At 46.6% G+C, this 124,801-nt stretch overlaps 3 protein-coding genes across 4 annotated transcripts; 1 reads left to right on the top strand and 2 right to left on the bottom strand.

The window, feature by feature from the left end:
• Positions 1–14,616: 14,616 nt before the first annotated feature.
• ERICH3 (glutamate rich 3) lies at positions 14,617–60,323 on the bottom strand. Its single transcript, XM_072867030.1, has 16 exons — positions 60,186–60,323; positions 50,057–50,150; positions 48,493–48,642; positions 47,805–47,876; positions 45,846–45,974; positions 45,105–45,188; positions 44,463–44,618; positions 42,914–43,132; positions 42,069–42,249; positions 40,381–40,567; positions 37,219–37,514; positions 34,444–34,665; positions 26,528–27,031; positions 20,875–20,973; positions 15,401–17,664; positions 14,617–14,909 (listed from the first exon to the last, which is right to left on the bottom strand). The coding sequence occupies exons 1-16, from the start codon at positions 60,203–60,205 to the stop codon at positions 14,838–14,840; spliced, it is 4,749 nt and encodes a 1,582-aa protein (XP_072723131.1). The 5' UTR covers positions 60,206–60,323; the 3' UTR covers positions 14,617–14,837.
• A 1,825-nt stretch (positions 60,324–62,148) lies between these two features.
• On the bottom strand, positions 62,149–78,395 carry CRYZ (crystallin zeta). Of its 2 annotated transcripts, XM_072866829.1 has the most exons (9): positions 77,174–78,391; positions 75,824–75,948; positions 75,332–75,484; positions 73,437–73,600; positions 72,564–72,615; positions 70,353–70,502; positions 69,836–69,937; positions 69,647–69,742; positions 62,153–69,375 (listed from the first exon to the last, which is right to left on the bottom strand). In XM_072866829.1, exons 2-9 carry the CDS (start codon positions 75,932–75,934, stop codon positions 69,214–69,216), a joined length of 990 nt encoding a protein of 329 aa, XP_072722930.1. In that variant the 5' UTR covers positions 75,935–75,948; positions 77,174–78,391; the 3' UTR covers positions 62,153–69,213. The 2 variants fall into 2 exon arrangements, with proteins under 2 accessions (XP_072722931.1, XP_072722930.1); XM_072866830.1 differs by lacking the exon at positions 69,647–69,742 and having other exon boundaries at positions 62,149–69,375; positions 77,174–78,395.
• Positions 78,172–87,785, top strand: TYW3 (tRNA-yW synthesizing protein 3 homolog). Its single transcript, XM_072866831.1, has 6 exons — positions 78,172–78,786; positions 79,419–79,499; positions 84,405–84,503; positions 85,336–85,407; positions 85,695–85,828; positions 86,702–87,785. Exons 1-6 carry the CDS (start codon positions 78,613–78,615, stop codon positions 86,922–86,924), a joined length of 783 nt encoding a protein of 260 aa, XP_072722932.1. The 5' UTR covers positions 78,172–78,612; the 3' UTR covers positions 86,925–87,785.
• Positions 87,786–124,801: the final 37,016 nt, after the last annotated feature.

Here is a 124,801-nt window from a genome sequence, read left to right as displayed (position 1 = left end):
TGATTGGAGGAACTTCCCCTGAGAAGGCTGGGGAAGTGGCAGCAGCAGTGTGGCAAGCACTAAATAAAGCAGAAATTGATATTCCACCCCAAAAATGTCAGGGACCAAGTAAAGAAGTACAATTTGTAGGTACTTGGTGGATAGCAGGCAGTGCAGTGGTTCCTCCAGATACCTTAAGAAAAATCGAAGAGCTGCAAATGCCCCAGTCAAGGAAGGAGTTACAACAATTAATGGGACTTTAGGATATTGGAGGAAGTGTGTACCTGGGTTTTCTATCATTTCCCGTCCCTTATACTCACTCTTACAGAAAGGAAAACCCTGGGAGTGGAAGTTAGAACATAAAGAGGCGGTCAAAACTCTAACTGAAGAATTAAAAACATATCAGTCACTGGGACCAGTGCACCCCCGCGACCCTACTGTAGCCGGGTTTCGCTGAACACGCTACTCGCTGTAACCTGTTCCAAACTGGCCCCGATGGCCCAAAAAGACCTTTATTGTTTAGCTCAGTCGCATTTAAAGAAACAGAACAACGATACTCTAAATGGGAAAAGGGACTTTTATCTTTAGTCCGAGCAGTTAAACAAGTTGAGAAAATACACCAGGGACAACCTGTGCAAACTAGAGGACCGTTTAATTTACTAGAAGCAATCCTACAGGGGACTGCTCCCCCAGAAGGAGTTGCACAAAAACCCACTGTCCGAAAATGGTATGCCTACCTGACAGGAGTTGCAGGAAATATGCAACTAACTGAAGGACACACTAAGCTTTCCAAATTGCAGATGCCCATAAACACAGACCCTTTAGCGTTACAACAACCTTTTAAACCTTCACCCATTCCGGATGCACCGCCCCTCACTGAGGGTACACCAACAGAAAACATTGGGTTTACGGATGCCTCAGCAAAAAGGGTGAATGGTAAATGGCAATATAAGGCTGTTGCATTAGACATTACCACCGGCAAAAAAATAGTAGAAGAAAGTGAAGGCAGTGCACAAGTAGGAGAAATAAGAGCAGTTGTTTTGGCAGCACAGAATGGAGCAAAAATCATATATGTAGACTCCTATGCTGTATGGGCTGGTGCCACACAGTGGCTCTGTCAGTGGGAAACCTTGAATTGGGAAGTAAATAGATCCCCAGTTTGGAGAAACAAAGATTGCCAATTATTACTAGATATAGCCAGGAAAACACCTTTCAAGATGGGATGGGTAAAAGCTCATGCTAAAGGTAATCAACCAGCCACAAAGTGGAATCAAAAGGTAGATGAGCTAACTAAAATTAGGAAAATCCTCTTAAATCCTGAGTGGTATCGACTGGGAGAATGGTTACATCAAAACCTAGGCCACACAGGTAAAGAAGCACTTTACTTTGCTGCACAGAGTAAAGGCTGGCCTATAAATAGAAAAACTTGTGAAACTATTCTTACAGAATGTCCTCAGCGTAGACTGAAATTACAAGCAGATCATCCTGCCAAAGCACCACCTTTACATATCAATGAAGGGAAAACTTTATGGTCTACATGGCAAATTGATTATATCGGACCATTCAAATCCTCTGCAGGATATCGATACATCCTTACAGGAGTGGAAGTAGTCTCCGGCTTGCTTATGGCGACTAAATGTCGGAAAGCCGATGGGCGAAATACAGTGCGAGGGCTATCATTTTGGTTCTCAAATCTACCTACTCCTGATGTTATCCAAAGTGATAATGGCTCACACTTTTCGTGTAAGGAAGTGCAAGACCGGGCAAAACAAGAGGGAATTAGATGGGTACTCCACACCCCATACTACCCTCAATCAAATGGGATGGTAGAAAGAGCTAATGGCTTGTTGAAAAGGAGTCTCAAACCACAGGAAGCTCAATGGGATACGAGACTTCCCAAAGTACTCCATCAATTAAACAATCAATATGGGCCTACTGGAAGCCCTGTAAGCCGAGCATTCTTTGTAAAAACTGAGCTTAGCACTCCACCTACTAGGAAAAGAGAATATCCAATGACATTACAGCCAGGACAGCCTGTGATGGTCAATTTACCATCCATCGGTACTGTGCCTATGACTTTAACTAAACCTCGTGGCCCACTTGCCTGGGAAGCTACTGATAGCAGTGGTGCAAAACACAGAATTAGTTCACGATGGATTTTTCCTTCTTCTTAATGGGGTAACCTGTTCGGACTCTCCCCACCGAAACAAGTCTCTATTTTCTCTTACAGCACCACACAGGATGGCAGATGGAAATGCTGTGTTCGTGTTACTATTCCAAACCCTAACAATGCTGCTCTTCTTAGCGTGTGGTCAAAGAACCCTAGAATGGCCATGGTCCCAAGCTCGTGTTAAGTACACTGGAAGTATGGGAATACACTCTAGTAAGGGGGATTTAAAGCTTTCCACCGTGGTCATGCACGGAACTGAAACATACTTAGAAAACAAATGGAGCTGGGATAAAGATGAAGCTGATGATAAAGTTCCCCAGCTCCGAGGAACAGCAGGGAAAGAAATTAAAATAGGATGCCGGATGATCAATGGGTCTACCCATGAGAAGGCATCTCAGATTTCTGTGTACAACATTACATCAAGGCCAATAGCCAAAGATACGAAAGTTTGCGCCTTTGAAAAACTGGACTGTTGGTACAATTTTACCTTAGTACGACCTGTTTTTGTAGTCTGCCTCTGGGCTCACCGTCGTGTGGGATTATCCTTTAAATTTAAAATAGACATTATTAAGCCTAGCACAACATCTGCCCTGACTGTAAAGGATGAGACAATTCTATCCCCACAAGTTTCTGAAGTTGGACCATATGTGATCAAAAATACAGGCCAACAACAAGTGTTATTTAATCCATCATGGTCTCTTAAACGAGTAGAACTACTGATGCAAATTAATATCTCTGCAATCAAACCGACCTGTTCACCATTCCTAGGTACGTCCTATGCAGGATGGTTAGCATGGTTACATGGGCGAACCCTCACCTCTCCAAGACGAACAAGGAGAGATGTGACCGGTATCATAGGGACAGGATTGGGAGTCTTAAATAGTATCAATGCCAAAGTACTCGTGAACAAACTGAGCACAACAACAAGTGATTTAAACAAATCAGAACACCCATTATGGTCTTCTCTATTAGCATTGGGAACTAACCAATGGCTCTTATCTGGTATATTACCTCAGTGGAAAAGAATTAATGAAAGGGACCACCAACTGATGGTGGATGCACTTGGTGTAGCCCAAACCAATGTTTCTCTAGCTCTTGGTTGTATCCAAGCTCAACTGTGGATGCAATCTATGGTAGCAGCAATTATAAGAGAAGGTGAAGAGGGCACCTTACCCACTGAAATTCGAAAGGTAATTTGGGATAATGCAACTAAATTTGAGAAAGAATTCCAATTGTGGTGGTATTTACTCGATTTCACTTATGACCCCATTAACAATAAGGCCACAGCTTTTGTCTTAACAATACACAATGCTTCAGTATACACCATATACCCAGTCATTGCGTTGGGATTAAATCACAATGGAACTGTACTCTATCCATTAGAACATAGAGTATGGGCCCACCGAAATGGAAACAAATGGCAAACTGTTGATGTTAATGCATGCGTTGTACGGGAACAACAAGGATTTATTTGTGAGAGTAACACCCTCAAAGCCCAAGACATCTGTCTTGACACTGAACAAAATGTTTGTCATATCTGATGAAGCCCCTGAAACTGTACTTGTATGTGTTTGTATGAGAACCCTTTGTGATTTTATATTTGTAGATAACATTACTGTAGATACAAGCAATCGCTCAAATATTTGTGTTTGTAACTTTACTAAAATTGTAGGATGTGACTTCAATTATTCAGCTCCTGTTACGTCTTATCAATTGTTACAATCTAACTATACATTGAGTCGAGATTTATTGCCTACCCCCATCGGAATGAATCTTACATTGGTGAAGAAACTACTACAACACGATGACCTGTGTCAACTGCTAGAACACATACGAAACAATGGACACAAAACTCTGACCACCGTTCATCATGATGCAGAAGAGATACACCATGTCTTGGAAAGAGTAAAGAAGGATGGAGAACACCATTGGTGGGAGACTCTTCTTGGATGGTCACCGACAGCAACGGGAGTGTTTAATCTTATGCTTCACCTAGTTGTTATTTTACTAACTCTAACATTAGTGTGTCTATTGCTTATAATTATATTGTATATAAAGGTTTGGCACATGATAAAACAAATAACCCAACTTCAACCACCCAAAACATACAAATTAACGCATAACAAATAGCAGTGCTTCACTGTCTACTTACTGTGGATCTATAAGTGCATAAATTATCAATATACTATTTATGGCACAGAGGCAAGAGGTGACCGTACCACCACTCTGTGAGAATAAGATGAATTGACTATAGTCATGGGGTGGAGTGTGACGGTGTGCTTCCCCTGCCCCCGACCTTTATCTCCTGTAACCCTGCTCAGGTGATAACCACCAGCGGTGATTGTAATGGATGCATCTGGTCACGATGGCTGCATCAGCTCAAAGTGAATTCAGGAGACAGATAACAACACAATAGCCTAGGGCTATTGTGCAGTGCGCCCACCGAAGAAACTAAAACCTGTGGTCGACATGCAAATATGACTATGGGTCAATCATCTTACCCCCATAAATAGCGAGCAGCCCAAGAGCCCTTTGAGCTCTCCTGCACGGCAGCGGGCTGCACGCCAGGATCTCCCCTTGAGCAGGGACACCCCTCAGGGTTACTCCTCGGGGTTGAGAGATTCCTTGCCGCAACAGATCCTCAGTAAGTGACTAACAGCATGCTAAACTTTGAAATCTTAGCTAAGTGATATAAAGGATTGATTGCGCATATGTAATCCTTTAGACATAAACCGCTGACCAAGTCTGGGACTAGGACTGGATCCAGCCGCACCCAGACTCCTCTCTGAGAAGGAGTTTAGAAAGCAAGGGGATCCTTCCGAACCTCATGACTCAACAGGAGGGTCTCCCTGACAGTTCTGTCTGACTCTGACCCTGTCCTCTATGCAGTAAATAATCAAGTGTGCCTCGCCATCGAATCTTGTTAAAACACTGTCGCATTGAGCTTTGTTAACTCCCTATTCTGTATCAATAAACTATATTTTTTACTTCTCTCTTACGAGTGAAGTGCACGCTCACTCCATCCGCAACAGGGAGAAAGGGGCATAAAGCTGCACGTCCAGTGTTGCAGATCTGCTGCCAGCCCCTGGTACTGCCCAGCAGTTACCTGCTGTTCCGTTTGGTTCAGGTCTCAGCCGCCGCCTCACTGACACCAGCACTCTGCTGGGCTAATGGAAGTGTTAGAAGAAATACACAGAAAGCTCTGGGCTGCAGCTCACTCCAGGACTTGTTGGACCCTGTATGGAATCCCCCGACCCCCCTAAGAAGTACAGCTGGGAAAACCGAAAAACGGGGAGCACCCCGTCCCGCTCCCGCTCTGCCTCAGCGCCCGGCCAGGGCGGGCTGACGACGGCCGGCACCAGCTCCCCGGCCAGCGCCAGCCGCTGCGCCCTCGCCGCAGTCTGCGGGCCAGCGCGGAGCCACCGCCCCGACCTGCTGAGGGGAACGCGTTTTTACGTCGAGTTTCGTGTGAGGCCCTGCGAGGCACTGCCCTTGCTCTCAGCTCTTTCTCTGTGACCCTCACTTCTTCCTTTTTGCGGCAGAACTCGGAAAGCTCTGCCACTCCTATTCACAAATACTGTCATTACCTCTGAATCCCACCAACACACGTCATGGCAGCCTCTTCCTCCCTGAGGCTGAGCCAGTTTTTGTGACCAGATAGCCCTCCCAGTTTCACACCTAAATGTTGTGGAACTGAGGAATTCAGTGCGGCCAAAAAACGAAAGCATCAGTGCAGCATCCGGGGTGCAGACCAGCGTTTCAGGGGACTAAACACTGCTGACGCTGGACGGAGCTGCTGACAGCCCGTTGTACTGCCCTGGATACTGTCACGGCTTTCAGAGATGGCGAGCATTTGCCCTGAGCGTGCCTCTGGAAAAATCCATAGAGAACTCTCCACCCCATCTTTGCAAAGCTTTAGCAGTAAGTCAGTGTCACGACACGGGCCATGCTATGTCAAATCAGTAAGAGCTCTAATAAAAACGAGCAAGAGGAAGCTTCAGTCTTTCCCATGGATCAAAGGAGATCATCGGTCATCATGGTGACTTTTCAAACCAATGATTAGCTTTGTTATTTTGCAAATGCCTTGTCTGGCAGGAATATTTCCCGTTATGGCTATAGGACTTGTGGAACTTACGGCTTGGAACAGGATGAGCCAATGAGACAGGAGGTGCCCCTGCGCAAGGACGCTCTGGCCCTGCGGCGTCCCAGCTGAGGGGCAGGCACATCCGCGTGGCAGAGCGCCAACAGCCAGGATTTGTCCAGGTTAAAAACATCCTCCTGATCATTTCCCCTTTTTGGTTCCTGAAAGCAGAAAAAGAGTGTAAAACACACTGAAATCAGTATTCTGCCCACTCGGATAAATCACTGGGAGGAAAAAAAGGAGGTGTTCCCCGAACAAATTCCAGTTCATTGCTAACAAACGGTGTGACCTTGTGCTAACACCCCCCAGGTCAAACACGACGTTACCAACACACGCTGAACTCAGCCGTTCTGCTGGCCTCCCGCTGTAACCATCCAATGCCCGCACTGCAAACCGCAACAAAACAGCAGCCAGATTTCTTTGTAACTGGAGGAAATATGTCATATTCTTTCCAGAAGTAAAAGCGACACGGGAGATTGGCATGCTTGGAGGACAGACGCGCAGAGCAGACGGGAGAAGGTGCATTTGGGACGCTGATGAAAACCCCCTACCTGACTGCCGAACTGGCCAGCTGGTTCATGTGGTAGAGCTACCGAAGCACAGGTAGGGAATAAGGTGAAGAAGGGAGGGGTGGGCGGAGATCAGATCTCATTCCTTGGGTTTTGCACTGGTATGAGACACTAACGGGGCAGAAAGGACCAATTGTTGCACCTGAAAAATCAGTTCCAGCACTGTTTCCTTTTCAACAGGAATTTTTTCTTACAAATACCTCTGCACTATGTCCCTTTCCCTTGCTTAAAACAACCATGCGATGACTTCATTAACACAGCAGCTGTACCTGAAAACCAGAAACTAAACTAGATTAGAGAACAGAAAATAGAGCAAGGAAAGCAGATTTCATTTGTGTTAATACCCCTATGTACTTGCTCATACCTGAGCTGCTTGGTGTGATCTCTGAGCACTTCCTTGGAAAGTGTCAGAAGCAGACATGTGGAAACAACAAAAAAAAAAAATCAGAAAGCTTGTGAAGGCAAAACTTTTATAGTTTAGAAAGCTCTTTACAAGGCCAACTGCTTGCAAATAATTTTACTAGTCATTAAAATTACTGGCTCCTTGAAGGAAACAATGTCTTAGTTAATTGGTCTCTATAGAAGAAACATCAGGCTTAGGGGGACGGCATGTTTCATAGGAGTGATCAGTTATTAATACAAACGAAAACTCTGAAAAATGTAAATTACTGAATAAAACATGCTCTAAAGTTGTTTGCGGGAATGAAACTAGTTTGTGCCGTTCCCAGAGAAGCCCAAGGAGCCCAGCACACTGAAATATTTATAAAGAATGAGACACTCCAAGGATTCTTACCCTGCTTTTAAGACCAGCCAGTGCCTGGTAGCTGTAGCAGTATTTCAGATTGTTTAACATATCCGTAATAGATGATCCAGGTTAAAATAAACCGGTGTCCAACCAAACGAGTGCTTGCACCGCAACCAGGAGCGAGTCCAGCGCCTCCGCAGCAGAGGCTGTGCCGCCCGGCCGCGCGGCAGGGCTGGGCCAGCAGAGACCTGGCCTGGGGGCAGCCCAGGGGCCGGGGGCGTTTTCCTGGGCTGCAGCGAGCCCAGGGCACGGCAGGGCCCCCTGGGAGCCTCGGCGGGCACGGCCCCGCCAGGCAGGCAGAGCGGTCATCGCGCTTGATTTGCACGGCTGAGCCCACAAAACACTCCAGAAAATTCCCAGCAGAGAAACCCACCTCGCAGGACGAGCGCTTGTTTAAGCCAGACGCACGCGCCGCCTGCGAGGTGCTCCCCTCTGCACGCTGTCCAGGCGAGGGCTGTGCAGATCACCGTCTTACATCCCATCCCTGCCAGCGATGCCAGAGGCTCGGTACCCGCTTCCAGGGGCTGGACTTCGAACAATCTTCCTCACGCCGTGTCCATAGTACACAGCTGGCATTTTTTTTCCAGCTGGTGAAATGCGTCTGTTCAGCCCGTGTAATGTCACAAGGCATGACTTCAGCTCTGCAGGCCAGTAATGACGCTTTTGAGGCGCAATTGTCAGCATCCAGTGACAAGCTACGGCGAATACCTGACAGTTTGGGGAGTTAAAAAAAGCCTTAGTGACGAGCCAAAAATTAGTTTTGCCAGTGGCAACACTGTTAGATAGTTTGCTTTTCTCACATATGTTCAGCTTAATAATTAGTCTCCTTTTTTTTCTTTTGGTGCACATCTTGTTTTTCCCTAAGTGCCACCTACATTTTTTCACTTTGAAGTTAATTACTAACTAGCAATGGATAGGAGGGCAGAAATTAGCATGGGTAGCGTTTCCAAAACCATAAAATTATCCATTTTGATGAGTTTGCTTCTTACCAAAATTCCACCTGCTCAGATTACAGGTGTGCCCATATTTTGAAAGCACACAAATGATACATCTTTACCAGCCAAGCCCACAGCAGCAGAGCAGTGCTCTGAAGCTGAAATTGCCAAATTTAACTCAATTCCATATCTGGTTCTAGTCCTCTGACTGTTTTAGAAATCAGTTGCCTTGAAGGAGCCAGACGTGAACAGTAATGCAATGTCGCAGGCACCAATCTGGCTGACGTCACGCCCCGGCCGCGTGGTCCCTGCCAGCTGCCTGCGGCACTGCCGGCGTGCAAAAGGAGCAAGGGGAAAGGGGAGTACGCGAGCAGGGGGAAACCGTCCGGTACATCGCGGGGGGTGAGCTGTCAGGACGGGGTACGGGCTGTTTCCCTACCACAGATCAAACCTCGCCTGTATCGCTCCTGTAAATATAGAATCATAGAATCATAGACTAGTTTGGGTTGGCTGTCAGAAAGAAGCATGAGAGAAAACAGATGGTCTCAGCAATATGATATGAGCTCAGAAATTATGGAGTGTTCTTGGGAAATTTGATTTTTTTTTCTATCAGTATGTAAAACCAGAGTATTTGAAGTGTGGCTTTTTTTAGAGGAATACAAGAACTTGTATGAGCCGGCATGTTCCTAACCAAAGGATTCATTTCCCCATTTGCTAAAATCATACGCATGAGTGCCATTTATAAATAGTTTAAGTATTTTAAATAATGAACTGTCAGCTTTCCAGTTCCTTACAATCACTACTGCAGTGTTCATCTGGGACTTCCCTGATGCCCCAGGTCTTCTGCAACCCAAGAGTGCCTTGGGAGTTCAGCTGCCTCTCGCTTACCAACTCTTGTCTTCTTTTCTAAAAGGCTGAAGTGGATCTAGTTAAGTCATCTGCTGCTGCTGCAAACCCATACCGCCACTTCATCCTCTTCAGCATGCTCTGAATGCCAGATTTCTTTAAAGGAAGCTTCTACCCACAAGGAAAGAACCCTCCCTCCTGGCTGAAGTGTTGGGAGTGGAGGCTGGTGGCTGGCGAGAGGCTGCACCAAGAGGAGAAACCTGGTTCAGAGACCGCTGCCAGCCCTGCGCTCTACCTGCCAGCCCTGCGCTCTGCCTGCCAGCCCTGCGCTCTACCTGCCAGCCCTGCGCTCTACCTGACAGCCCTGCGCTCTGCCTGCCAGCCCTGCGCTCTACCTGACAGCCCTGCGCTCTGCCTGCCAGCCCTGCGCTCTACCTGCCAGCCCTGCGCTCTGCCTGACAGCCCTGTGCTCTGCCTGCCGGCCCTGCGCTCTGCCTGCCAGCCCTGCGCTCTACCTGCCAGCCCTGCGCTCTACCTGACAGCCCTGCGCTCTGCCTGCCGGCCCTGCGCTCTACCTGCCAGCCCTGCGCTCTACCTGACAGCCCTGCGCTCTGCCTGCCGGCCCTGCGCTCTGCCTGCCAGCCCTGCGCTCTGCCTGCCAGCCCTGCGCTCTACCTGCCAGCCCTGCGCTCTGCCTGCCAGCCCTGCGCTCTGCCTGCCAGCCCTGCGCTCTGCCTGCCAGCCCTGCGCTCTGCCTGCCGGCCCTGCGCTCTACCTGACAGCCCTGCGCTCTGCCTGCCAGCCCTGCGCTCTGCCTGCCAGCCCTGCGCTCTACCTGACAGCCCTGCGCTCTGCCTGCCAGCCCTGCGCTCTGCCTGCCCCCCGGGCGGCCCCAGTGGCAGCGCTGCCCGGGGGGCTCAGCCGTCCCACCGCTGCATTGCGCTCCCATCGCTCAGCACGCGCTTTAGAGCAGCCCCTCGAAGGAAGCGCTTGGGCAGGGCTGTAGCCCAGAGGGGACCTGTCCCTCAGGCAGAACAGGGATGCTCGGGGCTCCTGCGTGGCTGCAGCTCCCTTAACACAACACAGAGCCAGTGCTGGAGTGGGGACATCGCTCCTGGTGCTCTCGATTTGCAGAGCAAGAGTATTATTTAAGAGTATTTTGAGATGCTCTGCAGATCACTCCGGCACTTGCCAACAAACAATGAATGAAACCTCTTATCGCTCGTATTTTCATCCTGTGCTCAGTAAAGCAGCTAAATGTCAAATAAGCCAGTGTGGTTCATGACCTGCCCAAGTACAGCCTTAGTTTTAATCCTGACCCTGCCAGGGAATCCCTGCTAAGGCAAATCCCTGCACTCCTCCCTCTGCCTTTGTTCATCTATAACACTTGAATTGCAACCCACGCGTATGAGCGTGCATTTGTAAATGGCTTTGGTACAGTCACATGCTCACAAGCCACAGGCATTCGCTTTGCATGGGCATCTGCAGTTTTAGCGGCACAAATGTTCAACCCAACATTACTCATTCAGTTAGAAAGCAGAGATAAATACTGAAGACCAGGCCCTACCTGACTGGCAAGTATTATTCTTACAATGAAATCACTTGCAAAAATTCAAGGAACTACACAGAGCGGTACAGGGTTTTTTTATAGACCCAAGTAAATGTGCAGGTGTGCATATGCATACGGACTGTTGTATGAATACAACAAACCTCTGGAGAAGGTCCTCTGCTGGTTTTAGCACCAAACGTGGGGCTCGAAGGGTTTGAGATAACGACAGGTTTGATTGCCATGTGCTAGATCGAATTTATAGCTGTTATTGCTGTTTAGCTATTAATCAGCAAGCTTCCGTGCTTGCCGTGGGGCTTGCTTGCCTCACTGTTCATTAGCGTCTAGTGCTCGTTAGTGGCTGCTTTTTGCTTTCGCTGCTTGCCGTGCTGCTGATCATCTGACTGCTGTGCCTGGGAACATTGGGATAGCAGCGATGGCCATGCGCCGGGGCTGGCAGATGGCCAGGGCATCGCTGCTGCTTCTGTGCTGCTGCACTGGACGGGCTGGAACTCCAGTGTGCACTTGGGTCAAAGGGACGGTGACCTGTGGATGAGTCCACGCCGGAGCAGGACACCCCGAAGCGTCTGTGGCCATGAAGAAGTCCGCACCAGAGCAGGCACATCTCAAAGTGTCTGTGGCCGTGGTTGTGTCTGTGCCCCAGCAGGTATACTCTGAAGGGACTGTGGCCCAAGGATAAGTCCACGCTGCAGCAGGTACACCTCGACGCATCAGTGCCTGTGCGTGAGGCCATGCTGGAGCACCGCAAAGCGTGTGGCCGTGGATAAGCCCACGACGGAGCAGGTACGCCCCTGGAGGGACTGCAGCCGTGGGTAAGGGCGTGTTGGAGCAGGTTTACTTCTGAAGGGACTGTGGCTGTGGGCGAGGCCGTGCTGGAGCAGGTCTGTCTCTGAAGGCACGGTGGCCCATGGAGAAGGCCATGCTGGAACAGGGGCACCTCAAAGCGACTGTGGCTGCGGGTAAGTCTGTGCTGTAGCAGGTAGAGCCCTGGAGCGACTGTGGCTCATAGATGAGGCTCCACTTGGAGCAGGTACGCCCCTAAGGGACTGCAGCCTGTGGATAAGTCCAAGCCGGAGCAGGGGCAAGGGGAGGAGTTCATTGCAATGTTAAACCCAATGGTCTGGTCCAAAGGGATCGGGGGGGAGACTGTAATGGAAATATCTTTACATTGTTGTAAACCATGATTTGAGCGGTGTGTTACGGGAATGACTACAGCCGAACCACCTGAACCAATGGAGGACAAGCCCTACAAGAAGCAGCGCGAGTGCAGCAGTGACCCGACCTGAGCTGGCTTTGGTGCCCAATAGCTCCACGCAACACCACCTCTCCTGTCCTGAGCGACCACCGCGACGGATGGAGCCCAAAGTCACGGACTAAAGGAACTCAGTGGACATTTTGTGGACATTTATGGCCATTTTACAGACAGTTCGCAGGGGTGGTCCATGGACTAAGGGAATGATATCGGGGTATTGTATCAAAGGAAAGGAAGGGAGGTGGTGGGTGGTAAGAATGTACTGGGTAGTGTGGGAGCTGAGCATGACGTAAATGGTATGGAATAAGGGGTGGAGAATGTGCTGGTTCTGGCTGGGGTAGAGTTAATTGTCTTTATAGTGGCTGGTATGGGGCTCTGTTTGGATCTGTGCTGGAAACAGCGTTGCTAACACAGGGATGGTTTAGCTATTGCTGAGCAGTGCTGACACAGAGTCAAGGCCTGTTCTGCTCCTCACCCCACCCCACCAGCGAGGAGGCTGGGGGGACACAAGCAGCTGGGAGGGGGCACAGCCAAGATAGTTGATCCAAACTGCCCAAAGGGCTATTCCATACCATATGGCATCATGCTCAGTATATAAAGCTGAGGAAGAAGAAGGAAGGGGGGGACGTTTGGAGTGATGGCGTTTGTCTTCCCAAGTCACCATTACGCATGATGGAGCCCTGCTGTCCTGGAGATGGCTGAACACCGGCCTGCCCATGGGAAGGAGTGAAGGAATTCCTTGTTTTGCTTTGCCCATGTTGGCTTTTGCTTTCCCTATTAAACTGTCTTTATCTCAACCCACGAGTTTTCTCACTTTTACTCTTCCGATTCTCTCCCCCGTCCCACTGGGGGGAGTGAACGAGCGGCTGGGGGGGGCTTAGTTGCCGGCTGGGGTTAAACCACAACAGGTCCTTAGCATTTAAATTCTGAACACTTCACATACCAGGTATATTAAACTGTAGAGTATGTAAACACCGATTATCTATTTACTGCACTTTTTTTATATTGAACAACACTGAAAATGTCTTGGTCCAGCAACTAAGCCACTTCTGATTTTATGGACATTTCCTGGTCAAAAGGAAAAGACCATTGCTGAATGGTCAAAAGGCAAATATGTGCTTTTAAGCAAATATTGCATATCTTGCACAGAATAAACATTTCAACCTCACCACTCGGGATCACTTGATCCAATGCTTTCATTTAAACTGCTGAGGACTATAAAGCTATTATTACTCTTTTTTGTCTACTCTTCTCTTTCAGAGCACTTCCTGGTATCCAGACTGAAAATATAAATGCAACTGTCTTTAGTACAGGAGGGAACAAACATGCATTACTTGATCACATTTAAAAATCCTATCCCGTGTATATTGATCCTAAGTGCCTTACAGTAACAGTGCACTCAAAATCCTGCTCGTTTCAGTTCCCCTTCCCGATCCGAGAACACAGTTATATCTGAGAACACAGGGGCAGAGCATCCTGCAGCCCACCGGGCAATGCCTGCCAGGCTGCTGTGCACCCAGCCCTCGCCGCCGCGGCCTGGCAGGGGCTCAGGGAGAGCTGAAAGGGAGGCTCTGGCAGTGGAGATCGCAGCCAGCGCTAGGCTGAACCAGCCTGACACTGACCACCCCTGCAGCTTCAGCACGACTCCGTGGGCCCCGGGAGTTACCCCTGACTGACTCCAGCAAATGCAAAAGTGCAGGCTTTATTCGTTTATAAATATGAGTTAGAATTGTTCTGATTTAACAATTTTCAACAACATTTCAAAGTCCCAAGAACGCCCTGAAGCGTGGCCAGCAACAAGCCCGGATCCCTGAGGAGAGCAGCCCCCCCTGCGTGCCACCCGCCCGGCAGCACGGGGCACCCATGCAAGCTGGAGGGCTCGCTTGCCTGTAACGCGGGGTAGAGGCAGCCCCCCAGGCTAAAAACCCCTGTGTGAGGCCACCATCCCCCCCGTGATCCTGCCATTCCGCATCTCTGCTGAACACCCCCAGATGCTCTTATCAGAATCAATTATTATTATCAATTACCAGCATTAATGTGCGCGAGTGCCCTATGCACAGCAATGAAGACACAGCCCCAACTCACAGTGAAGAGTCTGCAGTTCAGAAAGGCAAATGACACGCAGAAAAATGCAGTCAGTACATCGATACAGATACAGTCAAACATGGGCTCTCTGTACAGACAAACTTCTGTCCTGCGGAAACATGCACGGCACATCTATCCTCAGCCCTCCCTCCCGCCAGCCAGCAGAAGCAGGCGGTGCCTGCGGGCAGCAGGGAGGTTCAGCAAGTCCAATATTTCTCTGTGTTTTGGGAAAAACAAGCACGACAGCTGTGCAACGATCCTTGCGATTATTGTCTTCATAATTACCAAGGAGTGCTGTTTCCTGGGCTGGCATATACAGGCTTATTTCATTTGTCTGCTCCACACTGAGAAGCTGCTCCAGTAAAACGTGACAGATGGTCGTGGTACTGAGTAAAATAAAGGAGGAGTGAACATCTCAACCGGCACAAATCTACGGCGATTTGTGTAAATGTTGCAGGACACAGCACTGAAGGAGCTGCAGGAAAAGCTTAGAGGAGAGTTTCTTCCCCATCCTGGGGCTGTACCGAGGGCACGACAACTGCGTCTGGGTTCACAACAGCCTACGAAATGACGAGAAAAAAACATTAGCTTTACAGAAAACGTGCTGAACTCGGAGCTACTGAGATACTGGTGTAACAAATTTCCTACAAGCAGATGCCAGAGCAAGCAGAGCAGCTGAGTGCTGCCGCTGACCTGGAGCGTCAGAGCAAGCAGGCGCTGCCGAGGCTCACCCGCTGCCACCAGTGCCGGGCAGCGGAGCGGCACACTGGGTGGCGGGAGCTGCTCTGCGCTGCCAGAGGGGCGAGACGACTGAGGGGCTGGGAGCGTTAGCGCCAGAGCAAAGATATTTGCAATGAGATTTCGGGAACGGGAAAGAATGCAGAAGCTGCTACCCAAAAGGATTTATCAGCCCTTACCCCAGCTACCAGCAGACAATACTTAAGGAAAGTATAAGAAACAGGACGAAGTGGTGCATCCGCTGCTTCTGACAGGGACCAGCCTGGGGACTCGAACGGGCCGGGGGGCAGCACCCGACCCACGCAGGACTCACCTCACGAGGACGGCCGCTCCTCTCGCCCGCATCAGCAGCTCCCAGGGCGCCTGGGCTCCCTCCAACGGGACTGTCCTTCCTCTGCTCCCTGGCCACAGAAGCGCTCCATGCGCTCTCCGAGACACCCGCTACCTCTCTCTCTCTCCTGTTTTCACAGAGGCCTGGCTGTTCCCCCTCGGCTTTAACTCCCGCCTGCTCTGTCCCTTCCTGTGGCCCATCCTTGCCCCCCACTGCTCCTGTCCCGGGAGCTGCCAGCTGCGGCTGGGTGCCCGGGCACAGCCCCTCACCTCCTGCAGACCCTCTCCCCCTCGGTTCTGCTCCCCCATCCCCACGGGTAGGGGTGCTCGGGGAGGTTTCTGCCATCGGCTGCTCCCCAAGGGACATCGCTCCACGTGGTTCTCCATGCCACGGGGACACGAGGCGTGCTGTGCCCCACTCCCACTCCGCCTCGCCCTGGCCCTCGGCCCCCGCCGGCACTGGCCCCCTTCCCTCGCACCCCAGCACTGCCTCCTGGTTCACCCCTCGCCCGCAGGCCACGGCTCCATCGGCCGCCCCTTCCCTGTCCCTCCCAGGCTCCCCGGCTGCCCCTCTTTCCTCGGCTGACACCCCCTCTGCTGCCGCCGCCCCCATACCACTCTGTCCCCCCCACGCTGCTCCTGTCACCCCCTCCTGTACCACCGCCCCGTCGCCCACCCCGCCATCCCCAGCCACCACCTCCTGCCTCACCGCCTCCCCCACCAGCGTCGGCTCCCCTGCCGCTGCCTCAGCCAGAGCCCCTCGCCCTGCCTGGCCGCCCACCGCAGCACCGGCCACCGCCCCTGCCTCCCCCGCCCTGCTCACACACAGCTCTGGGGCAGGCGGTGCGGCTTCACCCGCCGCCCCCTCACCAGGAGGCCTCTCCTCCCCTCTCTCTTCAGCACGCTCCAGCGATCCCTCCATCCCAGCTGCCAGCTCTCTTGGACCTGCTGCTCCACCCGTGACCTCCTCTCCGTCTCCTGACTCTGCTCTGGCAATCTCCGCAGATACTCCCCTCACCCTTCCATCGGGTTTTTCTTCCATGGCACCCTCTGTCTTTGCTTTGCTGCCTAGAGATGGGTTTCCGCTCAAAAGTGCTTCTGCTGAGCCCTCCTCCTCCTCCGCTGTTGCGGTCTCCTCCAACTGAGATGACCCTTCACTTACGGGATCCCCTCCAGCATGCACCAGTGCCTCTAACCCAGGTGCTACCTGCAACACTGGACCCTTGCCAGGCTCCACAGCCTCCTCCATGGCGTCCTCTGCTCTCAGGAGACGGCTCCCTCCTACCTCTGATGCCTTGCCAGTCTCAGATGTTGCTGTTCCTATGGCAGCTTTCCCCATCTCCATCCGCTCTTCCCCTGATGCTTCCAGCTGGGAAAACTCATTTGGCTTTACAAAGCCTTCTCCTCCAGGCGTTGCTTCTCCTGTGCAAACCTTCGTATCCCCTAATGCTTCCAGGAGAGCCCCAGGCTTCTCCACAGCCTCCTCCCCTTCAGAAACAGCTTCCTCTATAGACTCTTCTCCTTCAGGGCCAACTACCCCGGCAATCCCTTCTTCCGCCAAGCTGGCATCCTCCACAGCCTCCTCTCCCTCAGACACAGCACCCGCCACAATGCCCTTCCCTGCAAAACCTGCCTCCTCCACAGCCTCCTCTGCCTCGGACACCGTCTCACCCACCACCTCCCTCACTGGAGGCCCTGTTGCTCCCACAGCCTCCTTTCCCTCGGAGGCCTCCTCCGCGGCCTCTTCTCCCTCAGAGACCTCCCCAGCCACCTCCTCCCCCTCGGACACTGCTCCGTCTGCCTCCCTGCCTAGCAGTGCCCCTGCCCCGGCCGGCTCCTCTCCCCCCGGTGCCTGCTCCCCCAGTGCTGCCTTGCTCTCCGTCCCCTCCATCAGAACTGCCTGCTCCCCGGGTGCCGCCTCTGTGCCGGACTCCATTCCCTTCCCTGTCCCCTCTCCTTTGGGATCTTCTTCTGCCATGGCGCTCTCCTCAGGTGCCAATTCCTCCACCGCAAGCTGACCCTCCGCCTGCAGCACAGCCACGGCGTCCTCCTTGGGCGGCACATCTCCCGCTCGTGCCATTTCTTCTCCTGCCTCTTCAGCGCGAGCATCTCCTCCCTCAGCAACAAAATCTTCCTTCTCAAGTGCATGTCTCTCCCCTACCATCTGCCCTTCTCGTACCACTTGTTCTGCTGCCTTCTGCACATCAAGTGTTCTTGCTCCTTCTGCCAAGAAAGCTCCATCTGATGCTATTAAGAAATAATCAAAACATTAGTCCTATTGAGAACTGTGTTAGTGTTAAGGCTGTTTTACGGGGTTATTATTAAAGATGCTATCTCTCCCAAGCAATGAAGGGAAATCAGCATGGTGACGAGAAGAAAACTTGCTGTGCTGCTTCTCATCATGCACTGGTGCTCTGACTACATTTCTAGTGTTGCCGTTCTGGCATCTGGCATAACTCATTTAAGCAGAAATGTTGATGCATGACCAGCTTTCAACTCTGACAGTTCTGCCTGCCCGGCCTACTCTCCCTCCTTCCCTCACCTGCCCAGCAGGGAGCTCAGGTGTGTGTATGAAATAGCTATAAGCTTGACAGTAACATTCAAAAATTCAGAAATAGGTGGTAAATTGCTCATGTAAAATATGCACACACAGGAAGAATAATACTCAGCTGTTCACGTAAAATGGGTAATTGCTTCCCATGGATTCTGTAATTACACCAGGGGAATAATACAGGGTCGATTCCTGCCCCCTGGGAATTTAACGGCAATGCCCTCACTGAATTCGGTGCCCCAGGGTCTGTCCCTGGGCAGGCACCCCCAGCAGCCTGAGCTGCTGCACCGGTGTTTTGTACTAACGTGGCAGGTTCCTATTCTTTAGAAAATGAGAAGTTTTGTGCCACTGAAAGGAGCAAGGATCAATGTCTGCAATCCCAAGCTACCCTTTCCCAAACTGGGCAAAGGCTGTCTTGCCCCAGATCATCTCCCACTGTTTCTGACTTAATTTACTGTCTTGCACTACTGCTGCACTCCGCAATTACTGCTTTTTGCTGCCTGCCTGGGCGACCGCCTGTGCCGCTAGACCCCATCCCTGGAACGGCAGCCAGAGAAGACTCCAGGTGACAAACAGGCCCGGAGGACACTATTTGTCCAGCCTGTCCCTGCCAGCAGAGTGGAGCTTGTGCCCCGCTTCCCACAGCCCTTCCACCGGCCTTGCTGCTCCCCACTGCCACTCTGCCCTTCCTGCCCTCCCGAGCGGGGCCTGCTTCACTCACGGGGCAGGTCTGCTGCAGAGGAAAGCAGAAGGTGCACAGCGCAGCCCAAGCAGCTGCAGACAGTCAAGGAACCAGAAGGACGGACAGCTGAGAAGGGAGTTTCCAGAGAGAGAATGGAGGCTGGGGAAGGACAGGAGAGAGCATAGCAGACTGTTTCCTCCCACCAGACCACACATCGCCTGAACACTAGACCACACTAGACCACACTTTAAAATTAAAAACTCTGCATTTTGCAATACAAGAAATCATGCCTTTATCCAAGACACATCTTGCCCCAGCTTTGTTGCTTATGTTTACTACTAGCTTTCTGTCCCTTATATTTTAAAATTTTTCTCCTTTTATACATATATATATTAATCAGTTATCAATCACTATCATATTCTTACAGCACTCATACTGAAAATCCTACCTCCTGAATCTGGGAGAGCTCAGGCCCACTATCAAAATCAGTAACATGTAATCATTTAAAAACATTCTCATGGAATTTTTGGTATAAAAAAGAAATAAAATATCCCAAACTGTCATCCCAACTCAGAGTTAAATATTACTGTCTCCACAAAAGTATAGTGTCTGAACTGTCCAGCTGCTAATATTGGACTGAGTCTGATGTAATGGATTTTGCCGGTCCCTATAAAATAGATGCTTTGTTCTCTTTGTCTAAAAGAAACCAAGTGTTGTGTTGTACGTGGTATAGTCTACATGTTTACCTGCTTCATTAGCAGAGAGAGGAGTTAATTTACTCTGGCTGCTGCTTACAAAGTATTCCCTTCTGTAAAGTGAGGTCTTGCACTGGGCAGGAACGGTAACGGCAACTGTGAAGTTGTTTCAGCATTAAAGTACTCAAAATGAGGCACCGTGCAAACCTCAGAAGTTAACAACTAGGAGATTCCAGGCTTTCCAAAGACCACCTGCCTGGGAAGCAAACATCTTTCAACCCTGATTTGGAGGGCCAGCTGGCACACAAGTCAGGCTGCCCAGGAACTACATGTTCTCTACCCTGGTCTGTGCAGCAGAAACACAGATCCTTGTGAAGGCCAACACATGAAGACTACTGGACTTTGAAATTAAATGTTATAGACAGTTGTTTGTGGTCAGCTGGTGAGACCAAGGCAGAAGCAATCTCACCTGAGAGAGAATTACTGAGAAAAAGACAATTACTGACAGACCAGAGATGAGAAGGAACCTCCAACCTCCTGTACAGTATACACCTTCTGGATGAAGGACAACAAACCTTAAAAGACTATGTTCTTGGACTACATAAAGGAAGAAGATACAAAGGCTCCCAGCTGACCAGAAAAAAACTTAGAACACTGTGGATTAATATGCCAAAGTAGAAGACAGTGCACAACTAGCAATTCAAAAACAATATATATGCCCTGTTCCTGCCAGCTGTTAGACTCTTAGAGGATGGAAGGAGGAAATGTAAGAGCAACAGTGCAGACCGAAGCCGGGTTAAACCTATGGTTCTCTTCTCTTTTCAGACTCATTGCTACTGTGGAGTAGAACCTTAACATTTACTTTCGCTGCGGCTCATTGCTGCAGCAGGATGGCTGACGAGAATACCCCCTGTATAATACGCAAGGCTCTTCTGTTAGGCAGATCAAGTCTCCAGCAATAAGCTGCTAGGGTTGCAAGGACCAGAAACATTCTTGGAGGGAACCAAGATCAAGCTGAAATTTCCTCACTGCCAATTATGCCAACTGCTAACAGGGAGATGAGTTTGGGAGACAAACAGGGTACAGCACGGAGATCAAGTCTGCAGTTCAGCTTCTTTCCCAGTCTGTCCGTCCCATCCTGCCTGTCCTGACAATGCATTTCCCAAGGAGGCCCCGCGCTACCGGAAGCAAAGGGAAACTCACTAGATTGCTGCTTTCCACAGCGATTTTCTTGACTGGCAGCCAGTTTTTTCATGGCCTGGATTCTTTACCTAGGGCCAGTATAACTGCCAAAAAAGCATTACTTCTACATGACTACAGAAGCCAGCTAGTCATCACCCAATTTTATACAAGTTAGGAAAGAAAAGAGCACAAGGAGGTTTTCATAGCCTAGAAAGGAAAGGGAAAGGGCAAACAGTTCTATAAAAAGACTTCAGATGAATAAGATTTAATCCATGTCCCTGATCGACAGCCAACATCACCTTCATTGGCACCATGCTCTGTACTTGTTACGTTCTCTTCTTCCTCACCTGCACGGGAATCACTAGGTTCAGGTTCAGAATTCACAGGATGATCATTTCCAATTGTCTTTGCTATTTCCTCCTGGACTGGCTTGCAATCTTCAAAAACTATCACAAAGTTACAAAAGAGGAAGCAAGAAAGAGAAACCATTAAAAAGCAAAAGGGGAGCAGAAGTCATCCAGCTATCTCAGCTTGGTTTAAAATTGGAAATGTTAGGGCAGACCCAATTGGAGCCATGTAAACCTTCACCAGCAATAATTTTTTTTAAGTAGATTAAAACCAAACGGAGACAACTATTAAAAATCCGAGGGAAAATTCATGCAGGAGCATCTGCTGAAACACAGAGCGGCAATCTTCCACAACATTTTCACAAAACAGTGAGATTGCTTTCGTCAGGCAGTCTGAGGGGGGTTCAACATACAAGCAACAACATTGTTTTATAGACATAGAATTGTTATTGTTCTGTGAATATTTAAAAAAAAAATTCTGTGTTAAGCTCCCAACTACGTTTCTGAAGACTCCTCAATTCCCCAAACTAACGTAAGTGACTGAAGACCTATGCTTATCTGTAAGTGAGTGGGGAAGTATTTTCTGCTCTGTAAATGCAATGATTGTGATGCTTCCCAGTCGAGTCATACATTTGACATTATTGTTAAGATTGTGCTATCCGTTCCACTTTTTCTTTATGAGTTGCTGGACGATTACGTGAATGGCTTTCAAGCTAGTAATACTGAACAACTTCTTTATGAGCAGTACTCCAGCTACGCACACAGTCCGATCCCTTCAGCGTCTCCTCTGAGAGCTCTTCCCTCCAGCAACCCAGGCTCCTCCCTTCAAGTTCCATCAGTTTTCTGTACCTCTCCTTTCCGTGGCAGTTACTGGCTTAGCCTTTCACACACAGAGCTTGCGAGCTTGCACTGGTATGGACCGACAGCATGAAGTCAAATCTCGCACTTGGCTTTACTGCCGAAGGGCCTCTGTTGCCAGCACGCTGTGTCCGTTAGGAGCCACAGAGCCTCAGGTACATCTCTGAAACAGCCGCCTGCCTCCGTCTGCGCTGTGACTGCTAGTGTGAGACTTGATTAATTCCTGTTGCTGCCTGGGCGGTGCCAGTGGTCGCGTGCTTCAGATTGCTCCTCTCCAGCTTGGAACAATCAAGGCTTTGACCGAAAGGGAGTAACTGCTTGTACGCGATACTTATGTCAAGCATAACTTTCAGATCATAAAGGAGACAATCACAACATTTCTAGATCTTATTACCGTATGTGACATGAAGCAGTACGCTGGTCAGCTTCATCTATGCAGTGGAAGTGCTGCGGACGCTTGTTCCGAGTCTCAGTTTCTAGACATCTACAGACAAGTTCTACCTCAAGGCTCAGTGAGAACACGGACACTTTTCAATATCTTCACCAATGACCTTCTCAGAATCAGCCTATGGCATTTTATTTAGACAAAGTATTTTGTTTGAGAGTAGAGGAGCAGGGTTTCAGCCAGCGAGAAAAAAAGATCTGAATCCTGACCGGGCCTTCTATGACAAAAACACAGAGACTGAAACCAATTGCCACAACAAACCACTTAACATGTTTCTGGCTAAATCATGACTCCCAGCCGAGATAAAGAGGTGTTACACGGTATGATATCTTGACTTTCAAGCAACATCTTATTTCAGTTTCTCTGAAAATAAAAATAAGGAGCCATGAGTAAAAAGCTAATGCTCCCACGCTAAGGAACTGGCTGACTTTGGGCCACTCTGCAGCAGAGCATGTAATAAAGGTACCCAAAATTTTGGGCTTCACAACGAATGGACAGGACAGAAGCAGTGAACCTGCTGTGACAGGAGCCTGAGGGGCTGGCGGTATCAGCAGATGCAAAAACAGGCTAGACAAACGCATGGACATCAGGTCCATAAACGGATACAAAAGGACTAGGCAGGCATTTTTTTCTAACAGCTATTATACAACAGATGGGAGTGCGGGAGAGCTACGAAATGAGTGAAATTCAGAAAACAGAGCCTCTCGTGTTTGTGAACATCTTCTCTTGCCACTGTGAAACGCAGACCACTGTGAGAGATGCGCCTCTGGGCTGATCTGTAGGGCACTTCCGAAGTTACTAGGAGTTCTGCTAGAAGAAAACCAGTTGCATAAAAATAAGCACAATAAGGCTGACCAACCTGGCTACTATTCTCATCCAAATTGCCCACTTAACCCACAGAAATACTGTCTTGTCTCACGGCGTTTGTACAGGTCTTCTATGGATCACTGTCACTTCTGGGCATCATGTATTGAAATCCCATGTACTTGCATGTGGCAGAATGTTCCCTCCAGCAATTTAAGAAAAATGGCTATCAATTCTTATGAGAGTGATTTTTTTGTAGATGTAGCTGTGTGTATGGGATTTAATCTGCCTGCTGCTTCAGAGTCAGTCAGGGCACTGAAAGGCCCAGGAGAAGAGAAGTGTTGTTCCCACTGGCTTGCAGTGAGGAGAAGACTTAACACTGTCTCCCCTGCCCCAGCCTTGCACTCTTCCCTTCCCAAATCCCTGCCTCTCTCTTGCCAATGCACACCCTGTGCTCTCTTGCCTTTTTCCTATGAGGTTGGTTTTTTCTACACTGTTGGTTCTGTCTTTCTACTCGCCCTTGTCTATGTTATTTTTCTTCTTTTTTCACTTTCGTTTTTATTTTTTCTTCTTCTTCCTCCTGTGGTTCCTCCTACTTTATGCTTACACCCATCCTTCTTACTCCATCAGTACCCTGCACCCACACAGCTCCGAACAGAAATGTGAGAACATTTTTAAGACCATTTCAGTCTACAGTACAAAAGGCACTTGCTCAGCATGAACACCTTTTTGCCTATACCATAGGTCCTAAAGGGCAGTGATGGCTTCACTTCTTGCTGTCACATTTCACCTGGGTGAAGCACTAAGATCCGCTCTGCAAGGAACCATGAAAGTGGAGCAGGGAAGGTCCCAGGAGAGCATTTATAAGGTTCCTCCTGGGAGCCAAGATACTGACAAAGGTCTCTGCGCAATCGTGCACAACTGCTTGAATCATTCTGACGGTCCAGCTCTGCAGAGAAGACAAGAAGCTTTCCGCTCCAGGACACGCCTTGGCTGCCTCACGCAGAGGTACAGGCAGCACTTCCTTCGACTTGCTGAAATACCAAGTGCTTTGCTAGGTACGGTGCATATATTTTACTTGCACTTGATTACAGGCCTGAAGTCTGACTAGCTGGCAGTTCCCATTCTTTGCAGTTTACTGCCTGCGTAACATTTGACAGAGGGAATTGACAGTCTATTAAAACACAGAGCCCAGGGAAGGATGACAAATACTGCTCACAATAATCCTCTCTCTTGGGATCAGCAGTATCTCCTTGTCACAAAGAGCACAGCAGGATCAGAAAACACGAGCAGGAGCCCATCCCAGGTATTCCCATGCTTCTGACAGATCCCGTCACACCACCGGCTGTGATTTGCCCAGACTCAGCCTGCCACTGACCCCAGAAGAGCATTTTGCACCTTTTGCTTTCTTCAGCATATACTATTTTCTCCGATAAATCAGTTCTGCACTGTTAACGACAGCACTGGTGAGGAGAAATCCTGTCACGAGCAGAGGACGATGGGGTCTCATCGGGGCAAAACCAAAACAGTGCCGTATCAGTCTCATCTAAACGCAGGCTGGGCGGCTGATGAGAATGACCAGCCCTACAGAGGAGTTCATGTGAAAAAATCAGGGAGGCCCAAGAACGGACTGGGAACCAATTCTGCAGTCGCAGTAAAGGACTGAGCTCTTTCAGCCCTCCGGGTGTCTCTGGAGGCTTTTAGCCCTCAGCCTTGGAGGACCATAGTGAGAGTTGTAACCATCTGGCATTTCTTTTAAGACTATAGACGTCCTTAGATTTTTTAATTAGAATCTTTATCATGGCAGCAACTATGCTAAGCACCTAGGAGAAGCTAAGATTCCCATGAGGCCATTGTTACACCGCAATATTTCTTTAGCACGCTCATTATATCTCAAAAAGGGTATTATCTTTTTCTTTCATTGCTCTACACACAGTTTCTTGGCAATTCTTTATTTGCTATAAAATTTACCTAGACAACCCCCATGCAGATAGGGAAAAATCTGTATGCAATTTAGGAAGTCATTCCTATCTGTAATTTTTACGATTCAATGTTTTTTCTTGTCCTTCCTTGATCTGCACTGTCCGAGTCTCAGGTAGTCTTCTGGCAGCAGAGATGATGCAGGACTTGACTAAGAAGTAAACACTGTTACCCTCATAACATTCGGACAATCTGTCTATATTGGATAGAGGATCTCTGTTCAAACCTACAGCCATGAAACCATGTGTGTTGAATGTAAGCACACAGGAATTTATGCTAATAAAGAACAACGCTATCGTCTTAGGCTAACTCAGTACCAGATTACTAGCTTGACACATTCAACTGAGCTTTCCTTGGTTTTGTATTACAGCGTAATATTCTGTCCTCCAAGTTTTTAAAGTTCTTTCTTCTTCAGTAGTCCTTACGCAACTCATCTGAGCCGAGGGGTGAAGGTGCTTAAAGTGAAGTTTCTTTTCACACAAGTGAAGAGAGGGGTTCCAGAAGCAAACAGTTTTGAAGACTTCGGCATTATTCAATGAATAGGATGTTACTGTCTTTACTATCTCAATTCTGAGTGCATAACAAAGCAAAAGCAATGCACAAGACAGTCAAAGTAACCCAGCAGCAACAGACTTGCAAAGCATTAAGCACCGGCATTCACATTGTTTATTCCACAGGCGGCTATCTTAGATAGATGCATTGCAGTGAACAGAAAGCAACAGAAACAGAACGAAAAACTTCTGTTAAAATAAAGGAAAAGCATTCTACATTCCCCTGCAAACCCAGCATGCAGAAAGACAACTGGAAATTCCATCTACCATTGCTTGTGGCTCTCCTTCACGTCAGCACCAGTGCAGACAACTATTCTTTTATACTGCCTGATTTAATGGCATCCAAGACATTTCCCCCATAACCTGGATGACATTGCAAAGCAAGGGCTTACATTTTTTCCCATTCCCCAGATACAATAATGCAAAGCCTTGCCCATGTGGCCAACCTTTTATTAATTGCCCATTATCCACAAAGGTCAGGTTGAAACTCAAGCTGCCCATTTTATCAACAGTAAAAACAAGGTGTCACACAACTAACCGATTTGCTCCTTGCCAACAAATCCATGACAGAGTGAAGCAACACAACCATGGATCAATTGACATAGTTTTGATCTTCATCTGCTGCACCATGATTCACATGGTAATTTCTGGTGTTCTTTTTGAATCTATTATTTCGACATTATAAACAGAGTCCCCCAGTCTGGCATACAGATTCTCCTACAGGTAATAAATCACATTTGGATTTTATAATAATTGCATGATATGTGAAACCCAACTACTGGAGTAAAAAAGAATAGCCAAAGCCTTACACTGGAAACACTAGAAAAGAAACAATAAACCAAGGTTACATTCGGGGTGGTTATTTAGCTCGCAGCAGTACAGAGTATTCTCTAGTAGCTTGAAAACAGTCCAGAAACTGCAATCCCCATGCTGCACCATGACTTAGTATAGAGGCCACTACAGCAACCCTTGCATGCAGTAGTCACTCACAGTTGTGCAGAGGGACTGTACTCACCACCTCCTTCGTCAGGCTGAGGAGACTCTTCATTGCTATCCTCCGCTTCCGTCGTATTGCTTTCCAAAGGCACTAGAAGACTTTCCTCCCCACCATCCCTCCTGGTACTTGCATTCTTCTCCCCATCTTCCCCTATGTTACTTCCTACTGACCCAGTCTGTTTCAGTTCGCCATTAACTTCAGGACTTTGATGCTGTATTGCCACTATATTTTCATGAAAAATTCCAGTATCTTCCCTTGCTGTTAGATCTTCTGGTTTTGCCTTTTCTGCTTCATCTATTCCTTCCTTTCCCAGTGCAAAAGTTTCCTGATTTTCCTCCATCCCGAGCAGTTTATTCTCCTCATTCTCATTTCCATAATGTGCGTGTGCTGCATTATCAGATGCCCTTTTGATAGTATACTCCTCTTTGCCCTCAGCATTGTCTTTCATCATTTCAGCATGAGAGTCATCTTCACTGCTATACTGAGTACTGATGGATGAGAGAGACTGTGCAGGCCTCCTATCTAGAAATAGCAAACATAATTTTGTTTTAGTACGTGCCACTAAACATCTGCATTCATTGGCCACTAGTTCCCTTTGCTATGCACAAAGGCACAGACGCTCATCTGATATCAACCTCTGAATTACACCATCTGAGGATATCGGGACAAAATTCCAGTAAGTGTAATAGAAGAACATTGCCCAGATGTATCAGTGTTAAAATCAAAGCCATTTAACATATTTTCGTCAGATAATGGAAATGAACCAGATTAGCTCCATCAATCACACAGAAATACACCTCCAAAAGCACCTCTAAAGATGACTCAGACAGGTTTTAGAATAGGTTTTTTGAGCTCCATTTGATAAAAGATTTCAACGATAGCAACAGTCCTTTAGTGCACTCCTGTTATCTCAGTGAATATGATCAAGATCTCCAAAATCATGTGTAAACCATTCAAGTTGAACTGGAGATGAAGTTCACTGTCTCCTCTGAAAAAAACATACAGAGACCATCATATGAAATTCATAAATGGAAAATTTGAGGAAAAAAGAAAGGAATAGTTCTTCATCTAACATTTAGCTGAACAGTAGAGCTTACTGCTACACAGCACTGCTGGTGTCCAAAGTTCACATGGGTTCAAGAAGAGATTAGTCAAACTCAAGGAAGAAAAACCCAGGTAGGCCTAATAAGTAAAAGGGACCACCCTTGACACCAGCTAATTACATGGGTGGGAAAACACAGTGGGGAAGCAGCGCAGTGTTCTTGCCCTTTTCTTATATTTTTCCTAGGCATCCACAGCTGGCCAAAGGCCAGAGGTAGAATTTGGACCCATGGTCTGCCCCTGAACAGCTACCCTGAGAGCCACAGGAGCCATCTGTGCCACATTATTTCTTCCTGCAGCCACAATCTTCCAGCAGCCTCTGTGCCTCTTCTTCCTCTGTTGGTCTGAGGAAGGCTCATCGCCATTTTCTGTAATATTTTAAATTATCCTCTTCACCTGCAATGTATTACAAAAACTTTGCAGGACTGCTTTTAAAAAAACCTCAAATATGGAAGCTAAAACTTCCCTAAAATATATCAACTACTCCCATTAATTTTAAAACAAGAACAAAGAAGGTGTGTTTGAATGGAAACTGCAATTCTAAATTAATGGACTGCCTTGTATAGATGCCAGACTATCAATTCAAGAAAACTCCTCAATTTCCCTTAAAAGTAGCCAAGGAAAAGGAACAGAGTGCAACTCCACCTCCCAGCACGCTTTAGCGGTGGTGTGAGGAGCCTGCCTGCATCTCTGGGGAAGTTATTCCGGCGTACGCTCATTCTGACTTTGACATCTTCACAGAGACTGGCAGCAAGGACAATGAGCGGTACCAAGTGTGCGGTGGACATGCAGCCTCTAGGATCGCCACTGCAACGGACCAGGCACAAATTCCTGGACAGCCACCACCTGGTGATGACTCTCGGTCACTTCCAGTCTTCACTGGACTTTTACCTGTGTTCTAATGGTAGGTATGTTTAGATTCCCAGAAAACCTCATCACTCCTAAAGACACTTATAAGAATATAAACAAGCAAGTTCAGAGACAGAACCACTCAAATATGCAGTTTACATATTGTACTATGGGAACTGTCAGTGATTCCTTCCAATTTATTCACAGGCTTATGGTCCATGAGGATTTGAATGCCAAGGTCTCTCCTACATGCTCTTTATTTATGTCGGATTCGTAATATTGTATGCAAAAGTAACATCTTTGGCACCTCAGTTACCTGGATATTATTCTAAAACTCTATATGCTGGCGGAACTGACCCAAGGGGCCCGATGAATTCAGACACTCTTATCAGACACTCTTCTCAGAACAAGCGTAATGATACACTGAACTAAGAAGAGACAAAATCTGTCCACAGCATGGACTCATAAAAATCCAGATCCCATTACTATTAGCATGTTAGTTCTACTACAGCAGCACTCATAGGTTACCAGTGGATTAGTGTACTGATTACTGAAACACAAAAATATAGTGTCTATGCCCAAAAGCTTGCTGTCCAAAATCTTGGTCTACCAACACTAACACACATGCTTAACTGAAAGCAAGTGAGTTCTTCTTCGAAAAAATTACAGGTCCAAGGCTCAGCAGATGAATTCAAGGCACAGTAAATGTACAGAGCACATGGAATTTCAGGTCACAAGGAGATGAAAGTTGAAGCTAGCAACAATTTGAGTTAAATTACGCAGAAACATGTGGTGTGGGTAATCTCCAGGTGGTCACAGGTTTATGTTTGCCTCTAGGAGCCTGACAGAAAGGAAGCTTGCACTACCAGTGACCAATGCACCACTGCAAGGTAGAGAAAATTTGTATCAAAAGAAATGTTATACACTACAAAAATTCACCTACACTTCAAAAATTCACCTAACAACAAAATAAAAACAAAAGAAGAAGAAAACAATAACAAGGCTGGAAGCGGGACTTTCCTGAATGTGGTAGCTGAAGAGGTTCTGCTGGCCAGCTAGCTGTGTACATACTTACCACGGAGGAGCAGAGATTCCAGGGGGCTGAGCCACGGAAATTAACCGCAGCCACAGGCATTCGATAACTTTGTAAACGAAATCACTTACTTATGTGCCAAAAGACAAATTCAAGAGCTGTCGGTAACAGATCTAAACACCAGCACAGCCCTGTTATGCTCTGCGAGCCAAGAGAAAATGCGTTACTATCACTAGCATGATGCCCCAGTAACGCCTCCCACATGTTACCAGATCAAACTAGCAAATGTCCATGCTGACTGACTCCAGGAGACATGTGAATAACAGAGTCTCAGTTTTAACCTTGACACCTCTAACTGCAGAGATCAAGTCACAGGGCGTTTGTGTAACTTGACAGCTCACGCTCAGTTGTAAGCCTTGCCAGTCCAGAAAGCAACACAGTTTTAAAGCAAGGGGAAGCGGGGCATACCTTAGGGCTGAGAGATACAATAGCTAAGTAACTCCCAAAACAGTTTTCATGGGCCCAATGTTATTTAATGAAGATGAGAGCTAGAAACAGTATAGACAGATGGCAGTAGGGCGACTTTGAATGCACACTACAAGTGCATCTACACTACAAAGAGGGACAGACCAAGGTTTGATTTGTTGTAATCTGTTACAGCTCCAGGGTCAGACATCCACACCCTGTCCCCGCTGGCAATGGAGTTCATGCCAGTTCCCGGCCCTCGGCAGGCACTCCACGTGCACAGCATTCAACACTGGAGGATCTGGCACGCACACGGCAAGGGGCCTCAACCGCGATTCCGTCAGACGGAAAAGGGCACTGGGGACATCAGTGGTGCATTTTTGTGTGCTGTGCTTGACTCCATGAGTAGATGCAAAACGAATCTGCGCCTAAAATGAACTCATCTTGTGGACTAAATTGCTAATGTAGTAACACCCTATTTATGCTAGCCCTGTCACCAAGCCCAGACTCTGCAAGGTGCACTACGGAGCCTTGAACTTTACACCTCAGCAGGGCCTTGCATTCAATATTGAAAAATACATAGTCAAGCAATTTCACACAAGTTAGGCACTCGTGGAAGGGAGAAGAGGGAGAATTCCTTCTCTAACTGTGGCTTCCACTCATGTGCCATCCATATGCCAGAACTGTAATCCATGCGAAACAGCAAGTTCAGAAAAACGTGTTGTACAAAGAAATCTTACAACCACAGTTTGAAGAATCCCACTGGGAGTACCACTCCTCCACCCTTCGAAAATTCAAGGGGCTGAGGAAGGGAGCTGATTTACAGATGTTTCCCTTGAGACAATATATTAATTTCTAGAGTTCTCTGTCACAACTAGAAACATTAGGGAAGCGGCAATTCAGGTAAGCAGAAAAGAGGTGGATATTAAAGAGGTATATGGATTCAGTTATAAGAGAAAAACTACATAGGATTTGGGAAAATGATGACTCAGGCCAGGGATATACCGTCTTGGAGAATTTGTAAATGTAAACATAAAGAAGGGAAAAGAACTGCTTAAGGATGTGCCAAAAGGCAAAACTAAAACCACTGGAGTTAAATTAAAGAAAAATCTTCTTAATAATGAATATCCAGAAAAATCTTCCACTGTTGAGACCTATTAGGCACTTTAATAATCTCCTAAAAGAAAATGGAACTAGTAGTTGCTACTAAAGTTGCTTGAAATATTTCCACGCAGACTATTTTCAGAGAGTAAGGGTCCTTCATTCAAACAGAAAGCTCTTCTTGTCCTCAAAGTTACCAGTGAATTCTTATTTTTCATAAATTTATTATTAAATCTCAGTTGGGAAAAGCCCGCATCTTTTTTATCCCTCTCTCCACCTCTTCTGTTCAGTGGTGAGGAAAAAAAAAGTGGGAAAGAAAGATTTCATTACAAAGGGGAAAATATAAAAAAATCAACCAATAGGAAACAGGAATAAAAAAATCACAGGTATTTTGTGTTCAATGTATCAATGACTGGAGTGGTTAGCAAAAGCAATGCAAAAAAGTTATTATTTTCTTTAAAGGATTAAAAACAAATCTGGATAAAACTAGATGAGGACTCCGATGCCATCAGGTAAACAGTAAATAGACATTTGAGAGATGACAAACCCTTCCTATTACAAATTTCCTGTTCATGCAGAAGGAAATGCCCTGCACCAGTTGGGGTTCCACTGTTTACTGTAAGTGAACACGTTCTGTGCAAGCGCAAAGGAGTAGACACCAGCTGGTTTCTGAATGCTTCTACCACCCCGAGCACAGAAATCTCTTCGAAGATTAATCACTACAGCCAGAACAGAAAGGTCATCCCGACCTTCAAACTTAAATGCAAAGTCCCTAGAAATCCAAAATTCCAGTGACCTGAAATGTCACCCAAGGCTAGCAGTAACCTTAAAACATGCTTATCTAATGTTACAGTCTACTGTTTACTAGTGCTAAATAAGGACCGCAGAACTCCTTCAGGCTTCCTGCCCCGAGAAGATAGATGTTGGAAGCACTGCTCCTCTTGTTGACAGTCATTTACACCTATGGGGAGCAGCCAAACAGAGCTCAGAGCACAGAACAGATGCCTTCACAATACAACCAACGATCACGAAAAAGGCTTTTCCACCGGTATCCCTAGCTCCTAATCCATGCCTCTTCCATTATTTCTTGTACCTATATATTTAGACTTCTAACAGCCCCTCTAGGTCCCCATCCAGTATTTGGGTAACCACTCCTTACACTAAAATACCAAATGTCAGATTAGAATATTACCTGTCTCTTCCTTACATCCTCAAACACAACAGGGAAAATGAAGTAAAGCCAGCTTCTCTGCCTCCTTTCTCCAAAAGTCATGGACAGAAGGTTAGAAGTCACAGCGTATGTGGGCCAAAGCAAAAACTGACTCCAAGTCGTGAGCTTCTCAAGAAGCACCTTTGAAAACAGCTTCCCTCATTTCCATGGAGGCAATGCTGCTCTGTGCCGGACACCCGTGGCCCACTGCTGATTCCAAATGGCATGCAAGTACAACTGACAAACGCTCTGCTAGTGTGCTGATGTAAAAGATAGAAGCAGCAAATCAGGCTGCTAAGAAAGAAGAGTAAACCTGTCTTATTTAAAACCACAGAGAATGTCAATGATTTAAACGCATGTCCTGAGCTACGGCAGTAGAGGAGAACAAAGCACGCTATGGCAAATACAACTTGAAAAACATTAGCAGTGCCTGCCAGCTGATCGGTAAGGAGCCCCTGCCTAGACGACTAGCTGTTTTACACTATTAGTTGCTGATGTTAAATGTCCATATTTCAAGATTTGGTGGCTTCCCAACAACCTTTTCTCCTCATCATAGAAAAATTTCTATTGAATTAGCGAGTTTTGGTCCATGCAGCAGTATTACATCCCAGTACAAACAAAGGTGAATAAGGATGGCCCTTAACGAAGGCCTTAAAGCACAGGCAGCCGTGAAAGGCCCTGACAGTTATCTGTTCCTTTCCACCTATGCGTCCACACGCTGCCACTTGATCATCACACACTGCTAGAGCTTGAGAGGCAGCTGATTAAAGTCATGACAAAGTTCGTAATGCCATACACTAACAAGCAGAAAAGAACGCTTAATTGTACTGATTATTCATGAATCACAAGCTATTTCTATCACGAGAAAACAAAAATTTAGATTCTTTTTGATCACTGCAATGATTTTAGAAGCAAGGATGTTTCAAACCTGATTTGGAATTCTGTTGGATTTTGTACTTTCTATAAAAAGACTGGATCTTTCTTGCAGCTGCAACCTGTTCACAAACAGCTGTATTGGCTTTGTTTAATTCACCTAGAAATACAAATGTGAAAGTAATGTTTCCATTTAACTTGAGAAACAGTTTGCGCAATAGGACTATCAAATGTAAGGAAGATAAAGCAATTAATTTTAAAACAGCATTAAATAGAGAAATCCTGGTGCATTATGACAAGCAAGAGGCACATAAGTCAGCTCAGGATCTAACAAAGCCATAGAGGAGAAATGTTAGAGAGAAATAAAACACTGTGCAAGAAGGAAGAGGCCGTTCACTTTGGCTTATTCACCACATGGTGGATAGAATTCTATTGTTTGTCTAATAAATGAGAAATTGCCTGCAAGTTTTCTGTGGGATTATTTATGAAGATGCACGGCTTGGACTGCGTGAAGGCCAATAGTTAAAACACTACACGTTAAAAGTGCTGATCCAAAAAACTGAATGACAGAAAACACTACTTATTCTACCAAAATTTACTCCAGAACAGTTTAATCTTTCTGAATTAATAATAATAATGGTCCTGGACACTTCACTGCACACTTTTGTGCCTACATTTGGCTCAAGGATCACAGACTGTCTTACTGACTCAGACTCTTACTCATTCACAGCCAGACTTGAACAAGGACCCTCACAAACTGCCTAACCGCCGCAAGCGAACGGACAGCTGAGCCGACGGCGTTTCCCCTGAGCCAGGACAGAGCCAGCGATGCACCAGAGGACAAAGCTGAGGCTCTGACTATTCAGGGCCATTAAAGACAGCACTTCTAAAATACAAGGCGCTACGCTGGGTTTCCTGGTGACTTCTCAGATAAAAGCGTGTACCCTCAGCAGGCGTCTGTGGTCAGAGCTTCCCGGGTGTCGGTGACCACTGACATGAAGTGCTGACCCGCCCCAAGTATTTAGAGCTAACTTGGTGACTGGCTCCATCTCCACTTCTGCAACTAAATAGTTCAGCAATGTCTGCTGTGAGCTGGCACACGCTTACATTGCCAGGGGGTTTGGCTGTATTTCAGTGACAGATGGTAGAATTAATCAGAACAGATAAAATAGCTGTCTTTTACCAATTCAGTAGGAATTGCATGGTTTTTCCTGTGCAGACTCAACATATGTACTGGACAGGCACAAAATATAAAACATGCATCAGGTCAGCTTCTCTAAGCCTCCTTATGAAAAAACTAACCTCGTTTATCATCCTTGGAGTCACTGTCAGAGTATCCATCACTTTCATCTTTCTCACTGTCAGAGGCCTGCAGTGCCTTCTGTGATGAGTTTTTACTCTCCTTTTCATAGTCTAAATTATGGTTTTTATCATCTGAGGATGACTTTGACATTCCATTCATTTGATCACCAGTCTGGCCCTCTTCATTAACTTCTTCATCTGCTTCAAAATCTTCATCATACTCTAAAATAAAAGAATCATACTGTGAGACAGGAAACAGAATTCACAACTAATAAAGTTCTTTTTAAGCAGACAGAGGTTAACTTCATTAATCTCCTTTTGCCTTTGCATTTGTTCAGTCTTTTTAAAGCCATGAGAGAACCTAAGACCACAGATAGGAATCGTAAGAGCATATTATCATAAAAAACCATCATGTTCTTCATAGAGAGAGTAGCAAAAATGCAATAAAGCTCCTGAATGATGCATCAAGTACAATTAATACATTAAAAACAAAACAAACAAAATCATTAGCCACTGAAAGGACTAGAAGAATTAAGAGCTGGGCAAACTCAGAAATAAAATGCAAGACAGGCTCGTTACAGGAGAAAAACCTGTTGTGATGAAAAAAAAATGCAAGCAATAGAGAAAGCTGGAGAAAAGTAATATATTGTAGTACAAAGTAATGTGGATTGACATGGCTAATTAGCAAAAAAGTAGCTTACACACTAAATTAATTAATTAAATCCAGCCCAAGGGTGCTGCGGAGGAACATTCTGTTATCACACTGTCTAATATGCTCGTTCAGGTCCCAGGTGAAATCCCAGTACAAATGAAGCTTACGGCAGAATTACCATTCTTACATCAACGTGGTCTGGATTCCATCCCGGGCTACTAGCCTGACAAGTTGTAACATTTGATAGGTAACTTTGCTCAGATCTATAGGTAAAGACTGTCTTCATGCATATGCATTAAAGAATGCATATGCATTAAAGAAGACATATGCATGAAGACCCTTTCCAGCCAAGGCTGCACTATTGAAAATCCCAGGCACCAGCATGCACAGTGATGGCAGTGATTGCCATTTAAAATTCAGTAACTCCACTGCTACCACTAGCTCACTGCACATGCAGCAGAGAGGCAACAAACCTACATTGTGAAGGAGAGCTGTCACTGCTGACACACCAGCTGTCCCTCGTGGCCATAATTTCTCACCTTTCAGATTTTATTGCTCACCTCTTTTTCTTTCCATCAGTGCTTCTAAAGTAATGAAGTGACAGAATGCCAAGTACAGAAATGAAGAGTATCTGATGCAGAACCAATTAGGCAAATAAACAATTACCCAGACAATGAGAATTAAGGGAATAAGGAGGTTTAGTTTCTGTATTAAAAATCAATTGAGATTCCAGCTGCATTGTTGGAAGTGAGGCCTCCTTAGGTAGCTGTCAGAAAGGTGCCCACCTCCTGGAAGGAAAAAGGCTTGATTAATCACAAACACACATCCACAGGGACTAACACGGAAGCTGAGCAGTAGCACTGCAGAATTATGAGATCAAAAATAGGAATAGGAAGTAGGAATTAAAATCTCTCTCTAAATTTGACTTACTCCGAAAAAGGCTTTATAATAAGGAGTGACTGAAGGCACGGGCTGAGCTCACCGCCTCTTCCCGTAGGGGCAGGCAGAGCTGTAAGCAGCCCGACGGCAACAGGGACTGGCCTCGGGTGGCACTGGGGAAACGGCACATTCCGAGCGTGCAGCTGGAGCTGCCACCCATCATTTCTATACCACAACTATTATCTTTGTCTGCCACAAGACACACCCCCTGGGCAAGCTTCCAGCAAGGGCAGCCTCTCTGCAGTCTTTCTCTTTAAATCTCTGTCAACAGAAAGGAGATGGGACTCGAGCAAAAGGGGAGGGTCAGCCAGCTGCAACAGGCAATGGGAGCGCTGGGTAAAGGGAAAGGACGATAGCCCCAGCGGGGTCAGAGCAGAGAAGGCAAGAAAGGTGAGCTGGTAGACCTGGAGCAGGGGGAACAAACGCCGAGACAAGCGAGGAAGCTAGAGGTTTGGGCAGGCGTCAGGTACGCGGTGCCTGGGGCAGTGTGGTGGAGAAGGGACTGGAAAGAGCCTTAGGTGAACAAAGCATTGCACTCCCACTGGCAACAGACAGGAGAAAAGACCAAAATAGTTCACCTGGCGCTAAATCCTGCTGACGTTTTGCTGCTATGTGCTCTTCCCACCTCCCCTCCCCTGCACCCAGCATCCAGCCTCCCCCTCACAGCTCGTCCCTCCCTCCCATCCATCTGGCATCAGGCAGCAGGAGGCTTTTCCACCTCCTGCCCCTGCGGCCGCCGTCTTCTCTCCGTTCACCTCATGCTGATGCCCTGTCTCCCCTAGGAGCTCGCCTCGGACTCACTGTCTCCCTACCCACACCCAGTCCCATTTCTTCCTTCTGCTCTACTTCTCCTCCACCTGCTGCCATTCTCCTTCTTCACGGTTGTTCCTTCACCGTCCCCCACTTCCCTCCTGCTTTCCCACCTACCTCAGGCTCCTCTTTCAGCCTCTCAGACCTTCCTTCCTCACTTTCTGGGCTCTTGCAAAACCCTCTCCTCCTGTTGCTTGGCTGAAAGGAGCCCCACTAATTTTATTGCCCAGACACAGGCATCACCACATTTCTCACACATGAGGTGTCCTAAGAAAGGATGCTCCAGGCGAAGTTGGAGGCCCACAATCCCGTACCTTCTCCAGAATCATCCTCTCCCATTCTTCATCCCCTGCTTGTGTTTTGGAATACTGTACCATTTTTACCGGTGTCTTCCTGACTATCTTCACTCTCACGATCAGATAGTTTTTTCCTTTCGTCTTTTCTGTACTCCTGTCCGGTCTCCATTGTGTCCTCAATAGTTTCCACGCTCGCTTCATGACCTGGTAAGATGACTAACACTGAATCTTTGCTTGATTCCTGCTCAACACCGCTTTTACTTGGCTCACTGCACACTCCATCTCTCCAGGAACCCACATGCTTTTCCTCATGGTCCTCCATCTTTCTCTTGGGAGGGGATGGCTTTTTGTCCAGACCCATTGCAATAATGCACCTATAAAAAAACAGGGAGATTTGGAAAGTATCACATTTTTCTTTCTGTGAACAATGGAAGGGCAGCAGACACAGGGAACTATTTAGCTCATTATCAGCAGTAAAACCAGGTACCTATCTGCCTCTGCATTGCCACTCAGACAACAAGGTTCCTGATAATGGCTTACTTGGAGAAGCACCTTAAAATCCTCAAGTGCTCCACAAACAGAGATGCAGTTCCTCCTTGAAGGAGAGTAACGCTGTCTGCACTTAAAGGTGACAACTGAAGTATAAAATAAAAATTATGTGTCCATTAATTTCAAGCTACACCAAGCATGATTTGTGAAGATATAACCACCGAGAAAGGCAGACCAGCTCCAAGTCAGAGGTGTGCTTGATCCAGATCCTGCTGTAACACCCAGTAAAGTGATAACTCAGGCTTTGTGGATAAGACTTTTTTTTTTAATTTGTCTGCTGGTCTAATAATTGCGGGGAAGAGGGAGATTGAAATTGAATTCTTTTCGGTTTCTGTTCTGGTTTTCCTACCTAACAGAAACCCAAACAGTTGGAAAACAAAGCATTTTGGATGACTTGTTGCGACTGCTCCTCTTGTATAAAACGGAGTAACAGCCTCTCTAGGTTATGGTTAGGAGACTCGCGTAAGAGACCAGAGTTCCTACTCCTGATTAACGTTAACTGCAGGGATGAAGAGCCACGCTACCCCACCTGTGAGTGTCAGGACATTGTGCTGGGTGTGGAACGTTGATCCAAATCTGCAAGCAGAGGACGCAACTGAAACTGGAACTTTCACTTTAGCTAATCACAAGTCTCCCTGGAAAACCATATTTTCTTTACAGACAACTATGTCTTAAAAACTTTTCCTCCACCAAAACTGCTTTTTTATGTAAGGCTTGATTGCAATTCCCCTCACACTCCAGCTGTTTACAAACCACTGTGAAATATCCTACAGTTACGCAGTCTAGAAGTCCTTTAGTTTTGTGGGCATAAAATGTAAATGTGACAATTTCTGAAAAGAGTCCTACCTTTTAATTATTTGTTCATGGTATTTTTTTCAGGGACCTTTGAGATATTGAAGCACTTCTACTGTATAGAAATGCTGGACCTAGGCCAGCAGAAAACTTGCACAGCAAGGATCACAGCATTGGTGTAGAAATCACTGCAGCATCACCTCTTTGTGAACCAAAGCCTTAACCCAACATGGAAAAGCACCTGGGACCTTTACTGAGAATCAGAGTGGGTATTTAATGTGTGGATGTGGTGTCATACTCAAAACAGGAAACAAATACAACCGCATTTGACCTGACGGAAATGTGAAAATAGTTGTCATTTATGGGGAGAATCTGGTTAATGGAGATGGTTTTTAGACACCAGATAAGGTTGGTTGGACTGACAAGAGACAGGAAAACAGAGATATCACTGAGAATAAGAGGGGGAAGTGGACAGAAGGTGCGGGCAATTCAGGAAGAACTTAACCAATTTCTGGAGACTATATTAATTCAGAAAATTCACTTCAAATCTTTCTAGAAATCACACAAAAGCTGAGATTTGGGCATTTCCCAAACTCTATAGCCACTATACCCATTCTAAATTGAGATGCTTTTCACTAATTTGAACATACTAAGTAATACATTTACATAAATCATGTTCAATGTTAGACTGGAGTAGAAAAAATATGGTACAATAAAGCAGAACTTTTTTTCTTAGAATTCGGTCCTTATCTAAAAAATAGAGTATAGCTCTGTGGAGGTTCTCTTCTTCCAACTGCTTGCTGCTCTTTTAAAAATTACTTAGGAAAAGAACAAAAAAGTTTTAAAATTATCCATGTGTGCAGAAGTGTACTTGTCTGGCATGACTTAACAGTCACACAAAAGGAAGATTTTATTAAAATTAAAGCTTATTGGCAAAACCACAGCTGTTGCTCACAGCATTGAGTTTCGCCCAAAACCAAGAATGTTGTGCACAGATTTATTGTCTGAAACATAGCTAACATTCAATACTGTCTTATTCTGCAGCCAGGGGTATTACAGCAGAATCCCACCTTAGAGGCAGAGCTGTTTAAAAATAAATTCTCTTGTTCTCACAATCACAAAGAAAACCCTGAAAACTATAGTTAACTCAGCAGCACTCTTGGTATTTATTTCACTGCCCCTTCCACCTGTGCTGGTTCTGGCTGGGGTAGAGTTCATTTTCTCCATAGTAGCTACTGTGGGGCTGGGTTTTGGATCTGTGCTGGAAACAGCGTTGCTAACACAGGGATGGTTTAGCTATTGCTGAGCAGTGCTGACACAGAGTCAAGGCCTGTTCTGCTCCTCACCCCACCCCACCAGCGAGGAGGCTGGGGGGACACAGGAGTTGGGAGGGGACACAGCTGGGACAGCTGACCCCAGCTGACCAACGGGATATCCCACACTGTTTAACATCATGCTCAGCATGCTCAGCTCCGGCGGGGGAGCGAGCGAGCGGCTGTGTGGTGCTTAGTTGCTGGCTGGGGTTAAACCACGACACCACCAGAAACATGCAAGTGGCACACGTATACCCACACCTATTCCTCCACACTCGAGTGTCGAGGAAGTGCTGACTGCCTCCTGACAAGCTGACAGATCCAGCGCAAACCCTGTCCACTGCTGCGCGTACTCCACAGAGCAACTGAAGAGGCAGCACAAAAGTAGCTGACCTCGATGGCATCCTTGGATGTGGGACCCTGAGGGATAGGCTCAATTCTGCACTTTTCAAGGGGCGCTGAGAAACAGACGAGGTTCTACAGAGATGTGGGGTGCCAGAAAGATTAAGAAAGAGGAAACAAGTGATAAACTCTCTAAAAACTGGGCTGCTAAGTCCTTGTGAGCAAAGTGTATTCGTCTCCATACCTGTAGCAAGGAGATGCTCCCTCCACATTGAGAAACCCGAAGTATCCGTGTCTGCCTCCCAGCCTGGAACGCTTCTGATGTTTGTACTCGCAGCAACAGCTCAACCTGTCCACTTGCATGCCATTGAGAAAAAAGGTGAGGCTGAATGGGAAACCATGGTGCCGCTTTGAGACGAACCGAAAGGTCTCTGTAATCACAGAAAGGAAAGGCTTCAGAGAAAAAGGTTATGCTTTACTGTCAGCCTATTGCAATTGTATCTCATCCGCATCACCACCAAAGCGCCCAGCCCCCTGAGGTCAGGTACTTTGGTTCTCAGCTGTGTTAATTAGTTGGTAAAACTCTTCCTCCTCCCCACACAACAGCCTTGTCTCTTTCTGAGCCAGGAGTACCAAGCTGGACACAGCCATGACAAGCAAATACACTGTCAGTTTAGCCGCTCACTGCTACAGCAGAACAGAGACAGGAGCCTCCCGTCTCAAAAACATTAACTCTGCCGCTTGCCTTACAGGAGTGTACATTATGCACAGAAAGGCTGGGATTCCTGGCGCGTGTCTACGCGGCAGAGTGCAGCAGAGTGTTAGAGCTCCTGCAGTGTAATGCACGCGTGCCTCAGTGCAGCACCTCGCAGAGTGCAGCCAGGTTCCAGATCAGTGCAGCTGCAGTATCAGTGGCTCTGGGCCTGCACTAATACGGTCGTACTCAGAGCAACACTGAGCAGCTGAAAAATGCTGTTTCTGGAGCCATTTCAGGCTACTCTGCACGGGCACTGCTCAGCACCCAGGCCTGAAGGGCACTGAGGCTGCTACCCAGCGCCATGCGGGGCGGGGGGGACTGCGTTGTACTCCCTTAACCCACAAGCCATAGCATCCTCCCCAGGTAAACTGAGCACACGCCAGCAGGGAGGAAGCCGCGCTGTACTCCCACAAGTTCCCTAATAGGCGTGAACGGGGCTCGGGACAACAGGAGCACACCCAGAGGACACCTTCCGCACAGCTGGGACACAGCTGCAACCAACGCCCTAACCAGATGTGTGGGCACACTGCAGTGCACCCATAACCTCGGGGCCAGGCTGAAGTGCAGGCGCCTCTGCACCATCTTCCCCTACCCAGCGAAAGCGCAAATGCAGACACAGTGGGTTCTGCGAGCTGGGATGAGGGCTGCGATCTGTGGAATCACTCTTCCTCATAAGTGAAAATCTCCCAGCCATTTCCTCTTCCCAATTTCCCAGAACACAATTCACCTTTTACTGGTGTGATGGAATTGCACTCACGTAAAAGGGATGGGAACTGGGCTCCCACTACGTACTTCTCCTTCCGGAAAAATAAACAACATGCATTGATGTAATCTAGCAAGTCAGAAACAGCTAACCCCTATTTGAGGGCAGTTTACCACTACAACTACTTTATTAACCATACATCTCTATACAAAATTAATCTAAGCTACAGTATTTTGTTAAACCAGTTCTCTAAATTCATTCTACCATAATTTGCAAAAGTAATTGCAACCTCACTTTCAATCATGAAACAGCAGATACAGATTTAGTGTGGAGGCAGATGGTATAAAAATCCCTGGATGCATATATCTTGACTGACCTCAGCTGAAATCATTTTGAAATCTCATCAACATTTTAGCCAAAAAAATAAAAAGTTGCCAGAATCAAGATGAACTCTTTGACTCTTTATCCTTACCTCCTTCCAATAGATTGCCTTTGTAGACACAAAGGTTTTCTCCTCCACAATGCTGCTGATAGACTTTGATTTCATCTCTGTAATCAGTGTCATCGTGAGATAAATGCACACTTTTTCCTAGAAAGACCATGGTAACAAATGCGTTGCTGCGTAACGAAGGCTTAGGGAATCCTCCAGAATTCTGCAGCAGGAAATACAGAGAAAACGCATTCAGCTTCCAACTCTAACAAAAGGTGAACACAAAGATCATGTATGTGCGGCATACACTTGAGGCTTCCAGTCTTTTAAGACAGGCTTTGAGCTGCTTAAATTGGAAAGTGTTTTGTAACACACAGAAGGGCAGGAAAATATTTGGGACTGAAAATCCATCGCATTGAATTGCCCAGAATTGCAGAGACCAGGTTTAGTGGCCCATACCATCCCTCCCAGTCCTGGGTTCCTACAATTTCCTTTACAGGAGTCAAAACTGGCTGGAGCTATAGTGTAACAGATGAAGTTTTCATACACTCAAGGCATGTCATATATCCTCCTGCAGTTCTGGTACTAGATATGGTCAGAGACAGGATCAGATTGACTAAGATGGAAGGCTTTAAATAAGAGTTGCTACGTTCTTTCTGTTCAAGCCCCTTTTTTTCCCCCAACTGATGAAAAACATCAAATGTTTCAGTATATAGAGAGATGGGTGGCAGTTATATATTTCAACAGTTATAAATCTTCTTTCTTTCAAAAACTCAGTGAATCTTCATGCAAACTAGGTATACACATCTTTCAGCATAAGGCGAATACTTCAGTGAGGAAGGTAATATATCTGTATATAAACTGAGAAGTAGACAGAGATGACTTACCTTTGTTAAAAGTTGCTCTAAGCCATTTGGTGCAGTGGTGGGACGAAATCGTCTGCCTCTGGGCATCCCACTTCTCACTGCATTTACGCTCTTGTCTCCCTTTTGCAGCGGGGGAGGTGGCACTGGTATCACAAAATTGTTAATGACGGGGAGCTGATATGGGGATATACCAGTCACATATTCCATTGAATTCATAAGTCTTAACCCACTCCTCTCCCCCTGCAAAAACATTTTAACCAGTTAAATAGGTTATGCAAAAATAGCTACCTAGCATATTGAACTAACCATGGTTTGACTGCTCTTTACATTTAGTAACACCCATACTTCTAGAACAATTCCTTAACCTGGTGATTGCAATTTTGTTCATGAAAATATTTCTGTGCTAAAGCCCTTTCTTTTAATTTGCAAAGCAAAAGGCAGACTGCTTGAAAATGTCACCCTCGTAGATACATACAACACTGTAAACCATGTCCTACTTGTAACCATGCAGCGTTCTGATCACAAGCAGACAGAATACTGCACAACCCTACAGCACTGCTGTGTTCTCCCAGCTGGCAAGCAAATTCCAAAGCAGCCAGAATCTTCCAACAGTAACATCATTTGGCATCAATTATACAAGATGTGGTTCAAAACGCTTCTTTCCCATTTGTAGTGGAGGTTTAGTCCTCCTTCAGGATGAAATGCAAACAGAGAGCCAGGGCCCTGAAAAGCAAGACATCTCTAGAGAATACATTCTGCAAACGTTGCACGCTCTGGATCTGATTTAGCTGTTTTGCCAGTAGTGAGCATGAAAGAAACCATTTAAATCACCCGTAATTTGAGTAGACATAGATAGTGCCAGCAAATTCTTGGAGAAAGGATCGTGACCATCACAACACAGAGCAAATGCATAGCAGAAGGGAGCTATTCATACAGTGTCTGCCAGTCGCGGGTAGCAGGTCACAGTCCTATTCCAAAATCCTCCAGTCCCATGGACTGGAGGCACCTCCTAACACACAGCAATTACATAATGTTTTTCTAGAACAGAAAAGTCCAAATCTCACCTGAAAGTAACTGTGTACATATCAAGATCATGTTTGGCTACTCCAGAAAGCTCTCATTCTCTGAACCCACTAGTGTCACTTAGTAGGAGGAATGGTAAAAAAACCAAATGTCTTTTTTGCTACTTTGCAGCTGTAGATGAAGATTAAATCTTGTAAGACTGTGTGAAAATATTCCTGAGTTATTGGTGTTAACCGAGCGGCTGCCTCCCTCTCTACATACCAGAAAATCTATGTAGAGGCAGACAATTTTGCATGCAGAGAGATTTTATACTATGAAAGAGAAGTCACCACATTTTCCCTAGTTGTGATCAAGAACTGGGCATTAGACCAGTAAAAAATGTCTTGAAAATTAAGGGGAGGTTAAAAAGGGGAGTTTAAATAAAAGCTGATAACCATTTGGTAGGCATGTTGCCTGCAGTATACAGTTCTGGGAACAACAGTACTAAAGCAGTATTATAAAGCTGTCCCTAAAATTGTATTATTTTCAGAATGAAATATGGCCTCACCCCACTGGCAAACTGCTGATCATTTTCAAGTGCGTGGCACTTTTGTTTGGAGCTTGAAGTCTTTGGTACAGACCCTACTGCAGCACAGCTGCGAAGTGGCTGGAGGCGAAGCGGGTGTTGCATATTTCCTGGAGCTGTATTTGGTCGCCAGGAAGTCTAGAAAAGGAAAACGCAAAAATCTCAGTGTATAGTTTCCAGTGCAGACCAGCATCATAAAGAAAAAAACCAGCACTGATCAAGATATTTGGAAGTGATGAGTGATTCTCAGGTACCTTCAGGAAACAAAATTTTCTAGTCTGCCTCAATTAGAAATGCCAGACCCCTTTAGGCATCTCTAATTGAGCATCCAAAAACCGGAGCATCCAAAATAACTCTTGGGCATAAATCTAGGTTTTGCTACTGCCTCTTCACAGTGCAGCCTTGAAGCAAACACAATGAACTCACAGAAACTGTAGCAGTGTGCTGTGTTTTGGTGGCTTCAGCACAGGGACACTGAGAGAATGCACGACAAAAGCATGCCTATTTTTGTTCAATACTCAGCATTTTTCTGACTTTTTTATTTCATCTTTTCCTTGTATACCCTTCAGAATACCACGGTAAAATGGTAAAACCTAAATAAACTGTTTAACTGAGTTAACTCACCGTCTTAGGAAAGGCAGGCTCCTTGGGTCGGTGTTGATGAGAAGGACGTCTACCGTTACCGTCAACTACAAGTCCAGGTGCCCTCTGTATGGGATGGAGCGGAAAAGGTCATTCAGGACTGAAAGTCTCTCTTCAGTCTGCACCAATTATCGTTACTGAAATGGAGAACCAGTTAAAACTGGACTATATATTTGACCTTTGACCTTAGACTTCAGTATCATTACATTTCAAGAGTATATTACCACTCCTGCCCTGCCTGTTAACAGAGAGTAAGAGGCTTCTGAGCCAGAGCTCCAAAGCATGGCCTTCTGGAAAAAGCTTTAGTCTTGCTGCACCCCTTCAACTCTGTTTTCTAAAAGACCTCCATTGCTTGCAGGATTTTACTCTAACTTGCCTACAGCCAGAGTATTCACTGACAATACTTAATGTACTGATACTGGCCTAACCTTGGGTGATAAGACAGATAAAAGGGAAAGATTAAAGCAGATTTATCACAAGCAAAGCTATTTTTTTCTAAGTTCTGATGTGCCACTCCTACAGCATCAGCTTCTCGAGATTCCTCTTTAACGACACAATCCTGCAAACAGGAAATCAGCCTTAAGTGATGAAGAACGAGGCCCTGATGTGGAACACTCAGGGCAGTCAATGCCCTAGACTAAGCACAGATGTTACAGGTATACGTGCACGCTTTCAGCTGTGTGTGCTTACATCATAGCGTACGGAGGATTTGGTGAAACTCACCAATTGGGAGCGACCAGCTGGTTCTCCAGCCACTAAAGGAGGGAGCCCATAATGATTTCTTGGGCCAAGTGGTGGATGTGGGGAGCGCATAGGGCTAGCACCTTCCACTGATCTTCTGGATTGTTCCACCTAAAAGAATAGAAATTTATGTCTCTGAGGTACTAAATGCTCTTAACAGCAATGTTTGAGCTTGCCTTCCGTCTGTCATTCACTGGACAGCCATGACGATCAAATTGCCTAGACCCGATGGAACACCTGGTTAAGGAAGGAAAGGAAATCAAGGGGAGACTGAGAGAGGGATGAGGGAAAAGACTTGTTCCCATCTCTGATTCATTCCCCTGCAGCCCTCTCCAGCTGCAGATCTCCCCAAATGCGATTCATCTGCCTGTTTCTGTGTATCTCCCAATTCTTGGTTTGGTTGAAGGCCTCTTTCTTTTTTGAATTTGAGGGCATCTGCCACTTCCTTGCTCTGACTGCTGTCCCTCCCCACCTCTTCTTCTCAAAGCGCCACACTGGGCTGACGACCCTTCTGGAAATAGATCGCTATGTTTCTCATCCTCCCTTGCCCAGCCATCTGTCTTTCTCCCTTCGCTTTAGATTAGCTATTCAGCCAAATTCACTGAATGTATGAGGTGAGAATAAAATTGTACTGCTAATTCCAGCCAGGTTCCTGTGTCCCCGTGTGGCATCACAGCAAAGATACAGATCACGTATCCGCAGGCGTCTCCCTTACGCTTCTCACTGAAGGAAGCAGTTTTGGTTTATGTTCCAAAATTATCCAAGTCCAGAATCCCTTGACAGGGTGCCTTAGTCACTGCTTCCACTGTGGCGACTTTCTACAGCAGGGGTTCAGTCAGTAAATAATGCCTTTGCGATTACCATAGTGATCAGTGTTTTTCATTAAAATCTCCTCCTTTCTTTACCTGATGAATTGCTCATAAATGTATTATTTAAAATTAAAAAGATTTGACATTGTTCTTCAACTGCTCAAAGCAGCAGCTAGCTTCTCAATGCATTCTTCTCGATGTATGCAGGCTCCTAATAAAGAAATAAGATGTTGAGTATATTTCAGCCAAAATGAGAACAACTTTTCCCATATGAGTCCAAGTGACTTCACGGGGAGAAGAACCATTGACTTCTGTGGGATTTCCATAACTCAGCAACTGCAGGATCAAGCTTTACCTACATGACACCGAAGTGAAGACTTCTGAAACCTCTTTTCATTACTTACTTACATGTAATGCTGGTTCTGCTAAACATCACATGGACAGGCAAACGACTGAAAATGTGAGCTCAGTGCTCAGCAGCAGTCAAAAGCAGATAGTGTCTAGAATTACGAGGAGAAGAACTGCAACACGTATCTTAAATTATTCACCCAGTTCTGGCTCCCCATTTCAAAACAGAAATAGTAGAACTAAAAAAGGTAAAAAATTGGCAACAGTAATGAAAAGCCTGGAATGGCTCATGTATGAAAGATTCAGTAGACTGAGGGTCTTCAGCTTGGAAAACTGAGAAGGAATATGAAAAAGGTATGTAAAACCACAAACGCCTTGGAAAAGGGGAACAGTTATTAACTTTTTTCATAACGAGAACAATGGAGCATCAAACAGAATTATCACACAGCAGATACGTTAATTATTGTGCAGAAATGCAAGGAAGTACCATTTCATACAACTCTCAATTAAATTCCACAACCAAGAACACTGCAGAACCAAAATAATAAGTAGATTCAAAAGGAATCATGTGCATGAATGGAGCTCCCAAACTGCTGGATAGAGGAAGAAGGAGATGTAACCTGGGGCAGGATCATCCTCTACTTGCCTGTTTCTTGTACTTTTTCCATAAACATCAGACACAGGACACTTGGCTCAATGAATCTCTGGCCTGACTCATGGCTGTTATTTAACACAGGGCAAAACTGCCACGTCCCATCAGTACTCAGTAGCACTCAAGCCTTACCTTGATTTTCTGCACCCTCTCCTTCCTCATAGAATTGTCAAGTTTCCTTTTTATTTCCAGCTGATGATGACGCTATCAATGTAAGAGAAAGAGAAATCTCATTCAGGGACATTATGAGATGTCAGTGGATGTAAGAACACTTGCTTCTGTTCTGCTTAATCACTCGCCTGCTCCCTGGTCGTTACCCTCATTAAGCCCTATTATGAAACTACTATTGATTCAATCCGTTTGCATTACACCTGTGTATATCAACATTGGCAAGGGAACACCCGAGCATTTGTGAAGTTGTAGGGACCAACTTCATTCTTGATACGGAACAGGAAGGTGCCCACATTTTGTACTCAGATATGATATATAACCATGGTCAAACGATTTTGTTTTGGTTAGAATTTTTCTAAGCAAACTAGCCCTGTGAGTATCATCCCATAATCTGATGACTGCCAAAGTGCAGTAAGTGAGCCAGGACAGCGTATGTTCTAACGACAGTATGGTTTAACAACTAGAGGCCAGTGGAGGTTTCATGTCGGGGACGTCAAGCACAAAGACTCTCCTTTTTCCCAGCAGGAGAGAGCCTTTCAGGGGAGCATGAGGGCACAGCTACAGAAAACAGGCCGGTACGAGTTAACAGCCACTGGCTGTCAGTAGGGAAGTATCTGAAAAGGCTTACACATCACTAGTAGACACATACCTCCATGTCAAGGACCTTATGAAATATGGCCCGAGCCAGGCACTCCTGTACGTATCTTTGGTGATCCTTCCTCATAGCATTTAGCCGGTATTCTTTCTCAGATATTATTCTTCCACTCCTTGAGATCTGCCGTAAACAAATATAATGTAACTAAAAAGAAGAGGAGAAGACAGAATAAAGTACGTTTTTAAACAGATGCAACTTCCCAGAAAGACTACTTTCTCTTCCCGGTTAGCTACCACCTCTGCTTCTGCCATGGTGCTGGAACTCACCTTCCCAGCACAGAACTGTAGTTTCTTTGACCCCATGGACCCCATCAGCCAAATGAAGAGAGCAGGAGAGCAGCAGTCACATTTTCTAACAGTTGAGGGCTCAGCCTTACTCTTCATGGGCCATTGCCCAAGTCAGTGGAGGGGAATTAAACAGTTGCCTTCCTACTGAGTAAGGGTTGCATCTGCCTGTGCTAAACAGAGGCACACCTAGGAGTGCGTACGCATTTTTAAAAATATTCATCACGTTCACCTTTACCAAGTCCTTCAGTTTTCCATTAAACACTTTAGAAAAATAACACTGAAGCTATTTAAACAGCTAGTAGGGCCAAAGATGCTTAGATTTCACAGTTCAAAAAACCTAAGAGAATCAATGATTCTGCACATTTGCAAACGGAAGGATTTTGCAGAGACAAACTCCAATGAGCAGAAAGAAATATGGAGCGAAAACATAAAAACATTCTGAAATTATCAAAGCCTCTCCATGAAATATCTTCTTCTGCCTGGATGTGAAATACAAGCAGATTGACAAACATTCTCACATCAGCGTAACTGTGCAGCGATACAGTGCCATATGTAACAGCTTACTGGAACTGCACTACTGAGCAGAAGCTCAGGGCTAAGCCAAGGCCTCCAGTATTTACGTACATCATCAGCCCACGTCAGCCACTGCTCCCAGTTTCATGCAGATAAGCATTACGGCTGTTGCATTACAGAAGGTGCAGTGGAAGCGTAAGCTTGATATTCTATGGAGTATGGCCTCCGTATTGACTGTTAGCACATCGCTTCTAGCGTGGGATCATCAGCCACCAGCAGCCCCCACGCTAGCACCTTCATAGCCCCAGGTGGCCCTTGGACCTTGACGTCCTGAAACGTGCTCAGTGCCAGCTACAGTATTTCCTCAGCTGTCACTAGCATCTTCAGAACCTCTCGGCACATGGAGCTAAGCTCAGCTCAGTTTTACTTGCCTTTCTGACATTCTGCTTTCCGTAGCGCAGCCTTACACACCACAGCCCTGTGTCCCTGCAATATCTAGCTGACCAGCAGTAGGTAATAATGCAGAGAGAAACGCTTGGATTAAACAAACCCGCCCTCAGTCTCAGTGTGACCGTGTGGCTTTGATCTGGCACAGCGTAATTTCACGTGTTTGTCTAGCTGGTCGAATTCTTAACAACGACAAAACATACCTCTAACAAATAAACAACAGAACCATCAGTGGTTTGACTTGTGCAATATTAAAAGAAACAAAGAATTCTTTTCTTTTTTTCTCAGAAAAGGAAACTTTTCAATCTCACCAGTCCTGATCTCCGAAGATGTCGTCTTATCCTGGTATTGCTGAAATATCCAACCAGGTGTTTGTCTGTAAGGCTATTGTAGGTTGCAAGAAATCTGAAATAAAGACAATACAGATGCATATAATCCCCTTGACAGACAAATTGTTACAGCTTAAGTTATAAAGACTTACCCAATAGTTTGCTGCACAAAATGCTGTCTTGATGAATCGTGCCCGGCATTTTGTCAGATAAATGCCCATTAGATTATGTAAAAGCAACATCTTATTGCCTCTGGAAGATTCGTATCAGAAACAAGCGACTTCTACACAGGATACAGCAGCTCAGCATCGAACGGCGTACCACCACCGAGGCACAGGGTCCAACAGAGCCCAGCCCTGAAAGTTTCCTCCAAGACCAACTCCCGCAACAGCCTTTACCAACAGATGGTAAACTCTGGCCTTCGGCAGGTCAGTATCGTGCCAAACAACATTTGGAGCTGGATTCCTGGCTGAGTCCGGCAGGCACAGACCCCAGCCCCCTCGCCGCCCTGCCACGGGCCCTGTTGGAAGTGCACGAGTATACGGTACATCACTGGGGAGAGAGATGTCCCAGAACTCCCGCCCCACTGCACGCCTTCCACTGCCCCACCGCCTGCCCCGTGCTCCCCGTCCTTCTGCCGCCTCCTAACCGGGGATAGATATGGCAGCAACGGAGTTTCTGGCAGCTTTTGCAAAGACCTGTAAGAATAACTTGGGTTGGGAGGGATCTGCAAGGCCATCTAGTCCAACCTCTGGCTCCAGGCATATCACTTATCAGACTTTGCCTACACAAAGGAATTTTCCTGTGGTCTTCATTGCCAGCTCTTGGTGTGCCAACGGCTCATTGCAGCCATTATTGTCTGGTGTCTAACACCAAAAAATTGCCCTCTTCAGTCTACTTAGGTTAGCAGAAACTGCTAGCACCAAAAGATATTTTTAAGACGGGACACTTTCCATAGTATTTTCACTGGCTTGAAAGTTAGCATACAGGTTATCAACTTGGGTGCAAATCTTTACTCTGATGAAGACTACTTATTTGTGTTTCCAGCCAAAGCCTCCTTCAGTATCCACATTTCCATCCATTTTTTAATGGCAATTTCTTCTTCTTTAATGTTCCCACCATCAGAGGGACCGCATATCAAATTCATCACTTGGAGCACCTACAGAGAAAACTAAGTGGCTTTAATTTCAGGTGTCAAAAAATACGCTTAAGTCTTCCCTCCTGTTTTGAACCATTTGGGATTCAGCTACGTGTCTGTCAAAACGTTGCCTGACCAACCACTAATTTGTTCATGGACAAAAAAGCCTGTTTCCAAAAACAGTTCTCCATTTGGCCTTTACACCAACAGAACTCACAAACCAATCGGGAAAACTAATCCATGACAGCAAGATTAGGAACTGTCCTGCCTATTGCGGGGACCATTTATTCGAACACAACAGTGACTCTAGGATGTTATTTACATAAACAGCCAAGAACGCTTATCCCACAAACATATTCGTAAATTCAACTGCACAAAGCTTGTACAGGGCAAGATTCATAACTTTTGTGGTATTTACAGGCTCGAAAGCATATGTTGCCATAGTATGGTTTTGGTGGCTGTCACCATATGGCAGCAGTTTGTCTGAAGTGCAACCTGCATTGAGGAGAATACTTCTTTTTTTCCCTCTAAATACAGCTACTACATTTTACCAAAAATCATCAGGTCTACCCCATGTGACTGATTTGCTCAAGCTAAACAAAAACCAAATGTAGGCTGCAGGAAACCCAAGAGTTTGCACAAAAGGCCAGCAAGCAGACTCATCTGCCTGCACGAATCCGCACACGCTGTTGCTCTGGCACTCAGCAAGCTGCCCCCTTTTCACCACCTCGGTCCTTCTGTGGAGAGTGTGCTTTGTGCTGGAAGCCCAGGAACGAGTCCTCGTCCAAACCAGGGCATCAGGAGACAGCCGAGTGGTGGGAGACAGTGCCTCTCTCTCAAGAACCCAGCCCCTCCCGGGTTAGAAAGCACAGACACTGGACAACTCGTCGCTCAGTTCAGTATCAGCCTGCGCAGGTCAAAGCTAAAGACCCGTATCTCTTGCCACACCGCGCTCTCAAGATTTTAAAGAGACCGGCCAGACGGTACTACGACGGCTCTAGAGTGCCGATCAGTCCAAAAGACTCCTGGGACTACGCTGCTGTAGTGGCCAGAACGGGTGGGCTACGCTACCTTCTGCTAATCTCTTCCCCCTTAAAGACCCCTGATGTAGGGGTGCACAAGTCCCCTTCTGTATCCAGAGCAATAAAAGTGGGCCCAATATGAAATGCAAGAACCTCTCAAGTCTTTTCCAGTTCCCAGGTCAATACACTAAAGATTATCTTTAACGCATACGTTGAACAAGCCAAAGCGAACAAATTGCATCACTCTTCTATTTATTGGTGAAAAACCGTAAGACCAACAAACATGGAGAACCAGACCATGCAGGCCATCGAAGCGAGGCCCTCCCCTGCTCCACCCAAGAAACGCCATGCATCTCTGGAAAGCCAACAGAGCTAAACCACCGCAGCTACCAAAGATCAGCGCTTCCAATACATGAGAGTTGAACACAAAAACTGAAGCATCCATAATTAGCAGATAGATTCCTAAGTAGTTCTTAGCACCATCTTATCTTACTTCACCCTCTGGAAAACAGGACAAATAACAGAATAAGTGACAGTAGGCTTAAGTTGTTAATACTCTAAATCCATTCACATGTGTAAAATGTATGCACTCAGATACATATTGCATAATATGTTCAGCCTGACCTTTGGGCTCTCTAGGCAGGATATGTTTTAATTACACAACAAGAGATTGATCTCTTTTGTTGCCTTTGGCTTTAAATTTAAATGCCGCTGTACCTCTATTACGTCTCTTTCAATGGGGTAATTCAAGATAAATGTCTATTGCTAAGCTGAGTTACCACGCACAGAAGTATACTCAAGGAAAGAAAGAACAATTAAAAAAAAGAAATCAAGAAAACCCAAAGAGATCATGGACTTACAGGAATTTTATCTGGGGATTCACAGTAATCTCATAGGTAGCCTACCAATAATAAATTAAACTTTAAACAAACAATTTAGCTTACCCTGTTATGCATGTTGATTAAACACTGGTACTATAGCAACTGTTCTACATTACCTTTTTAATCCACTGTTTGCATTTGCATTTGAAACCACCAGATTACATCAATTGTGCTAAGTGTTGACTTATGGCATCACCTGGCAATTGCATAGGGAGGCAGAGGAGAAACTCAATCCAACTCCTTTTCGTTTGCTTCCTTCCATCTAGTATTTCATGGACCATATAACTAGTTAAAATGCAGCTCCCATCTGAGCGCAATGATGTAGCAACTTCAGTTTCAAGGAAGTCTCTGTACATGTATTTTCTCATTTAAATTATGAACAGGCTGCTCCTCAAAAATGCTGAATTAAATTCAAAGTTCAAAGGGTATTAGAGGAAATAAGGAAATGTTTTGGGCCTGAACCAAGACCCATTAAACCACTGGGAAGAATGCAACTGGATCCAATGGGCTTTGCCAGAGCCAGGCTGCCAAGAGGAGCCTGAGCTCTCTGCCCAGGCGAACGCCTCCGTGGTCAAGAGAACCAGCACAGAGAGAGCCGCGCTGATCACCCCGGGCACGGACTCGAACTCAGATTTACATCACCTGCAGTAAGCGGGGGCTGGCCCTGCAAGCCTGTGCTCACCTGGAGCTTCTGCCAGTTTTCCTGCTTATTTCAGCTGACCAGTTCACCCTCCCCCAGTAGATTTTAGGCAAGTTTAGTTGGGAGTGGGCCATATCGGTACTATGCTTGGGCTTGGCCCAAATCCCCCTGGAGTATCCCACTGACACCAAAGGACCGGACCCCTTCGGTGCTGCAGCGGATGGGGTGCAGGCATACCTTCCGGTCGAAGGGCAGCCAGGGTGAGACCTTATCCTCTGAATGGAATCTGTGCCGTGCGCTCAAAGGCACGCAACTTATTGTCAAGCCCAAGCTCCAGATGAGACTCGTGCTCCCTCGCACCAACAGATGGCTATGGCACAGACGCGGGCAGCGTTGGGAAAAGGGCACCAGCAGCACCCTCTCGTGCTCCCCCCACACAGCAGCCCCAGCGTTATTTCCTCTCGGTCTTCGCTGACCCGCAGATCATGCCTGGAGACAAAATTCAGAATGCTGCTCACAAATGACAAGGAGATAAAATTCAGAATGCTGCTTACAAATGACAAGGGGGAAACAGACAGGAAGATGATTCAGAGATGCAGCCACAGAACTGCTGCAACACAGATCTGGGTTCACTGTTGGCTTCGCAGAACAATGCAACCTCTAACTTCTGGGGCTTCTCGCTAACAGCGAGTTATCTGAGAAACGTCATGAATTACCTAACTTGAAGACTGTCAGAAACAAGCTCTTCAGCAAAGCAGACCATTGGTCTCATGTATTCCTCCGCTCCTGCACACATTATCAACAAAAGGATAACAGAAGTTCATGTCTGAGAAGGTTTCCTCCAGAGATTTAAATATTTAAGAGCTATATACCAATGTCACCTCTAAATCCTCTACAACAGATAGAAGCACAGAACTGACAAAAATGCATGTTAGCAAAACATACAGCAAAGGAAAAGCATCAGTCTTAAACAGTACTATACAAGATGTTTGTTACAGTCATATCACAGTCAGACCAAAAAGTCCATTTTTCTGGATATTTCTGGGACTCCTTTTTCTCTGCCTGTTTATCCTGTTTATTCTTCTCTCTACGAATTCTAGGGTTTTATTAGAATTGCAGACAATTTTCCTGTCACAGAAGCTAGATTGACTGATCTGTAGTTTGTGGGACTAGTTTTGAAGCTCTTATCAAAATTAATATCACATTTGTTTCTTTGGTATCACAGCCAGAGACTACATATCACTGTTAGTGCAGTAATTTCATACTTAAGGTTATTTAGAATGCTTGGATGTACACAGTTTGTTCCTGATTTTTTTTTTTAATTAATTTGCTCAAAAACCTCCCTCCCTTGCATCTACATTTGAGCCAAGTTCCCCAAATTCATGCCCAATCAAGACCGATTCAAGTGAAGCAACCTCCTCAAATTCTTAACAGTGATGTTCCCGACATAGGACTTTTACTACAGAGTCACTGAGAAACAGCAGCATTCTATTTTAACAATAAGGTTTCTCTGGACGTCCACTTCTTTTCAAATCAATGTTCCCTATCTTGCTTACTGTCAGTGACAAGAATACACTCTACATTACACTAGAGACTACATTTTTCAAATTTCTAAAAGCAAAAAGTCAACCGTCAAAAATCTCTCTGCTTCTCAACTGGCTAGAATTTTAAAGGGAGGGAGCATACACAATAGGAGAAAGGAAAAATCCCCAATTTACATATGCCTTTTATTAACTAGCCAATTCTACTGAAACAGAGCAAACCTCTGGAGCTCAGTTAACGTGGATCTGCCAAGGCGGGGAAGAGGTGCCAAGGAGCTCTCCCATCACGTGAAGCCAGCCGTAATTCTCGTCCGTGAAGTCATCTGAACACAAAGACTTTCTGGACCACCAGAAGGGCAGGAAACGAAGCCAGGTGACTTCCTTCCCCAGGGCACACCGTCTATCGAAGACCATGGAGGACATGTTCTCTATGGATCCCCTGGAGAAACTCCGCACCTCAAAGAAGCACCTCAGCTCCTGGACCAGCCACGGGACCTGGGAGGCAGACGCGTCCCACTCCCAGCTCCGGCTGTGCCTCGCGCGGGCAGCCTGGCCTTCCGTCACTTGAGGCAGGCAGCGGACCGGGCGCTTACGCTCACGCTTCAGTACCACACTCCTAGGGTAACTCCTTAACTGCCCACTCTGGAAAATAAATTGCTGTCACTGGAGCCACCTCTTCTTTTTTCCCCATTAACAAAAGTAATAAATTAATAAAGGCAAGTACAAGTACCCAAATTACTGGGCAGAACAGAGCCACAGAAACCAAAAGAGCCACGATTTATTTTGCTTTAAAAAAATGTATTGAGGGCCAAAGTAAAATACACATCAGTCCAAAATGCCCAGGAAGAATTACGTTTGCAGCTGCGGGGAGTCCAGCTGTGCAGATGACAGACTATGCAAAACACAAAACATACCAAAGCTGATGACTAGGATTTTAGTAAATTAAGGAACTGTCCACTTGGAACTCGGTATTCTACGGGATTTTCATTGCATTATCATTGCCGCTATTGTTTATTAGGGGTATCTGGTTTTTATCAGCTTGCATGCACAATGCACTGTATTGCAGAGCCAGTGCTGCGTATCACAATGACGTTTAAGATCACTCTTACTCATTTGAAAGGGTCGCAGGACAAAGTCACAGTAGGCGTCCTACATTAGTTTTGTAAAGCAAGTCTTCACAGTTAATAATTCACAGTGCAATTAAATCAGTGACTGCTCACCAAAGAAATAATCTAAGAGAGCACCAAAGCTTTAGTTCTTGATTGGTAGAGGCACAGGGAATTACAGCCCCCCGCTGTATGTCACAGCTGGAGTTCATTGCCACTCCAGTCAAACAAACAGTCTTGCCCCTGACGGGGACCGTTCCTCACGCTAACAAGCTACTGGATCTTGCGCTGTTTCTGCTGGGGACATAAACAAGACAGGCTTCCTAGCTCTCAGACAGAACAAATCTAACCACAGGCTGTCAACCACAAACAGCAAGTTCAGCATCCCACAAGGCGGGGGCACCTGCCCAGCATGTTCCGTCCGGGAGAAAAGGCTGCTCTTAGGAGACCTTCCAGATACCTGGCCACCGTCTGCCATTCCCTCCCTAAGGAAGCTCCTCAGCCACCATGACGTGTATCCCACTTCCAATAATAATGCTGTCAGAGTCTCCAGAGAGGGAAGCAGACGGTGGCAAAGTGGTTTTCTGCAGAACTGTAATTTGGCATTAAATCCTGAAGGTAAGGCCTTTGCGAATCCTAGCTGGGCACATGTGGCCATAGGAGTCCCAAGATGGTACAGTTCCATCATGGAGAACGGGATTTTGCCATCTACCCACCAGTACAGGCATTCAGAAGATAGCTGCTGCCATTATGACAGTATTCAGCATAAATGCTGATTTCGTTTGATGCCTCCAAGCTTAAGCCAAGTGAATATGGCCAGTGCCTACGCTGTGCTTGGGTTCCTCTCCCTCTGAGAAAGAGGGCCATCTATTCAGAAGATGGTAAGCCAGGAAAACAATCCCCGGGCTACACAAAAAGAGGCTCTTGCTGTGTCAGGAGACAGGGCTGTAGCACTTGTGAGCTGACTCTTCCGACTACAGCCCTCAGACCACGACCCTCCTCCAACAACGGGAAGCTGCTGCCGTGCAGCTGGGGCACGGACGGGCCCTCGGCCGCGCCACCTCCGGACTTCACCTCGAGGCACAGCTCCAGCTTCTGCGTTTATTAATTTCCACTACTACTGCTGTGCTTATGAGAAACCATGCTGGAACACAGCTACTGAACCAAAACTCACTGAAGTCAGCAGATGACTTGAAATTTTGACGGGGCTTTGGATTCTAACAATAATTAACTGGTTTATTCCAAGCCCACAAAACCCGTAAGCACATGTACAGTTTTACTCAGGTGGTAACCAAGGAAGGGAGAGGCCACGGTCTCTCCAAATCACACTGTATCTCTGCTCAAATATTTGCAGGACCCCTTCAGCCCTGGCCATCTGACCTCAATGAGACCACCGGTCATCTTGCTCCATGGACACACAGGTCACACCACCTGGGGTTTTGTTTCAAAAGCTTCACGCTGTTTTCTTTACTCTTTGTCTAACCTGAACTATTTAACTGCCAAACCACTGAGGATTCTTTGCCCAGATACTCAGTGCGAATTATTTTATTTTATGAATACTTTGCCCCAGGGGATGATCACCAAGCTCAAGGGCATCCATAGATCTAATGAGCAGACAGAAACGAGCTTGCTCTGCCTGTACCCAAAGGTAGCCGTGATGCTCTGGAAGGCAGACAGCGGCTCGCCCAACACTGCCCGAATGTGGCACAGGACCCTTACGAAGTTCAGCCAGGACAGATGAAGTCCCACGCCCAGGAAGGAATAACCCCATGGAATAACCCCATGCAACAGCACAGGCTGGAGACAGCCGGGCTGGGGAGCAGCTCTGCTGGAAAGGACCAGCCGGTCCTGCGAGGCACAAGCTGCACGTCAGCCAGCCGTGTGCCCGGGCAGCGAGGACAGCCAGCAGCGTCCTGGGCTGAACGAAGAGGAGCACAGCCAGTAGAAGGAGGGAAGCGATCGTCCCCTTTCCTTGGCACTCGTTAGACCCCACGTGCGCTGCCACGTCCATCCAGTTCAAGGAAGCCGTGGATGCACTGGAGCGAGTTCAGGGGAGGCCACCGGGATGGTGGAGCTGGAGCACGAGCCCTGGGAGGAGAGGCTGAAGGAGCCGGCGCAGCCTGAGCAGGGGCAGCTCCGGGGTCCCACAGCGGCCTGCCAGGGCCTGGGGGGTGTGGAGAAGATGGAGGCAGAGGAGGGACAACGGCTACAAGTTGAAAGAAGAGGGGCTGAAGCGGGTGTAATGAAAACGTTTTTCCTCATGAGGAGGGCCAGGCAGTGGAGCGGGCGCCCAGGGCGGTGTGCAGTCCCCACCCTCAGAGGTTTTTGGGATCAGTCTGGATAAAGTAACCTGGTCTGATCTCATGGCTGACCCCGTAAGCAGGAGACTGGACTAGAGACCTCCCGCGGTCTCTTCCAGAGTGAATTATTTTGTGATCCTAGGACTCATTTGGCTGCGGTACTAGGCTAGCACTGTCCGATGGTTTCCAGAAGGGAAATGGGTTACATCCAGTCTGTGAGGAGCAGGGGCAAACCCCGCATGTGCTGGCCTCTCCCCATCCACTTCAGCAAGTCACAGCTCTGTAATTTTCAGTGCTTTCTGTGTCAGATGCAGATCGGAGGTATTCCTTGAAATACCTGTGAAGTGAATGCAATCAGCCACGGCATAACTGTTTCCCAAAAACTGAGTTAACAAACGCCATCCAGAGTCCAAAAGTGCCTTACGTGGTACCTGGAGTGAAACAGTCTTCCACGAATAAGGTTTTAAGCATTTTGTTTGGAGTTCCATATATTTCTTCATAAAAGAGATTTTAATGCACAACGCTTTTTCAAAGGTTTTTAAATAATCAAATCATGCTACAGGTTCCAGTCTTGAACACAACTAGACATGGAAATGGGAGCCAAAAGACTCCTGTTCTGCTCCTGATTGGTTGTACGACCATGAGCAAAGTTATGTCATTATTTCTTTACTGAGCGCATCGCCCACTGAAACAGGAGGCTTCAAATTTTGTCACGGAGATGGAGATCTGCAGGGGTCCTCGGTTCCTCAGCACCTGTAATTCGCATCACCTTGGGGAAGCCTGGACACCCTGAAACTCACAACCTGCAGATCTGAAGTCGGGCAGCAACAAAGGCAAACGCCTGCAGTCAGCGGCCCCATTCCCCGCGCCGCCGCCTACCCGTTCGCAGATGAGGGAACACCTCGGCGCAGGCCTCTCCGACCCAGGGAGGGCCGGGGTCAAAAAGCGCTCACCCCCGCGCAGGCTGGCGGCGCCTCCGGCTTCCCCGCTGCGAGGCGACCGCAGCGCCCAGAGCCACCGCTGTGCCCGTGCCGGCGTGCAAGGGGACACCCTGCGCCCTCCACGTCCCTGCAGGCACTTAGCGCTGCGTCACTGTCCTCACAGAACTAAAGCGGCCAGGCATCACCGGAGAAGAGCAGCCGCGCACTTCCCGCCACTCCAGGCAGGCTGTGGCGCTGCTCGAGGGCGCGGCAGCCCCCGAGCCCACGCGGGGCCAGCCCGTCTGCGCAGCGGCCCCAGCGTCCCGCCCGCCGCCCCGTCTCGGCAGACGGCCGGCCTGCCGGGGCAGCGCGGGGCGCGGCGGCGGGGGGCGCGCAGCGCTGGGCCGGGCGCCGGCCGCCCCGGAGGAAGGCGGCCGGGCAGCGAGGGACGCGGGGCCCCGCCGCGGGCAAAGGGCCCGGCCCCGGCAGCCCCGCGCCGCCGAGCCCCGCCGGCCCCCGCCGCCGCCGCCCCCCCCCGGCCCCGCGCCCGCCGCCCCACTCACCGCGGCTGCGGGCCGCTCATGGCGCCGGCGGGCCGAGGGGCGGCCGCGAGGGCCCTGGCGCTGCCCGCGGCACCGGCGCTGCCGGCCGCGTCCCCGGGCGTCGCTAGGACACGGCGGGGCGGCCGCGGGGCGGGCGGGGCTCCCCGCCGCCAATGGCGGCCGCGCTGCCCGGCCCGCGCGGGCGGCGGCGCTGGGGGGGGGGGCCGGGGACGAGGGACGGCCCGAGCCCGAGCCCGAGCCCTGAGCCCGCGGGCCCGCTCCGCCCGGCGCGGCCCTGCCCGCGCACCGCCCGCGCTCCCGCCTGCCCCGGCAGCGCCAGCGGCCCCGAGCCGCTCCTCCGCCGACCGCCCGCACCTGCCGCCAGCTCCCGCTCGGGGCGGAGGCGCGCAGACCCGGCGTGGCCGCAGGAAGCGGCCGGGGGAAGCTGCCCCGCCAGAGCGCTCCAGCGCCGGGCTCTGCTGCGGCCCTGCCGTCACCCGGCCACGACCCTGCCGTCACCCAGCGGCAGCCCTGCCGTCACCCAGCCGCGGCCCTGCCGTCACCCAGCCACGACCCTGCCGTCACCCAGCCACAACCCTGCCGTCACCCTGCCGTCACCCAGCGGCAGCCCTGCCGTCACCCAGCCGCGGCCCTGCTGTCACCCTGCCGTCACCCAGCGGCAGCCCTGCCGTCACCCAGCCGCGGCCCTGCTGTCACCCTGCCGTCACCCAGCGGCAGCCCTGCCATCACCCAGCCGCGGCCCTGCCGTCACCCAGCAGCGGCCCTGCCGTCACCCAGCCGCGGCCCTGCCGTCACCCTGCCGTCACCCAGCGGCAGCCCTGCTGTCACCCAGCCACGACCCTGCCGTCACCCAGCGGCAGCCCTGCCGTCACCCAGCACAGCCCTGCCGTCACCCAGCCACGACCCTGCCGTCACCCAGCCACAACCCTGCCGTCACCCAGCCACAACCCTGCCGTCACCCTGCCGTCACCCTGCGGCAGCCCTGCCGTCACCCAGCCGCGGCCCCGCCGTCACCCAGCCACGACCTTTCCATCACCCAGCGGCAGCCCTGCCGTCACCCAGCGCAGCCCTGCCGTCACCCAGCCACGACCCTGCCGTCGCCCAGCCACAACCCTGCCGTCACCCTGCCGTCACCCAGCGGCAGCCCTGCCGTCACCCTGCCGTCACCCAGCCGCGGCCCTGCCGTCACCCAGCGGCGGCCCTGCCGTCACCCTGCCATCACCCAGCGGCGGCCCTGCCGTCACCCTGCCGTCACCCAGCCACAACCCTGCCGTCACCCTGCCGTCACCCAGCGGCAGCCCTGCCGTCACCCAGCCGCGGCCCTGCTGTCACCCTGCCGTCACCCAGCGGCAGCCCTGCCGTCACCCTGCCGCGGCCCTGCCGTCACCCAGCCGCGGCCCTGCCGTCACCCTGCCGTCACCCAGCGGCAGCCCTGCCGTCACCCAGCCGCGGCCCTGCTGTCACCCTGCCATCACCCAGCGGCAGCCCTGCCATCACCCAGCCGCGGCCCTGCCGTCACCCAGCAGCGGCCCTGCCGTCACCCAGCCGCGGCCCTGCCGTCACCCTGCCGTCACCCAGCGGCAGCCCTGCTGTCACCCAGCCGCGGCCCTGCCGTCACCCAGCGGCAGCCCTGCCGTCACCCAGCCGCGGCCCTGCCGTCACCCTGCCGTCACCCAGCCGCGGCCCTGCCGTCACCCAGCGGCAGCCCTGCCGTCACCCAGCCGCGGCCCTGCCGTCACCCTGCCGTCACCCAGCGGCAGCCCTGCCGTCACCCAGCCGCGGCCCTGCCGTCACCCAGCCGCGGCCCCGTGGCTGACGGCCTGAGCGCTGAACTGGCGGCAGAGGCGGCCAGGTACTTTTCGCCCTGCAATAGCTCCCACCTTTCAGGGAAGGGGAAGGGACAGGGAAAGGGAAGGAAAAGGACGCGGTAAAGGAAAGGATGGAGAAGGCGTTTTGGTACAACACAGATGTATGAACTTAAAATACAGCACGAGGCGACAGGATGCACAATCGTTCCAAATACCCATCCTGATTTCCATTCTTTCAGTGCAAATGACAGGAAAGCCCCGAAGTACGCATTTCAATGATCTCTAGATTTACTCAAGTAAAGGAGATAGAATCACCCTTCCATGCTCCTATTTTTCCCTTCTTCCTTCCTTCTTGTGAGTTCAAGCCGAAGCACAAGTACACAGGTAATGCTTTCAGGGGCCAGAGCACAACTGAAGGTGACTACGAGGGGGGACAGCCTTCCCGCTCTGATGCACTTGCTCCAAAATGTTAAAGGACTTCCACTGTCCTCGGGTCCTCTGTGGCACGATCTACCACACTTAATATTGAATTGTCTCTTGTAAAGGAAGCAACTATCAAGAACATCAATATCCTCTGGATTTTTTATCTTCCCAACCCTGTGATTCAAGTCTGGTTAATTTATTGTACCGTGCTGTAGCACACCAAGTCAGGAATGCGCACAGGGGACCACATGATTACAATGGAGAGGGGATACTTTTAATGACTAGAAAGCGTAGGCAGCATTTATTTTGGGCACAATGAGATTAACAAATAGCAGCTGCTTTTCAGAACAATTCCACTCCTTTCTGTTTGAGAAACATGTATAGCAGCAGTTTCCAGGCCGTGGCACATGTACACAACTGCGCACTTGGAACCCCAAACCGTGCCTGCGTATGCAGAGGCCAGCACAAAAGTGAGAGCCTCTGCAACCCTTCCCACCACCCACGGCAGCACCAAGCAGACCACCACTGGGAACCGCTTCAGAAACCCCATCTGACTGAATCAGGACGGCTCACTCAAAATGAAACACCCTGACAGAATTATTCTGCCTAATTCAATTGCCTGTGATCCTCATCCTCTTCCTCCATCATTCTTTGCTCTGCCAAGGGGACGGCATGTCCTAGAAAGAGAGCTGAACCAAGGAGTCTCTAGGTTGACAGATTCTCTGGATGGGTGGCTCGCACAGATCAGATACACCTGAAAGGTTAGCCAGAAACGTGACAAATAACGGCTCGAAGAAATTCAGCTGCAGCAGCCGAAGAAGGTACCTAGCCAAGATGATTCTCCCTCCGCTGCACATAGCGTCCCTCTGACAGAGAACACGGCCTGGAACACCCATGACCATCTCAACCACTCCCCCTTGCAGATCACAGTGAAGGGGGGTTTGCACTAATAGGCAAGGCTTGGACTCTGCAACTGAGCCATGGGCAAACCGATGCCCCCCCACCTTCAGCGTGACAGCGGTGACAAGGTCGTACACCGCTACAACTACACCCACCAGCTGGAGCCCAACCTTACATCTGCAACAATGCCGGCAATGCAACCCGGCTCTCTCGAGTACGTATCTCCTGCCCGCAGCCTGAAAGCGCCCGCTACAGCCTCCTCGCTCCTTCCTGCACGCCGGGCGCTACGTCATTATTTTTATTCACGCTACTTCTTCCAAAATTAAAACAACCCCTTCCATTTGTAAGATACATCAAAAACGGACAAAATATTTAAATGTTACGCTGGATTTCTTCACAAAGCAGTCTGTTATGCTGTCCTGTTCTGCTAGGTTACCTTTGTAGAGAGAAGCCTGCAATGTAATAAAAACAGAAGAACTACTCTGACACCTTCTGGTGAGAAACCCCGTAACAAACACTACCCTTGTTAACAGCAGCGATGCGCACACAGACAAGAAAACTCCGCTCTGACTTTCATCTCCAGGCCTTAGCTACAATGCAGAGGCAGCACTAAGCAAGAAAGGAGTCATTGTAAATCATAAGCCTCTCATTCATACAATACCCTCTGACCAAAGGCCAGATTAAAAAGAAGTCAATATTTTAAAACATACAATGTGTAAAGAAAACATATTTTTTTATATGCACATCATCTCTGTAATCATATCCATCATTAACTGTTACTCTTAATCTGCTATTTAGTACCTTAATATTAAAAGACGTTTTACTTTTTCTAACGGTGTCATCAAGCAGAACCACAGATTCCCTGCATGCCGCCACTGCCTCAGACTGCATTTGCCTGAATTAATAGGAATAATCGGCATCTTTCACCTGAATAATCAGCTGAAAAACTACCTCCCCACATCACTTACACTGGGTTAGTCATTCCGAAACCTTCAAATTCGGACTAAGTAGAAATGCAGCTCCCTACTCCTATGGAAAATGCAGCACACAAGGAAACCAGCTTCCACCCATCGGGGCGCCTGCGCAGCCCCAAGGCAGGAGGTACCCCACTACGCCCGGGGGGACGAGGCGGCAGGGTGCCAAGTTAATGCGTTACTACAGCCGAGCCTGCCTGATCCTTCTCTTCCCCAGCAACTACTTTCAAAAGTACTTATTGAAATACTAATTTGAGATCATTAACTCCAGAAACACTCAGTCTTCTTCCCTGGCAAAACAATCCATTTGATGCAGTGGTTTTAAGGTTTATAAGGACAAGAAACAATTAAATGACTCAGTATAAAAGCAAAATGACCTGACATTTACATCTGCACAGAACAAACAGTACTGTGGTCTACCTACTTTAGAAGATGGAGCTCAGTAAGTTCACAAAACCAATTATATGACAAACTGCTTGAAAGAAATGAGGACTTAGCTCAGTGATCCAGCATATTCCTTTAGTCCTGTGTTTAATAACCAGACGAAAGCTATAATATCTTAACATCACCCACGCCCACCAGGAATACAAATACTTACTTCAACCCTGCTGAATTAATACTGTGGGGAAAAGTATGTATATCTTTGTGGAGATGTGTATCTATTTATGGTATGTTAAAAAAATTATTCACTTCTAAGTTTAAATTATCACTTGAGTAGCAGTCCCACATAAAATTAACATGGCATTAAAAGAGACCTTTCTGTACCTGAAAAAGCCTGACATTGCAAACCTGAATCTTGAACTTAGAGTGGTCTCCTATCTACTAAGAAGTTAATTTAAAGCACAGGAGATGCAATTCCACAGGTACCAACTTGGTGCTGGACAAAATCTCCCTCACATTTATTACTTAACCTCACATTAGAAAAATATTCGTTCCCTATTTGACACCAAGACCTTGCTCTTTTATCATCAGTGTGAATTGAATTAGTTTCATAAGCCTCACTGTAAAGATTTTCTTTCCTTTTTTTGTGATAAGTGCCTGGTTATTCCTCACAAGTTCACAGTCTTGAAAACCATCCTAATTTCTTCCCCCAACACACTACGGTTTGCGCAACAATATTTGTCTTCAGGGTGTCACCTGTCTCAGCCCTGAGCCCCCGTTCCCAGCTTAGAGAAATGATGAAAATACTACCCAAGGAGACCTTACTAGTGCCTTTAAAGAAAACATTAATCTAGGTGTAACTGAAGGACAGATGCCCCCTGTCTTTCATCTGACACCAGTCTTTCCTATCCTTGATTGCTAACCCAAAAGTGAGTGTGAGCATTAGAATTAATGTTAAAACGTAGACTATGAAAAAGATTAGTATCTGTACTGAGTTATTTAGAAAAATATCAATGTTTATTATTTATCTCGCATTCTCTCAAATTAGAAAATAACAACATGCAACTGGGCAAAGAACAGTTCCCAATAGTCTCATTAACTATGCTAGCTAGATTTGAAGTACCATGAGCACCCATACTTCCACGGATATCCTGGGAAGAATGCAAGGATGCTGCCCAGATGCGTAGGGATGGGATTAGGAAAGCTAAGACACAGCTGGAGCTGAATTTGGCGAGGGATGCAAAGAATAATAAGAGCCTTTACAGATATGTTGGCCAGAAAAGGAAGATTAAAGAATATGTACCATCTCCAGTAAATAAGACAGGAGAGCTGGGGACAACCGACACAGAGAAGGCTGATGTACTCAACAATCACCCCTCCTGTGAAGACAGGCTGAGGGAGTTGGGGTTGTTCAGCCTGGAGAAGAGAAGGCTCTGGGGAGACCTTATTGTGGCCTTTCAATATATAAAGGGGGGTTGTTTATAAGAAAGATGGAGAAAGACTTTTTTCACCAGGGCCTGTAGTGACAGGACAAGGGGCAATGGTTTTAAACTGAAAGAGGGTAGGTTTAGGTTGGACATAAGGCAGAAATTTTTTACATTGAGGGTGGTGAAGCACTAGAACAGGTTGCCCAGAGAAGCTGTGGATGCCCCATCGTTGCAGGTGTTCAAGGCCAGATTGGATGGGGCTTTGAGCAACCTGATCTAGTGAAAGATGTCCCTGCCTGTGGCAGGGGGGTTGGAACTAGGTGATCTTTACAGGTCCGTTCCAACCCAAAGCATTCTACGATTCCATGATACTTCAACTACTGTTATCCAAATCAACTACAATGACACAAAAATAAGTCTTTTTGCTAGAGAACTAAAGAAAATTCTCTCTTGATTTCCATCCACTTACCATAAATCATCCACTTTCCATTAACAAGGTGCCAAAATATTTTCATCCATTTAGCAGTGGGACAAGGGACGTGGCTGTTGGAGAGGACCACAAGAAGCCCAGGACCCACTTCCGGGTCTATTGAGACTGCACTTGGAGAGCGGGAGGAAGTAAAGCTATATTATCTCCTTTCCAAGCAAGTATTTTGCATCTCTTTGCATAGCTATGCACAAGAGAAAAATCAAGCAGAAAGACTGGATATTTTCTGAGACAGATTTTAAACAAGCTGGCACTGCATCAGTTCTAATGATGCAACTATTCCTGGTCTCCTCCAAGGGGAAGTCACTTGGCAAGAAGGAGGATCTTACAGGTGACAGATGCTATCACCTGCAACATTTTCTGTGTAAATAAGTTGAGAATTTTCCTCCACTTTTTTAGTATACCTAGTATTCATATGCTAACACATATCTACAAGCTTGAAAAATATTTCAATTCCAACTACTCTAATAAAAAAAATTAAAAAAAAAAAAAAACCACCGTGCAAAAACAGAGATCAGGCATAGGTTTTTGTTTTGTTTTAGGCATGTCTGCTAAGTACAATGAAGACACTCGAATGTCAGCAAGAGTTCAACACGAATAGTGTCCGATTTTCTGAAAGGAGCCAATTGTTCCCAGAGGACACACAGGTAAAATAACTAATCGATTTCATGCTCTAGACACAAGTAGTGTGTCATTATTTGATTTCTCCCAACCATACACAGAACAATCGTGGTCAATTAAGCACTAAAACAAAATGTTGAGATCTGATCGAGAGGCTTATGAAGAGACAGATTGTGGGGCCCTCTCTTACCTTAATATTTTACCAAGGGATCACAAACATAGAGGAGAAATACAGACATTTCAAGAGATTTTGCCAATTATTTTCTTAGTTTAGATTAAGCAAAACATCAGTAGAAATGAATGCCTGTTCAGAGAAAAATCACAACTTAGAAAATGGTAGTGTGATGAAGCTACCACCTTGAGGAAACTGCACATGGATTCAGAGAACGTGTGCTGATTGATGATAGTATGACACCAAATGAATCCAGACTGAATGTTAAAAAGCAAGTAACCTTCACAGACAAAAATACTTCTAAAAAGTTTCTGTTTAGTAAGGACTTGTGTCCAAAGAAGGGCAACGGAGCTGGGGAAGGGTCTGGAGCACAAGTCTGATGAGGAGCAGCTGAGGGACCCGGGGTTGTTCAGCCTGGAGAAAAGGAGGCTGAGGGGAGACCTCCTCACTCTCTACAACTGCCTGAAAGGAGGGTGTAGAGAGGTGGGGTCGGTCTCTTCTCCCAGATAACAAGGGATAGGACGAGAGGAAATGGCCTCAAGTTGTGCCAGGGGAGGTTTAGACTGGATATTAGGAAATTTTACTTCACTGAAAGGGTTGTCCAGCATTGGAACAGGCTGCCCAGGGAAGGGGTTGAGTCGCCATCCCTGGAGGTATTGAAAAGCTGTTTGGATGAGGTGCTTAGGGACATGGTATAGTTGTGGTCTTGGTAGTGTTAGGTTTATGGTTGGACTCAATGATCTTAAACGTCTTTTCCAACCTATATGATCCTGTGATTCTGTGACTCACTTTTCCCCAAAGGAACAGAAAAGCTCATGCTTGAAGTTGAGAAAACTCTTCCGCAAGTGATGACTTCACTGCTCATTAGAGAATTATATAATTAAAAGGAAGTGCCTGTAATAACAAACAGTATTTTGAGTGTAAAAACTGTCAATATATCAAAGAAATTGTCCTTCCTTAATTGGATTGTATTTGGAACAAGTCAACAACGTATACACATTCATTCATGAAATAACATGAATTCTCAGTACTCATGAAAGCAGCGCAGCCTCTCTTTTCTCCTCATTGTAGCCAGGGGTTCAGGTGACTTTAAATTTAAATAAAGGTCACAGGAAGAATTGAAATCCTCTCTATGCAGCCGTTTACCATCAAGGAATCAGCTGCTTCTGCCAATATGATTGGTTGCAAAGTAGGAAGTATTGGCATACCGCTTCAGTTACGGTCCCTTTGCATTAACTGGGACACTTTCACCCCAGGTACTAAGTCAGGCATAGCGAAATGAAACTGCCTCTGCTTCTGAACAGTTCATATTTGAGAGATTCTTTGGCCATCTTTTGAGCTGGAAAGTGAACTATTTTGGCAGTAGCAGCTTTTATGCCAAGTAAATTATGTGACAAAAGATGAATAAATTTTGTGGCTAAAGAATTTACAGAGTCCTAGTTATATGCATATAGTTAGTTACATACATTGTGTATCTGCTTAAAAAGCAGGCTTCATTTTGCACTGCCTACAGTGGCCTCACTATAACTTCACACAGAGCATGCTATCGAATTCTATCTTAGATATTAGTTTCCCCTGCATCACAAGGCCACACCAGCAGAGAAAATCTATTATTTCCACATCAGCCAAAAAAGCTACAAAAATTACTTTAAAGTATACACAACTCTGCTTATTACGAAAATAGATTGTTAATTAATTAATGTAATTAATTAATGTAAGTTAGCATTTGCTGTTACTGTCAAACCTGATCAAAAGTATGTTTTATAACATACATTCAATGAATCATGTAAGCAAAGGTGCAGTTAGAACTGCTACAAAATAAATGGAAAAAGACTTTATGGAAGTAGCACCATCTTTCCTCGAGCACCGCTGCTATGAATAATGTCTTCATGGGCCGTAACTACTTTCTCCAGTGGATATTCAGAGCCTACAACTGGTTTCAGCCAGCCAGCTTCTATGCCATCAAGGAGTGCTGTTGCACATTCGTGCCTCTCCTCCTGCATGTAATAAAGACAGCATTTACCACAAGGTCTTTACATTTTAGAAAAGTATTGACTGTTTATGCAAGTGTTAAACCAATTTTCACAACCCAAAAATATTTTATGATGTTCTGAGATTAAATCAAAATGTAAAGGAATGAACAAACAAGTCACTCAAATTTCACACAAGTGAAATTATGGTTTCATCCCTACAAACGATTTTAACTGGAAATAGAGAGGTGCTGGAGTAAGCCAACATAACATTCTTTAAAATAAAAATGTTTCTTACCTCAGTTGCAAGAAACAGACTAACTCCAATTATGCTAGATTCTTTACTCATAGTGTCTCTTGGATTTATCTCAATGGGGCCTCTAGAGCCCACAACCTGTTACAAACGAGTTAAAAGACAGTTCAAGCTATAACTGTTGAATCGCGTAGCTAAATGCACAAACTAAAGTCAGTGACAAAAAATACTTACCATCACCCTTCCTGCATAGGACAACAGTTGCAAGTCAGTAGCAAGATTGATGTTAGAGAGCATTTCTATTATTATATCAACTCCTTCCATCCCTGTGTATTCCTATACAGGACATAATATGTTATTTAAATCACTGCAATTAGTGCTTGGGTACCACTGTTTATTTCATATGCTACAGATAACATACATTTTACAGTTTATTGTTTAAATTTTAAATGCAGCCTTTGTACTAAGGTTGACAGCTAATAAGTTTAATTTTAGCATATTTTGATATGCTGAGTTATGATATTCTACCGTATTGGAATTTGCTGGAATGCGAGACTTTCTAAATGCCATTGCCTGTGAAGAAAGCTCAGCTTTTCCAGCCTGGAAAAGTTGTTAATTGTGTAGAAATGAAAAAGGCAGTACACTATTGCTCCTACATAAATCTACTTTAAAAAACTTCTGCAAACAACTGTTCACATTTTGTTAGTAAGAAAAATACATACTGCATCACCTAGCCCTGATACGGGCTTACCTTAATTTTATCAATGTAATTGGCTTCTCTGTGATTAAATGCTTGGTGAGCACCACTTCTCCGAACCACGTTCATGCCTTCCTCAGTTCCTGCTGTACCCAAAACCTTTAAACCACAAGCTCTGGCAATCTGACATGTTGCTATTCCCACCTGAGGGGAAAAAAAAAAGAAAAGGAAAAAAATAGAAAAAAAAAAGAAAAAAAAAAGTCTTTTTCTTTCTTAGCATTTTAAATTTTATATATTCTACCAGCAACTTGGAACTTACCCATTTAAAATTTGGCCTGGTAACATTTTTTTTATGTTACCATAATAAGTAATAAGCCATAATAAGTAATTTGGATCTTAAAGATAGCCAAATGGTCTTTAAAAAAAGAAAAGATACTTACAGAGGCATAGTAAAGTTTTGTGGTTTTTTAATAGCTATCAGCATTTGATATAAATCCATGTGGAATGTTGTCTATCTGTTAAAGTTGGCCATATATATTTGATAGAAGGCCAAGGAAATTTTTCTCTTCACAGAATACCAGCACTATATATTGCAAAGAAAATCTGCAAGCACAAATTTTATTAACACTACTTTTGCACCTTTCACAAACAGATTAAATGATATCTTTAGAAACCAAATTCTCAGTGTCTCATACCAGGTTTGCACTCTAGAGGACGTTCAGAGGTGAGGGATGCCTTCATAAAAACCTGATGGTGGAGGCAACGATCGCCTGAGGCATACCAATGCCATCTCTTGGTTTTGCTTTGTGTCGACAGAATGCGAAAGCAAAACGAGCAAAACGAGCCAACACATCCAATGCCTCCCTGGGACGCAGTCCCAGCTGGTCAGCTTCCTGAGGCTACAGATTCGGCAGCCCACTGTACCAACCACCCAGCTGGATACCTCCTCCAGGATATGTTAAGATATGCACGTTTTTATATTTGGGGGGGAGGGAACAAACAAATAAATAAATACACAAACAAAAACGACCATAAAAACTCCATTCTGTGGCTCTGCTATTTAAATTTGTATGTATGAATAACACCCAAAATAAACGGACAGGCTTCTCAAAAAAACCTGCGATGACCATCTGTCTGGCCAGGATCTACCCAAACTGTTTGCCAAATGTGACCTTGTTTTCTCAATAGCAGATCATCAGTTTTCAACTAAATGAAAAAACAAACACGATTAATTAAAATACATCATGGCCAGACTGATTTTCAGAGCAAATTTCAAAAGGAGGCAAATTTTTAAGAATCATTATGGAAGTCAGCATCACTTGAAAGAAAAGATGCAGCACAGCCATCTTTTCTCTTCAGCATGTGCTTCATACCTATAGAGATCTCACTGCTTTTACAAGTACTCCTATAGCAAAGGTTACAAGTCCACAGAACAACAGATTTGCATTATATACTTCTGCAAACCAAAGGCAATGTACGTTTTCAAGAAACATAAAATAAAAATAGAAACACTACATTTAGCTTAAGGAAAAAAAAAGAGGCTACGATGCTGAATGTCATTCTCATATCTTAGAATGAGATCTGAATTCCTCTGCATATGAGACTGTCATAATCGCCTTTTTGCGGTCTACCAAATAATTAAGGAAACTGTCCGTTTATAGCAGCTCTTTGGTGCATCAGCAGAAGCTGAGCAACCAAGTGCAGAGTATGGGGGAAAAATTAAACTAGAATGTTGTGTGAAGGAGATCTAAAGTTAGCTTGTCATGTAAAACCAAAGAAAACTATACGTTCAATTTCACATAGTATTCAGTCATTAATTCATATATTCCGGTATCTCTCCTTGTGCAGCTAGCTGTTAGCTAATGGGTAAAAATATCCCAGAAATGCATAGCTGCGATGCACCAGTGATTACTACTCAGAGAACTGAGAACAACTCGTACAGATTTTAAAACTACAGCTTTCTGCTATTAGTTTTATCTCAGGAAGACCGGTTATAAAGCTTCCAGACCAACTTCTGACTGCAGCAATGTGTTTATTATGTGACTCTCTCTATTAGGGATACTGCATCACTCATGCAGTTTCACAGTTATTTGGAATAACAGGGTTTACTCTAAGAAAAAAGTATCCTAAAGCGTCTGAAATAAAAACCTAATTTTGTTAATCCATTGATTAATATAAAAGTGACCATAAATCGTATCACAGACAAAAGCAGATACAAGGATGGAAAGCAGCATTTCTTCTAACCTGCCTTCACAAAATACTTACTCCCCCACTCGCACCATGCACTAGCACACGTTCCCCTGCTTTGGCACGCCCTCTGAATGGAAAAACAGAAAATATTGGCATTACGATTGCAGTACATAATCATTAAGCATCAGGTTGCATATACTGACATCAAATCTCATCTTTCGCACAGTATTATTTCCAATTTATGTTACGGCTAAACAGATATAATCAGCCTCTTTGGGAAAACAAGGAGGCAAAATAAACCATATCATTTATGAATTTAAGTAATATGCAATTATGTCAACATGCAACTAGCAGCAAGTAACAGTCTGGTACTGAACCTCAGCTGAAGATCTTCACCTGTTACAGATCTTACAATAAAACACACTAGTTCTAATCATTTGTTCTATCAAACTAAACCAGATTTCCCGTCCTAAGCTCTCACCTAGCTGACACGGAAGTCTGGCTTTTACCCATTATACTGTCCTATGGCAACAGCCAGCACTGTACACAGAGTCTCTCTGGCACAGAGGCTCACGAAGAAAAGAGGTGGGTCTGCTCTACAGCACATTGTCCGTTTAATTAAGACATTAGAACTATTCCTGGTTTTCTTCCCTAGCTAAAATACCAGTGTGTACTGAAAAAGAGTTACACGTTTTATTACGTGATACTTATCGAAGAAGCCTTTCCAGGTCTGTTCTCTTAAGAAGAAATACTTAACAGGAAAATACAGTCACTAGCTTCTAGGTAACAATTATCTGACAATTCCATCAGTATAACAAATTTAACTTAAGTGTTTTAAACATTTCCCACTCATTGATCTCCCCCCATTTTACAGGACAATTAAAATATGGGCTTCAATATTTTAAATATTCCAAAGCAAAATGCACAAACTTAGACTTGGCACCTTACTTTTGGAAAAGAGCACGATAAGCAGTGAAGTAGGGTATTCCAATCGCTGCTCCTTGCCTAAAGTCCAATTTATCCGACAAAGGAAAGACTCTATTAGCTGCAGCAACTGCATAATCTGCATATCCTCCAGAGATCGTACCAATGGTAAAAACCCTGTCACCTTTCTAGAAAGGAGGGAAAGAAAATAGAGAAATTAGTCACCTTCCTTATTTTTTCCTTAATATACATTAAGAACCAGTTCACAGAAGTTCAGGCTATTTCTAACAGCTCTCCTATTAAAAATAACCAGTTATATTTGTCACAGAGAAGATTTTTATAAACGCATCAGTCATGCATTTTTATAAATGCAGATTTTTATAAATGCATAAATGCATACAATCAATGCAACACAAACCATATAATTTCATATACTTAAAGTGCTATAATTATAAGCCCCGCTCTACAGTGTAACACACAAACCTACTGTCTCAGTAATATTAACCTTAGTGAACCTGAACACTAAAGAATTCCATCCACAGATTCCAAATGCAAAACCTCAAAAGCTTTTACAAACACAAAAGAAACATTTCTCAATTATTTTTGTTCAAACGTGGAGAAAAGGTATACTCTTAATACGCCCTAAGGTAACTAAACGTTGCTGCTGTTCCTCAACAGGGAACGCTCAAACCGGCCATTCGGTCGGTGATGCAGGAAACGCACCGCTGGCAGCGTGCTGCACGCGTGGGCCCAGGCGCTGCAGTCCTGCTGCAGGAGCACAACGCCAGCTGCGGCGGCCCAGGCCAGCGCCCAGCCTTGTACAAGCCCGCTCACAGAGTAACGTCAGTATCCACTAACATTCACCGTTACGAGGCTCTGATTTTTCTACGGTTTGCACGTTGATCTCAATAAACATACAGCGTGTGGACTATGTCGGTTTGGTTTGCAGACATCGCGTATTAACTGCTGTGCAGAGGGCTGCGTATCAGGATGGCTGTTGCTCAAGCATTATGAGTATGCAAATGAATGAGCTCGGCTACTCAGCATTTTCAGGACGTCTGTCTGTGGCACACATTGGTCCCATCATCTCTCTCATTCAAGCAAAGAGCACCACGATTTCCAAAAGAAACGAAAAGCACGCACAGCAGATATAGCAAACTACTGATAAGAAAATATGAATAAACACGGTTCTTCTCTCTAGATAACCAAATCTCTCATCTCTCCCACAATAGTTACATAAATTCCAAGTCAGGAAATTCCAACAAAATTTTAACTACAATTTTTATGTTTGTCTGAGACCACCGGTCTAGTGACTTGAAAGGAAGAACAGATTTAAAAACTAAATCAATTTCATAGGTATCTTTTAGCAAACTGATAACTGCCTTCTGTCCCAAGACCTTCCTCCTGAGAAAATCTAAGTAAAATTACTAGACTAGAGTAATAAAGTATTTGAACAGGTTTAACAACAAATATGTAATTTATGGGGTTTTATAAGTCAGTAAAATAAAAGCTATTTCCATTTCCCAAAAAAACTGTACTGAAAATTTTTCAGTTCTGCATGGAATTATTACCTCAAACACGAAGCATCCAACTTCAAACATTCTGCGATACCATAAAAATAGTTCTGGGCCACAACTTTTGTACACATGATAGCATTGCTTCAAGCAGACAAACTGAAGTGCCTCTTCTGAGACCTTTTAACTCTTGGAGGTCAACAGCATTAAGGACTTCCCTACAGTTCCGTCTGCAGACGGGACTGCCAATATCATCGCTGGATGCTTTTACCAGTCAATTAAGGTGATTTTTCCCCCCCAAATAGATTACATGATTATAAGCAATAAAACCAGGAACAGTAGTATAGCAATCACACAAAGAGGATACAATAAACAATAATGAATTAAAACCCAATGCATAAATACCTTGAATGCAGTCACATGTTCCCCAACACCTTCTATTACACCAGCTACATCTGAGCCAGGAGTATAGGGTAAAGCTGGTTTTCTAGCATAATTTCCAGAACGAATATATGTCTCAACAGGATTTACCCCACAGGCATGGACTTTAATTAACACCTAAAAGAAAAGATGCTTCTTCAGCAATAACTAAAAAGATTTAGAACTTGAATTTACAGCACAATATCATGGCATTTTAACTAAATTCTTAAACAGAGTCAGCAAAAAATCTAGTGTTGAACTGAAGCTATTTTGAGGAAATCCTTTATATGGAATATGTAGCCCATATAACAGTAAAAAGCCCACATTTGTTAAACGTGATGCCTCAGGTAGTATGAATACACTGATCAAAAACTACTTATTCAAGATGAAAAGTTTTGGTTTGTATTCTTCATTCTGTTCTGAGTGTACCTATTATCATTCAATATCATTATTTCAGTTCACAGCACTCATATATACCTGATTTTCTTTTGGATCAGGAATTAAGACATCTGACTGGAGTTTAAGCACTTCAGGACCACCAAACTCAAAAACTCTGACAGCTCTCATCACATTTCTTGTGGCTGTCATAGTGATCAGAATATCTGGGGGGGGGAAAACAATAACATTGTATTGCCGTCATAATTTATTTTGCATCTTCAAAATAAAGAAATCAAACAACCACCTGTCAAGCAACTGATTAAACAGAACCTCACTCCTGATTTAAATTTTGGGGGTTTTGTTTGTTTTGGGTTTTTTTCCCCAAACCTTGCAAAAGGCATAAAATTAACCCTACCATTTGCAGGACTTTATGGGTATTAAGAGAATCACATGCAAATAATTTATCTGTATAAATATTTCTACAGCAGCTCCTGTGAACACTGCACCGCTAGCACACATGCAGAGATGTACAGTACAAAACAGTGACAATTCACTATTACGTTCTGGCACAATAGCCTGTCGTACATTGGCTGACTGGGTAATCTAGCCAAGTGACATTCCAGTCACTGCTCCTGCTTTCTGTTAAACTTATATGTAAAAAAAAGGCAGCAAAGAACTACTCATCAGCTATCAAAATTAGAAGATACCATAGGACATTAAAACAAACCAGGAAAAACTGAAGTGCAGACATTCAAGATTCTAATCCTTAATTCCAGCTGGATTTCACCACTGCGGCTGTATGCAACAGAGACCGTGAACCACAGCCCTCAGCTGCTGCAGCTCACAGCCTTGTATGCGATGGAAGCGATGACAATTGAATCCTTGTATCAATGGAAGCGATGACAATTTATCAGCACATGAAGCTGTGACTATTCCAACCGCATTCATTTGTGAAGCGTTCGAACAAAACACCGTGAGCAAGCTACTCCTACTACAGGAAAAGTTATACACAATTCTTTCAGGAATCTGATCAATTCAGACAGAGGAGCTTTACTGGGTACACAGCAAATAATCACAGGACAGCAAACAGGCACACAGGAACCTTAAAGACCCCAAGAGATCACACTTTGGCCAACTCCAGCTAAAGAACTTTAGGGCTGTAGCTGGAGGCAGGCCTCTTCCCAAAGATGACTATAGCTTTTAAAAGTACCTGACTTAATCACTATTTTTTCCTCCTAACTGATACAGTCTGTAAGGCTTCACATTTTTGGTTACCTGTTCAAGTCAGGAAGAGTGTGAGTCACAAGGTTATAGCTACTAACATTTCCCGTGGCACCTGACAAAAATCTGCACTGCAAAGTAATTTCTGAGGTATAGGTCACTTCCATACGTCGTGATAATAAACCTAATTAAAAGAAGGCTTCTATTCTGCTCAGAAAAAAACCGGACCTGTAGGTTTTAATAAGTGACTCTGCGGCACGATGCCTCATCGTCAGGACGAGGCCTTCTCTAGACAACCGGCAGCAGCCCCGGTAACTGCTGGAGGGGCAACAGGCGGGCACAAGCAATCCAGGAGGCTTCCCGAGTGCCTCCGTGACAACGTCCTGGCACAGGCGACCGAGGAGCGGAGGAGAGGTGCCCTCGTATTCCCCAGCAGGGAAGGACTGGGGGGGCGTGGAGGCTGGGGGCAGCCTCGGCTACGGCCAGCAGGAGACGGTGGCGTTCGGGCCGCGGGAGGAGCGCGCAGGGGAGCAGCAGGACCGGGGCCTGCCGGGCAGGAGGGCGGGCCCTGCCCCCGCAGGGAATCCCGCCGGGTTCCGGAGAGCCCCGCGGGGGTGAGGGGGGCCGGAGAGCTGGCCGAGAGTCAAAGATCAACCTCTGCAAGCTCCGTGGTCCCTGCGGACTCGCACACCGCAACAGGCCCGGGCGACGGAGGAGCAGCTCCTCAGACAGAAAGGGCGGTAGGCAGCGAGGGGGGAGCCGGGAGGCGCCCCGCCGGGAGGCGGGGATGGGGCCGGGAAGGCCACGGCCAGCGGGGGTTGAACTGCGGGGCACCAAGACGGGCCTCCGCGAGTGCCCCGGCAGCCGAGGGGAGGGGAGGGGAGGGGAGGGGAGCGGAGCGGAGCGGAGCGCGGGCGCGGCGGCCCCGAGCTGCTCAGGGCCTCCCCCGCCTCAGAGCGGCCGCCGGGAGCCCGGGCCCCGGGGCGGTCGGGAAGTTGAGCCTGGTCCTCCGCCGCAAGCAGGGGCACAGCCGGACGAGAGGGGCCGGATCCGGCTCCTGGGAGGCTCACCGGCTGCTCAGGCGGGAACGGCGGCCGCGGCAGGGAGCGGCCCCGCGGCGGGGGCACGGCCCGGGCCCGCCGCCCCCTCAGCGCCGGCGGGGAGGCCCCGCCCCGGACACGCCCCCGTGCCCAGGGCACGCCCCCCGCGGCCAGACCCCGCCCCGCCAGCCGCCGCCGCAGGCCCCGGGGCTCCCGCGGGCAGGGCCGGCCCGGAGCCCCGCGGCCGTGTCCGCCTCGGCCTGCGGAGCCCAGCCCCGCGCGCCGGGGACAGCCGGCACGGGCAGCGCGGGACCGCCGCCAGCCCCGCCCCGCCGCCCGCGGCAGAGCCGAGTCCCGGAGACCGCCGGAGAGCCCTCGCGCCCACCGCCTACCTCCGGCGCGCTCCTGCCCCCGCGGCGGAAAGCGGGCCCGGGCCGATGGGCGGCCGGGGGGCGGGCGCGGCGGTGGGTGTCCCGCGCCCCGCGCCCCGCCCGGCCGCCCGCCCCTCGGCCTTCGCGCGGGGAGGTTTGGCCCTCGCGGGCGCCCGTCAGGCTCGCGCGGCGGCCGCCGTAGGCGCGGGGCGGGGGTCGCCGTCGCGGCGCCGGGGGGCCGGGGCCGCCGCCCCTCATGGCGGCCTTCCGGCAGCGGAAGGCGCAGCGCCTGGCGCGGGCGGACGCCAGCAGGAAGGGCGCCCTGGACGAGCGCGCCGCCGCCGTCGTGCAGCTGCTCAACGGGCGGGCCCGGTTCTGCACCACCAGCTCCTGCTCGGGCCGCCTCGTCCTGGCGCAGGGCAGCGCCGCGGTGAGTCCCGCGGCCGCCCGCCGCCGGCGCGGGGCCGGGCGGTCCCGGCGACGCCGCGGCGCCCGTCGCGGCAGCGGAGCTCTGGAGGGCCCCGGCCGACGCCCCGGCTCTCGGGGCCCGCCGGGCCGAGGCGGGGGGGGGGCGGCTGCGGCGGTGCCTCTCCCTGGCCGCGGGCCGGGGCGGCGGGGGAGCGCGGCTTTGCTCGAGTGGGGGCGGCGCAGGCCCCCGGTGCCGAGCCCCGCGCGGCGTGGAGGGGTCGCGCCCTGGCAGCAGCGGGAGCGCCGGGCCGGCGGCTCGGAGCTCCGAGGGCGAAGCGGCCGCGGCGGGCAGCGGGCTGCCGGCGCGGGAAGCGGCCGTCGGTGGTTCGCGGTCTCCTGCTTTTCGTAGCGGTTGCTGGGACGTGAATCCTCGTGCTGGGCCTCGGACTTGGAGCCTTCTCCGCCTGCGAACGTATATAAGCGTCGATGGGTCGGTTTCGATCTACTTTCACCTAAACAGATTTTCGTACCTCAAGAAAACATGCGTTTTTAAAAGCGACGTTACCTGCCCTGAAGGAGCGCTTTTTTACGCAAGCACAAGATCAAGCATCACCTCTCTGTCGTGCTCGCTTAATCGTTTCTCTTCATTACCAGGAGATAAACAGCTGTGAGATCCCGAAGAAAAACTGCACGTGGCTCCTGGTAACACACGAAACGTGCGTCAAGGACGATGTGGTAAGAGGACAATACGATACGACTCTTATATTTATTTAATGTAATGTTCCTGATGTCATGGAAAACACGTCACGTAAAACATAAAGAAACTTTTAGGGTTTTTATGCCTGTTACTGAGATGCATTGACACTCTAAGTGCAAAATAAGCTTTTCTCTAGGTGTTCTACTTCATAAATTCCTAAGACCTGTTTTGAAGAGAATGCTTTTAAGCTTAATACCAAATTTTCTGCGTAGTTGTAAATGCAGCTAATATGGAACTTGAATAATTTCTTACTGTCGGGAGTCACATAATCTCCACATCACGATTGTTCGACAAGAAGTCAGTAATTACTGTTGCTTCTGTAGCAGAAGACTGTCTTTCAAAAAACAATTTCTGAAAATCTAAGATACAGTGATTCTTATTTTTTCAAAGCCCTTTCCTTACTCAGTGTAAGCAGAAATAATGCTTTTCTAAGCTAGTGTTCTTTCTTTCCTGAAAGATTACTGTTAGTGTAACAACGTATTTTTCATTTCTGCAGCTTTTTATCTGCTCTTTGTTTTCCCTTCTTGTTGGATTGCCAGCAAGGTATGCACCGGAGACTAGATTTGATTGAAAAGCCTTCCTATCCAAAAGTCAAATAAGCTTAATTTCTGTAGGATACTTGCTGGTGTTTGGACAACGGTGACCTGGCCATTAGCAGACTACGCTGGGCTAAATGAAAACGGTGTCTTCCTTGTTAATACCGAAGTAACAATTGCTGTATGAAGCTAGGCATTTGCCTAGTAAAAGTTCTGTGTCAGGGAGCATCTGAGATGATGCTTACTCAAGGAGCAACGTTCCTGCAGGACACAGGTGCAGAATAATGTGGCCTTTATCCCGTTCTCCAGCCTGACATAGAGCCTGACATAGACATTAATGCGGTAACTGCAATACCTCTTTCAGAATGGGTCAGTTGTGATTAACAAATATTTTGTCTTGTCCTCATCAACTGTTTCATAAGCTATGGCCGTTCTTGCTTTGTTGTTTTGGTCAGCAATTCCAGAAGCAACCAAAATGAATTCCTTTGTTTCCATTAAATGTAGATATGTGCAGGCAAGCATGCCGGTGAGCATGTTCATTTTCTACGTAATAACTCCTTCAAGATGGTTAAAACTGTCCTGAGTTTAAAAAACTGTCTTGAATTTAAAACTGGCTTGAGCCCAGCTTGCTGTGCTAACAGCCTTTCATTTACAGGCGCCTGAAACTAGTATAACAGCGAATCTCTTATACTGCATTTTTAATTTAGTATCTTAAAATCCCATGAAATTTAAAAAAAACCCATATATATAGTGGAGGGGTTTTTTAGTATGCTTTCAAATTAGTCTGCTCTCTGCATACATCTCTTTGCTTTGCTTTGTCTGTCCCAAAAAAGAAGCGGTTACAAGGTCAAAACTATCTCACTCAGTTCATAGCTCACTTTCCCATATGCATACATTCTCACACGTGTCACATTCTCACACAAAAAAACTCCTCCAAAATATTTGTCTTCATTAGTATTTGTTCTAGCAAAGCAGAGCTTGCTGGAATTTCCATCAGCAAATTTCAGGCTGAGTAGGGGACAGTAGGTCGTTGCTGACTCTTATGAGAGGAAATACTCTGATTTTTTCCTGTTCTCTTTAACAGGTAGATGGGATTTTCTTTAATGCATGAATTGCAAGTGTAAGAAAAATGTCTTTGATTAATTTTTAAACTACTATACTCTAGTGTATGATAAAGCTTTGCTAGTGCAGTATTTAGGAAATGAGAAGGGAAGTCAGGATCGTGTATGCTGTGTGTTGTGTTTTTTGGCTGTCAGATCGCTTGACCTCACTGCGTATATTAACCTCAACAACACGAACACAGGACACTGGTTTGGTAGTTTATTTTTATCCCTTTATCCTCCCAATGCTTAGAGAAAAAGCATCATGTGTTATGAAGAACCTCTTTGCAAGGTTTTTGATATGACACAAATATAATCTCATAGTTACACAGCAGTGTAAAACTGAACTGGCATACTTTTTCCTTGAGGCACTATTGGTGTGAATCTCGACCACCTTCAACTTTGGATTTTTGGATGTATGTGCACCAGAATTCGGCCAGCTGCTGTTTAATCCTTGAAGATGTGTGTGTGCAGAGTGTTCACTTCTGCCAGGACCTATGCACACACAGTTTTGTCCACATCTGCACAGACAGACCTGTAAGGTGTGCCATCAGCTGCTGGCTTGGCATATTGCTGACAAACCTTCCAGATGTCTAGCTTGAGTGTTGGTACAGCGTATCTCACGGGCGAGGTGTCATCTCATCCCTTTCTCGTGAGCAGGTTTTGCCGAATGCAGTGGGCCGTGCGCTGCCCTCATCGGACTGTAACTTACACCCGAGCTGGCAACGTGACCGCAGCTGCGCAGCGTTTGCTGTAGTACCAGCACGCGCTCTTTCTAGAACAAGGGCTGCGTTCTGTAAACGCGCTGCTGTGGTCAGTCATTAAACGCAAGTCGGTTGTTTTCTGCTTTGTATCGCTTTAGCAATTGCTCCTGTGTTTGGAATAGAGGCGTTTTCATTTGTGGAAGCTTTTTTACATGTCACTGACAGGTACTTTCTGCCATTTCGTGACAGCGGTTAGACTTGGACTCTTTAGAGATGAGGGGCCGAATCCTATTCCCATTGGGTGTTTTCCCATCCACTTCACTGGGAGCAAATCAGGGCCTCAGGCTTCATAGACTTAATAGAAAATTACTTTCAGTATGTCCCTATTAAACTGAGTTTGCAGGAAATTAATTATTTGGGTGCAGTAAGATAATAAAAAACCTTTACTGAAAATATTTTGTTCCATTAATAAGCTTTTTGAGGAAACAAGTATTGTAAGACAGCTTTGGGGCAGTGCTAACGTGCATAGGTAATTTCAGTCAGTATGACTTTCTGAACTAGTTGTATTCTCACTGAAAAGTTACCTCTAGAGTATCTGCTAAATTACTTAGCCTTTTCAGAGAAACAGAAACCCTTAGAAACACCCTCACCGATATCACACATGCTGATCACAGCTAATAATGCATTCTCTGTTACAGTACTTGTCTCGGAGACAAGTCCGGCTAACTTGGCTTCCAGCGACAATGGATGCGGATCATTTTGCTGAGGCAGGGCACGGCGTTGCTCAGATGGCTAGAACAGAGCTCCCAAACATGGGAAAGCGTCTGAAAGGGGATCACGGAAATGTGCCTGAAAAGGGAGCACACGCGTCCGTGGCAGGTCCCAGCCTTTGTTACGCGCCATGAATGCCGACTGCCGCATGTATTTGTATTCCTGCTGAAATCAGCACAGCCCAAGCAGGCGCTGCCCAAAGCGGGGGCCTCAGGAGTACACACAGCCAGCCTTGTGCTCTGCTGTGCTCTGCTGTGCTCTGCTGTGCTCTGCTGCGGAGAGAAACCACACGAACTCTGCAGAGCCTGGCTTTGGATAAGGAAGCTGTTTGACCGTGCTAGCACGCTCTCAGGCAGGGTGAATTCACCTCAGTGGAGCACTGTGTCAACACAACTCATTTCCAGGCCCAAGCAAACGCTAAGTAAGTTAGCTTAGGTATTTCTGTACAGCACTGCATTATGCAATGTTGATCGTTTCTGTTTCTCATCAGCTTTAGCGCAGCTGTGGTTACTTGGGCATTTTTTAAAATCTGGCGCACAAATTACAAACTTAGCCGTTCAGAAAGACCTGCTTTCAACTTAAAATAAGAACATTTATGGAGGAGATGCTGCATAAATACATCTAAATACTTTTCAATATTTAAAGGAAAGGAGAGAGTGTTACTTCAGCAGTTTTCTTTTATGCCATCATGTCTTTAAAAAAACATATGAATTTGATTATTTCCTGAAGATTTTCTTGAATATTTTCATTTTATGGGAAAGATGAGAAGGGCTAGACAAAACAACAAAGAATGGGAAAGCAGCTGAAATTTCTCAAGTTAACATAGCAAATTTTTTAGTGCTGTGAATTAAGCAAGGGAAGGCAAACAAGAAGCGGGGGCAAATAGTGCTTATGATTACATGATCATACAAGGAAATAAGTAACGTAACTGCCTCAAAGAGACCTTTCTGAATGGAAGAAAATAATACCAGCCCTTAAGATTTCTCTGCATAAAGACCGCATAGAAAAGTAGAGAAATTGTAATAGTAAGCCATGCAGAATGTCATATAGCTTTTTCCATACTCGCAAATCCAGGAAAAATTGCCACTAGCATCTCAGTCTTCTAGCAGAACTGAAGGGTCTGAAGGTAACTTCTTGAATTTTATAAATATGAAGTTACTTCATTTTTTTTTTCTTGTCTTGTGGGTTTATGCCTCTAATTTCAACCTCTGAATTTTTTATCTTTATAACTCTTATACAGTAGGCTATGGATTATTATTTAAGATAGGATTAAAATGTGATTAAGTATGTTAGGCCATGAATTTAATCTGCTGAACCCCAGAAAGTTTTCTGAAGTTGAGGAATGTGCTTCAGAAACTACGTGTCTTGATTTTAAAGAACAGTTTAAAAAAAATAAAATAAAAAAACCTGCTCAGGTTTCATCTGATTGCAGTAAAACAGTCCTATTCCCATGCTGTGCTGACTGTATCGATTTGTTTGAATGTACGAAGAAATAAACAGGGAAGCGCACTTTTTCAAGTTTTTAAAGTCTTACCTTGCAATGAATTTCTATCAAACCTAATCAGTTTAGCGAACAGAATCATGGAAATCCATGGAATTTCTATGTATTACGAGCAATGAAAAATCAAAAGCAGCTGAACAAACCTGATTGCTTGGAATTCATTTACTGCATTTTTAATGCTTGTTTCACACACTGACTAGCTTTTTTTTTTTTTTTGTGGTAACAGTACACACTTGCAGTATTAATACAAATATTTTGGTGTATTTTCCAGATGACAGCACTAGAGAAAGCCACTGGTGACGTTGTGCTCAAGTTTGAACCGTTTGTTCTTCACGTGCTATGTCAAGAGCTGCAAGATGCACAGCTTCTGGTAAAATTACATCAAGTAACAGTGTTACATTGTCGTTCTTTTATATTCCTTGCTGTAAAAGTAAAAGTATTGGCTCCTCAGTAAGCTTTAGCACTTAAGAATAGTCCCAGATGTGCTGTATGTTTAATAACTAGGGTAGTTAAAGTAAGCTGATGAAGAAAACACAGCTTTAAACTTAGGAGAGATTTTGCTGTACTTTTTAGAAAGCAAAATTACTCAACTACAATTCAGTGTTCGAGCTGAAGCAGGTTGCCTGGTAAAAAATTTTTCCCAGTGAACCTTGGTTGCTTTCACTGGCTGAAAGTGATGGGTTTTAGATGTCATTTTGCTACTGGCCAGGCCATTTGGCTCCAGTGTTCCAACTAATTGAGTAGTACCTTTGCCCTCTGCTTTTCCAGACTGACTCCGGAGAGTAATGCATGATGGGGGTGTTCCTTCATTAATGTAGAAGAGAGTTGATTAGCTTCTTTTATAGTGCTGCTGCACTTTTAGCTAAAAAAGTGTTGCACGACTGTCTATATGGTTACCAGCTCTTCCAGGTAAAATAGTACAGTGCCCAGAGAGACGTTAATGTCCCATCTGCACTAATGGATTAAGATTAGACAATCAAGGTTGACTGGGGTTCTTTGAAAACCAGCCACAATCTGTGATACTACGTGGGTTTGATCTTAAAAACGTTTTAATGTAACTATTACTGCATTAATTTGGGGAGATGGTTTTGAATAGGTTTTTTTGCAAAACTGAGATTGTAAACTGCATTGCAACCCATCCATAATTATTTCTTGCTGTGAAAGAGTATAAGACCTGTTTAAGGCATTTATTTGTTCTGCAGCATTCAGTGGCTGTCGATTCTGGGTTCAGGAACTCTGGTATTACGGTTGGCAGAGGAGGAAAAATTATGATGGTAAGGACTTTTCTACTTACCTGTAAGGAGTATAACAAAATCGTATCGTTACTGTTAACCTTGATTTATTATTTTTTTTTACAAGCCACGATCTGAATTGTAATGTGATTGACAGCTATCACAGGGCATGCTGTAGCAAAAAAATATTTCTGCTTTAGTTGACAGCAAACTAACCACTTGTGTGGATAAGTGGGTTTTTTCCTGTAATGACCTCCCCATATAACTTAAATAACCTTCATGAAATAAAAAACTTAATTCTAGATAAATCCTTCTCTGTGTGTTTTTAGGCTGTCCGGAGCACTCATTGCTTAGAAGTTCCATTGAGCCACAAGGGGAAATTGATGGTCTCCGAAGAATATATTGAATTTCTGATACATGTAGCTAATCGGAAAATGGAAGAAAACACAAGGAGGATTGACAGGTTTGTAAGAGTACACCAATCCTCCTATTCATGACATCTAAATCCAAAAGTGAGAGAGGTTACGTTAAAAAAAAAAAAACCACCAGACACACCCCCCCAAAGTCTAAAATACAATTCAAATTAATTTTTTGAGCTCTGAAGACCATAAACTGTTTAAGCGAAAACCTATAAACAACATGAGTTTGCAGACTGTCTTTGTTACTGAGTAGGGTTTAAGTTTCTTTTTCTAATAACAGCATTTGTTATTCTAACACAGTAACCATTTCAGAAGTATTCAGATTGCAGTGCACACTTTAAGCCACCAAATGCTTTGTATAGTTTCCAAAACTGATGATTTATGAAGGCGCTGGAAGGTTACACAGACTTTGGGTCTTTATGTTTGTCTCCAGCTGAGGAACAGAATTAGGCAGAAGAGCCAAAGAGCATGAGGATCAAAAGGACGCTGGAGAGACACCTGCGTGTACTGAGACCTGTTACGTTTTATATGTCCATTGAAAATCTCTGCAGTTGTTAAAAGTAATTGCTAATAGTAGCAGTCCATCCGATCATTAATGCTATCATTCATCAGACTTTTAACCTGATACCAGCTTCTGTAAGATTAACGGGGTCTTAATGGCACATGAGTACCTCCGCTAATTGATTTCTAACATACAGGCATTACAAAGAGAAGTGGCGTGGCATGGCATACACAAGGACGTGTGCTGATGTTTCTTATTTTTCTTCCAGTATTGGCTAGAACATTTGAATGTTAGTAACGATTTTCTTCTCTTAGCACATTTTGATTATATTACAAAAGCATTAGTTTCTCAGAGTAGTTTTGCAGATCCTGAGCAAACGTACAAAAATAATAACTACACAATGGTTTCTTTCTAGATTCTACAAACGCTTAGAGTTAGCTTTGAAAACTGCCGTCAGTGCAGACAACTCACCTTCCGAGGAGATGGAGAAGAATCGCTCTGTGTACGTTCACAGAAGGAAGAGAAAGACTATTCAAGAACAAGATGTACACACCGTGCCACAGGATCACAATGAAGAATTGGAGCCTGAGGATGATACAGAAAGCAATCTTGATATTTTTGCTGAAATCATGATATAGACTAAGGCATTTGAAAGCAAATGGCAAACTGAATAATAACTGTAATGCTCTTTGTAAGAGATACAAATACTGCTCTGTTCTAGGTAGTAAGACTCTCGTGGACATCTACCAGAAAAAAAGGCAACTAAACCAAATTGTGAACAGGTTGAATGCCACAGAAGCAGAGAGAACAAAACCTTAGAATGTTTTGGGTTTTTTTTTAACAGCACTGTTGAATTAACAATCTTTTACTCTGTCAGTCATCATCACAGAAATAAATGGTTTGCTACAGCCTCTCTATGGAAGCGTTTCACTTCCAAATGCTGGGTTTAGGCCTTCTGATTTTTGCAGAGCAGAGAAACTCTAAGAAGGGGGTTGTTATCCTTGAAGGTTCTTAATCCCTGCAGGACCTCTGCAAAACAGTGCACACCAATATAGGTGGCCCTTTCAAAACAACACAAAGCCACATATTAGTCAGCTGAAGAACGCTACCTGGCGTGGAGGCTAGACTAGAAATTAGAAGTTACGTGCTGCTCTATGCTGGCTTCAGCCGGGTGCATCCAGGGTCCTTCCTGACTTGCACTGGGCAGCAAAGTTGATGCTGTTTTCCTGCACTTTACTGTGTTTCAGGCTTCAGCCCCACTGTGTTCATGTGTTCTGCTTCCCTTGGCCAGCGGCCATTAAGTGTTATTTTTCTTTGCATCTTTTAGCCAACTCTGTGTGCTGATAGTTTGTTAGCTTGCTTACATATCATTCTAGGTGGCCAGCACCCAGCTTCAGTTCCAGCTGTTGGGCAGAAAGTCAACCGAAGTGTACAGTAACGGGCTTTCTTACCAGGCTCTGAGCCACTGACATGCAATAAATGTTAAATATAAAACAGTGCGATAATTTGTGCATTCCTGTATTGTAGCACTGGAAAAGTCACTCCATACTTGTATTTTTCAGAAAGACGGTGAATTTGTAAACCTTAGCAACGATGAATTCTGAGCCCTGAGTGATCACTAACACTGCAAAGCAAGGCCCTGACTGAGGGAAATGGTTGGTTTGGTACAGTAACTCCCGGTTCGTATAGGTCACTGTTTCCATTGCATAAGCCTGTGTCTTGGGGACATTTTAATTCCACTGTAAAATTTTGACATACTAGGTGGCAGCCAAAGGGAAAAGTAATTGGGGGCTTTAAATAGATTCTGAAAGACCTGTTAGGCTGTGTTTCCAGTAGCAGGCATGCCAAAGCAAATAAACTTGAGCCTTTTGTGTTGCTTGTGTTACTAACTCACAGCTTGAACAGTTTGCTGCGCTTGCTTTCATCCTATTTCTGGTGGCTTGAAAGACCTCGGCACCTGGTTGGGGCATGGGAAAGTGAGAGGCCAACACGTTTCCCTCCTTGCAAGAAGACTGCAGTCATGTCAAGTGAAATGCCGGGTGGTTGATGCTGTCCTTGGCTGTTGGCTGCAAGGACAAATTCAGCAAATAGCAGAAAGAGCAGGCTCTGCCATTTCCTCCTTTGTGGAGGGGGCGAGGCACTGGCGACAAATTTTGAACATTAAAGAACATCGGCTTGTGTGATGACCAAGTACCTAAGATGCTGAAAAACCACAAGAAACCTTCAAACGTAATAAGCTGTTCTCAAACCTCGTGTATTTGGGTGGACTAATCCTTATTTAATTCCAACGGAAGCGGGGGGGATCACGTCTAATGCTGAAGAGCTGCTTGCTGGGAGGTGTGCAGTAAGCGCCCGTCGCCTGGCGGGATCGGAGCGTGTGGCATGGATGCGGTGGGGCTGCTGCAGCGGGGACGTGGGCGAGCAAAGCCGGAGTCCCGCAGCCCGTGCAGCAGCAGGCACGCAGGCGGGAGCACGAGGGTCCCTGCGGCAGGCCAAAGTGACAGCAGCTCCTCAGGGCGTGGGAAGGTGGCTTCTGCCGCACGCGGTATCAGAGCAGCGCTGGGGCAGGGGGGCTTGCTTCAGGCCTTCGCAAGCGCAAGTTTTGGTAGACCGTCCTTTCCGTTCTGAGGCACAACTGCATTTCTTTGAACTGAGCTGAGCCAAAGCCCCAAAGCTTCCACCAACAAACAGCAACATCTGCTTCAGTGCGGAGGGGCGGGTGGATCTCGCAGGCCGGCTACCCCAGCAAAGTGAGCGGCTGGCTGGCTGTCCCGTCCCCTTCCCGCTGGTGGGGGTCCCGCCGTCCCGCAGGTCCCTCCTCCCCGCCCGGGGGACGGCTCCTGCGTGCGAGGAGGCAGTTGTTGCTTTTCAAAGCGGAGGGTGGATGTCAGGGAGTTTGTTCAGAACAGTCTGAACCGTCTTCTGCATTTAAAGCAGTCCTAACAAGGTCTGGCTCTGGTCTGTTAGGAATGACGGCAAGTGACTGTAGATGCTGTTAATGAACGTGAGCGGTTTCCACACCCTTTGCAGGGCTGCGATCTTGCGCCACACGTGGGAAGATAAAACTTGGCACTGAAAAAGCAGAGACGCAAAGAAACCGTATCAGACTTCAACCCCGGCCCAAAGAGCCCGCATTTTGGGGGCCAGAGGAGGCCTGTTTCAGGACTCAGAGAAGGTTAACTTCCACGAACATCTAGCCATGAATGCGCCTGTGTAAGGTGGGAGAGGGATCACAGAGACTAATTTTCTGTATAAACCAGGACTTCGGTACGCTTTCAAGCTGTGGGACTGTGTATTGGGAGAAAAGGGTATTCGATGCAACTACTTCATTTTTGGGAAGCTTCTTTTTTCTTTTACCTTTTTTTTTTTTTTAAATGCAATCCAAGCACTACAATAATGGCCCAAACCTTTACAGTATGTAACAGCATGTACAGGATTTATGTTCTTAGAAATACGGTTTGTCAGAAACTGATGTGTGATGTGATCCCACGTTCCTCTTAAAAATGATACCAAATTCAGGAAGAATTTCGACAGTCTTAACCTAGAAAGGTTACCCTAACTATTGCCATCTTGTTACTTTATACCTGTTAACTCCAATTATTGACGACTGTTAGGGACCTCATACAAGAAAAACAAATTGAGACCCTACAACAAGGAAAATAAACAGTCGCATGGTTCTCAGTGAAAGATTAGGGAATCGCGTTACTTCAGTGCTTAAAATATTGAACAGTTTTTACTAGGTATTTCTGATTTTTTTACCCCCTAAAGGTTTCAGAGGGCGATGCTGAGGTTGTGCGTCACTGTCCTGCAGCCGCCCCGGAAGGTGCCGAGCGCCAGCACTGCCGTGCTCCGTGCACCGCTACCCTTATTTGCCCATATACCAGGGGATAACCACGCTGTTCCCCAGTCTTACCCACGTTTCACAAGGTCCTTTTGAGATTAGTTTTGTCAAGCTGTGTTTTATTTCCAGCTCCTATAACGAACCCCGTTATGCTTTAAAAGCAATATTCAGCTGCAGAGTACAGGCATCCCAGCGGACGGAAAGGCTACACGCAACAGGAGGCAGCAGCCTTCAGAAAGGTAATTCTGGGGTTCATGGCGGAAGAAAAAATTACTGATAAGCAACAACATTCCTAAAATTGGCAAATCTTTACCATTTGTGAGTGTGCTTAGCCATTTAATTAATGAAAGGGTATTTTCAGCCCAATTTTCGTGTTTCTTTTGCTATGTTAAAATACTGGAACATTTAAAATTACAATTTCATTCACTTTGCACTCAGTTGTTTCTGGGGAGGCAGATGTCTTCAGTCACTCTAGTAACTGATCGCCTTTTCTCACCCATAACATTCAGCATCCGTACCTGAAAATCACTTTAAGTTGTCATTCCCCAAATTAGAGCCAAAGCATTACCCAGTTGTGCTCACAAATGGCATCCAGCAGGCACTCCAGCATGAAAGTCACTTGACTGATTCACCAAGATAATTCTTTCCGTGCAAATCACAGATGTCACAAGCACAAGTATTTGCTTGAAACAGCTTCTTCCTCTGAAACTTAAGTACTTAAATCAGTTTACAAGAACATAACAGCAACAGCATCAGATTGCAGTGGAAATCATTGTTTTCAAATGGCGTTAAAACTCTCAGGATAGGACGGTTATCAGTTCTCAGCCACCGCTCCTATTAATGCTTTACTTGAATTTGCCTGAGTCTACGCATTTAACAACATGCAATTGTATAAAATTTAGTCTCAATTTTTTTAAAGAACTTTGTACTATTAAATATAACATGCACTGGAGTTTTAGAAGGTCTTCAGTACTTTTGGTTACTGAAAAGACAATTACTTTGCAATATCTTGTCAATTTGATTTTACATAATGTGATGTTAAGGAGGATGTTTAACTTCTGGTCTTCCAACAGTTGGAAGCAACACCAGTGCAGTATGCTGTGCATTTTTTAAAAGAACCTTGGAAAGGAAATCTGAGTCTTTAAAAAAATAGATAATCCTGTGCCTAAGTTTTCCTAGCTGCCTGCTTAATTTCTTTACAGCAAGAGAAAGCAAAGCCCGTAAGAATTACTGTCTTAAACCTGCTAGCTCTGGTGTGACAACAGCAGACAACTCTGGACACCAAGATCAGAACATCTTCAGCTCTTTTTTAAAAACAGAACAATATCCAAACTCCACATAGAAATTACACACAAGCTTTCATTCTGCTTTCTGGATGCGGTTTATTTATGGTAACTGAGCAGATACAATACTTCGGTCAATTTTATAATGGGAAAAAAAATCTTACTTTGTTTTCAATTTCTGCAGGACCGCATGAAAAGAGAAATATTTTTCTCAAAACCAACTGAATTTTTATCAAAAAGAACATAATTCCTTTCCTCAAATAACACTGTAATCAAGTTTTACAGTTATTGTAATTAGATTTTTTGAAGAAGAATCCAAAAGCTAACAATTTGACCGTTTAGTTGTTAAATCGCTTCGCCTGGCTGGCAGACGGGCCAACTCCAGCACCTCATCCCAGGAACACACAGGTCTTACTTGTTTTTCCAGTCAGCAGGCGTACATTCGGATGAACGCTAGTGCCGCGCTGGCATAAAGATCAATACCTTACACTCAGCGCGCAGAAAGTGAAAACCTAACCTCTGGTCCACGGCTTGCAGATGGTGGAAGGCGTCGGAAACAACCTGAACGGCAAGCGTGTGACAGTTTATACGAGTATCAGAGTTTGCTCCATGCGTAAAAGCACAGGCTTTTTCATTTCTCTAAATAAGCACCTTTTAAATGCAATTTCGCACTATTTTTAACATTTTGTAGGAAATGCAATACTCCGTACAGTGAGGGATCGCAGATGCTCGTCCTGTCCCCCACTCACCGGAGGGCTTTCGAAGCCTGCTGGCTCCGTGCTGAAGCACAGCGCCGGGAAAGGCCGGGCCCTGCCCCACGGCCCTCGCTCCGCGGGTGGGCGCGGGGCCGCGGCAGCGCCCGCCCGGCTGCCAGCGCCGCGACCCCGGCGGCTGCGGGCCCGAGCCCCCCGGCCCGCTCCCGCGGAGAGGCCCTCGGGGGCCGCGCGGGCCCCCCGCCCCGGCCCGGCCCTTCCCCGCCCCGGCCCTCCCCGGCCCGGCCCGGCCCGGCCCCGCCCCTGCCCGCCCCGGCCCCGCTCGCCTCCCGGGCCGAGGCAGCCCCAAGCGCGGCGCGGCCGCTCCCTCCCTGCGGCCCCGAGGCGGGCGGTTGTGCCGCCGGGCCGAGCCCCCGCCGGGCCGAGCCCCCGCCGGGCCGAGCCCCCGCCGGGCCGAGCCCCCGCCGGGCCGAGCCCCCGCCGGGCCGAGCCCCCGGGTAACCCGCCACGAGCGGCCGGGGCTTCAGTTCCGTGCCATTGCACATTTCAGCAACAGCGCATCTGCCCGTGGCGCACAGAAGGCAGAAGCAACTTCGGATGACGCCAAGTATCGTGCCGACGGCGCTCGCGAGTTTGACGCTAGAAACGTCTGCAATCCAGTTCGCCACGGAAGGGTTCCATAAGCCATACGGGAACTTCAAACTGAGGCTCCCAGCACCGGTAACTCACTGCCATCTACACAAACAGACACGTGTTTTACTTGGCTATTCCACCGAAATTGCTCCAATTCTCTGGGTTCGTTACCCACGGGGGGAGCGCGATGCCACATTGTCCCTCCCTGTACCCCAAAACATCCGCCGCAGAGCCCAGCCTCGCCGCAGACCCGACCGCGTCACGCGGAGTCATTGACTGATATGGCATTCACGGCACGAGAAAAAGATACCTTTCGAACTGCTGAAGCCGCGGGCTCCCGGGGCAGATGAACAGACTTGGGGCCCTGCGCGGGCCGCCCAGGAGCCCCAGCCGCCGCAGCACCGCGGGGCCGGAGCGGGCCCGTCGCCGGGCCAGGCCAAGGCCTGACGCGCGGAGCTGCAGCGCTGGCTTCGCGCGCACGGCGGTCCTTGAGGAGGAAAATCAGTTCTGGTGGTTGGTCTCACATGTGCTGCTTCGGACAGTCGGAGCCATTTGAACTCCTGAAATACTGAACAGCTGGCCTGGAAAACCCTGTTTTCCTTGGAATGACCACCAGTTTTCCACTAGCAGAGATGTAAATGGATCCCATTGCTTTCTAAGAAGTTTCCCGTCCGTGATCAATTCTGCATCAATGTTGAACTGGCAGTACTGCTCTTTTATAATCTGCTAATTTAAATAATTTTGCATAACATTGCTGACAAAAATCAAGGAATATTTACAAGTGAAATGCGCTCAGAGTTTATGCATATAATCTACTTTTTTCCATTATTTTGCATCCCTTGGGCATATTTTAGACAGGATTTTCTTCGATTCCACTGAGACTGAACCTGGTTTTGTTTTCTCTCACTGAAAATACACTCACCGCAGAAATATTGCAGAAATATAGCAGTGATGAGAAAGTAAAATACAGCAGCATTTTATGTAGAGTTCTGTGCAGGATCTACATGTTTTCGCTGCACCATCTTCACCTCGGAATGACAGACGGGACCCAGGGACATGCCACTTTTGGAGAATATATGCAGGAACGCCATGGCTGGCTCTACACGGGATCAGAATTTGGCCCAAAATGTGCAATATTACAAATGACCATTTTCCCCTCATTCCTATTACCTAGATATGAAAGTTCAAATTCAAGAATGTGCTTTCAAATCCACAGCACTCTAGGGTAATATTAAATGAAGTCCATTTAATAAAACACATTCCAAGTTGTTATTTTGATTGAAGCATTATACTTTTTGTCCTGCAGTAAGTAGTTCAGATTTCACTGGGTCATTGAAAATTTTTGAATCAGCCTCTCTTCAAATCATATTTAAAATACGGACTTAAATAACTGTAGCAACAGATATCTTCACAACACAAACCAGAAATAAGGGATATAACGCTGCATTAAAACTGTTGCTGCATTTATCTCCTCAGTCAGTGAATGAAATTTTGCCGTCCTCCAAAATATACTGATCGTCCCTTTCATAAAACATATCACATTCATCCAGGGAAATGATGGCATCCCATTTTGTCCTCAATTCACTAAAATAAGAGGTATTTTGATCGCAAATGCCTGTTATTATCAAAACACTATCATGATTTCAACAGGATTAGCTAACCCAGGTGAAGCTGCGCACAGGTCCCCTTGGTTTCTTTGCTCTGCATCACACTGCATCTGTTTTTAAACGCTTTGTCATGTAGAACAGAGGCGTCAGGCAGAATCCTGTGCTCTGACCCAGGGCAGCTGTGGCACTCCCCGGATTCATGGCTGGAAGGCACGTTGTCCGAATCCTCACGATTCAGTGTTTTCTCCCTAGAAAATGCGTATGTGAAAATCACAACAGACTTGCAGAAGACGTTGGAATAAATATTTACATAAACATTGAAATAGTTACGTATGCAGTTCTCCATGCTTGAAACAGGAAAACAAGTGCAATAAATGCAATTAAGGTATCAGGGTTCTAGACTAATATACCTTGCATTTCCCACCAAGATAACCTGTCGGTTAAATGATTAATATTGTCTCTCATTACGCAGCCTACAAGGAGGCAGTATAGGTAGGATTAGGACAGGAAAGCATCAGTTCTGTCAGGCTGGGCAGCCCCTGACCACAGAGGGCAAGCACCGAGGAGGCTCTGTCGCTGGGCTGGTGCATGGCAGCCCCTGCACGGAGAGCCCCTGCACGGAGAGCCCCTGCACGGAGAGGCCATGCACCAAGAGCCCCTGCACGGAGAGCCCCTGCATGGAGAGCCCCTGCACCAAGAGCCCCTGCACGGAGAGCCCCTGCACGGAGAGCCCCTGCATGGAGAGCCCCTGCACAGAGAGGCCATGCACCAAGAGCCCCTGCACCAAGAGCCCCTGCACCAAGAGCCCCTGCACCGAGAGCCCCTCGCTGCCCGGGCCCAGCCCAACGCCCCGTCTGCCTGCGAGGGTGCTCCCGCAGCACGGCAGGGCAGCGCTGCCCCTCGCCCTTGCGGTGGGGAAGATTCTAAGGCAGAAGGCTTTGCACCCGAGGGAATTCACGCAGGAGCTCCTGGGGTGGGAACAGCGTCCCCGCTCAGCGCAGCCCCTAATCCTGATGCAAGGCTCTGGGCACTATACAGTAACAAAGGGAAAGAGCCATTTCATCTCTTTGTGTGCCTTCATATCAACTTCTAACACACCGAAGCCCTGTGATCAGAGTATCGCTCTGGGCTTTCCTTTCTTATATATTTTCACTGTACATTACTTTCCTTCTAGTATGACATCAGTGAGAATCAGTGTGGTGGAAGTGGCAGAGCAGCAGCAGGAAAAAAATATCTGACAAACGGCAACAGCCTCCCAACACCCCTTTAAAATAATAACGATTTACCAAATGGTTGGGAAGTTGTTATAATTCCTTTTCCAAATTATTACTCGCCCTTTAGATTAGAAATGAGGCCAGGGTTAGCAATCAGCCATAAATGGTAGGATTTCTGAAGTAGAAGCACTTGTCTGATTGTGAAGTGGAGGCCATTATTGCCTTGATTGAGTCTTTTTTTTTTTCTTTTTTTTTTTTTTTAAGCTTGCTTGATTTGTGGCTGAGAGCGCACATTCACTACTGTACTAGGAGCAATCAGAGCTTTCCCTGCTCTTTTTTGCTCAGCGATTTAGGGTCCACTACTTTGGCACAGCTGCCACCTTTTAGCCTCCATCAAGCAGAGATATTTTTAAGTGAACTGCATTTTGTGTTTGTCTTTTCTCCTCCCACCCCTTTCCTTCCTCACCCTTTTTCTTTCCTTTTTTTCCCCCCTCCTTTTTTTTTTTGGGGGGGGGCAGGGATGAAAATATTGTGTGAACTTTAATTCCGAGTATGAAGTTGAAAGAAGACAGACAGCTGAAGCTGGCTGGGGTGTCATCTGGACCCCACTGCACATAACAAATCTGCAGTGACATGAGAAATAGGGATGAAGTGACTTGCTCAAAAGACTGAAGTCAACCAAAAGCACTGACTGGTGTCTAGGTGCTGGAGTTTAGAGTGTTGTTTGCCTGAAAACCAGATTCAAGCCAAGAACTTGTATTTATATCATTTCTTTCCAGAAATCATCTGTTTTGCTGGCACATCATATTTTACAGCTTCTCCCAAATCTGCTCGAGAGGTGTGCAGCACAGCTGAGGGGGTGCTGGTGCAAGGGACAAATGCCTTGCTGAGCACCGGGGTTCACCCCGTCCAGCCCACAGCCCATGCCATCGCCCTGCCCGCACACGGCAGCAGCGAGGCCAAGCCGGCACAGAAAAGGCAGCACAGCCCGCGCCGGGGCCAGCCCCGCTCACATGCCAACCTGGAGGACCCACAGGCACTTTGGGTTCAGAAACTCGTAAGCGCATCTGTAGGAAGCCACAAATACCTACTTTATTTCTTTAATTGCTACTGCTGTGAAATAGCTGAATTTTGCTTCAGAGTACATTTGCAGGCAGAAACTCTATGTCAGCTAACCAAATAAAACGTACTTCCACGGTCCACTGGTATATCCCTAAAACTAGCAGTTTAGCATTGAAATGCTACCAAATCCACAACTGCAATGGTGCGACAGGCTCTGGGAGTGCAGAAGCCAGACTGTGCTATGTAATGTAATGCTGCCTTAGAAAGGTAGGACTTGCTACTGTGTGTAAAAACAGGAAGAGTAAAAATAACAGAACTAATATTTCCTGGTGCTAGAGACTGCAAATGCAGCAGAACAGATATTTTAGTATAGGTTTGTAACTCACTTTCTGTTTAGCAGTCGTTTGTTTTCCAAAGCCATCATTTTGGAGGGTCCAGCATATCAAGGGGAAAATTAGCTACACAACCAGCTCATATTTCAGCCCAATTAGCAAGCTTATGTGAATGAGGTAATGGAAGACTCACAAAAAGAAATTACTTTAGAAAAGGGAAGAATCTGTTTCAGCATTATCCGGGAAAAAAAGCACGTTAGACTCAGAGGGAATGCACAGCGAAGCCAAAATGCAATGACAGAAATTATTTGCTTTCTTAAACCTGCATTTATAGTACGTCCTTGTAGAGCACCAACATGCACCTTCCCCTGAAAGCAGCGTCAGGACAGTGGTAGGGAGAGAGTCGACATAAGACGGATGAAATATTCAGCCAAGGAAACAGGGCATTTCTCTTGCCCTTGCTCACGCCAGTGAGTTGCCCAGCGTTCTGCCCCGACGCGTGGAGGGGCAGGAGGGGGGTCCCCTCCCGTGTCCAGCGACCAGCGCTGCAATCACCGCTCCCCCCAGGCCGGGAAGAGTCGTCCCACACAACTGCGGCTCTGCGGCGGCGGTGAGCGGTGGCCCAGACACCCGCTTTTCCTCCCAAGGCTTGGCAGCCTGGGGTTGGCCCCTCTCTGGCACCTCCCGGCTCTCCGAGCGCAGTCCGTCCTCTCCCCGTGCTCCCGCCACCTCCTTCGCCCCTCGGCCGGACCCTGCCCTCGCCACCCCGCCAGCCCCCGGGCTCCCAGGCAGGGGCCGGGGCTCCAGGCTCCCACTGCTCGGGCAATCGAAAAGGCAGCATGCTCTTCTCATTTACAAGGGGTGGGCGAGGAGCCCCAACGACTGCCTGAGGGCAAAGCGGTGCCGTAAGCCCTTGGGAACGAACAGGAGAACCAGCTCCGAAAAAGACAACCGGGTGCATGATTTACCAGTGATGAAAAAGGCGTATTTCTGACCAGGACATTGCATGCAATTGACAAACCGTGCTTAAAAACAAAATACAGACTCAGACAAACTGTCCTGCATTGTATTTACCTTTTTAATAAACAAAGAGACCAGAGTGAACTGCACAGGACTGTTTTGTGAAAATACCAAGGTAGGATGAAGACAGAAGAGAGCCTTTGGCTTTAATTCATCCTTCATTTATGCTAGATATCGCTAACATAACTCTCCAGCTGAGAACTGGTTTATTCCCAGTCGATCCCAGTGCTAAGAACCAAACCCATCCACCCACTTTCCCTGCACTTAGATAAATGTGCCTAGTTGCACTTGCCCGTCTGAGCAGCTCACCTAGTCTGTAACGGGAGCATTTGCATAATTAATTACATATATTCTGAAGTGCCCTGGTTTCTAGGGAGGATGTGAGTACGCTGGGAGGAGTGAGGAATTTGACCCGATCCTCATGCCCATGCTTGCTGGTGAGGTTTTTGTGCCCGCTAAGCTGGCAGAGCAGCTGAGCTCCACAGGAGCTCTGGGGATGGAGAGCCAGACCCCACACAGCAGAGCAGAGCCTCAAGCCGCTGCCGAACTCCCTGACGTGGCCATCTCAGCTATGGGTAAGGGCTCAGGAAACCGACAATGAGCTCTGTCCGTTTATTACTAGCTTTGTAAATTGTGCTAATGCATCCATTACAATCAGGCCAATAGAACTAGAGAAGAAAACAAGATGCAAAATGATGCAAAACATGACCCAGAAGAATCGCCCTTCGTCCATCTCTCCCGTCTAAGGTAATTAAAATTACAAGCAAGTTCGGCATGACAAAAATAACACAAGAGCAATCCAAACGTTGAAACGTGGTTGGGAAGAAGCCCCAGGCTCTGCCTTTCTCAGTTAGAGGCTTTGCTCAGCACTTCTGAAAAACCACCGGAGCTGGCTCCGAGCAGCAGGGCCTCCCGGGCTGCCCCTCAGGTGCACGGCGGTGCCTGTGTGAGCCCCGGGGCCCGCCTGCCGCGGGCACCGCAGCCAGCCAGGGACGCCCCGCTCTCGGCCGCAGGCCCGCCTGCCGTGGGCACCGCAGCCGGCCAGGGACGCCCCGCTCTCGGCCGCTGCCCCGCCTGCCCAGGGAGCGGGGCAAGCGCTCCCCCAGAAGGCAGCAGGCTTTGCTAAACACCTTGCAAAACGTAAGGCAAACTGGGGCGTCCAAATCCTACACCTACTTTTGAAAATACTATCCCACGTGAGTTGCTCACATCCTGCATAAGCCCTGCGCCAGCACCAACAGCAGTCGCCGTTCGATGGCGCGGCCAGGGTTAACCACAGCTTTCGCCCGTACAGAGGCTCCTCAGGAGAAGGGGACGCGCTGATGAGAGGGCCGCTGCCAGGCCACACGCGTGGGGACAGGGACCAGGGGAGTGGTGGGGGACAGACGGTGCCGGGGCCGCGGGGCAGAGCCCTGTCCTTCTGGAGGATGGCTCCACCAGTGCCGCTCGACGCCCTGTCTCCCCGCACCTTGTCCTTCTGCTGTCCCCATGCCCCTGCCAGTCCTCCTCTCCCACGGCCGGCTGCCACCCTTCCGTCCGCACTACCACCCTGCCCTCCCGTCCCGCGTCCCTTCTCTCTCCGGCCGCTCTGGGATCAGCACTCAGAGGTCTGACCACGTGTGTATCTTCTTTCTCCCCGCACATCTCAGCTCCTCGGCTGATCTGGCTCACCATTTCAACCCTTGGGCTGCAGAGCAAGTCTCTGGTGGATTAAGCTGTTTTATTTGCAATAAATCTTAAAGTCCTTAATAAGTTATTTTGGCCATCCTAAGCAAGTACATTGATGACCCTGTGAAGGTTGCATGCTGCAGAAAACTTACTTCAGGACAGCTTAGGCTTTTAAAAAGCTGTACTTCAGTGCGTTTTCTCTTTCACGTTGCCTGAGGCAAGATCAGATCCGAGGAGCCAGATAAAAAAAAAATAGACAAACATTTTAGAGACTTAATCATGTATAGTATCTTAGGGGGCCCCTGGAGAGAAACAGAGAGAGATTCTGGTTTCTCGTCTTCCACAAAATGCAGCTTTCACTTATCTGCCTTTTTCCCGTGGTGTAAAGGCCAGCGAGGGGGATGAGATAATGCCTGGGGAGAGGCATGTTTTTCATAGCATGCACCAGAGATTGGCACACGGCTAAACTTCCCCCTTGCGGACCCCATCCAAGCGCAGCCTTAGGGAAATGTGAGTTCTGGGTGGGACAAGGAAGAAATCGCTCTGACAGGTTTGTGGCACTTTCTAAGAAAAGTCTGCTTGGAGCTGCCGAGCGGACGGGGTGCTAAAGCGAGCCCCAAGGGGAAGGTGTTGGAGGGCAGAGAGCAGCGATAGCCACGTTCACAGACCATCCCTGCCTTTGCCACCTAACGCCGTTCCTGCAGGGTGCATCTATTCATTTGACAAGAACCTTCCCTCAACTGAAAAAATGTTAAATTTTGAGCAATCTTTTGGTTAATGTTTCAGCTCAAATGAAACCTTGGGGGAAGAAAAAGCGGTTATTTTTCTGGTACAACTATCTATTATTTTTCTAGGGAATTTTTCCAAAATTTATATTTCAGGAGAGGTTTTGTTAAAAACAAACATTGAAAAATGTCAGCTAGTTGCCATCATCCAGCAGCCCACTCTAAGTTTTACCCAGGTGTATTTTGTCAGCTCTGAGGAAAGTTTGCCAGCGTGGTGACACGCAAGATCCATACATTTCCCTCGTACGTTAGCTAGTTTTATGAATTGAAGGGTGTTTCTCTGCAAGGACTGCAGGAGGGAAAGCAAATGATCCATTTCATACATGTGTAGCCATTTTCCTTGACTATAAACCCCCCCCTTAACCTCCAGCAAGGCTTTGTGGCTCCAGTTACCATAGCGAGCTGGCCGGCGGAGGACGAGCAAAGCTCTCTTGATCAACCATGAGGTCCATCGCATTAGAGAGGAATGCACGTTTTATTTCCTCCCTGAAGCCTAAAGCTGAACACATTTGACTACAACGGTTCAGAACTGTCACTTAATATTATCAGCTACATCTACTGTGTGCCCAAACAACTCCCCCAAAACATAGGAGGGGGGGAGCGCGGGCTGCAGGGTGGTAGCATGTCACCGGTCCTCTAACGGAGAGGGATAACCATCTCTGTACAAACTTGACATCTATAAATTGATTACATAAGTGGGCAGTGGTGGTCCTTTCAAGTATGCTCCTTTTGTTTCAGCTTTACAGTAAAATTACCAGCAGCAGTTTACAATTAAGGGAAATAATAATAACTGCATATGCTTTCATCTGCACATACAATTACAATAAACTGCATGCTTTAATAGGATTGTGAAAAATCTGTGTTTGACCCATACAAAAAAGTAAACATTCTCGTTCTGGATACTATATCATTATCACAACAAAGGGAAACTCCTGAAATCTGATGATTTAAACATCTGGAGAATGTTAATCACTTCAAAATGACGGATGTTTTTTATTTTAGCTTTTGACAGACACACTCCTTTCATAGATAGATGATTATTTACATAAATTACATCACCAGTGTGAAAAAAAATCCAAAATAACTTCAAAGGATAAAGACCTTAATTAAAAGGAGACTTTTATATTTCTTCTCTTGTAGAACATAGAATAAATAGAAGAACTTGCAAAGGGAAAAGGTAACTCCATCGTTTTAAATATGACGCAGTTCTGCTTTAGGTTCCCCCCCATGTGCATGGGCTTTGGAGGTGCACTTTAAATAGAGCTAAGGCGCAGCAACCAGCAACGCAACAGAGAAACAGGCTAACCCCCCACTTCAATGAACAGAGTGTATTATGAGACAGGCACGGAGGCAAGCTTGAGCTTCGTTTTTTAAGCACATCTGCAAAATGCACAGGTTTTGGTGCCACTCTGATCAGTGCCCGCAGCCCTGATTTATGGTAAGAGAACAATTTCCTACAATCTAAAGCCACTAACTTCAGCAGAACTATTCTCCATCAACTCATATTTATTTGGTTTTATATATGTACGTAAAACAAATCATGTTGTATATATAACATACATATATAATGTGTTCTGTGTAACATCATGTGTTCTGTATAACATACATACATGCATGGAACAGCATCAAGTTCACCAAGAGTAGGATTATGGGATCTGCAGCAGGTCCTTTAGTCCTGTCCCCCGATGTTACACATCAGGAAACAAATTCAACATTACAGCCGCTGTGCAATTATGAGAGCAGACTCAGCTGCAAGGTTTCAGCTCCCAACTATTGGTAAGACAAGGATTTCAAAGAAGGTGCCAGGAATGGGTGGGAGGGAAGGTGCAGGGAAAATTGCACCATGTAACATCTGCAGAGAAACGTGACCACTTTGGATATGGCCAGGTAATTGCTAGGTTTAATACAAGGAGTCTGGGGGACCGCTGAACACGTTGACATTAAGCAGAAAGGATAGCTACGCTGATCCAATTCATTGTCACCACGCCAGTTAAATTCGTCAGACTCAGGAACGGCCTGAATTGGACAAGCTACAGCACGACAGCAGTGGAAAGCCGAAGGGCTCTTGCTGCGCTTTGCTGTGCGGGGGGGCGTGCCCCCACGGTGCCTGCCGCTGACCGGCGGCGTGCTGCCCAGCGCTGCCAGCCAGACCTGGTGCAATTTAGCTGATCCGCTACAATTTCCTCCTACACTCTGAGCTGATCTGCACGCTGACCTTAGACAATTTGTCTTCTTTCTGGCAGAAATGTCATCCAAAAGGAAGCTATTAAGTCAAGAAGGTAATTCTGCAAGAACAGTCCACTGTATAAGCAGAACTTGACCTAGGGTAATTTATTTCTAGTCCTGCACAAAGGAACTTAAGAGATATGATCAACACATTCCAAGATCTAAATACGTCGAGGAAGGCGAGAACGCAAGAATTTTAGGCAATATTTGTGAGAAGTTGTCTTTAATACTAGAAACTGAGAAACAAGTGTAAAACACAGCCTTTCAAATCTGAAGAGGTTTAGTGTCCACATTTCACAGGATAAACATCTGCGGATAGTAGAGTTTGGTCTAAGGTTTTGTTGACCAACTATCTGTCATTTAATCTCGCCCACAAATACATTAAACTATGCTGATGCCCCCAAGGCTTAACACCATTAGAAAGGCAGACCATTTACTGCCTTAATTCTTTACCAACTTCAGAGGCTGCTAAAAGCTGGAAATAATTTTAAAAAGGAGACAAAACAGTGAAAAAACTATGAATTCCTGCTTTACGATGTTGAAACAAATGAATTTGGAGTGCAGGAGGAGGCCTGTCTTCCTTATTAATACTGTACTAATATTTTGCTTAGCCCAAACCAAAGCAATTTCCTTATCCAAGACCGGTTCTCAACACGTTAATGAACACAAACTATCAGCTTTTTCTTACAGGGAGCGTACTGGGTGCACCACACTGAAATCTAACAGTTGACAGAAACAAGCCAAGTCCCTGCTGAAGGGGGCAAGCCACCCCCACAACGGTCTGCTGTCCCCAGGCACAGCTGTCGGGGTCCGTGCCAGGACCACCTCCACCCCCGGGCTGGCCAGCCACGCTCCCTCTCCGGCCTGCTCAGCAGCCGCCTGCCCATACATCAAGTGAATTTGACACTTTTCTAAGTTGGTTCTAAGAAAGAGTTCAGAGGTATGAAGGCAGGAAAATTGCCAAGACGAGTTCTGCAAAGAAACAGCTGGAACAGCCTCAGAAGCAGGGGGTTATGTTTTGGAGGCAGAAGACAGCTCAAGCGTGGTTTTTCATAAAACTGTAGGCAGGCAATGTTGTCACAGTTTCATGTATCAGCAGTGTATAGAGGGATAATGTCACAGGTTCTACATCATTAAAACCCTCTTCTTGTGTGCAAAGTGTACGAAACGGTTAATTGTATTTAGCATTGAGAAACCACATGACTCCCCAAGCTATAAAAAGCAGTTCCCTTTCTTGCCTGGTATTTACACTCACATTAAATAACACACTTTCTAGAAGTACCAGCATTTGAAGTTCAAGGAACTTCACAATATCAAATGTTTCCTTAATGGCTGCACCTGGATCTACATGAGCTCATTGTATACACCTACACCCAAGTTCAAAAGAACTGTCCGTTCTGTTTGTTTTCACCAGTGAAACATGAATATATGTGTCTGACAAACTTAGAATCTGCTTTTCGTTCTTGCTATTGTCACCCAAAAGGGATTTTATAACATACCATAGGGTCCTCAAAATCTACTTGAAAATTACTCATACTAACCAGAATAAAAAGACAACTTGGTTTACCAGCTTTTGACCACTACATTGCTTTTGGGTCCCCCACCATCAGCTGGAAAGACTTCTTCATATTTTGTGCCAGATAAGTGAGTCTGCTTCTTGGCATTATTTGTATATTCTTCCCTCCTTCCACATTTTCCACTTGAAATTCCAAATTCTTTTCACAAGGGGTTCACTTTGTCTGCTGAAGCCAAAAAAAACCCTGTTTCCTGTCCAAACTTTATTCCTGACACAGTGCAACGAGCTTTTGGTTGTTTAGGGTCTGTTTCTGGTGGAATGACTCACATTACACAGATACTTTTGCAGTCTGGCACAGAGTGCAAACCTTCATTTAACAAACAAGATACTGCTGATACGCTTTACTGGACCTAGCCCGAGGTAACGACAAGCCAGGTACTGCAAACTCTAACTTCTGGGCACTTCCCCAGGAAAAAAAACACATCTTTGCTTCATGGGTCTGGCTGCAAAACAACTTTTATATTCTGCGTTAGGCAGCGTACAGAAGTAGCGTGGGACACTGGGAACAGATCCCAGGGCAGCCAAACACCCTTTTCGATGGCCAAAGAGCCGATTCCCACCCCGCCTTGCGTTCTCTCTCCCCTGCAGTGACTCTGGTGCCTCTTCACGCGGAGGGTCACTGCGTCAAAGGGAGGGACGTCAAAGGCCTGCTCACTGGGGGTGACGTGCTGACCCAGGAGATGCAGGTAGGTCTCTGCAGGTAGGAGGGCTCGGGACTCGCCGCCTCCTCCTCAGCGCCAGCACGCTGGCTGCTGGGTCTGCTCCCGCATGGAAGCACTGCCATGCAGGCTGGCTACAACTCAATTTTGGGAAGTGTGCTTCTAAAGTATCAGTCAGATCAGACCCCTGACAACTCATCTGCCTGGCTTGCCCCAGACCCCAGCTGGCTGTGGGACCGCCATCCTGATCGTGCAGAGCAGGCGCTCTGCATTTACACATGCAGCAGGAGTGCAGTGCTAGGTAGCTCAGCGGGGATGCAGGGCTATGTGCAGAGCAGGAGCTCTGCCTCTCCTAGACAGCTTCACGCTCCCAAAGGAGATGCCCAGCAAGGTGCCTGTCAGAGGGGCTTCCATTTGCATCAATCCAGCCCAGAGGGAAAAAAAAAAGTGTTACCCCAGAATCACTCTGTTAAAGCTATTATTCATATATTACCTGATTTTTATCATCGTTTACCATGGTTTAAGCAAGTTAAGTGAAGTTCTGGGATTTAAAGACCTGCCTGCAACAAGAACCAGACTGTCACCTCAAGCCTACCAGACAGTCAGGGAAGTAGCCCTTTGTCGGTTTGTCCTTGTGCTGTTTTCAACCAGTTTCTGAAGTCTATTTTAAGACTTAAGGCTTTTCTGTGATCCAGTTACAGTTCTTGAGCTGCTCTTCATTAAAGACATTCCTTCAAATAGTCAGACCTGCCAAATCGATTATTGTCCTCCACTTTTTTCTCCATTGACAGAGTTCTACATATTAAGGAAGCCCAATCCAGACACTTTTCGGCAACTTTCCATTACAAATTCATTTTTGTCATAACGAAAAAATTCACTTGTGCCAGTGTCTAAACATTCAAAGATCAAAAACATGAGAAATCACCCCAAAAAATCATTAAGTAACAAATTTTCTGCCCCCCTTAGAATGAAAATCTGTTTTCCAAATAGCTCTTCCTATTAAGCGTTGCCTTGTCTGGCCAGGAAGGTGAGCACAGGCCCTGATCCTGCTATGCAAGAGGCAGAAATCCCAGGTCTGCGCGAGTACACGCAGAGGAGCACGTTGGGATGCAGTTACCAAGTTCTGCTGCACGTTGGGATGATCGACTTGTGGGATGGTCCACAAGGCACAAGCCTCTCCTTCTGGGGTTCCACCTTTCTTCAGGACTACAGGGTTCCAAGCAGCCTCCAGACCGCATCATGGCAACCCCCAGGGTCAGCTGTGCTCGGCAAGAATGTGCACTGTGCCCATGTTTTCTCCCTTAACCCTCGTTTATTTGTTGTGTCATTTACTAATTTGTTGCCCTTGACCCCAGTAGCTTCCAGTGGGACTCCTCTGGCTGGCATGACTTAGGAAGTCGTTATTCTATCACTGAGGGTTAGCATTTAGAGAAGTTTGCCCCTAATAAGTTATAACAATGTAATTCACATGTCGGAAAGGCAGAGCTCACACAGGAAGGGTATGACCACGTCCGCAGACACTGAGCACTTGTAACTTCTTGGAGCAGGCGGGTTGCCCAAGGCCCAAGACCGGAAACCTCACACAAAAGTAAAATCCAAAGCAGACAGTGTAAATTCCCCTTGCTGAAAAAAAGGTGCCATAGCAAAGGGGGCAAACTGCCCCTGAGCAGACGAGTGCTACCAGAGACCGCCCCGTGCCGTCCCCAGCACACGTCACTCACAGGGCTGGATGGGAAAGCCTGGCGCCAGGACCGCTCAGCTCATTGCAGAGGACGACTTACCTACACGCAGCTGCCAGCACCACAAACATTATTTTCCAGGAGAGGCAGGAGAACAGAGTCAGAAGTCCCGCTCTGACGTACTTGTTTGCACACGCCGGCGAACAACCTGAAGAAGGCGGAAGAGAAAGGCAGGGAGCAGCACACGAGCAGGCCGCACTCCCCTGCTGACGCCCGGCTCACCTGGGGGCCCTCCCTCAAGGGCTCCTCGCTCTCCCCCGCGCGGGTCTCTCCTCCCGCCACGGGCGCCTGCCGGGGCCCTCCCCTGAGGACAGGAGCCTGCTTTCATCTGGCCAGGCTGCGTTCCTTTCTCAGCATGGAGGTGCTTGGCCTCCCGGGTTGTCCCCAGCAGACACACCGGCGTCACCTCGGGCCTGAGGAGTTTAAGTGCACGTGAGCTCCTGGTGGGTTCACGAAGTCCCAACACGTTTCTCGGCGACTTGGGACTGCCTGACCGCCGCTGCTGGGCTGTCGTGCCAAAAGGCAGCTTGTGGGCTTTTAGGCACCCGGTCTAAAGAGGGAAAACGATGGTGTTGACTCACACGTTGGCAAGGACTGTGCGAGAGTCTTTTTGGCAGTCACCACGGAGGAGTAAGGGCTGCATCCCAGTCTCTGACAACATGGTCACAGGACTGAATTCAGGATGGTTACTGTCCCAGAGGTTAGATGTAGCAGCATCTGTTCGGCCACGCAGCCTTTTACCAAGCTCAAAGGGGCGCGTTTTCCCCTTTGAATGGGGGTCTTGGCCAGCAGTGCTTGCTGGCATTAGGGAGGGTTGGTATTGAACATTTGATTGTGAGCACCTGGAGGCAGAGCTCAAACAGCTGAAGCCTGCACAACAGCAGAAAGTGTGGCCCCTTAGGAAGAAGGGCCACAGAGTGTTTTAAGAAGAAAACAAGAACAGAGTTTAGTCCCATATTTTGTACCACTGAATGCATTGGTCATTTCTAGGTTCAATAAATAATATGTGAAAAAAGCCTAGAGTGTATTTTCCTTTAATGTGATAGCTTTACTTTGGCACCGCACATAGTTGGCAAAGCATGAGACTGTTGACTCTCGCCTTCAAATACCCTAACTCTTCTGGTAGCATCCACGATCCCTGTTGAAAAATAGGTCTCCAAATAGCTAGCAAAGTGTCAAGCCGGAGAATAGGTGAAAGCAATGAGCTCTTTGAGGATCAATCTGTCACCACATCTTTCTGTGTGGAGTTAAACAAACTTCTAACATAATATGTAGCGGCGTGTAATGCCAGCTGGAGTTAACTTGAGCTTAAAAAAAGAACTAGCAACACTAAATCAGAGAGGAAAAGTGGTTCAACAAGAAGGTCCAGGATATCAGATGAACAGAAGTTACTGATCACAACAAATTGACCAATCCACAGGGAGTTAAAACATAAGCAAACACAAACCTTTGCTTTTGAGACTTTGAGAGATTAATTCTCTCACCTTTGGTTTCAGCTTTTCTGGTTAATATCAGACCGGAAAAGTAACTGTTTGCTCGCCTGCATCCTTCCAGAAGAACATGCAGCGAGTAAGGCTGAAAAGTCCTTGTAATCGTTATAGGTTATCCTAGGGAGTAGACCTTTACGATGCTAACTAAAGCGATCTAATAAACACATTGCCTGCGTGCCTTTACAGTCACTGCCTACACAGCTCTGAGAAAGTAATATAAGCTAGGAACATGTATGCCTTAGCCAACCATGTAACATCAATGATGTTATTAATCACAGGTGTCTACAATTGCATGTCATATTCTTGCTCATTGGGCTTCCTACAGACACAAGGAGTTACTGGTATCACTAAAAGCCAGTCGCTGAAATTCCATTATTGGAGGAACAGGAGGTATGGAGGCATGTCGCTACAAAAATGTGCTGACGTGCACAGGTCTCCTAAAAGATTTTGGTTTATTATCATCCAGTTTAATGTAAAAACTTGCAAAAGTGCTGGACAGCTTGTTGCAACTTTGCAATCTTACAGAAAAGCACAGATATGACTGAAAACTAAACTCAAAACTCCGTGATTGCCACAAATGTTGCACAGATGCTGCCAGTATTTGAAGAGCCATTCTGAATAACTCACTTGGGATGTTCCCTCTTCACCTGCAGCTGAAGGACCGGGCCCTACAGTATTACCATACCATAACTCTCTGTCGGGGTCAGGAGCAGGGCCTGATGCAACAGAAAAGTAACAGGACGAGGTACTCTGAGCGGCCACCCTTGCTGCTCCCCGACACTCCCATCCACAGAAGTTATTCCTTGGAGCGACAGACCAGTTTTAATTGCTGACTTCACCAGGAGCTTTGTGTCACTGGAAGCCACGCAATTTGATTGTTTCCTTTGAGTTGCTGACGCCTAATCATAAACATTCCTAGGGCCCCATTTTCCTTTGCATTATATTGACATAGCTGTGATAAAATCGTTGTGATTATACCAGCGTACCACAGGAAACCTGGCCCAATTCTTTAATTGCACAGCACTCACAGCACATAGTAACGAACCCTCATTCAATAATTTTGGATTTACTATACTAGCTCACTCCCCTTGAATCTGTGATTTACTGTTGCATTACCTTTCTTTTTCCACTTTTGCTAATTTTCAAGGGTCTACAACATATCATTGGGGAGCTCTCCAGCCTCTTTGCAGGGTCGAATAAAAAACATTTTTCATGCAGAGTTGTTTAGGAATAGGATGTATAGCTACTCCATATCAAGAGTGTTCAGAGAGTTAAATAAATGGCTTGCACTATTTTAGAGCTGGAACCAATAAAAAATTCAGGGTAGAAATTTCAGACAGTCTAAAGTGCCAGACATGTTCTTATATATCTTTATAAATCTCTCAACTAAGGTTATCATTCACTGAAGTTAATCTAAACAGCATAGCTTCTTCAATAAGTATGTCAATAGCAGACTCATTTCAGCCTAGTTCCCCTAAACATCTTCCCTCATCCTTCACTCTGTTTTAATCTGATTAGAGTTTTATACAGCACAGGCATTGAAAGATCCTCGGATTTCCATACCGTCTAATTGTTCATTGACATTGAATTTAACTATTCTGGGAAAGAAGATGGAGATTTTCAGCCCTCTGACTCTGGAGTTATCTTCTGTCATTGACTGATGGGGATCCAGGTCTGCTGATCTTCAGGGCACACAGTAAAACCTATTTCCTCAGCCGTTTTCCAAGAAGAAATCTTTGTACTGAGTTTGAACTTTCTGTCACGGAAAATTTCTATCATATGTTTTCTGTGGTCAGAAAGTAGTAAGGTGGAAACTTTAAAAAAAATCAAGAGGCAAACAGTAAAGATAAATCAAAGTGGCATATGGAGATATAAAACCTATCTCCAAAACTGAGCTAAAAAAAAAAAGCAAAAAACCTTGCTGTGCCCTAAACATGCCAGCTAGTTCTACCACTGCACAGCAAAGGTGTCTCAGCTCCAAACCCCAGATTCTTAATATTGACAGAAATAAATGGTTGAAAAGAAAGAAAAACAGCTTGATGATTATCATTATTTGTCTTCACTATCTGCAGCCTATGTCATTTGATTTTAATTAATAAACAAAGCAGTTGCGTGAGCATCCCCAGTTCACACCGGTATGTCCACAGTAGCTTCAGGAATGGGCTCTAAGGAGACATGGAAAGGACTAGCAGATTAATTTTCAAGAAAGGCAGCACAGGAGAGATCTGAGCAAAAGCAGAAGCAGAGGGAGTAATTTGGGTTCTGGTAACTACAGCTCATTCCACAGAAGTAAAACAGCTGAGGCTGTTGACATTGTAATTCAGACACCCGAGTCCCAGTGCACACGGAGAATGCTGTTACTAGTTTTAAACAAAAATGTGCTATATTATTAACCTTGGGTAGAAATGATGTCAAGAAAATCAGTGGTCCTGGCAGCAGCGCAGTGCTGCGACTCTGGAAAGTGTAACTATTCCACATTAAAAAAACGAGAATGGAGAAGCAGAGGTTGAGATCTCCCCTTCTCCCCGGGGCTCGTGACTCTGCCTTTGTGCCGGTTATCTTGGCTGTGCGCTACGAGCACTAGCCCAAAGCACAGCATCAGCTAACTTTTCACTGTGGCAGCAAAGAGCTTTAGTGATGATAATTAAAATACTTCATAAAACTCTAACTTCACTTTTTGTTTAAAGTGAATCAGGCTGTCATCATGCCCTGAGTATCAATGTACTCCCACTCCAGCAACCTGACAGGGAGGAAACTCCAGAATTACAACCAAGGATCAGACTGGTAGAACTGTATAGTGGGTTTTTACCTTTGCAGTATTAGACATGAATGTGTTTCTTCTCCAGAAATTAGCTGCAGTTTCTCCTTTTGAACAGTAACGCCCTGTAGAGTAACGCACTGTAAAGTAACGCACAGTCAAGTAACTTCACAGACGGCCAAGTTCCAAGGCAATTTTTCTCTGGAGCAGCTAGCCTGCCATTCCCTTCCCCTTACCCCTCCTCAGATGCTTCATTCTGAACTCAGGCTCCCTCCTTGTCTTTAGCATCTTACGTAGTTTATTCACTGTGTTTTGCAGTCACATCAGTCCTTGTGTCATTTCATAAGACCAAATCAGCAGTCCATAGCTCACCACTTTCTCTCAGCATATCAGCAGGTGAGTACAGCGCTCGCCTTATGCTGTCCAGCCGCCTCAGGCTCATCTCCACCACGTGGCCTTGGACTGCAGACCCCACCGCACCTGTCCAATAATGCTTCCCCAGTGCCTTTGTGCTGAACTGCAACTGGGATTTGCATGCCCAAATGCGTGCCTTCTCACCCTGCCAACTCAGAAGACATGTTCAGTCAGTCTTCCTTATCTTGGGAAAAGATAGAGCGAGAGCTGATCTCCAAAATCCTCATGCCTCTGGTCAACCATGTCAGGTCTGTATAGTCCTCACCAGTGTTTGAAGTAAGTGCACCAAAAAATCAAGGCGGGCAGCCCACCACTACCGGCACAACACTCAACCTCCCTGACCTGCCGAGCTCCAGAAGGGAAGGTGCATCCCTGCAAAGACAGGCGCCCACCTCCCGGGCAGAGGGCCCCAGCAGCCACAGGCAGGGGACCTGCCAGTGTCAGGACCTGGAGGCAGCAGGGCCCTCTTCCGAGAGAAGCCTCATCCCCACAGACTTGGTCAGTAGAAGCCAAAGCAGCTGAGCTTTCTGCAGAGTTGGTTTCATAGCCCAGGAACTATGGACGTGTAGAAGAAGCAGACGTTGCTCAGAGCAGGACAGGCGGGCCCCCACTTGGGGGTTTAGCCCAGAAGTCAGCTCCAGCAGCTTTTGCAGATACACCTACAATACTGTTCTGTTTGCTTTTGGTGCAATTCTGGTCCTGTTGAGCTACGTGCTTCCCTGTCCAGGCTGCTTCTGGAGCTGAGACTTGAAAGCTAGTGCCAAGTCAGCTGACAAGGCACAGGAGAAAATTATTTTTCTCCCTTTCTCTAAAGGAATTCACTGGTGATAACAATTAATTTCTCTAGGATGAAATTATGATATAGTCCAACCAACAGATGCATAAGATACCACAAGACCAGGAGCTCCTGGTGATGCAGCAGTGCCATGTACGGCTCAGCATCTGGAAATGAGCATTGAATAAGAAGGGCAACAGAGTTTAGGACAGGGAAAAAACACCACCAAGTAACAAACACTTTAGGAACCTTTGGGATCTTGCAGCAGGAGAGGAAGCAAAACCAGAGGCAGTAACACCTCCGGCTGCTGGGCAGGGCCCACAGGACTGGCACAGCTGTAGCGTGACCGTCAGTCTGTTTCCCAGGCAGTGACTCCCAGACACAGACCCAGCCGTGCCCACTGGGGTTCTGCCAAGCCTGAACCCAAAAATAGCTAAAGGATCCAGGCGCATTTACAGCTAGCTTACAACAACATCCGATTACACTCCCCTGAAGATCTCATCGAGGCTGCCAGGAGAAGAGCACCTGAGTAATAAACCCAGTGCTGTTGCTTGGGGGACAGACCGACGGCAGCTGCGGCTGACTTTTCCGCGCACAAGGAAGAGACGAGGCGAGTCCAGCCACCAGGAACTGCCGCACAGCCGGTAGCAGTGGCAGACTGACGGGCACCAGCTGAAGAGCGGTGCCTCTCAGGCGAACGCCATGCCAAGGGCCCCAGCCAAGCAGGGTCGCTCACAGCTGGAAGCACTGCTCCCAAACCCACGCTGCTTCTCCTGTCCTTGAAACTGCAGCACGAGACACAGGGATGGGCAGGATAACTGCCAAGATGAGCTGATGCTCTGCCCTGTCGGGGAGAAAACAAAAATAAAACAAAAAACCACAGTTCCTGAAGCTTGGAGTGAATTAGCAAGTGAGTGGTCCCCACGCAGACTCACGTCTCCTCCTCGGACCCTCCCCTCCACTGGCAGCACAGTCTGGGGCCTGGAAGAACACCCAAGTGAAAAGCTAGTCTCTTGCAGAATTACATAGCAAAAATGAAGTAGTAAGGATGAAAATAAAATTATGAAATTAATTTTTCACAAAATAAATTTAAAATGAGGTGTATGAAAATTAAGAATTACAAGAAATTGAACATAGGTTCTTACTCAAATAGCCGGATCCAAAGCCACCTTTTTTGATTTGGTTGTCATATAGAGACATATTATTTTCAGTGAGTTTCATATCAGATATGCCTCAGATTCTTCCTACAATTGATAGTAACCACCAGTTCTTCATGCTATTATTATAATAATTGTTTGGAATTATTATTACTATTATGTCTGCAGAGGATAGAAAATTAAAGTAGCAGATGAATTAATTGGAAAAATGCGTTTTAAAAGATCAGAAGTCAAACCTGAAATGACAGGCACAAGCAACACTACCTCTCTGTGGAAAGGACATGGATCTTCTTCACAGCTATGGATGTGAACTTCAGAAATGTTTGTTCAGCAGCTTCCATTTTAATGCAAGCTTAAAATATTAAAATTAGAGCTGGGTGAAAAATGTTCAGCCAAATAATTTCAGGTCTGTGTTCATAAATTCCATTATAGTTAGGCAAAAGCATAAAAAAATCCCAAACTAAACATTTTTTAATTTTATTTTTCCTTTTTTTCCCAGTTTTTGAGCCCAATAAGGAAAAAGAAAATACCCGAACCTGAACCCAGTGGCTTTCTGGGCCGACACTGAAGCGCACACAGGCGCGTTTCACCTCGCGTAGCTCGCTTGCCGATGCTGCGCCGTCGCGGTGGCCTGCGCTGGAGGGGCCCGTGGCACACCCGCAGCAGGCCCCCGTCAGCCGGCACCTCCCCTGGCGCCGGCCGCAGCCCCCGCCGCCCGCCCGGGGGTCCCCAGGGCGTCAGGAGGAGGCACGGCACCGCGGGCCGGGCTGGTGGCGGGGCCCCGCGCCCTCATGGCAGCGTGACTCGCTGAGGCACGTCGGTGCTGCGCGGCGCGCGCTCTTCTGTCCTCTCCTTGCTCTCCAGGCATCGGCCCCAGCTGAGGTGGCAACGGCGGGCCTCCAGCAAGGGCCTGGCGCGTCCCCGGAAAGCGTGTTCCGTCTCTGCCTCCGGCTGCGATCGAACTGCTGAGGCAAACCCTCCGCAAGGAGCCCGGCGGGGCGGGCCGGGATCTCACGGCACCCTGGCTGGTACTGGCTTTTCACCTGGGCTGGCGGGCCTGTGACTCGTCCTCCCGTCCTTCAGGATCATCAGCTGTGCGAAGGAACGGTTCCTGCGCTCAGCTTTGAAATCTTTTCTGCGCAATGAGTAAACTGTTCCTTGCTTACGCAAACTACATTTTAAAGATACTGTTGCTGTCCGAGGAGGCACACAAGCCAATTCCTCACGTCTTTGGCATCTCATTAATTTCTGTGCTGTTTCTGGCAGCCTTCCCTCTTCCTTCCAGATCAGGTGAAAGAGCAGCGCTTGTATTTTCTGTAAAATTATTTCCCCCTGCATCTGAACACGGGTCACCCACTGTTATCAACGAAAATGAAAGCTGCGGCTGAAATAATTAAAAAGCAACAAAATCTTTGCTGACTCTTTAGAGCTTCACAGTCTGGAGCGCCCGCTGGACTGAACTCTCGTGGGGCCTGCCTTGGCAGAGCCCGGCAGCTCTTCCACTCTCTTCTTCCCTAAGCTTACAAAGTGCTCGTAAGAAAACAGGTGACTTCCTAAGCAGTAGTTAGGCAGAAAAATGCTGTAAGGCAGAGCGGAGTCCAAAGCCCCACCTTCGACCAGGGTGGGCAGCACGCTAGCCAGTGTGAAACGCGGGGTGCCACGCAGAGGGGCCAGGGACCTCGCTGCCTCCTTTAACCAGCAAGGCGGCAAGGGCTAGATGAAATTACCAGGTGGCAAACTCCAAAAAACAAATGGAGATATTCTGCACACGACACGCAGTTCTGCTGGGGAACTTGCTGCCACTGTGGCTCTGGATGACAAATGCATTCAACGTAGGTTCAGAAAGTAGCTACTCACATTCATAAAGAAGAATACGTCATAGGTGGTGAAACATGAAGATGGAGCCCTCAGACCAGGATTCTCCGTTATCTGAGCACAGGGTCCTTCTGAAGGGAAAAACACAATTTCCTTCATAACCAGAAAAAGGATTAAGGACAAAACCAAGAGTAGGACATTTCACAAACACAAATATTTTTTTTGTTCCGCAAATCTTACTGATCCTTTGTCTGACATTAACAAGGATGGCTCTGAATTCTTCCACTACATTAGTAGCTTAAATCCGTGTGCCACCAACAATCAATACACAACCGTAACAGAGCATGCCTGTCCGAGTTACTGGAACGCAGTACTAAATCCAACCTGGGGCGCTGGTGGAGTCGGAGCAAGGTACGCTTCCATGGAGACAGAGCCTGGGGTCTATACCAAAACACTCCTCGTGCTTAGGTCATTCTTTGAGTAAATTGAGGATGGATGGTGGTTTCCAGTGGGATATCAAGGTTTAGTTATTTGACTGAGAATGTACAACTGGAGCAAGCAAAAGTAAACTGTAAAAAGAGTTTCCTAGGTGTATAAATAAACATAAATGCTAACACAAACAATTCTATCAGATTATGGCAAGTACAGCAGACAATAGTTTGTTGCATTGTCTCATTCTTACTATAGGGAGCACTGTGACCTTTAGGGATTTTAATAAATCAGCTCCTGATGACAACACAAGTAAATGAGAGTGAAACAGATTTGTGATTATAGCTGAGGCCCAGGACTTGGGAGATTTGATTTCTTTCACTTTCCTGCAGATTCTCTGGGTGACTTTAAATATATTCCCCATTTTTTGGTGCTGTGTTTTCTTCCCATCTTTCAGTACAGCAGACTACAGTTGCCCCTTAAACATGAGCTTTACTCTCAAAGGGTGACTGTGATACACCCAAAGCAGCAGGTAAAACACATGCTAATAACAACCGCAGCACCAGACAGCTTAGCCTTATCCGGTTCTCTCGCACTGGCACGGTGCTCTGTGAAGATGTCTTCAGAGCAGAGCTCCGGGTGGCTGCTTTGCAAGCATCGGGTATCAAAACTTCTCAATGAGGTGTTTGAGGTAAGCCGAGGTCTTACAGAGCGTATCCAAATCACAGTTTCATCTGAGGACAGCCTGTGGGTCAGCCTGAGTCATGGGTCACTGGTGTCAGTGGCCGGGACGGGGCACCGCAGGTGCCAGCTGGGAAACCCCGGGGCCACCCAGGAGGAGACGGGGTGGCCTCATCACCTTACGGGCGCCCCACGCCGGTACAAGGCACGGCACCGCCTTTGCACCAGACACAGGCGCCGAGCGCCTGCTGACACGCAAGCGTGTAATAGGGAATGACCCGGAGGTTTCTGCTGCTTCCCCAGGAAAATACCAGCTGGGGTTACAGACATTTCTGACAAGCTTACTAGGTACCTACCTGTGCATCTGCGGACAAAACCTAACCCAGAAAATCCCAGCAGTCAGACGTTTGCAAATGGTGGATTTTGAGCTGCAAAAGGCAACTCAAAGGTAACAAACCTAACACTGCAATCCATTATTATCAGCTATTCACTGTAGATGTAAATAGTGTGAGCTTACACTTTTCACACCGTATTTTTACTCAATACTTGCCGAAGACTGGAGCCAAAATGCTGTCAAGACTGTTCTCTTCAGTTTTGATTCCTTGAGAAAGATTCTGAGGGAAAAACATGACTAGGACTCTTTTAAACAAACTAAAAAATTACGCACTCTTACAAATGAATAGAAGAGAAATAGACAGTGAAAGGAAATGTCATCAAAATCCCAGGATCCCAACAGTCACAGAGGTGTGAACAATCCTCTGGTAACCCTATAGCTGCATCAAAAGCAAGCGAGCAAGCTGCAGGCAGTATCACTGAAATGATTACTCAGTTCCTCTTGGAAGTTTACATCCAATTCGTGTCTTACATGCCCTATGCCCCATGTTCTGCAACAGGTAAAAGAAAACTCAGACATGTGTTCCCGTTTTAATTACAAACCCAGCCCTTTCAACCCATTCCTGGATGACTTAATCATGCTGGGAGACTGAGCAAAGATGACAGATGAATGTGAGCATAAGAAATACACAGTTGTTAATCTGAACCTTTCCTCTGCGCTGAGTGACTGTGAACTTCTGCTACGATCAGCAGAAGCAAAACGCCCAGGGGAGCCGGGGGGGGCTGATTGTGGTCCAGGACTTGTGTAGTACTTTGCATTGCCATAGAAGCTGCACAACTCACCATATTTGGTATCTTTTTCCTTATAAAACCCCTAAGAGGTAAGGTTGTGCACCATTTTGCAGGACGTGAATTGAGGCATAGCAAGTGACTGATTTACCCAAGGGCACATGGAAAGCCATGCCACAGCAGGAGACTGAACTTTGATGTCCAGAGTCTTTGGCTTGCTCGCCAAACGCAAGCCCATTCTCCACACCTAATCTGTCCAGCAGTCCAGCAAGAAACAGCAGAAAAGAGGCACAGAAATGTTTAAAGCTACCCTCTAGTTGTAACCATCAGCTCAGATTACCCTGACACGCAGCATGGTGGTATCCTGGCTCACGAACAGAGCTCCTTCTAAAGAAGGACTACGGCAAGAAAAGCAAAGGGCGATTTTGACCTTATTTAGAATATTCCATCAAACATCCATTACCGCCTACGCCACAACACCCGGTGTGAAATTGAGATCTCCTAGCAGGTTGACAATGGCAGGTCCCAGGCCCTTCTCCTTGGGATGACAGAAGACGGCTCTCTATTTCATCACTCAAACCAAAGCCCGTGGGTTCAGAGGTATTTAATCTCTCTGCAGTGTGTCTGAGCTTTTTCTTTACCAGTGATGACTCTTCAGTAAAACTGTGTAACTGCAGCTTCATATCCACAAAATAAATCAATTCTAACTGCGCAGTCTAAGTATGTGAGCATTCTGGCAACCAATTGAAAACAGATAGGTTCCTACTCATAGCTCCATGGCAGTGAAAACCATGACAAACTGAGGAAGATATGTTCAGAAAGTAAAATCTCACACCAATACTCATATGGAAATGATTTTTTCAAAACACTGTGGTATTGTAAACCCGGCCCAATAAACAGCAAGGTCACGATAGCATTGTTCATCATGGCGTCTCCTGTAAAATTCAATTTATTCAGCATTTTTGACTGCCAGGCCCCTATTTGCTTTTCAGTGTTAAAAGTTAATGTTAACAGCTGAACAAAAGAGTCATCCTCAATCACCGCTGATTATTTCTATTGGTTCTAAAACCCAGGAATTAGACTATGTACTCCTGAGTGCTGCAACCCTACCTATAGAATAGTTGCCTAAATACCAACATGGAACATTGCATACTTGCTACTTACAATAACAAAAAATAACAATTCTATTAGTTACTAATGCTGTGAGAGATTTTATCTGTGTGTTTGTTTCTCAATGCAAACATAAAGGCCTATCTTTGCCACAGGACACTACAAAGAAAAAAATGGAATCAACAGTGGGAAAGAAAATAAGTTTAGGTTCTGTTGTTATTCACAGTAGTGCATACACAGCATTACAAAATCCATGTTAAAAAGGAGCTATTCACACCTGAACCCAGCAGAGATGAATTACAGGACTCAGCACATCTCTTCCACCTTCCCCTTTTGAGAGCAGAGGGATGCTGGAGAATTCATAAGTGCTTCTCAGAAGATGACAGTTCCCACTGTCAGACTGTCACTCCAGACTATCTGGAGACTGCATCGTATCGCCAGGAGAGGAACACAGCCAGGTCAATAATGTCATCCCAGGGGCTCAGTCTTTAAGGCAAGCTTGGCTCCTCATTCACTCTCTTTAAAAGTTCTCTGCAAACAAAACTGATAAAAGATTCCTTTTGTGCATGTAACGCATATTAGAGAGGGACAAGAGTTAAGTAAAGAAATCTAAGACTTAAGTAAAGCTTTGCTTCGATAATGCTTTGCTGAAGTGATTGTCTGGATTACAATCCTCCATTAAAATCAACACCCTGAGTAAAGTGTTACTGGAACAAGCTCCCCAGGGAAGTGGTCATGGGCCCAAGCCTGTCAGTGTTTAAGAAGTCTTTGGACACCACTCTTAGATACATGGTTTAACTTTTAGATTGCCCTGTGTGGAGTCAGGAATTGGACTCGATGGTCCTCACGGGTCCCTTCCAGCTCAGGATGTTCTATGATTCTACGCATGTTGTTGGGCAAAGATAAAAGAACCCACGACAACTATGTTTAAAAAGCACGCAGACTTGTCAGTTGAGAAGGACATATAGTGGTCTTCTTGAGAACCTGTTGGAGCTGCACTGGATATTTCTCTGGCTAGAGACAAAGCCATGATCAAATGCTTTTAACTTAATTAACAATTAATTAACAAACAGTTAACAAACAATTAATTTAACAGGCAGGAACAATTACACAAACAAGTCCTGAGTGAAGGCTAAATTTCGTCCACTTGGAGATTACATAAATGTAATATAGTGATGAGCAAAAGTCACCAAAAAAAAGAGACACTCTGATGTCTCTAACCGTTCATCCAGCACTGAGCAAGATGTGAAAGCTGACCACGTTTAAGTGGTTAGGAGGATCTAGAGGCTGGCGGAGCACGCCTGAAGCTATCAGCTAGACAAGCAAGGTGGGAAGAAGCATTCCTCTCCCCGTTGTACTCTAGCTTTTTGCACTAGGGGAATTTTTCAGCTGTTGCCATGCCAACCATCCTTTTGGCTTGCTCACCCTTATACAAGACATTTTATCTGTTTTCAATGGTTCCTAATCCAGGAAAGGACTTAAGCATGTGCTTAACCTTAAACACATGCTAAAGTCCCATTGAAGCAAAGAAGAAAGTGTATGCCCTGGCTTAAGAATCAGTGCCAAAGCAAGGAGAATTATATGAGTGGTTTGGGAAACAACTTTGTGGTTTTGCTCTTCCCTCCCTTGCACAGAGACATAAGCTCTGGTTGAGTCCCCAGAAGGGAAGGGAGCAGGCTGCAAGCTCTCTGCTATCATCCCAGGAGCTCCACCGAGCCATCCTGCAGGGCCAGGAAGGGTATGTGCCACTGCCAGCGCGGAAAGGTGCCTCAAACCCACCCTACAGTCTTTTGTGAGCAGCATCATGAGTAGAACTTCAATGCCTCACTACTTTTATTGTGCTTTTATAACAGACTGCAATGGCCCAGGAAGCCTTCAGTAGAGTTCAGAAATACTCAGGGACAAGGACTACATGCTGTTTCAAGACTGGGGCCATATTATTTCCAGTGAACCTAACCTGCGAGAACCATCAGAGTTCCTTCTCTGTTAACTGGAAAAATGACACTTTTACTATGTTTTTCACTCAGTGAAAACTTCACTTGCTCATTACTGAGCAAGGGGATGGTACCACTCAGGGAGAGGCAAAGGGAAGTCCCAGGAGCAAGAGGAGCCAGCTGTGTCCGGTGAGCAGGAGACATCAGCTTCCTCTGTAGCAAAAAGAAGGGAAGTATTGCTGCTACCAAACAATTCACATGTGTGACTGAGCAAAGGGCAGAGGACTTCTTAGATATCTGGGCAGCCTTAGAATAAGGCTACAGTGACAGGTAGGTCTCACACTAGCCTTTCACAGCCTCATCACAGCCACAACGAGCAGAATTCAGCTCATTACAGCCCTGCTATCAGTGGGGGTCCTGGTTATGCATTTTTTCCTCAAATTTACCTCTGCCATCTAATTAATAAGCAAATCGTTAGCCTAAATTTTGGCAGGTCTTCAAGTGGTTGCAGCTTTCTATAGTGAGTAGGATTTTCTAACAGCTCGTTGCTGTCCTCTCACTGAAATGCATAGTAAAACATGGGCAAAGATAGGGATTAAATCAGGGACGTAGTAGCATCAGGGGTGGGCCAGGGCTGAGCACCCTCTGGAGACCCACCCACTGATGTGGACAGCCAGGGATCAATCAGTTCTTCCCCATATATTGTGGCAAACACTTACACACCCCACAAGGGGCCGTGTTCACTGATAAATACCAGATTGCCTCAACATGGCTGTTCTGGGGCTTAAATTTCCTGAAAAATGCAGCTTTTATTAAAGATAATTAAGCATTGTTTTCTTTGGGGTGAGTCACTGAGCTGCATCATGTACTGCTTTCACATTTTGGAAGATCAGTATGATGATACTGGGGAAATATAATCATTTTGATTACCACAGCAAGAGCAAGGGCAGCAAGTTCTGATCTTAAATTTCACAATGAACATCTATTATTACTCCCATATTAACAAAGCAGAGCCCTGAACATGTTCATTTGTTACTCAGGGCTCCTCGGGAATATCGGAATAACTATCGTTCCATCCCACTTGCTGGATACTACAGCTTTGCAGTTCACCAGTTCAAGACAAATTCATACTGACTTCAGGAAACTATTAGGATATTTTAGCCAATTGTCTTGTAGCAAGAAGTAACCACTTGTGAACAGAAAGGATTAAACTCCATCCTCAATGAGGTCTAAGCATCTTTTAGGCACTTTTTCAGGAACACCACACTGGAGAAGCCAAGATTCATAAGCAGGCTTGTAAAAGAAGCTTTTGCATCAACCAATAGAAGTCTGTTGAAGTTAACAAAGGCTTTGCTGCCATGTATTCAATGGAGGCAAATCTTTGTCGCCTTTTCAGCAGCAAGGGCGGGATTCACCTCCAGCCACTCAGAGGAAGGAGGCACTGCTAATTTAGGGCACATCCACCTCAAACACAAAAGCAGTTCTCCAGGGTTCTAGTTCACATCTGAAATCCTTCTGGAACCATGATGTGGAGGTGTTATGCCAAAGTAGATGCATAAATAATTTGGCTTTCGTTTCACTTAAGATTGCTAGCTAATTCACTGGCAGATGCAGGCACTCTGGGTTATAGATACACCAGAGTCCACCTCCCTCAGCTCAAAAGCTGCACCAAAGCCAGTGAAATAAGCTAATTAACAACATCTGAAGATATGGCCCTCCATTTTTCATTTCTCTCTTTAGTTTTACTTGGTTGAATTTCTATTAATTTCAAGATCTTGTGCCTATTGCAAAGGAAAAAAGTCTGCCTATTAAGAGAAAATAAAAGTCTTAGGCATCAAAAATGATCAAGCAGCCCTTCAGAGCCTTGCAGAGGCTCTGCTGGAGCATTTTCTTGTAATTTGTTAACACGTATTTCATTCCCTGAGAATAAAGTCTCTCACTTCGGTGGCTAAATATAGCTCAGACCTATAAAACCTGTGGAAAATATGCTAAATCCAAAACAATAAAGCAGTAGATTCAATTCCACTTGCATTCAGATTTTTTGACATTTCCGTGGTCCGATCTCCAGCTGATAAAATAGGACTATGACCATCTGTTTGAGAAGAATCTGCTCCATAACATGAAAATTAGCTGTAGTTAAGACAAGAATGAACCTCAAGACGATAATTCTGTTGTGCAACACATGTAGCAGCTCACAACTTGCAGCAGTGCAAAACTTCTGAGCATATCTGTTTCCCGCTGAGGAAGCTCCTGTAGGATTGTTGTGGAAAGCTGGATTCTTGGTTCTTTCTTCTTGCATGTTTAGATTTCAGAGGACTTCAGGGCTTTACAAGCCTTTGAAACAATTGACCGATTGCTTTTTTTCTCTAAGATAGCTAGAAAATGGAGACTGGAAGAGTGAAGAATCTTCTAGAAAAATAATTACAGTTGTTCTTAATGATTATCAAAAGTATGAAGACATCCAGAAGAGTTAGATTTCTTGTGGAAAATGATGAATTATCTCTAAAACTTGATCACCTACAGAATACATCTATGTTTGTGACAAAGCTTTTCAAATGAGTCCGATTAGTTTCCCCAAGATGAAATCACAAGAATTTCTCAAGGGGTTGGTTTCTAAAGCTAATTTTTATCCCTAATACCTGCAATAGATTATTTTGACCACTTCCTGAGTTCCAGGCTGCCACAAATTATCCAAACCACACTACTGGAATAAAAAACTTAAAAGCTTATCATTCCTACAGAGTATTTTGATTATTTTATTCAACTAAACTTAAACAGAAAGAAAAAAAAATCACAAGGGAAACTCTTGTGTGGTTTAAAGCCATATTCACCTGGTTTCAGCTCTTGTCTTTGTCTTGAGTTAAAGCTATACTCATTAACTTGAAACAATAAACTCAAACTTTAACATATTTGGGTTGAATTTGACTCAGAGTCTTGGCAGCATCCCTGGTAGGGTATTATCCACAACCTTATTTGGCTTTCACAGATGTACAGGGATTTAAAGCTCCATGGCCAATGCTAGTGCCTTTGAGATAGCCCAGGTATATTTAGTTTTATATAGAAGCACAAACACTAGGCTGCCACAGCTTTACCAAGTGTGTCCCGACAGTGCCAGCATTTACACTGAAGCCCCACGGTAAATACTGGGAAGTCCTGTGATGAAGGAACGTGCCAAAAGAAAGGACAATTGGGTCATGAATTTCTAAATAAAATGCTGGATTTTCTTGAAGATGCATGAGTATGCAAAGGACATTTATCAGCAGGAGGGACTGTGTAAAAGCACTTTGCTTCCTACTATCTCGTTTGAGTATGAACTTTGTAGATCTACAGCGTAAGCTACAAAGCCTCTGCCTGTTGAGAAGAGAAAACAAGTCCTTCTTACTAGCATTACCTGATTTTCTGAACACTTCTTTGCCTCTGCTTTCCTTCCCAGCCCCTCAACCACAAACCAAGGTTACATTAGTGTCTCAGAGCTGCCGGGTGTTACCTTGGTCACACACAGGTCACTGTGGTAAAAGAAGTATTTACTAACAGTTACCGCACAGCAGTGTCCAAGACAGTGCCATATTCCCCTGAGTTTAAAGCAGGAAACGATTTCTGAAGTGCTGTGGCATCTCACAAAAGCAATTCAGTGTTGTCAGCATTGGATATTGTATCGTATTCTCCAAACCTTGGTAAGAGCTCCAATAGTTTCAGTGAAAATTCCCTGGAGTACATGTCTGATAGCAAAGAAATGTAATTTAAACGCTGTTAGCTGATCACACATCATTTCTGAGAGAACTCTAGATTAAGTGATAGGGCACTACTTGCTAAATGAAAGCCAACTTCTGCCAATAATCATAAAAACATAGTTGTGCAAGTGTTTCATACAGGTCCCAGTAGCTAAAGGAGAAAAAACCAGACTGTAATCCCATTGCAAAGACGGGGGGAGGCACACTCTGCAGCCCAGTGAGCAGAGCTGCTGCTAGGATGATGCACCATCCCCAAGACACCGTGTCCCATCATTGCCGACCCATCACAGCGAACACTGCTCTGAGCATCTCCACGTTACATCTGCGTGTTGCAGACAGTGACTGCCAGTAACCTACAAACTGCCCAGCTGTGGTCAGAAGTCCCCGAGACCGTGGGTAGAAAAGAGGCCTCCAAAAGCCGAGGCCAGTCATTAACGGCTGGCAGGATTGCTGCGTCCTAACAAAGACGGCACCAAGCCCTTGCCCCTCCACCGCGCGAGCCCCCTGCGGTGCCCATGGCCCTCAGTAAGCCGGGCACCCTGCTGCCCGGCCCTTCTCCCGTTGCTGTGCGTGCCGGTGCCAGGGATGGAGCACAGCCCTTTCCCACCAGCTGCTCCTGCAGCCCCGGGGAGAGCCGGAATCCCCCACAGCCACTCGCTTCTCGGGGGAAAGCAGCACCTCGCCCTTTTGCTGTTCTCGTCAGTGCGCTTTCCTCAGAAATGCTGTGTAATTTCACAACAG

The sequence above is a fragment of the Ciconia boyciana genome, chromosome 7 (genome assembly GCF_034638445.1).
Source record: "Ciconia boyciana chromosome 7, ASM3463844v1, whole genome shotgun sequence".
NCBI lineage: Eukaryota > Metazoa > Chordata > Aves > Ciconiiformes > Ciconiidae > Ciconia > Ciconia boyciana.
The sequence above is the reverse complement of the archived record's forward strand: the minus strand, read 5'-3'. Positions and strand labels throughout refer to the sequence as shown.

Coding starts and splice junctions, on each gene's coding strand:
- ERICH3 (XM_072867030.1), bottom strand. CDS start 60,205: ATGAGCGGCCCGCAGCCGCG. Junction 45,975..47,804: donor AGAGGGTGCAGAAAATCAAG/GTAAGGCTTGAG, acceptor CTATTCTTTTAG/GTGGAACAATCCAGAAGATC. Junction 17,665..20,874: donor ACCTAGTGATTCCCGTGCAG/GTGAGGAAGAAG, acceptor ATTTCTTAATAG/CATCAGATGGAGCTTTCTTG.
- CRYZ (XM_072866829.1), bottom strand. CDS start 75,934: ATGACAGCCACAAGAAATGTGATGAGAGCTGTCAGAGTTTTTGAGTTT. Junction 70,503..72,563: donor TGCATGGTGCGAGTGGGGGA/GTAAGTATTTTG, acceptor TTTTCCCCTCAG/GTGGGAATAGCAACATGTCA. Junction 69,376..69,646: donor GTCTGTTTCTTGCAACTGAG/GTAAGAAACATT, acceptor TATTACATGCAG/GAGGAGAGGCACGAATGTGC.
- TYW3 (XM_072866831.1), top strand. CDS start 78,613: ATGGCGGCCTTCCGGCAGCGGAAGGCGCAGCGCCTGGCGCGGGCGGAC. Junction 79,500..84,404: donor CGTGCGTCAAGGACGATGTG/GTAAGAGGACAA, acceptor TGTATTTTCCAG/ATGACAGCACTAGAGAAAGC. Junction 85,829..86,701: donor AACACAAGGAGGATTGACAG/GTTTGTAAGAGT, acceptor GTTTCTTTCTAG/ATTCTACAAACGCTTAGAGT.